Genomic DNA, 128,352 nt, shown 5'->3' with positions numbered 1-128,352 from the left:
GCTGCCTCATGGGCATTGTAAAGCAAGATTGGCTTCCTCCTATTTTTTATTTGTCTTTGTATTAACAGCTTGAAAATAAGAGTCTGAAACTGTATGATCCAAAGGCAAAATAATTTATAAGAAAGTTTGAGCAAAACTTTTGGCAAAGATTATGGTAATCTAAAGTTCTTTAAAGAACACAAACAATAATCCAACACCAGGAACTGCCGAATGTTTGTTTTGGAAGCAAGCTGTTGAAATTACAGTGGAATTTCCAAGTGTCAACTCAACACAAATAATTCCAGTGCCTTATTGGTTGCAAAAATATGTGAGGTTAATAAGTGATTTCCCTAGCATGTTATTGCTATGCTTCAATTATGCTCTACTTACTTACCGCATGCCACTTTGATGATATAACGTCCACATTGCATGGACTAAGAGTGGATTCAAACTGAGTTGAAGCCGAACAATGACTAGTTTAAGCTAGTGATGAATTATCGGACGAGTTGACAGAAAACTGTCATAAAAATAGAATATGAGTTGTTAGAGATGAAAAAGAAGAGGAATTCTTAAAAAAGATAGATTTATCATCATTGTTAGTCAGTGAAAAGTCATTCGAGAAAACAGAAAGTCATAGGAGAAGATAGATTTACCAACAACTCGATCCATTTGAATAGCTCAACTCAAACATGAGTTAGGACTGTCCCAGTTCAAGTTCAAACTCGTTCAAGTCAAAGACCAAGCTGACTCAAAACTATGCCTTCATATTGTCAGCGCCAAAATCAAGTGATACTCTTAACATGGTTCCCATTGCTTAAAAAGCAAGCTTTGAACAAACTAATGTTAATGAACGACTACATCTCTATTTTACCCACCACCACAAGCATGGGAAGTATTATAGCCAGCACTATTACCAGGTAAGATTACACAAACTAAACCAAACCAACATTATAATGACATGCTATAACCTTAATTAATAATGGGTATTAGCTAGAAATTAGGGTTTGCATGGTTACGTGCCATTACAGAGTTTAATCTATAGGCTGGTCCAGAGTATAGTGAGGTGACTAACTAAAATTATACTGACATCACACTACCTTCAAATGATTTTGTTTGTGGTTAAACCAACATAAGATGGTTGGCAGAATCTTAATTATATACACAAATAGTCCCTACAAAACCATTTCCACTATCCATTTAACTCACAAAGTCTAAATAGCCTGCAAATTTCCACCAAGTCAGTTACCCAGTTGTTCTTAGCACTTAAAGAGCATGGCTTCCTTCACCATCTACATAATGGTTCTTCTGGCTTTTGCTACTTCTGGGGCTAATGCCCAGGATGTTGGGGCAGTTGCACCATCTCCAATGGAAAGCGGTGGAGTAGCTCTGAGTGTTCCAGCTCTATTGGCAGCCATAGCTTCTCTTCTTGCTTGGTTCTTTTAAATATTTTATTTGTTGTTTTCGGTTACGTGGTGAATGTTTATGGGTTGCTCAGACTCTTTAGTTTGCCCAAATGGGGGGTTGTTTACTTCTGCTTTGAAGAGTGTAAAAGTTCATTGTTCTTATAATTGTAAATGATCAATTTTTCATTACTAAATATGCACTTCAACTTACATTCCTTCTGTCTTTTAATAGCAATTGTAGGGTGTTACTAGTTTTAATGTAATCAATAAAAAAACCAATACACCTTTTATTAAGCCTACTTAATAATCTTTTAAATAATTTATCTTTATAACAATTTTTCATTTGTTATAATAAAAAATAATCTCAATCAATCATTAAGAGGTGTTCTCTTTCGTATAAACAAATGTGTGACCTCTGTTAAACAAAGCAAGAGTAGAAATTGAAACTAATAGCCAAATGACCATTACTTTCTAAATATCCCCAAATTGTGGGGAAACAAGTTGTTACAAGAGAAACTTCTGATACACAGGGAATAAATTAACAAGAGCATTTACAGGAATCAGTCTATCCATCGAAACAATGCCATTTCATAATTTTGAAACTACAGACCTTGTATTTTTCGAACGGAGTTGCTCTTCTTTCACATCATGAAAACATATGCACCATTCCATCAGCTATCATCACTCTCATCATCTTGCAGTTTCTGAACAATACAAAGATTACAAGCTTCGCCTCTAATAGGAATTATATTGAGTGGCCAATCACCAGAGGGAGCTTCATCTATGGCCATGGCATCCATTGTCAAGCTAATAAAGCAAGAAATGGAAAGGCTACAACGAACGGATTTAAGGAAAAATGTGCACAAATAAACCTTAATTATCAAGAAACATTCAAAACTTACATTCTAAAGGCATTGGCCAGCATTATCCTAAGACAGCATGACCAAGTAAAACAGAGATCAATTTTTGACAGAAGAAGATTTATCAAAAAAGCGACTTGAATGACACAGAATAAGCAGCAAACCCAAAAAAAAAGGAAAAATACTTCAAGAACCACAGCCTCGTCAGTGAGCTCAGGCTGAATCCCATGCTTTGCATGGTGAATGTACTTCTTAAGAAACTTGATGGTGAGTGCATCACGCTTCTGACCCCTTTGTGTTTTCTTCGCATGATGCATTCTGTTATACTTGACAAAGACAGATTGGTCAGTGCCAGCTTCATCTTCCCTTCCATATCTTGAATTCCCTTCAAGTCCTGTTTCTCCTGTATTATTAAGTTTTATTAGCTAGCATTTCCAAAAATACTACATTGCCTACAAGCCCTTAAATCATAAGAAAACTAGAGTTACCTCCGTCAGTTTCAGACCAAAAACGGTGCATTTGCAAGACATGGTCTGATATTTTACTGTCAATATCAGGGTCCATTTGATCAAAACGAGAAAGCAAAGAATCTGGACGCCCAATGTTCTTCGTTGGAGTCAATGAGCGGTCATACTGTATATCACACCAATAACCAGCATAAAAACAAGTCAAGCAATTAAAGCGCCAAATGGAACAATTTATCTGTTCTTGGCGTAACACTTCAGTAAAAAAATAGCCGTAAAAGTATCACTTACAGTTCCATATATAGGATTAGCAGCAGCCATCACACTGCAACGAGCATTCAGAGATCAATGGATACCAGCTTTGGCTATAGTCACAATCTGCTGCTCCATAACCTCATGTGTAGCAACTCGATCTTGATCATTCATCTTGTCAAACTCATCAATGCAGACAACACCTCTGTCTGCAAGAACCATGGCACCAGCTTCAAGTCTTCTTTCTCCTGGACACAAGAAGTATTATTTTCCTGAAAGTAACATAAAAAGCTAAATTGCCAGGGGCAATTGAGGTGTCATACCTGTTTCTTGATCCGTAGTCACAGCAGCTGTCAACCCCACTCCAGATGAACCCGGTCCAGTAGTTGATATCGCTAAGGGAGCAATATTCAATATTGCTCTCAGAAGTTGGGGCTTGACAACAGACGGATCACCAACCATCATCATGTTAACGTCCCCAAAAGAAAAGGAGCATTAAACGATACTCCTGGATAAATCGTGAAATTAGCTACTGCATATGGTTGGAATACAGGATCATTGTGTACAGTGCTAATCAAGTATATTAAGACAGAACAGAATTTCAATGTGACTCACCATTGTAGATGTGTACCATTCTTTAAATTCTTTTCCACTCCACCAAGCATCAACGAATCCACAGATTTTTTTATCCACAAATGCCCGTATATAGAAGGTGCCAGAGAATTACCAAGTAGATCAAATGTATCAGCTATATTTTTTATGTTTTTTAAGTCTGCTGGAGTGTAGATAGATGCATTTGCTTCCTTGTTAAGTAAAGAAACATTGTTAGCAACGAGAACAGTCCTGCATAGAGATTTCACTTAATCATAATCAGAAGCCAACAACATCTCGTTACATAGAAGGACAAGAAAAAACTGTCTATAATATGTGTGGAGTTACCTGAATACTCCGTTCACATTACCCTTTCCTACAACAATCCTTTCTTTGAGAGCATCATCCCACGACCATAATGTGTTATAAATTGTGTTTTATATTGAAAATGTCAAATAACGAACAATATTATAAAATTCATTTTATAAATATGGATGAACTATATTATGAAACTTACTAAATAAAGATATGTTCGAAATGTTTAATGTTTTAAAAGTCACTTTTTTAAAATGATATCAATTATTTTGATTAAATCCATTTTGTTTAAAAAAATAAATTTTCAAGAAGAAAATGATTTATTATGTGATTTGAAAGGAGGTTATCAATTTTTTATTATTTTAATAGGACCACAAAATTTAATTTAAAATATTTTTAAAAATATTTATTTATAAAAAAATTATATTATTTTGCATGATTTTAAAGACAAATGTATAAAATAAGTTCTCTAAATAAATCATTTAAGGTGTTTTTCAAAGATAAATACATTCAAATAAGAAAAGTTTTATAAAATATGTTTGCAATAAAGATGAATGGTAAATACAATTGACACTATGTGGTAAGAGCTAAATATAAAACTTAATATATGAGTAATATTTATGAATTATTTTAAATTTGGTTACAAAGTATAATGAATATTAATGATTATATGAATTCTTTTAAATATTTTACTAAACATGATGAATATTAATGTTATATAATTGTTTTCTTATGATTAACAAGAAACAAAAATGTAATTAAAGAAACTTTTATAATACAATGTTTTATCAAGAATTTATATATTGTATTTGTTTTTATCTATTGAGTTGATAACTTATTCCTATTTCTATCATTTTTCATAATAAGTTTTCGAAAATAGTTAAAAAGTATAGAATAAAGTGAAATTGAAGTGGGTAAAAAGATTGAAGATTATGATTTATAACACGTGATTGTAGATGATTATCTTAATTTGAAATGTTATATTTATTGAATTAGTCTTACAAGAAAGTATAAGAGTGATGTCATGAAAATAAGTTAAATTCATATTTGTTTCATATTTGGGGTGTTATAGCGTCAAATCAGTTCAACCAATTGGTCCAAGCTAACTTTTAAAACCATGATATTTACTACACAATGTTTTTCATATATGGACAATAATAAAATTAATAATAAAAACACATTGAAAAAATTCATTTATTCATTCAAATAGACTTTAGAAGCCTTTGTTTCCAACTACACCAGGAATTGAACCAAAAAGTTGTTATAAGAAAGAGATAATGATTTAATATTGCTCAAATTAGTAAGGAAAGAAGGAATAACACCATTCAATTGATTATTATCTAACAACAGTTTCAAAAAGAACCTCAAGTTGCTGATCTCTTTAGGAATGACACCTTAGAAATTGTTCTTTTGAAAGTATAAAATTTTTAAATTGCTCAGATTTCCAATGGAGGGAATAGAGCTACTTAGTTGATTCACATGAATGTCTAGAATCGAAATAGACTTCAAGTTGCTTATTACCACAGGAATGATGCCAGAAAAGTTGTTCTTGAAAAGGTATAATGAATTTAAGTTGCTCAGATTTCCAATAAAATGAGAAATAAAACCACTCAATTGATTTCTGCTTAACTCTAAATCTGAAACAAACTTCAAATCGTTTATCTCCTTAGGAATAATGCCAGAAGGTTGTTCATGAAGAGGTATAAAATATTTAAGTTGCTCAAATTTCTAATGGAATGAGGAATAGAACCACTCAATTAATTGTTGGCCAACAATAGATCCGAAATGAACTTCAAGTTGCCTATCTTTTCAGGAATGATGTCAAAAAAGTTGTTAGTGTGAAGGTATAAAAAATTTAAGTTACTTAGGTATAAAAAATGTTTCTCTATCCCCGGCGTATTTGACTTGACCTAAAAGTGTCTTTGTTGTGCATTCGTTTATTTTTAACAATGAAATTTGAAAAGAAAGAGGTGGACCACTTTAACTTTGGTTCTCACATAGTTTGGCCACTTGCCCCTTGTTCCATATGGACAATAAGTTTTCTGCAGCTCTAATTGGCAAATTAGTTTCTCACGTAGTTGGAAAATAGGACTCTTAATTAAAGGCTGATAAGGTATTTGATACCTTGGTCAAGGTCTTTGTCTTATGTAAATGGTTATTTTTTCTGCAATAAATTATCATAACCCTAGCTCCTTTTTTTCTTTAGCATCTTGTGATCGAAAATATAAATCAAATCATATTGAACAAACATAGACTACATTTATCTTCAAAACAAGATATAGGTAACAAAAACTATTACTTAAACTGGATTGCTTTCTAATTGGGTTTGAAATGATTTTACCAACTAAGTGAAAACACTAGATTCAATAACCCATTTTATAACCACTGTACCTGGTAAATTATAACCAAGTGAAAACATTGGGTTCAATAACCCTTCAAAACAACATATGTTTTTTACAAGTTTTAAATTTATACCCTCTTGGTTGTGTGCCCCTTACTTAAGTTACCAATTGAGAGCTATGTGGATGCTAATTTTGCCCATTCTTCCACTAGAAAATTAATGTTTTGTTAATAGATACCTGATTCTGACATTTAATTAAGCGTTGATATCATAGTTGGTATTGTAGTCTAGGTATTTGTCTTGTATGATTATCCTCTTGTATGAGTGATTCTTATTCTATGGCCAATTTTCATTACTTAGCTCCCTTTCTTTTCAATCTTTACCACTTTTGACTAATAGAGTGATGCTAATTTAAGCTCTAAAAAAGAAAGACTGTGAAGACTGCCTATTATATTACTTTACTTTACAAGTTCTTTGCCTTGTTTCTTGGGCTTGATGGTTGAAAAGTCTCCAATTTCTTTTTTGAAAAATCCTACACTCAAATTTTCTGCCACTTGCCCCTTGATATGGACACTAATTTTGCCTATTTTTCCACTATGAAAATGATGCTATGGTAACACTGTCATTAGCCGAACTACTCTTGTGATTTATCAACAACTTGTTTGTTGTTATGTCTCATGTGAAATTAAAAATCTCGCGCAAGATTTACTACAATAGCTGCCCTTAGAATTGGTTTATCAACTTAACTATCCACTATTATGAAAATAGTAAACAATGTGTGCATGTTAGATATATATAAATTCTCAATAAAACTATGTGTATAAATTTAAGTACATAAATATATACCCGTTTGATGTGTAACATCAAATGATTGAAAGATTTTAAATTAAAGATAAAACAATATTTAATCATATAATAACATATACAAATATATACATATTTGTATACTCAAAATGTATACGCATAGTATTGTACATAAGTTTTTGACATGGTTTGAACCATTGCTTGAGAGTTTATATCCATAATTTTGTTGTTGACAACTTTGGAAAAGTATTTAAATAAAATGTAAATTTACAAGAAAATTTTTCCTGAGAATAACCTGACTTAGGGGAAATTATCTAAGGATAATAACTAAATTATTCTAACATTACTGCCTTCAAAAGTCAAGACGACCCGCATACCAAATGACTAGTCATTATTCTTGTAACTAATCATATTTTTGCATATCCTTCAATTAAATTCGAGTTTTTCTTTGTAACATTAATATTTAAGTAATGACTAATACAGTGATCGACACTATAGTCAAGGTTAACATTATCACTTACCAGAAAAAAAAAAATTAAGATTATCCTTCTGTGTGAGGAAAACGATTTTCATGACGAATTTTCTTTTCTTATTTATTTATTCCATTTATCTTCAATGTTTAGCCTTTTAAATTCTTAATAGAGCCATGGTGAAAAGAAAAAGAAAATATCTTGAAAAATGCCGATTATGTTACTTTTTTTTTTTTTTCTCAAGTTCTTTGCCTTGTTGTCAGTCCAGTATGATATTTAAATAATTTTATGACTTATTAATTAACCAAATTTGAAAATAAATTTGATTTTCTACTACAATATTAAAAGTAAAACTTTCACTAATTTCAAAAAGTGCAATGATCGAACTTCTTTGTCTGAATGCAATAAAAAGGAAAAAAAAAAGGGAAATGAGAATATAATGCCAAAATCACATTATAAGAAATTTATTCATTTATATATTAAACAAAGCCTTAAGAGCCTTAGTTTCCCACTACACCAGCGATTAAACCAGAAAGATTGTTGTAAGCAAGAGACAACATTTTAATATTGCTCAAATTTGTAAGGGAAGGAGCAATAACACCACTAAGATGATTATGACTTAATGATAAATTAAAAGGAACTTTAAGTTACCTATCTCTACAAGAATGGTGCCATAAAAGTTGTTCTTGTAGAGGTATAAAAATTTTAAGTTGTTCAAGTTACCAATAGAATAAGGAATAGGGTCACTTGGTTAATTTGCACTTAACCGTAGATCTAAAACAAACTTCAAGTTGCCTATCTTCTCAGGAATAGTGTCAGAAAGATTGTTACTATAGAGGTATAAAACTTTTAAAGCAGCTCAAATTTCCAATTAAACGAGGAACAGAGTCACTAAATTGATTTGTGTTTAACCTTAGATCCGAAAGGGACTTCAAGTTGCCTATCTCCTCAAGAATGATGCCAGAAATGTTGTTAGTATGGAGCTATAACAAATTTAAGTTGCTCAAATTTCCAACCAAAGGAGGAATAGAGCCATTAAATTGATTTGTGCTTAACTCTAGATCAGTGAGGTGGCTGATTTGAGGTGGGATGGCACCGAAGAGTTCATTCACGCTTAGATCAGTGAGTACAAGATTGGGAAATAATGAGAAAGATAGTTCATGAAGTGTGCCTTTCAGACTTGTGCTAGTCAAGTTAACACTTGTGATACTTTCGGCATGATTGCAAGAGATTCCAAACCAAGTGCATGGACTTAATTTGGTTTTGAGGTGGATAGAATTATTGGTGGCATTTGCAGAAGAAAGAGTCCAAGATGGCAGAACAGAATGGTTGTGGTTCTGAAGGCTGGCTTTCCATTTTAGAAGAGCCATTGCTTCTTAAGAAGGATTAGAAGCAATATCAAGTGAAGAATGAGACATAACAACAAACATAAGCAGGGAAAGAAGTGAAAATCCTCACTTCAAGGTTGACAACCCCATTGTTTCTGATATTATGTGATGCATATTATCATTCGGAAACTCTGATATATATATATAAGGAACTCATAAACCATACTTTAATGCATGAAAAGCTTTTCCCTCTAATTTCCTGCTCACTAAATAAAATTTTCTGCAACCTCTTAATGTGGATACTGATGTTTCTTGCCCTTTGCTAACATTCACAAATGCATAAATGGTTAGACGTATCTGACTTGACTTAATGTGTCTTTGTCTTGCATTTGATTCATTCATTCATATTCATTATCTATAGGCAAATCTTACATTGACAAAGTATGGGAGAGATATTATGTATGTATAAGCATCTCATATTGTTTAAATAAACTAAGATAAAACTAATTACATAAAATGTGTACTCCTAAACTTTTAGGATGCATTATGAATTGCAAAACAAGACAGTCGGTCAAATTAGGATATTACTAAAATTGACATTTGAAAAGTCTCCAATTCCAGGTTGTTATTTTGTTGAGAAATTCCACACATAAATTTTTTGAAACTTAATTAATCGTGCACTCTTCTTCATTCTAAGGTCAAGATGTCTATTGTTTTTTGTATTGTGAATGCCATTACGTATACGCACACATGGGGTGTTTGAAAAGTTTCCAATTCCAAGTTTGTTTTTTTCAAGGTTAAATTCAAACTAAGTCAAGTTCAAATATGGATTGACTCAAGTTTGACTCAAATCCTAAATGGTGAGTTCGAATTTGAGTTCGAGTTTATACTTACTCGAATAGATTTAAGATGTTATTGGAGGTCATCAACAAGATGATTTGTACTACCAATGAAATTAATAGTATCGTTAACGAGATAAATAGTATCATTAACAGTATAAACATTATTATTAGAGGGAGATTCAACTCAAACTACTGAGCTAAAACTTCAATTTGAATTCAGCTTAAATTAAACCGAGTTAGCTCAAATTGAATTTAACCATATTTTGTTTCCAAGTTTCCACTACGCAAACGCATACACTTGCCTCTCGATGTAGACACTAATTTCGCCTGCTCTTCAAATAGGAAAATGATGTTGTGGCAATAGAATCTTGATTCTAACATCTAAGCAATCTTTTTCATCGTAGTTGATACTCTAGCCAAGGTCTTTGGCTTATATACTCATAATGCGTACTTTAATGCATGAAAAAAAATTCTTTCTAATTTTCTGCTCACTAAATAAAAATTTATACAACTTCTTGATGTGGATACTAATGTTTCTTGTCCTTTGCTGACAATCACAGATGCATAAATGGTTTGGCGTAGTTGACTTGACTTAAAATGTTTTTGTCTCGCATTCATTCATTCATTCATGTTCATTAATCTATGTTTAACAATGAAATTATAACATTATCAACAAAAGACAAGAGATCTTGGGTATGCATAGAAATTGCATATCACTTAGAGATATAAAGACAAAATTAATTAAATAATGCACTGTCAATAATATGCATTTTGAATGGTAAAACAAAACTAAAATGAATTGTATATTCAAAGTAGACAATATATTATCAAATGAACTAAGATATTACAAAAATTGACATTTGTAAAGTCTTCAATTCAAGTTGTTGTTTTACTTAGTCAAATTATATAAATCGAATCGTGTGTGACTATAAGTGTCAAGCTAAAATGACAACATTAAGAGTAAACATCGAATAACAACAAAAAATAATTAAAACTTCAATTATAATTCAATTCAAATCAAATTGAATATCAATTTGAGTCAAGCTAACTCGATTCAAATCTAACCCTTTGTTTTTGTTTCCAAGTTTCCCCTGAGCACAAACGTACACTTGGCCCACAATATGGGCGCTAATTTTGCCTATACTTCTATTAGAAATTATGTTGTGTTAATAGAATATCGATTCCAGCATTTAAGTACTCATTTATATTGCAGTTGGTACTCTTGTCAAGGTCTTTGTCTTGTACGTATCCTCTTACGTTTCTTCTATGATGAATTTTCATCACTTGGCCCATTTTCTTCTCGGTCAATACCATTTTTACTAGCATTCTAATTTAAGCTTTAAAAAAAAGACCTTGAAGATTGCCTATTATGTTACATCTTCATTATTATTTTTTTTTTTTCAAAGTTCTTTGCCTCGTTACTTGGGCTTGGTGGTTGAAAAGTCTCCAATTCCAGCTGTGTTTTTTTTTCCTTTTTTGAAAAATTCTAGGTGAAAATTTTCCGCAATCTGCTCCTTGATGTGGGCACTAATTTGGCTATTCTTCCACAATGAAAATGATGTTATGATAGTACACTTTTAAGCAAACTGATGTTGTGATTTGACCCAAATTAAATTTTACGCGTTTAGGTTGCAAAGATCAAAGAATCATGTCTTGACAGTGAGCTTTTTTATTTAACCAAAATATTACAGCATACCTATCATTTAAGCTTGAATCACAAGAAAAGGCAATGATTATGTTGTTCTTTAATTCAATATATTAAATGATTGGCTGCCCTGTCTCATTGAGAGTAAAGTTGGATTCGAACCGAGTTAAGCCTAAATATAGGCTGACTCCAATTGAACTCGAATCTTAAATGATCACCTCGAGTTTAAACTCATTGAAATTTGTTGGAGATGTCATCGAAGGTTACCAACAGAATAAATAGTATCGTTAGTAGAATAAATAGTATCATTAACAAGATAAATAATATCACTAAAAAGGGATTTGAGAAAAACTTGAGATAAGCTATCAAACTGAAACTCTAGCTTGAATTCAGCTGAAATCAAACCAAATATTAAACTAAGAAGTGACTTGATTCAAATTTAACAATAGTTAAGGAAAAAATTGTTGATAACTCCTATGTGATAAGAGAAGGATTGTTGAAAATCACACGTTAGTTAACTTTTGGGGTGGGACAAACTAAATAACACTTTTATGCCCGCACAACTTATATTAATGACAATTTGCCTTATATTCTGTGTATTTGTGCAGAGGAAATATAAGAAGTACATGGTACTTCCTGCATTGGTTATTGGAACGTCACCGTCTCTCGTGGGGATCATCAACATCTGCACAGGCTTAAAAGCTTACCATGATAAAACATCAAGCGCTGCAATTTGGGCTATACTTAAGGCTGAGATCTGTTTCTTGGCTTTCTTTTATCTCTTACAAGACAAATGGGATTATATGCACCAGCAAGGCCTCATTTTAGGCAATAATATTAAAGCAGCCCCTTCTTCCACCATTCAAGTGCTTGCTCAGAGAGAAAACGAAAAGGTTCTGCCGCCAGAACCATGTGGAAAACGCAACGCATTGAGGAACTTGTTTGACTAGCTTGGCTTCTTAAATAATTTTATCTTAATTTTAATTTATTATCTTCCTTGTTTAATTTTAATTTATTAAACCATGTATCAGTACAAACGTCCTTTTACTAAGGTGTATAAGCAATTTGACATATCTTATGATGTGATGATAGGACAATAGAAGATGTTCACAACTCTGGGATAACAGTATTGATTAGGACTGGTCATTATTATTGGGATGTGAATCAGAGATTTTTTGTCCTGTGGGCTTCAGACATGAGCAGCCATATCTAATCGCCCGAAGGACTATTTCCCACCCACAGTTTAACGCAAAAACCCACCTATGGATTTATTTATTTTAAAATTTTCTATTAGAGGTAAAGATAAAATTCTTATTTTACCATAAAATCCTAAAACTCTAAAAATTTATATCATTTTTCTTTCTTAATTTGAAAAACTAATAATTTACAACCAGGATTAAGTTTTGAAAGTGTTACTTTTCCCCCTTTTTTTCTTCCTTCTCAAGCGATCAAATGTTGTTTCCATCATTAGCCAACCTTCTCACCATCTTCTTCTCTTGTTATCAACTTTCCCACCAAAGAAATTTTGTCTAGTGAATGAGTCATCTTCGTTCGACTAACGAATCGATATCAAACGATTCTTCTGAAGTCAATCCGTCTAGATCCGAATCATTCTTTGGCCACAAACGCAATGAAGATGGTGGAAAGGAACATGTTCATTGAGTGATGAATCTAAACAATTTGTCGGTTCATAGCCAAGGAACAGTGGTCGCGTCTTCATTTGGGATGTGGGAGGGAGCACTAACAAATGGGAGATTGGCCAGAGAACGTCATCGAAGAAGAAATGGAAGGAATGAAACCCTAGGGAGAAAAGGTAACTTTTCCAATTTTGGGGGAGGGGGGCGAATTATTAGTTTTTTAAACTATGAGGAGAAAATAAGATAAAATTTTAGTTTTTTAATATTATTAGTTAAATGATGATTTTTCTCCTATAGTTAACAATAAGTTTTAACAAAAATTATATGGCGAATGGATTTTTGGGTTTTTGATCTCCCACAAATATGTCTTTATCTTTATATTAAACCTTGTGGGAAATAGTCCTTTGGCCTATCTAATAAGATAGGTTGTGCACAATGTTTCTTAGAAATAATGTTATATATAATAAATTTATTAAAATCAATATATATTATTTAATTTTTGTAGTAGGTTTACTGCAAGATAATATGTATAAAAGCTTATTTACCAAGATAAATGAAATGCATAAGATAAGACTATTTATTATGGATCGAGCAAGTCATTCTTGGGTTGAGATTATTGTAAAAATCTCACCTTGATAAAGCATATATTCAATTACTTATCCAATTCAATATAAATAGCCTTTTCATTTCTCATCAAATTTTAAAATCATTTTGTGTTTTTTTATTAAAAATATAAATAAATTAAAATTTAATAAACAAATTTAATTTTGTTTCTATAATAAGTTGAACTCGAATTGAGTTAAATCTGGGTTTTCATATAATAGTTGTTTGGTTTGGTTTGGAAGTAGTGGTTTGGTATTTTTCAAATAATAAAATTATATGAACAAATAATATACATAAATTTATATACAAATAATAATATATTATCACAAAATTGGTTAAATTTTGAGTTAGGGATACTATTTACTCCAAATATCTTTCTCTTCTAGAATCAGTTAGGTGTTCAGTTGTTGAACACGCTTTGCATAACATAAGTCTTTTTCTTTTACTGTTCGGAAAAATTAAAAAAAGATATGATCAGCAGCTTGCCGCTACTCCATGAAGTTATTCTATATAAAGAGCCACATCGATGAGTTCAATCAAAGCATTTAAAAAACTGAAACCTTCTTAATAATGGCTCTTTGTTATCAACTCGCTTTAATGAGTCCTGCATCCACTTTCACCAGAATGCCTCTAAGAAGTTGCAGAGTAGTTGGAAGATCCAGCAGCAATGCCGTGGTTCCAGGCAGAGTCAAGTGCAGCGGTGCCGCCAAACTCTCAGATGAACCCATTGTCAGGCGATCAGCCAATTACCGACCTACCATTGGGGCTATGATTTTGTTCAATCATTGAAGAGCCGTGTGGTTGGTAGCGTATAATTATAAAACTACAGTAGTAATTTTAGAGTTCTACTATGGCCTGTAATTATAGTTTGTGCATATCGTGTAGGGAAAATCATCTGAGGAACGGGCTGAAAAGCTGAAGGAAGAAGTGAGACTGGTGCTTGATAGCGCGGTGGATTCTGTACAGCAACTGGAGCTCATTGATGACTTGCAAAGACTTGGATTATCTTATCAGTTTAAAGATGAGATAAAGCGAATTCTTGATAGGGTATACAAGACCAAGCAAAAACAATATAGTTTATATGCGGCAGCTCTTGAGTTTAGACTCCTAAGACAACATTACTATGATGTTCCTGCAGGTAATTCAAAGCCCATAAAGGAAATTAAGTTGGAGAGGGGAATGCATATTTGAATAGTTAATTATTGTGAGAACGGTTAAATATCTCACGTTGGAATTTAAGTTGGTTGTGAGTATATAAAATGTGAGGAAAAGTTTTATCCCTAGACACCAAACAGACCCTAATGGATACGTAAAGTATAAGTAAAAGTCTCTTCCCACATTAATATACGTGGTTCTTCGTAAAATCTCATCCAATTTGAGACTTGGTTGAGACCAAGGTCTTATAAAGGATGAGACTTGTAAATTTTGGTCAAATCTTATCTTGTCAACTGGACCTAAATTAGCCCATCCTGTCATTTGGAACTTTTGAACTTTAGTAAAATCACATCATGTCATTTGGAACTTGGAGGTCATTGGGTTTGTTGTGAAGTGTGAAACTAATGATAAATTAGGTAGATATTTTGTGGTAGAGATCAAATAGCACTAGTCAAACTCTAATAATAACTTTATTCTAGCATCTACAGTTTGAGTTTGTATTACACACAATAATATTGATTCTGATGGATGTTCTAACTAAGACTAAAATTGTGACTTGGTTTTGCAGACGTTTTCAATAATTTCAGTGATGAGAACGGAAATTTCAATTCATGTGGCAATAATGATTGCAAAGGAATTTTATCTCTGTATGAAGCTACATTTCTATTGAAAGAGGAAGAGAGTAAAATCTTCCATTATTTCAGAAATTTTGCGGCCACATACCTGAAAGAGTATATCAAGGATAAGGAAGGTGAAGATGAATATGTTTCCTCATTAGTGAAGCATGCACTAGAGCTTCCACTGCATTGGAGGATGCCAAGGATAGAGGCTAGGTGGTTTGTTGATGTATATGAGACAAGACATGACTGCAACCCTATCTTGCTTGAGCTTGCTAAACTCCATTTCAATATACTGCAGGCAATGCACCAACAAGAACTTAAAGATGTGTCAAGGTAAGTGGCTAAAGTGCTTATATATGCCGATTTGAGACCTAAATATGTAGCGACAAAGTGAAAACCAGGATGTTACAATATTTATTTTCTCCCTGCAATTTCTTACATTTATATAACTATGTTTCTTGTCCCATAAAGCTGGTGGAGGAATACAGGTATTGTAGAGAAGCTAAGTTTTGCACGAGACAGGTTGCTGGTGAGTTTCTTTTGGAATTTGGGGCTAACATCCGAGGCTCAATTTGGATACTTCAGAAGAATGATGACGAAGGTGAATGCTCTGATAACAATAATTGATGATGTTTATGACGTTTATGGTACAATGGACGAGCTTGAGCTCTTCACAGATGCCATTGAAAGGTTAGTGGTTCATATTTAGCCCAACAGCTTGATATTGCAGACATGAATTTCATTTAAATTTGCTCTGTAATTTAGATGGGATGCCAATTCAATGGAGCAGCTTCCAGAGTATATGAAGACTGTATATCTTGCTCTCTTCAATTCCATAAACGACATGGCTTCTCATGCTCTCAAAGTGCATGGGGTTGACATTATTCCTTACCTTAAGAAAACGGTAATTCAACCCATTCTGACAAAGCTCTGTGATATTATATGTATAAGCATCCCACGTAATTTGAGAATGATACAAGAAAGATCGGATAAATAGCATGCAAACTCTAAGTTGTCAAGTCATATTCTGGGCTTTGGGATGGGGTTGAATCTGAACCAAACTGACTCAATCTCAAAACGTAGATTGGTTCAGTTTAAATCAATTTGAATTCATTTATAACAAACTCGGGCTAGAGGGAATTCAATTCATGAGTCGAGCAATAACTCGATTCGGTTTAAACTTGGTTCACGGTTTAATTCGAATCATATTTAACAATTCAATCCATGATCTGATTTCGATGTTATTCAGCATAATTAATGTCACTCCAAATTGATTCAGTGGGCAGATTTATGTAAAAGCTATTTATTGGAGGCAAAATGGCATCATGACGGACACATCCCAACCCTTGCAGAATACATGAACAATGCATGGACTTCCATTTCAGGTCCTGTGCTTCTAGTGCATGCTTATTTCCTCGTTACGGATCCAATCACAGAGGAGGTCATAGAATGCTTGGAAGAATATAGCAATATAATCCGTTGGTCATCAACGATTCTAAGACTTGCAGACGACTTAGGAACAGCATCGGTGAGCTGAGCAACTCCGCAACCTCTCCAATTGATTTTAAGCAAACACAGTGGTTTCCAGTTTATATGATAAATTGTAATTTTCTTTTCATGTTGTTTATGATTCAGGACGAAGTGGAAAAAGGAGATGTGGCTAAATCTATACAATGTTACATGCATGAAACTGGAGCGTCCGAGGAGGATGGCCGGGAACACATAGGAGAAATGGTTGCTGCGACATGGTTGAAGATGAACAGAGATCGGCTTGAAAATCCTCACTTGTCGACAACTTTCATTGACGTTGCGATGAATCTGGGCAGAATGGCTCAGTGCATCTACCAGCATGGAGATGGGCACGGGATTGAAGCTGGTCAGACCAGAGATAATGTATTATCTCTACTAGTAAATCCTATTCAGGTTCAATCTGTTGACAGCAGTGGATGACGCTAAATGACACAGAGAATGTAAAACCAATAAAACTATATTGAAAATCAATAAAACTAAGTGTATAAATAAGTATAAATTTATACACAATCGATAACTTATCATCATATGATTATATGACTTTGAATTAAAAATAAAATAATACTAATCACATGTACTATTGTTTTTGCATAAATTTGTGTTTATTGTTTAGGCACAAAATTTTACTAACATAAAATGCCCTATCAAGCTTGAAAGTTCTTATTTGGGATTGATTAATTCTTCAATTGGGGAATGGGAGCTATGAGCAAACCCGATCCGAATCTCTTTTCATTTTTTTGTTACCTGTACCTCGTCTTCCTTTAAACTAGGGGTGGATTCAAACAGAACCGAGCTTAAACACAGGTAAACTTGGTATCAACTCGATAACTGTTTATTAGAACTCAAGCCACGGCTCGAGCTCGTCGAACGTAATGAAATTGTAAAATTAATCTTCTATGTATGAACCGCAACTGTAAGGGGGAGTTTCTGATATTATTCAACTAATTGACCAAAACTTATCAATCAATTTCAATCTCGAATTGTCCGAATCAATTAAAGCTTCAATAACCAAATTGGGGTCATTAATGACTGAAGAACAAGAGAGAAAGAAGAGGGTTGTGGCTGAATCGCTGGAATGGCTTACGGAATCATCAATCATGCCCAAGAAACAACGCTCAATCGAAGGACTGGGTCCATCTTCTATCTTAGAACTCAAACCCCAGCTCTATAAATCCCAGGAAGAATCCAAAAAATCCAAAGAATTGATCGGTCCTGATGTTGAGTTCCACCGCGCCAAGAAGAAGATTACCTCACGTGATTCCTTCTCCTCCAAGAACTCCGGCGTCGAAGCCCGCGTTCTCGAGTACCTTCCTTTTCCGTTTCTGGGTTTTCATTGAAGTGCTTAGATTAGCTCAATTTCAGGCTTCAAAATATTACCTCTTGTGCTTACACGTGGAACTTGGGATGCATAATACTGTACTAATGTTTGTTTCATTGTGTATAAATGAGAGACAAGCTCGAGTTGAAAGCGGTGAAGGATGGGTCGGCCAGCTATGCGGCACTGGAAAGGAAGGCTGAGTTATATGAAAAACTGGTGGAGGGAGAATTATCGGATAAGGAAGATAAGGAGAAGTATTGTGTGGACTTTTTTCGTAAGGGTATGGAACAGGAAACAGGGCAGCCTCCTCAAGCTGATGATGTTTCTGTCACCGTAGCAGCACAAGTCGAAGCAACTGAGAACGATGCTGCTTCTATGCTTTTTGACATAAAATTTGTAGCACCGGGTAGAACAACTGGAACAATGGATAAAAATGAACATAAACAATTTGTGAGGTAACAATTTTGATTTTTTTTTTTTTTGTTATTGTTTTGGTATTATGCTGTTATTATTTGGTTGAGATAAGGTTTCCGGTGTTAAGTAACTTACCTATACAAACTACCATGACTATAGAATGGATCCGATCTGAGTCGACTCAATTTGAACAAGCCAATCTTTAGTTGGAGTTTTAGCTTGACAGTTAAGCTCAAGATCGATTCATTTATCATCATGTGACATTGTTCATCTTGCTGATAATACCATACACTCCTTTAACGATATTTATCCTATCAACAACTTTGGTGACACAATGTGTTAGGTCCAAGGTTTATACTGTAGGAAGAACCAGAGAGCGGCAGTTTGGGAAGAACATTTGGCAAGAAACAGATTAGAGAAGAGGAGACAGATGGCAAGCCGCAGCCTGAAGTAGGAGAGACAGAAGAAACAGACCAGCATGCACACAAAGGGGACATTACAGCGGTACAGCATAAGCAGGGGACCATCCATATTTGCATGGCTGATGAGGCCGCAGCTGAGCATTGGTGTGACATTAATGCAAAAGGAGAGAATGATATAGAGCTCGACGTGATAAGCAAGAGAGAAGAGTGGATTTTGAAAGAAAAGTGGTAGATGGGAGAGTTCCAGCCTCTCGAAAGCTGGAGGGATTTGGCTTGAATGATTTGAGTCGTTTTGTTGATTGTATTTGCTGTTTTGAGTGTTATTCCAGTTGTCGGTTACTACATTTTGGCCATTTTGATTGTTTCCCTGTTACATGTAAAAGAGCTTAGATGTTTTCAGTAAGATATCGGAATTTCCAAGTGCCAACTCGACACAAATGATTCCAGTGTCTTGTTGGTTACAAAAATACGTGAGGTTGATAAGTGATTTCCCTTGTATGTTATTGCTATGCTTCAATTATGCTCTACTTACTGACTGCATGCCACATTGATGATATAATGTCCATATTGTGTGGACTAAGAGTGGATTCAAACCAAGGTGAAGCCGAACAATGACTAGTTTAAGCTAGTGATGAATTGTTGGACTAGTTAACAGAAAGTTGTCATATAAAAAGAATATGAGTTGTCAGAGATGAAGAAGAAAAGGAATCATAGCAGAAGATGGATTTGTTTGCCAATAAAAAGTCATTTGAGAAAATGAAAAGTCGTAGGAGAAGATGGATTTACCAACAACTCGATCCATTTGAATTAGCTCGACTCAAACTTGAGTTAGGACTGTCCCAATTCAAGTTCAAACTCGTTCAAGTCAAAGACCAAGTTGACTCAAAACTATGTCTTCGTAAGATCAGCGCCAAAATCATCAAGTGATACTCTAACATGGTTCCCATTGCTTGAAAAGCAAGCTTTGAATAAACTTATGTTAATGAACGACTACATCTCTATTTCAAGTTACCCACTACCACAAACATGGGAAGTATTATAGCCAGCATTATTACCAGGTAAGATTACACAAACTAAACCAAAACCAACATTATAATGACATGCTATAACCTTAATTAATATTGGGTATTAGCTAGAAATTAGGGTTTGCATGGTTATATGCCATTACAGAGTTTAATCTATAGGCTGGTCCAGAGTATAGTGAGGTGAATAACTAAAATTATATTGACAGCACACCACCTTCAATGGAAAGCGGTGGAGTAGCGCTGAGTGTTCCAGCTCTATTGGCAGCCATAGCTTCTCTTCTTGCTTGGTTCTTTAAAATATTTTATTTGTTGTTTTCGGTTACTTGGTGAATGTTTATGGGTTGCTCAGACTCTTTAGTTGCCCAAATGGGGGGTTGTTTACTTCAGCTTTGAAGAGTGTAAAAGTTCATTCTTCTTTTAAGTGATCAATTTTTCATTACTAAATATGAACTTCAACTTACATTTCTCCTGTCTTTTAATAGCAGTTGTGGGGTGTTACTAGTTTTAATGTAATCACTAGAAAAACAATACACCTTCTATTGAGTCTACTTAATAACCTTTTAGATAATTTATCTTTATAACAATTTTTCATTTGTGATAATAAAAAATTATCTAAACCAATCATTAAGAGATGTTCTCCTTCACATAGATAATTGAAACTAATAGCCAAATGACCGTTACTTTCTAAATATCCCCAAACTGTGGGGAAACAAGTTGTTACAAGAGAAACTTTTGATATACAGAGAATTAATTAACAAGAGCATTTACAGGAATCAGTCTATCCATCCAAACAATGCCATTTCATAAATTTAAAACTACAAACCTTGTATTTTTTGATCGGAGTTGCTCTTCTTTCACATAATGATATCATATGCACCATTCCATCAGCTATCATCACTCTGTTGTCATCTTGCAGTTTCTGAACAATTACAAAGATTACAAGCTTCGCCTCCAATAGGAATGATATCTCTGCACTTGTATAAAGAGCATCTGATATACTGTTCACAATTCCCTCTAATTCTGAAATGGTTATCATGTCCAAGTGATTTGCTCTCATATGTTGACCAAATTTGGAATAAAATGGTTCAGTTCTGAAAGTGTGGAAGAGAAAATTTAAAATGATAACATAGCTAACTTCATAATCAAATGATAAATGGGGGTAAATAAATAAGATTATAGTTCCTGCTAGCACAGAGGCCTTTGAGGGGAGATATATATTGAGCGCCCAATCACCTGAAGGAGCTTTATCTATGTCCATGGCATCCATTGTCGGGCTAATAAAGCAAAAAATGCAAAGGCTACAATAAAAGGATTTAAGGAAAAATGTGCACAAATAAACCTTAATTATCAAGAAGCATTCCCAACTCACATTCTAAAGGCATTGGACAGCATTACCCTAAGACAGCATGACCAAGTAAAACAGAGATCAATTTTTGGCCTAGCCTTCAGCAGTTTTTGCCACTTCCAAATACTCAACTTCTATATATAAATCAAGCAGACCAAAAATACTACCATTCAACCTGGCAGTGGCCTCTATTATGTACTAACCCTTGGCATAAGTTAGACTACTGCTTTTGTACTTTCTCCTTTAAATATCCTTACAGTTACCAATAATGTGAAGAGTCAAAGATGCAGCCTGTGATGGGCACTATTGTAAGCAAACTTTCATTCTAAAGGAATGTATGCAAAGACCAAGATAGTGATGCTCCTGTTATGCAATTGAAATTAGCCAAAAAAGAATTAGGGTTATTGAGCTCACCGTTCATTATGAGTGGGACCGTTGTCTCTGATAAAATATGAATGAATTGAAATGAATATATATATATAAGAGGCATGAATGCTAATTAATGGCTAAAATTATGGCTGAAATCATATTGAATCATTGTTAGAGTCATGTTGATTGATTGTTGAAATCATGCTAACACCCCCCTCAAACTTAAGGTGGTAGAGTAGGGACCAACTTAAGTTTGGAATAAGAGATAAGAGTAGAGGCTCAATCATACGAGAGACAAGAGCAAGTGTTCGATCGTACTAGAGACGAGAGCAAGGGCTCGATCATGTGAGAGATGAGAGCAGGGATTCGATTGTGCGAGAAAGAGAGCAAAGGCTTAATCATGCGAGAGATTAGGGCAAAGGGCTCAAACGTGCGAGTTACAGTGATAGAATACTGTGCACAGCAAAATAAATAAAAAAGCTAGAAACTTCGAGAAAATTAAAAAAAAAAAACCTAAAAGCTCATGTATGAGGGCTAAATGTGGGTTTTACGTTGCATATTGGCCACTCCCATCTTTGATAGGACAATAACTCAGGTGGTGGCTCTGATACCATAATAAAATATAAATAAATTGATTTTTTCATTTATTATTTCATAACTAAAAGTTTGTACAAACAGGTGTTTATATATAAGAATGAAGACGTATATGAAGTATTAATGCTAATTAATGGCTAAAATTATGGTTGTAATCATGTTGATTGATTATTGGAATTATGTTGATTGATTGTTAGAATCATGCTAATTAATAGTTGAAACCAAGGATTTAAAAATCGGACCGGACCGGCCGGTTGGACCGGTCAGACCGTGAACCAGTACTGTAGTCGGCTGTTATTAAGCACAGAACCGTTTTAGGATTAAAATCGGGTTGGACCGCGATCGAACCGCCGGTTCGCATCTGAACCGCGGTCCAACCCGGTCCGCCGGTTCAGAAGCTACGCATGAGAAATAGTTTTATATAAAACTTTCCTCCTGTTCCTTGCAGCGCACGCAGACGCAAAGGATTTGTTGCAGCCGACGACTTTCTCTGACGCCACAAGTTGAAACGGTCGTCGATTCATCTGTTGCCGACGACCGTTTAAAGACGCCTGCCGACGACGACAACGAAGCTGCCGAGGGCTGTTGGTTTGCAGGCTCACAAGACAGCAGCTTCACGGCACGACTATATTGCAACCTTTCACGGTGACTTCTCAGTCTCAGACGGCGGCCGACGACGACGAGTTCCGTTGCTGTTGTGACCGGCGACTTCTCAGGCAACGACGGGAAGCTGGTGTGTTTCCTTCCAATGCTTTGAAACAGTATTTACATAAATAAAGTTTAATAAACAATATGATCTTAACTTGATTATTTGGTTTAAGTGCTTGATTGAAACAGTGTATATTGAAACACTATTTAGTCATAAATTAACCATGATTGATGAACCTGTACAGCTTACTTGTCTTTTGCTTGATGATGTTCATGTATTTGGTGTTGTTTATTTTCCTTGAACATTTTAATTTGAATTTCTATCATTTAATCCGAAGTGCTTGATTTAAAGGTCGTGTAATTAATTGATATATTTCAAGGGATTATTTGATGCAGTTGCATGCAGTGGAATTGCAGAATGTTGTGAGTATTTACATAACATGCAGTCAAAAGCTCCTTTTACATAAACAATGCTTGGAAAAAAGTTTGGAATTGCTATTCAAATAATTAACTACTCTTTAGTTTTTGAATTAGTATTCACCAATGTTTGGAAAAAACCCTAAAATTCTTGGAAAAAAATAATGTTTGGTTTGTTTGAATTAACAGTATATAAATTAAAAGTTTAAACAAATTAAAAAATATATAAATAATATGTCAATTTATATAAACAAATAACAATTCTTAATTTGAAAATATATAAATTAGTAAATATTAATTGATTTGTTATTAATTTGTAATTTTATGTTACGAATTTGTAATTTTATTATGTATCTATATTGAATGTTTGGATTGAATGTATTTCATTCGTAACGTAATTAGTTTTTAAGAATTTGAAAGTTGAATATCAATCTTCTGTGATACCCTATTTACATATAATAACTCAATATATGACAATTTATAACGAATATTGAAATTCGGATTAAGAATGTATGAAGTTATTTATTGTGCCCAAATTACGAATATTGTTATTATAATGAATGTATGAAGTTATGCATGTTGAAATTTCACAATTAATTGGTATTCTGATTTTATTGTTATTCTTATATGCAACAGATAAATAAAGTGGAAGTATGTCTTCATCTGGATTTGGGGTTTCTTCAACAGCATGTCGAGTGAAAGGCGATATTACTTGGGCACATGTTTCTGAGAGTGTAGATGATAATGGAAGGAAGATGTTGAAGTGTTTATATTGTGGTAAGACAACTAGAGAAGGTGGTATATATAGAATGAAGCAACATTTGGCTAGAAAAAAAGGGGATGTTGATCCATGCACTAAAGTTCCTCATGATGTTAGATTTCAAATGGCGAATGCATTAGAAGAGATTGTGGCAAAAAATAAAGAAAAACAAGAATTTCGTAGGCATGCAACTCCTTTTGGTGCTACTATACCTCCATTTGAGGGTGATATTGCAGTTGAAGAATTTGAAGGGTTGTCTCCTCCTATGAACATGACTGAAGGTAATACTGGTATTAGGTCTTCTAAAAAACAAATTAGACTTACAAATGATTCAAAAAGAAAAAGACCAATTGGGGTTGGGGATTTTTTTGCTCCAAGGACTACTAGTGGGGCTCAACCTTCAATAAAAAGTGTTTTGGCTGGAAAAGAAGCCAAATGGAGAGCTGACATGGCTGTTGTGAGGTTCTTATATGATACTTGCATCCCTCTTAATGCATTAAATTCTATTTATTTCCAACCTATGTTAGATGTCATTACTGCAATTGGGCCTGGATATAAGCAACCAACATATTATGAAGCACGAGTGAATTTGTTGAATGATTCAAAGAAGGAAGTGCAATTACTTATTGATAGTTACAGAAAAAATTGGGAAGAAGTTGGTTGTACACTTATGGCTGATGGTTGGACAGACATTTCTAGTAGGTCGCTGATTAATTTTTTAGTATATTGTCCAAAAGGGATTTGTTTTATCAAATCAGTGGATGCATCTGGTGTTGTAAAGGGGGCAGACACATTATTTGGGTTGTTTGAGGAAATAGTATTATGGGTTGGGCCTAAGAGTATTGTCCATTTTGTGACTGATAATGGAGCTAATTATAAAGCAGCTGGAGGATTATTGTCTGAAAAATATAAAAATATTACTTGGTCACCTTGTGCAGCACACAGTATCAATTTGATTTTGAAAGATATTGGTGAAATGGATCACATTATTAGAATTTCCAAATGTGCATCTCTTGTGACATAGTTCATTTATAATCATACATTATTGATAGCTTGGTTGAGGAAGAGAGAAGGATGGAGAGAAATTATACGGCCTGGTGCAACCCGATTTGCTACGACTTTTATCGCATTGCAAAGTCTTTTTGAGCATAAGTATGATTTACAAGCGATGGTCACTGACAGGTTTTTTATTGATTCTAGATATGCAAAGAGTAATCAAGGCAAAGAGGTTGTGATCATAATTCTGAATAATGCTTTTTGGAACGAAATAGGTATAATTGTAAAAGTTGTGGGACCATTGATGCGTTTGCTTCGTATTGTAGATTCAGATGAAAGACCTTCATTGGGATATGTCTATGATGGAATGTATAGAGCTAGGTTGGGGATAAAGAAGTTGTTTAAGAAAAAAAAAATTCTACAAGCCTTATACTCAAATAATCAAGTTGAGGTGGGATAGGACATTGCGTCGAGGTATTCATGCAGCTGCATATTACTTGAATCCTGCATTTCAATATGATCGTGAATCTTTTTGCACAAAACCAGAGGTATTACAAGGTTTTCTGGATGTTGTTGAGAGTAAAACATGTATGTTTAATGTTAGTAAGGCGAAGTTAGTAGAGGAAAGTAGAATGTTTCGTGATCATGAGGGGAGTTTTTCACGTCAGCTTGCTATTGAAACATGCAAAACCACACGACCTGGTATGAATTTAATTTATATGTTTCTTATGTCTCGATTTTTTTTTCTAATTTATAAAATTCTATTACATTATTATTTATATGTTATTTTGTATTAGATGAATGGTGGAGAACATATGGATACAGTACTCCCAATTTACAGAAGTTTGCAATTAAAATTCTTAGTCAAACTTCAACATCTTCAGGCTGTGAGCGTAATTGGAGTGTTTTTGAACGCATACATACTAAGAAGAGAAATAGATTGGAGCATCAACGTGTAAATGATCTTGTTTTTATTCATTATAACTTACAGTTGCAAAATAGGTAAACACAATTATCAATTATTCATCATTACATTTATAAATATTTTTATTTAAACTATTTTATCATTTTTAACGATTATTTCTAACTTTACATGTACCTTACTTAATGCTCTTTAATCTTTACTTTTTATCATTTTGGCTATTTAGGTTATGTTACAAGAAGTCAAATTTTGATCCAATTGATTATGAAAGTATCGATAAAACAGACTTCTAGATAGTAGACGAGGAAGAGGAGTTTGGTGAACTTAATGCAGATGAATTGGATCAAATGCTTTATGGAGAGGGATCTATTCCTATCAATAATGATTCAACAAATTATGATTTGTCACATAATTTCTCAGGTAACTAAATACATTTTTTTAGTACTTACACAAATATTTACACACTTATATAAATAATTGATTTTTTAGAGTGAGAAAATAAAATGTGCAATTATAAATTTTGCAGACAATACTATTGAAGAAGATGGTATAGAAGATGAACAATTGATAGAAGGTGCAACAGAAGCAATGACAGGATCTTTTATCATTAGTGATAATGAAGAATGACTAATTATTCATTTATTAAATTTTATGTTAAACAAATTATATTTTTGATATGTTTTGTTAAATGTTGAATTGAATATTATTTGTTTAATAATGGTTATGTTGATTGGTTGATTTTATATTTTATTTAATACATATATTAGATTTCTGATTTGTTTTAGTGTTCAATAATTAATAGTGTACGTGTTTGTAGAATTGGATTTGTTTTATGTATATGTTTTGTTTTGATGTAAAGTTAATTGTTATTACTTATTATATTTATGTTCAATAATGCATATATTTTGTTAATTGTGAAAATTGAAAAGTATGCATAATATAAAATTTATTGTGTAAAGCATATGTAATTACTAATTAAACATAATTTTTTTAGGTTTTTACATAAAACCGGTCCAAACGGTCCAATCGACCGGTCCAAACGGTCCAAACGGTCCAACCGAAACCAGTACTTAAAACGGTTTTTATTCCGGTCCGGTTTTGAAAACCTTGGTTGAAACCATGTTGCATGATTATTGGAATCATGTTGATTGACTGCCAGAATCATGCTAACAGTCTCGTCTGTCATTTCCTCTGTGGTGCGGCTCTGCTCTTTGATTTCCATCCAATTCCCTCTGCCTTTCTTTTTCACATTCCTCCATCTCGGTCAATTCTTTGTGATATATTGCGAAATTTAGAACTTTTAAGGCAGCTTCAACATCAGATTTTGAAACCTGCCATGACATGCATCAACGAAAATAACAACGGTTATGTATAGAGGTAATGAAAAGGAATGTCCTCTGCCAAGATACAAAGAGTGAACAAATCCCATTATATATCATCACATCAATGAGAAAGAATAACAAAGAGTGACATAAATTAAGTACCTTCCTGCTCACCTTCAATTTAGCATGAGCAGTTGAGAGACGTATTATGGTTTCTAAGGTTCTTGCTGTAATTGGAAGAGTTCCTCCAGTCTGAGAAAAACAGGCATCATATAAAATGATTTAGAGAATTACATTGTTATAATATGTCTAAGACAGTGTGCTATCTAGTCATAGAAACTAAATTAACCTTTGCGTTTGAAGTCCCATTCCTGAGCTCTGAATATGCAGTTGCAATGTGTTCGGATGCCTATGGACAAACAAGAAAAAGAATGAGTGGGTGGACAATCAGATTACACTAAGGTTGGTTCAAAGAAAGCTTCAAGGACAAGGACTACTTTGGATTTGGAAATCCCCCAAAAAATGTATTGATTATCGTAAATTGACAGAAGAAGATTTATCAAAAAGGCCCTTTTCAAGATTGACAACCCCGTTGTTTCTGAATTATGTAATGCCTATAATAATTTGGAACCACTGATATATATATATATATGGCCAAAATATTATTCCCACCCAAGATATGTTGTTTTTCCCAATTCCCACCCCTTATTTTTAAAAATCTCGAACACTTATTTATGGGCAGTTAAAGTTAACGGTTGTAGGGACAAAATCATTATTTCATCTGTAATATTAAAAATAAACTAAAATTTAATCTTTTGTCTCCCTTCTCCGCCCCCCCCCCCCCCCCCCCCCCCCTCCCCCAAACTTTAAAAACCAAAAGTTTCTCCCTATGCCAAATTTTAAAAAATGACATTTTCCCCCTAAGGTTTAATTTCTAAATCTGTGACGTCATCGTTGGCGACAAAGATCTCCCAATCCCTCCTCTAGCTCTAGCTATCAAGCTTCTCTCATTTGGAAGCTTAGATGGCATCAATTGATGTCGAAAAAAACTCCTAGCTTTGTCAAAAAGACAAAGTTGTTCATATTCCTCGACAAATACGAGAGATGTCATCTTTCTGCTAAGTTTAGGACTGCAAGCCAAAAGGAGAGATGGTGAGGGAGCAACCACCAAAGAAAGAGAAAGGAGATGCCACCGAAGAAGCACCAAAGATGCTGTCAAATAATGAAAAAAAACCTAGGGGAAAATTGCTACTTTTCAAAACTTGGCCTAAGGGGAAAGATTGTTACTTTTTAGGGTTGAAGGGGTAAAAAGAAATAAAATTTAAAGGGTTAGAGTTTCGTTAACTTTAACGACTCATGAGCGGATGTTTGAGATTTTCAAAGATAAGGGATGGAAACTTAAAAAAACAACTTACTTTGGGTGAGAATAAGTCTTTTGGCCTATATATATGAGCAACTCATAATGCATACTCTAATGCTTGAAAAGCTTTTCCTTCTAATTTCCTGCTCACTGAATAAAAATTTCTACAACCTCTTTATGTGGATACTAATGTTTCTCTGTCCCCTGCGTATTTGACTTGACTTAAAAGTGTCTTTGTCATGCATTCATTCATTTTTAACAATGAAATTTGAAAAGAAACAGGTGGACTACGTTAATTTTGGTTCTCACATAGTTTGGCCACTTGCCCCTTGTTCCATATGGACAATAAATTTTCTGCAGCTCTACTTTCTCGCGTAGTTGGAAAGTAGGACTCTTAATTAAAGGCTGATAAGGTAGTTGATACCTTGATCAAGGTCTTTGTCTTATGTAAGTGGTTATTTTTTCCACAATGAATTATCATAACCCTAGCTCCTTTTCTTCTTAAATCTTAAGCATCTTGTGATTGAAAATATAAATCAAAATATATTGAACAAACTAGACTACATTTATCTTCAAAACAAGATATAGGTAATGAAAACTTTTACTTAGACCGAATCATTCTCTAATTGGGTTTGGAATGATTTTACCAACCAAATGAAAACTTTGGGTTCAGTGACCCATTTTATAACCACTGTACACCATAAATTAAAAGTTTGATTTCAATATGTTTCTGATGAATTTTTAATCTATACCCTCTTGGTTGTGTAACCCTTACTTAAGTTACCAATTGAGAGCTACGTGGATGCTAATTTTGCCCATTCTTCCACTAGAAAATTAATGTTTTGTTAATAGATTCCTGATTCTGACATTTAATTAAGCGTTGATATCATAGTTGGTATTGTAGTCTAGGTATTTGTCTTGTATGATTATCCTCTTGTATGAGTGATTCTTATTCTATGGCCAATTTTCATTACTTAGCTCCCTTTCTTTTCAATCTTTAACACTTTTGACTAATAGAGTGATGCTAATTTAAGCTCTGAAAGAGAAAGACTTTGAAGACTGCCTAATATATTACTTTATTTTATAAGTTCTTTGCCTTGTTTCTTGGGCTTGATGGTTGAAAAGTCTCCAATTTCTTTTTTGAAAATTCCTACACTTAAATTTTCTGCCACTTGCCCCTTGATATGGACACTAATTTTGCCTTTTTTTTCCACTATGAAAATGATGTCATGGAAATCCTGTCATGAGCCAAACTATTCTCCTGATTTATCAACAACTTTATATAAAATTAAAAATCTTGTGCAAGATATATTACAATAGCCGCCATTAGAATTGGTTTATCAACTTAATTATCCACTATTATGAAAATAGTAGACAATGTGTGCATGCATGTTAGATAGATATAAGTTTTTAATAAAACTATGTGTACTTACTTTGAGTATAAAAACATATATATAGTTAATGTGTATCATCATATAATTGAGTGATTCTAAACTAAAAATAAAATAATATTCAATCATCTGATGATACACATAAGTATATACTTATTTGTGTATTCAAATTGGATACATATAGTATTACTTATTAGTTTTTGACATGGTTCGAACTGTTGTTCGAGAGTTTATATCCTCAAGAGTTGATACACATAGACGGAAAATGCAAAAAGAATACAAGTTGGTGGATTGTCTCCTCAAGAGTCAAGACGAGAGATGTTTACCGGTGTACAAAATGACTAGTTATTATTCTTGTAACTACTCATATTTTTTCATATCGTTCTGTAAATTTAGTTAAGCTCGGGTTTTTTCTTATAATATTAACATTATCACTTGTCAAAAAAAAATTATCCTTCTGTGTGAGGGCTACGATTTTCGTGACGAAGTTTCTTTTCTTATTTATTTATTCCATTTATCTACAAATGTTTAGCCTATTAAATACTTAGTAGAGCGATGGTGTAAAGAAAACACCTTGAAAAATGCCGATTATGTTACTTTTTTTTCCCTCAAGTTCTTTGCCCTGTTGGCGGTTCAGTATGACATTTAAATAATTTTATGACTTATTAATTAACCAAATCTGAAAATGAATTTAATTTTCTACTACAATATTAAAAGTTGAACTTTTACTAATTTCAAAAAAGTACAATGATCGAACTTCTTTATCTGAATGCAATAAAAATAAAAATAAAAAATAGGGAAATGAGAATATAATGCCAAAATCACATTATAAGAAATTTATTCATTTATATATTAAACAAAACTTTACAAGCCTTAGTTTCCCACCATACCGGGAATTAAACCAGAAAGATTGTTATAAGCAAGAGACAACATTTTAATATTGCTCAAATTTGTAAGGGAAGGAGTAATAACACCACTAAGATGATTATGATTTAATGATAAATTCAAAAGGAACTTTAAGTTACCTATCTCTGCAGGAATGGTGCCATAAAAATTGTTCCTATCGAGGTATAAATATTTTAAGTTGCTTAAGTTTCCAATAAAATGAGGAATAGGGCCACTCAGTTGATTTGTGCTTAACTCTAGATCCGAAAGGGACTTCAAGTTGTCTATCTCCTCAGGAATGGCACCAGAAAGGTTGTTACTGTAGAGGTATAAAAATTTTAAGTTGCTCAAGTTTCCAATAGATCGAGGAATAGAGCCACTAAATGGATTTTTGCTTAGCTCTAGATCCCAAAGGGATTTCAAGTTGCCTATCTCCTCAGGAATGGCGCCAGAAAGGTTGTTACTCCGGAGGTATAAAAATTTTAAGTTACTCAAGTTTCCAATAGACCGAGGAATAGAGCCACTAAATTGATTTTTGCTTAACTCTAGATCCGAAAGGGACTTCAAGTTGCCTATCTCCTCAAGAATGGCACCAGAAAGGTTATTTGTGTGGAGGTATAAAGCTTTTAAGTTGGTCAAGTTTCCAATAGAACAAGGAATAGAGCCACTTAATTGATTTGTGCTTATCTCTAGATCTGAAACGGACTTCAAGTTGCCTATCTCCTCAAGAATGGCACCAGAAAGGTTGTTAGTGTGGAGGTGTAAAATTTTTAAATTGATCAAGTTTCCAATAGACCGAGGAATAGAGCCACTAAATTGATTTGTGCCTAACTCTAGATCCGAAAGGGACTTCAAGTTGCCTATCTCTTCAGGAATGGCACCAGAAAGGTTGTTTCCACAGAGGTATAAAAATTTTAAGTTGCTCAAGTTTCCAATAGACAAAGGAATAGAGCCACTTAATTGATTTGTGCTTAACGCTAAATCCAAAAGGGACTTCAAGTTGCCTATCTCCTCAGGAATGGCACCAGAAAGGTTGTTAGTATGGAGGTATAAATCTTTTAAGTTGGTCAGGTTTCCAATAGAATAAGGAATAGAGCCACTCAATTGATTTTCTCCCAAAACTATATCTCTTAGAGAGTTTAAGTTTCCTATCTCGTTAGGAATAGAACCAAATAACTTATTTGAATAAAGGTAAAGGACCTCTAGATTTTTTAGGTGGCTGATTTGAGGAGGGATGACACCAAAGAGTTCATTCACGCTTAGATCAATGAGTACAAGATTGGGAAATAATGAGAAAGATAGTTCATGAAGTGTGCCTTTCAGACTTGTGCTGGTCAAGTTAACACTTGTGATACTTTCGGCATGATTGCAAGAGATTCCAAACCAAGTGCATGGACTTAATTTGGTTTTGAGGTGGATAGAAGTATTTGTGACATTTGGAGAAGAAAGAGTCCAAGATGGCAGAAGAGAATGGTTGTGGTTTTGAAGGCTGGCTTTCCATTTTAGAAGAGCCATTGCTTCTTGAGAAGGATCAGAAGCAACATCAGGTGAAGAATGAGACATAACAACAAACATAAGCAGGGAAAGAAGTGAAAAAGCTCTCTTCTAGGTTGACAACCCCATTGTTTCTGATATTATGTGATGCATATTATCATTCGGAAACTCTGACATATATAGGCAACTCATAAAGTATACTTTAATGCATGACAAGCTCCTCCCTCTAATTTCCTGCTCACTAAATAAAATTTTCTGCTACCTCTTGATATGGATACTGATGTTTCTTGTCCTTTGCTAACATTCACAAATGCATAAATGGTTAGACGAATCTGACTTGACTTAATGTGTCTTTGTCTTGCATTTTATTCATTTTTTTTTAGAGAGATTTTTTTTCTTTTTTTTGGTTTCTTTTTGTCTCTCTTTTTATTCTAGTGATATTTTATATTTATATGATTAAGAGTATTAACGATTGCAACCTATTATGATAAAAAGTTATTACCTTTTATTTTAGGTGTAATATATCAAAGAAAAACAAAGTTATTACCTTTTATCCTCTTACGTTTCTTTTATGATGAATTTTCATCACTTGGCTCATTTTCTTTTCGGTCAATACCATTTTTACTAGCATTCTAATTTAAGCTTTAAAGAAAAGACCTTGAAGATTTCCTATTATGTTACATCTTCATTATTTTTTTTTTTTTCAAAGTTCTTTGCCTTGTTACTTGGGCTTGGCGGTTGAAAAGTCTCCAATTCCAGCTTTGTTTTATTTTTTTTTTTGAAAAATTCTAGGTGAAAATTTTCCGCAATCTGCTCCTTGATGTGGGCACTAATTTGGCTATTCTTCCACAATGGAAATGATGTTATGATAGTACACTTTTCAACAAACTGATGTTGTGAATTGACCCAAATTAAATTTTACGCGTTTAGGTTGCAAAGATCAAAGAATCATGTCTTGACAGTGAGCTTTTTTATTTAACCAAAATGTTACAGCATATCTATCATTTAATCTTGAATCACAAGAAAAGGCAGTGATTATGTTGTTTTTTAATTCAAAATATTACTGCAGAATCTTGCCTTCTGAATTTTCAATATTTTGTTGGATGATGGTCGATGCAAAACTACATATCAAGTTGGCCATTCTTGACTACTCAATAATATGTCTTTTTTTCTCTTTCAATGTTTTTACAGACATTTTCAGTGGTTCTGTTGACACAATTAGAGCTGTCGTGTTGATTAAAAACTTCGAGAATTCATTTGATAACAATCACCAAAAGTTGGGTCCAGCACTTTGTGGAGCCATGTGGGTTCAAGCCTTGATTGGATTCTTCAGGCCTTCTAAGTAATTCATTAAAGAATTCCATTTTGATTCAAAACTAATATTGTAAATACTGTTTCTCTTGAGGATCCATATTTTTATGGGGAGTTAAGTTGGGATTGGGTATAATAGCGTGAGGAAAATCTCACCCTTGAGCTATCTTTTGGGAAAGAGAGACCTAATAATACTTTTATAGCGGTCCATCAATTGATATTAAAGCCCAAGTTTTGGAACAATTCCATCTAAATTTACTAGAACACAAGTCCATTTGAAATTCAGACCTGCTAACCCAAACACGTACTTGAAGAGTGATTGTTCCTTACTCTCTAGTTGGTCTGGTTCAAAAGGCTTGGATAAAGGGAAAGTTTGGCCAGTTCACTCATTGGCTGCCCTGTCTAGTTGAGAGTAAGGTTGGATTCGAACCGAGTTAAGCCCAAATATAGGCTGACTCTAGTTCAGCTCGAATCTTAAATGATCACCTTGAGTTTGAGCTCACTAAAATTTGTTGGAGATGTCATCGAAGGTTACCAACGGGATAAATAGTATCGTTAGTAGAATAAATAGTATCATTAACAAGATAAACAATATCATTTAAGAGGGATTCGAGAAAAACTTGAGAGAAGCTATCAAATTGAAACTCTAACTTGAATTCAGCTCAAATCAAATCAAATACTAAGCTAAGAACTGGCTTGATTCGAATCTAACGATAGTTAAGGGAAAGATTGTTGATAACTCCTATATGATTAGGGAAGGATTGTTGAAAATCACACGTTAGTTAACTTTTGGGGTGGGACAAACTAAATAACACTTTTATGCCCGCACAACTTATATTAATGACAATTTGCCTTATAATCTCTGTTTTTGTGCAGAGGAAATATAAGAAGTACATGGTACTTCCTGCATTGGTTTTTTGGAACGTCACCCTCTCTCGTGGGGATCATCAACATCTACACAGGCTTAAAAGCTTACCATGATAAAACATCAAGCACTGCAATTTGGGCTATAGGAAGATGTTCACAACTCTGGGATAACAATATTGATTAGGACTGGTCATTGTTATTGGGATGTGACTCAGAGATTTTTTGTCCTGTCGGCTTCAGACATGAGCAGCCATATCTAATCGCCCGAAGGACTATTTCCCACCCACAGTTTAACGCAAAAATAAACACACACTCGTAAGAGCTCAAAAACCTAAACACCTACCTATGAATTTACTTATGTTAAAATTTTCTATTATAAGTAAAAATAAAATTCTTATTTTATCATAAAATCCTAAAAATTTATATCATTTTCCTCTCTTAATTTGGAAAACTAATAATTTACAACCAGGATTAAGTTTTGAAAGTGTTACTTTCCCCCTTTTTTTCTTCCTTCTCAAGCGATCAGATATTGTTCCCATCGTTAGCCAACCTTCTCACCATCTTCTTCTCTTGTTATCAACTTTCTCACCGAAGAAATTTTGTCTAGTGAACGAGTCATCTTCGTTCGACTAATGAATCGACATCAAACGATTCTTCTGAAGTCAATCCGTCTAGATCCAAATCATTCTTTGGCCACAAACACAATGAAGATGGTGGGAAGGAACATGTTCATTGAGCGACGAATCTAAACGATTTGTCGGGTTCATAGCCAAGGAACAGTGGTCCCGTCTTCATTTGGGATGTGAGAGGGAGCACTGACAAATGGGAGATTGGCCAGAGAATGTCACCGAAGAAGAAACAGAAGGAATGAAACCCTAGGAAGAAAAGATAACTTTTACAATTTGGGGGGGGGGGGGGGGGGGGGGGGGGGGGGGGGGATTATTAGTTTTTTAAACTATGAAGAGAAAATAAGATAAAATTTTAGTTTTTTAATATTATTGATTAAATGATGATTTTTCTCCTATAGTTAACAATAAGTTTTAACAAAAATTATATGGCGAATGGGTGTTTGGGTTTTTGATCTTTCACAAATATGTCTTTATGTTTACATTAAACTTGGTGGGAAATAGTCCTTCAATAAAACAATGTGTACCCATTTTTAGTACACAATTTGTGTACACAGATGAGGTGTTATCATGTGATTGGATGTTTCTTTATCAAATGATGACACATGTTTTAAAATCATCTAAATACATGATGACATATCACTGTGTATATAAATTGTGTACCAAAAATGGGTACACATAGCATTGCTCATAGTCCTTTGGCCTATCTAATATGATAGGTTGTGCACAATGTTTCATAGAAATAATGTTATATATAATAAATTTATTAAAATCAATATATATTATTTAATTTTTGTAGCAGGTCTACTGCAAGATAATATGTATAAAAGCTTATTTGCCAAGAGAAATGAAATGCATAAGATAAGACTATTTATTATGGATCGAGCAAGTCATTCTTGGGTTGAGATTATTGTAAAAATCTCTCCTTGATAAAGCATATATTCAATTACTTATCCAATCCATTATAAATAGCCTTATTTCATTTCTCATCAAATTTTGAAATCATTTTGTGTTTTTTAATTAAAAATATAAATAAGTTGAAATTTAATTTTGTTTCTATAATAAATTGAACGCGAATAGAGTTAAACTTGGGTTTTCATATAATAGTTGTTTGGTTTGGTTTGGTATTTCTCAAAAATTAAAATTATATGAACAAATAATATACATAAATTTATATACAAATAATAATATATTGTCACAAAATTGGTTAAATTTTGAGTTAGGGATACTATTTACTCCAAATATCTTTCTCTTCTAGAATCAGTTAGGTGTTCAGTTGTTGAACACGCTTTGCATAACATAAGTCTTTTTCTTTTCCTGTTCGGAAAAATTAAAAAGTGTTCAGTTGTTGAACACGCTTTGCATAACATAAGTCTTTTTCTTTTACTGTTCGGAAATATTAAAGAAAGATATGATCAGCAGCTTGCCACGTCTCCATGAAGTTATTCTATATAAAGAGCCACATTGATGAGTTCAATCCAAAGCATTTAAAAAACTGAAACCTTCTAAATAATGGCTCATTGTTATCAGCTCGCTTTAATGAGTCCTGCATCCACTTTCACCAGAATGCCTCTAAGAAGCTGCAGAGTAGTTGGAAGATCCAGGAGCAATGCCGTGGTTCCAGGCAGAGTCAAGTGCAGCGGTGCCGCCAAACTCTCAGATGAACCCATTGTCAGGCGATCAGCCAATTACCAACCTACCATTTGGGGCTATGATTTTGTTCAATCATTGAAGAGCCATGTGGTTGGTAGCGTATAATTATAAAACTACAGTAGTAATTTTAGAGTTCTACTATGGCCTGTAATTATAGTTTGTGCATATCGTGCAGGGAAAACCATCTGAGGAACGGGCTGACAAGCTGAAGGAAGAAGTGAGGCTGGTGCTTGATAGTGCGGTGGATTCTGTACAGCAACTGGAGCTCATTGATGACTTGCAAAGACTTGGATTATCTTATCAATTTAAAGATGAGATAAAGCGAATTCTTGATAGGGTATACGAGACCAAGCGAAAACAAGATGGTTTATACGCGGCAGCTCTTGAGTTTAGACTCCTAAGACAACATTACTATGATGTTCCTGCAGGTAATTCAAAGCCCATAAAGGAAATAAAGTCGGAGAGGGGAATGCCTATTTGAATAGTTAATTATTGTGAGAACGGTTAAGTATCCCACGTTAGAATTTAAGTTGGGTGTGGGTATATAAAATATGAAGAAAAGTTTTATCCCTTGACACCAACCGGACCCTAATGGATATATAAAGTGTAAGCAAAAATCTCGTTCCAATATTAGTATATAGGGATGGCAACGGGAAGGGGCAGAGAGGGGATATCAATCCCCGTCCCCGTCCCCATCCCCGTAGGGGATATCAATCTCCGTCCCCACTACAGGGATGAAAATGATTTTCTATCCTTTCCCCACAAAGAAAAATCCACCCCTATCCCCTCCCCATCTTCTCTTCATCCCCGCGAGGAAAAATCCCTTCTCTATACCCTCAAAAAAAAAAATTTTTTTTTTACCTTCTAAACACAATATAAATATATTAAATAAAATTAAAATTAATTCATTATTTCAAATATCACAAATATAATATATTAACTACTTTAATATATACAAAAAAAACCTAAATAAATTTGAAAAATATAAATAATTTAAAACTATAAAAAATATGTTAGTATTTTAAATAAATATATTAATATAAAGGGATAGAGATAGGGGCGAGGAGGGGACACATGTATCCCCATTCTCGGCCCGTCCCCGATTGCGGAGATTTTTTTCATCCTCTTCCTCGTTTCTATCAGGGAATTTCCTCCTCGTTAGGGTCGGGACCCCTAAAATCGGGTCCAAATTGTCATCCCTATTGGTATATGTGGTTCCTTGTAAAATCTCATCCAATTTGAGACCTGGTATCGCCTAAGGTCTTATAAAGGATGAGACTTGTGAATTTTGGTAAAATCTCATCTTATCATCTGGACTTGAATTAGCCCATCTTGTCGTTTGGGACTTTTGAAGTTTGGTAAAATCACATCGTGTCATTTGGAACTTGGAGGTTGTTGGGTTTGTTGTAAAGTGTGAAACTAATGATAAATTGGGTAGATATTTTGTGGTAGAGATCCAATAGCCCTAGTCAAACTCTAACGATAACTTTATTCTAGCATCTACAGTTTGAGCTTGTATTACGTGCAATAATATTGATTTTGTTGGATGTTCTAACTAAGACTGAAATCGTGACTTGGTTCTGCAGACGTTTTCAATAATTTCAGTGATGAGAAGGGAAACTTCAATTCATGTGGCAATGATGATTGCAAAGGAATTTTATCTTTGTATGAAGCTGCATTTCTATTGAAAGAGGAAGAGAGTAAAATCTTCCATTATTTCAGAAATTTTGCGGCCACATACCTGAAGGAGTATATCAAGGACAAGGGAGGTGAAGATGAATATGTTTCCTCATTAGTGAAGCATGCACTAGAGCTTCCACTGCATTGGAGGATGCCAAGGATAGAGGCTAGGTGGTTTGTTGATGTATATGAGACAAGACATGACTGCAACCCCATCTTGCTTGAGCTTGCTAAACTCCATTTCAATATACTGCAGGCAACGCACCAACAAGAACTTAAAGATGTGTCAAGGTAAGTGGCTAAAGTGCTTATATATGCCGATTTGAGACCTAAATATGTAGCAACAAAGTGTAAACCAGGATGTTGCAATATTTATTTTCTCCCCCCCCCCCCCCCCCCCCCCCCCCCCCCCCATTTCTTACAATGATATAACTATGTTTCTTGTCCCATAAAGCTGGTGGAGGAATACAGGTATTGGAGAGAAGCTAAATTTTGCACGAGACAGGCTGCTGGTGAGTTTCTTTTGGAATTTGGGGCTAACATCCGAGGCTCAATTTGGATACTTCAGAAGGATGATGACGAAGGTGAATGCTCTGATAACAATAATTGACGATGTTTATGACGTTTATGGTACAATGGACGAGCTTGAGCTCTTCACAGATGCCATTGAAAGGTTAGTGGTTCATATTTAGCCCAACAGCTTGATATTGCAGACATGAATTTCATTTAAATTTGCTCTGTAATTTAGATGGGATGCCAATTCAATGGAGCAGCTTCCAGAGTATATGAAGATTGTATATCTTGCTCTCTTCAATTCCGTAAACGACATGGCTTCTCATGCTCTCAAAGTGCATGGGGTTGACATTATTCCCTACCTTAAGAAAACGGTAATTCAACCCATTCTGACAAAGCTCTGTGATATTATATGTATAAGCATCCCACCTAATTTGGGAATGATACAAGAAAGATCGGATACATAGCGTGCAAACTCTAAGTTGTCAAGTCACATTATGGGTTTTGGGATAGGGTTGAATCTGAACTAAACTGACTCAATCTCAAAACGTAGATTGATTCAGTTTAAATCAATTTGAATTCATTTATAACAAACTCGAGATAGAGAGAATTCAATCCATGAGTCGAGCAATAACTCGATTCGGTTTGAACTTGGTTCACGGTTTAATTCGAATCATATTTAACAATTCAATCCATGATCTGATTTCGATGTTATTCAGCATAATTAATGTTACTCCAAATTGATTCAGTGGGCAGATTTATGTAAAAGCTTTTTATTGGAGGCAAAATGGCATCATGACGGACACATCCCAACCCTTGCAGAATACATGAACAATGCATGGATTTCCATTTCAGGTCCTGTGCTTCTAGTGCATGCTTATTTCCTCGCTACAGATCCAATCACAGAGGAGACCATAGAATGCTTGGAAGAATATAGCAATATAATCCGTTGGTCATCAATGATTCTAAGACTTGCAGACGATTTAGGAACAGCATCGGTGAGCTGAGCAACTCCGCAACCTCTGCAATTGATTTTAAGCAAACACAGTGGTTTCCAGTTTATATGATAAATTGTAATTTTCTTTTCATGTTGCTTATGATTCAGGACGAAATGGAAAAAGGAGATGTGGCTAAATCTATACAATGTTACATGCATGAAACTGGAGCGTCCGAGGAGGATGGCCGGGAACACATAGGAGAAATGGTTGCTGCGACATGGCTGAAGATGAACAGAGATCGGCTTGAAAATCCTCACTTGTCGACAACTTTCATTGACATTGCAATGAATCTGGGCAGAATGGCTCAGTGCATCTACCAGCATGGAGATGGGCACGGGATTGAAGTTGGTCAGACCAGAGATAATGTATTATCTCTACTAGTAAATCCTATTCAGGTTCAATCTGTTGACAGCAGTGGATGACGCTAAATGACACAGAGAATGTAAAACCAATAAAACTATATTGAAAATCAATAAAACTAAGTGTATAAATGAGCATAAATTTATACACAAAAAATAATTTAGTATCGTATAATTTTATAATTTTAAATTAAAAATAAAATAATATTAATCACATATACAATTACTTTTGTATAAATTTATGTTTATTGTTTAGACACAAAATATTACTAATATAAAATGCCCTATCAAGCTTGAAAGTTCTTATTTGGGATTGATTAGTTCTTTGATTGGCGAACCCGATCCGAATCTCTTCTCATTTTTCTGTTACCTGTACCCCGTCTTCCTCTAAACCAACAAAATCTGATGATTTGACTTCCAAATGCATCCCAACCGTCAACATCACCGTTTCGTCATTTCTTTTTTACATTTCTCTTTTAAGTTTCTGAGACAGAATTTTGCCAGTTTGGTAAAGAAATTGTAAAATTAATATTCTAAGATGAACCCCAACTGTAAGGGGGTGTTTCTGACATTATTCAACTAATTTTGCTAATATTAGAAGTGTCCATAACATTTACCCAACTCTCGATTTCCAATCCAAACGGCATGTCGTTTTACTCGGCACGGCGGAGAAAAGAATTACGAGAAAGAAGATTTAGCAGCAGCAGGAACAGAACTTATCAATCAATTTCAATCCCGAATTGTCCAAATCAATTAAAGCTTCAATAACCAAATTGGGGTCATTAATGACTGAAGAACAAGAGAGAAAGAAGAGGGTTGTGGTTGAATCGCTGGGATGGCTTACGGAATCATCAATCATGCCCAAGAAACAACGCTCAATCGAAGGAGTGGGTCCATCTTCTATCTTAGAACTCAAACCCCAGCTCTATAAATCCCAGGAAGAATCCAAAAAATCCAAAGAATTGATCGGTCCTGATGTTAAGTTCCACCGCGCCAAGAAGAAGATTAACTCACGTGATTCCTTCTCCTCCAAGAACTCCGGCGTCGAAGCCCGCGCTCTCGAGTACCTTCCTTTTCCGTTTCTGGGTTTTCATTGAAGTGCTTAGATTAGCTCAATTTCAGGCTTCAAAATATTACCTCTTGTGCTTACACGTGGAACTTGGGATGCATAATACTGTACTAATGTTTGTTTCATTGTGTATAAATGAGAGACAAGCTCGAGTTGAAAGCGGTGAAGGATGGGTCGGCAAGCTTGCGGCACTGGAGAGGAAGGCTGAGTTATATGAAAAACTGGTGGAGGGAGAATTAGCGGATAAGGAGGATAAGGAAAATAAGGAGAAGTATTGTGTGGACTTTTTTCGTATGGGTATGGAACAGGAAACAGGGCAGCCTCCTCAAGCTGATGATGTTTCCGTCACCGTAGCAGCACAAGCAGAAGCAACTGAGAACGATGCTGCTTCTATGCTTTTTGACACAAAATTTGTAGCACCGGGTAGAACAACTGGAACAATGGATAAAAATGAACAAAAACAATTTGTGAGGTAATAATTTTGATTTTTTTTTTTTTTGGTTATTGTTTTGGTATTATGCTTATTATTATTTGGTTGAGATAAGGTTTTCGGTGTTGAGTAACTTACCTATACAAACTACCATGACTATAGAGTGGATCCGATCTGAGTTGACTCAGTTTGAACAAGTCAATCTTGAGTTGGAGTTTCAGCTCAACAGTTAAGCTCAAGATAGATTCATTTGTCATCATGTGACATTGTTCATCTTGCTGATAATACCATACACTCCTCCAATGATGCTGTTTATCCTATCAACAACTTTGGTGACACAATGTGCTAGGTCCAAGGTTTATACTGTATGAAGAACCAGAGAGCGGCAGTTTGGGAAGAACATTTGGCAAGAAACAGATTAGAGAAGAGGAGACAGATGGCAAGCAGCAGCCTGAAGTAGGAGAGACAGAAGAAACAGACCAGCATGCACACAAAGGGGACATTGCAGCGGTACAGCATAAGCAGGGGACCATCCATATTTGCATGGCTGATGAGGCGGCAGCTGAGCATTGGCGTGACATTAATGCAAAAGAGAGAATGATATAGAGCTCGACGTGAGAAGCAAGAGAGAAGAGTGGATTTTGAAAGAAAAGTGGTAGATGGGAGAGTTCCAGCCTCTCAAAAGCTGGAGGGATTTGGCTTGAATGATTTGAGTCGTTTTGTTGATTGTATTTGCTGTTTTGAGTGTTATTCCAGTTGTCGGTTACTACATTTTGGCCACTTTGATTGTTTCCCTGTTACATGTAAAAGAGCTTAGATGTTTTCAGTAAGATATCGGTTGTAATTGTGTATGGATTTTCAATTAATGTGGGCACACGTAACCTAATCAATATGTTATTAATAATAGAAACTAGAGATTATACCCATGGTAGAGCCTTTTAAGCTATATTAGATGAGTTATGTACAAGAACAATGGAATGTCAGTAGAGTCAGCAAGAGATGAGAATGAGAAATTCTTAATTGCTGAAGGGATTGCAGTTTGAAAGTGGGTAATGATGAAAGGAATACAAAAGAAGATGTCTTGTCTAGTGAAAATTGTGATGGAGAACAAGAAATATAGGGGAAGTAGAAAAAACAGAGTGATGATAAAATGATAAAATTGGCAGAGTACTCTTGGAAGGGAATCTTGCTTTGCATTGTCTGGAGAAAGATTAGACTTTACCTATTTTTGCTAAGACAAACAGAAAGTACACTAAGATCTAATGTCATGCCATAAAGAAGAATGGCACCATTTAAGAAGAATAGTGGCTGCCAATATATGGTTGTTGTTTGTTAACAGAAATCATTTACTATGATGTATTGTCTATATTCTGTATGTCATTCTATCAAGAAGCTTTCCAGATTTATGGTTTTTCCTTCTTTGCAGGGAAGTTCATGAAGAAGTAAACCGAGCAAAGGAAAAGGCATCTGAGCTCAAATTGCGCAGGCAAGAGCAAGCAGAAGCTCGCCATGAGAAAATAAGACAGGCCTATCTTCGGAAATTGCTGGAGAAACAAAAGGCTGCATCCAATACAAAACAGAAATAACTACAACAATTTTCTTGGAGTGGGATCAGCCACATCGAAAATATTATAGTTTCTTACCCTGATTTCTTGGAGTGTATCGATTTTTGCCAAACTCTTGAATCTTTGCTTTGTGTACTCCCATTTTTCACTAGTGTACATTACGCTAATTTCTTATATGAATTGGATTATTCAGGTTGGACATGTCAATTACGAAGATCTCTTGCAGATATAATGAACTAGATATATGTTTGAAAGTGATTAGCTTCCTCATGGGCGTTGTAAAGCAAGATTGGCTTCCTCCTATTTTTTATTTATCTTTCTATTAACAGCTTGAAAATAAGAGCCAGAAACTGTGTGATCCAAAGGCAAAATAATTGATAAGAAAGTTTGAGCAGAATTTTTGGTAAAGATTGTGGTAATCTAAAGTTCTTTAAAGAACACAAGCAATAATCCAACACCAGGAACTGCCGGATGTTTGTTTTGGAGGCAAGCTGTTGAAATTACAGTGGAATTTCCAAGTGCCAACTCGACACAAATGATTCCAGTGTCTCGTTGGTTACAAAAATACGTGAGTTTGATAAGTGATTTCCCTTGTATGTTATTGCTATGCTTCAATTATGCTTTACTTTCTGACTGCTCGCCACATTGATGATATAATGTCCATATTGTGTGGACTAAGAGTGGATTCAAACCAAACTGAAATCGAACAATGACTAGTTTAAGCTAATGATGAATTGTTGGACGAGTTAATAGAAAGTTGTCACATAGAAAGAATATGAGTTGTCAGAGATGAAGAAGAAGAGGAATCATCTCAGAAGATAGATTTGTTTGCCGATAGAAAAGTTATTTGAGAAAATGAAAAGTCATAAGAGAAGATGGATTTACCAACAACTCGATCCATTTGAATTAGCTTGACTCAAACTCGTTCAAGTCAAAGACCAAGTTGACTCAAAACTATGTCTTCATATGATCAGCGCCAAAATCATCAAGTGATACTCTAACATGGTTCCATTGCTTAAAAAGCAAGCTTTGAATAAACTAATGTTAATGAACGACTACATCTCTATTTCAAGTTACCCACTACCACAAACATGGGAAGTACCAGCATTATTACCAGGTAACATTACACAAACTAAACCAAAACCAACATTATAATGACATGCTATAACCTTAATTAATATTGGGTATTAGCTAGAAATTAGGGTTTGCATGGTTATATGCCATTACAGAGTTTAATCTATAGGCTGGTCCAGAGTATAGTGAGGTGACTAAATAAAATTATACTGACAGCACACCACCTTCAACTGATTTTGTTCATGGTTAAACCAACACAACATGGTTGGCAGAATCTTAATTATATACACAAATAGTCCCTACAAAACCGTTTCCACTATCCATTTAACTCACAAAGTCTAAACAGCCTGCAAATTTCCACCAAGTCAGTTGCCCAGTTGTTCTTAGCACTTAAAAGAGCATGGCTTCCTTCACCATCTACATAATGGTTCTTCTGGCTTTTGCTACTTTTGGGGCTAATGCCCAAGATGTTGGGGCAGTTGCACCATCTCCAATGGAAAGCGGTGGACTAGCGCTGAGTGTTCCAGCTCTATTGGCAGCCATAGCTTCTCTTCTTGCTTGGTTCTTTTAAATATTTTATTTGTTGTTTTCGGTTACGTGGTGAATGTTTATGGGTTGCTCAGACTCTTTAGTTGCCCAAATGGGGGGTTGTTTACTTCAGCTTTGAAGAGTGTAAAAGTTCATTCTTCTTTTAAGTGATCAATTTTTCATTACTAAATATGAACTTCAACTTACATTTCTTCTGTCTTTTAATAGCAATTGTGGGGTGTTACTAGTTTTAATGTAATCACTAGAAAAACAATACACCTTTTATTGAGCTTACTTAATAACCTTTTAGATAATTTATTTTTATAACAATTTTTTATTTGTGATAATAAAAAATTATCTAAACTAATCGTTAAGAGATATTCTCTTTCACATAGATAATTGAAACTAATAGTCAAATGACCGTTACTTTCTAAATATCCCCAAATTGTGGGGAAACAAGTTGTTACAAGAGAAACTTTTGATAGACAGAGAATTAATTAACAAGAGCATTTACAGGAATCAGTCTATCCATCCAAACAATGCCATTTCATAAATTTAAAACTACAAACCTTGCATTTTTCGATCGGAGTTGCTCTTCTCTCACATCATGATATCATATGCACCATTCCATCAGCTATCATCACTCTGTTGTCATCTTGCAGTTTCTGAACAATTACAAAGATTACAAGCTTCGCCTCCAATAGGAATGATATCTCTGCACTTGTATAAAGAGCATCTGATATACTGTTCACAATTCCCTCTAATTCTGAAATGGTTATCATGTCCAAGTGATTTGCTCTCATATGTTTACCAAATTTGGAATAAAATGGTTCAGTTCTGAAAGTGTGGAAGAGAAAATTTAAAATGATAGCATAGTTAACTTCATAATCAAATGATAAATGGGGGTAAATAAATAAGATTATAGTTCCTGCTAGCACAGAGACCTTTGAGGGGAGATATATATTGAGCGCCCAATCACCTGAAGGAGCTTCATCTATGTCCATGCCATCCATTGTCGGGCTAATAAAGAAAAAAATGGAAAGGCTACAATAAAAGGATTTAAGGAAAAATGTGCACAAATAAACCTTAATTATCAAGAAGCATTCCAAACTTACATTCTAAAGGAATTGGACAGCATTATCCTAAGACAACATGACCAAGTAAAACAGAGATCAATTTTTGGCCTAGCCTTCAGCAGTTTTTGCCACTTCCAAATACTCAACTTCTATATATAAATCAAGCAGACCAAAAATACTACCATTCAACTTGGCAATGGCCTCTATAATGTACTAACCCTTGGCATAAGTTAGACTACTGATTTTGTACTTTCTCCTTTAAATATCCTTACAGTTACCAATAATGTGAAGAGTCAAAGATGCAGCCTGTGATAGGCACTATTGTAAGCAAACTTTCATTCTAAAGGAATGTATGCAAAGACCAAGATAGTGATGCTCCTGCTATGCAATTGAAATTAGCCAAAAAAGAATTAGGGTTATTGAGCTCACCGTTCATTATGAGTGGGACCGTTGTCTCTGATAAAAATATGAATGAATTGAAATAAATAAATATAATATATATATATATATATATATATATATATATATATATATATATATAAGGCATGAATGCTAATTAATGGCTAAAATTATGGTTGGAATCATATTGATTGACTGTTAGAGTCATGTTGATTGATTGTTGAAATCATTCTAATACCCCCCTCAAACTGAAGGTGGTAGAGTAGGGACCAACTTAAGTTTGGAATAAGAGATAAGAGTAGGGGCTCAATCATGCGAGAGACGAGAGCAAGTGTTCGATCGTACTAGAGACGAGAGCAGGGGCTCGATCATGTGAGAGATGAGAGCGGGGGTTCGATTGTGCGAGAAAGAGAGCAAAGGCTTAATCATGCGAGAGATTAGGGCAAAGGGCTCAATCATGCAAGTTACAGTGATAGAATACTATGCACAGCAAAATAAATAAAAAAACTAGAAACTTCAAGAAAATTTAAAAAAAAAAAATCTAAAAGCTCATATATGAGGGCTAAATGTGGGTTTTACGTTGCATATTGGCCACTCCCATCTTTGATAGGACAAGAACTCAAGTGGTGGCTCTGATACCGCAATAAAATATAAATAAATTGATTTTTTTGTTTATTATTTCATAACTAAAAGTTTGTACAAGCAGGTGTTTATATATAAGAATGAAGACATATGTAAAGTATTAATGCTAATTAATGGCTAAAATTATGGTTGTAATCATGTTGATTGATTGTTAGAATCATGCTAATTAATAGTTGAAACCATGTTGTATGATTATTGGAATCATGTTGATTGACTGCCAGAATCATGCTAACAGTCTCGTCTGTCATTTCCTCCGTGGTGCTGCTCTGCTCTTTGATTTCCATCCAATTCCCTCTGCCTTTCTTTTTCACATTCCTCCATCTCGGTCAATTCTTTGTGATATATTGCGAAATCTATAACTTTTAAGGCAGCTTCAACATCACACTTTGAAACCTGTCATGACATGCATCAAAGAAAATAACAACGGTTATGTACAGAGGTAATGAAAAGGAATGTCCTCTGCCAAGATACAAAGAGTGAACAAATCCCATTATATATCATCACATCAATGAGAAAGAATAACAAAGACTGACATAAAATTAAGTACCTTCCTGCTCACCTTCAATTTAGCATGAGCAGTTGAGAGACGTATTATGGTTTCTAAGGTTCTTGCTGTAATTGGAAGAGTTCCACCAGTCTGAGAAAAACAGGCATCACATAAAATGATTTAGAGAATTACATTGTTATAATATGTCTAAGACAGTGTGCTATCTAGTCATAGAAACTAAATTAACCTTTGCGTTTGAAGTCCCATTCCTGAGCTCTGAATATGCAGTTGCAATGTGTTCGGATGCCTATGGATAAACAAGAAAAAGAATGAGTGGTGGACAATCAGATTACACTAAGGTTGGTTCAAAGAAAGCTTCAAGGACAAGGACTACTTTGGATTTGGAAATCCCCAAAAAAAATGTATTGATTATCGTAAATTGACAGAAGAAGATTTATCAAAAATGCTCTTTTCAAGATTGACAACCCCGTTGTTTCTGAATTATGTAATGCCTATAATAATTTGGAACCACTGATATATATATATATATATATATATATATATATATATATGGCCAAAATATTATTCCCACCCAAGATATATTGTTTTTTCAGTTCCACCCCTTATTTTTAAAAATCTTAAACACCTATTTATAGGTAGTTAAAGTTAACGATTTTAAAGATAAAATCATTAATTCATCTGTAATATTAAAAATAAACTAAAATTCAATCGTCTTTTCCCCTCCCCCCCCCCCCAAACCTTTAAAACCAAAAGTTTCTCCCTATGACAAATTTTTAAAAAATGACATTTCCCCCCTAGGATTTAATTTCCAAATCTCCGAAGTCATCGTTGGCGACAAAGATCTCCCAACCCCTCCTTTAGCTCTAGCTATCAAGCTTCTCTCATTTGGAAGCTTAGACGACATCAATGGATGTCAGAAAAATCTCCTAGCTTTGTACGAGAGATGTCGTCTTTCTGCTAAGTTTAGGACTGCAAGTCAGAGGGAGAGATGGTGAGGGAGCAACCACCAAAGAAAGAGAAAGGAAATGCCACCGAAGCAGCACCAAAGATGCTGTCGGATAATTTAAAAAAAAACTAGGAGGAAATTGCTGTTTTTCAAAACTTGGCCTAAAGGGGGAGATTGTTATTTTTTAGGGTTGAGGGGATAAAAGGAAATAAAATTTAAAGGGTTAGGGCTTCGTTAACTTTAACCACCCATGAGCGGATGTTTGAGATTTTCAAAGATGAGGGATGGAAACTTGGAAAAATAACATACTCTGGGTGAGAATAAGTCCTTTGACCTATATATATGAGCAACTCGTAATGCATACTTTAATGCTTGAAAAGCTTTTCCTTCTATTTTCCTGCTCACTGAATAAAAATTTCTACAACCTCTTTATGTGGATACTAATGTTTCTCTGTCCCCTGCGTATTTGACTTGACTTAAAAGTGTCTTTGTCATGCATTCATTCATTTTTAACAACGAAATTTGAAAAGAAAGAGGTGGACTACTTTAATTTGGGTTCTCACATAGTTTGGCCACTTGCCCCTTGTTCCATATGGACAATAAATTTTCTGCAGCTCTACTTTCTCACGTAGTTGGAAAGTAGGACTCTTAATTAAAGGCTGATAAGGTAGTTGATTCCTTGGTCAAGGTCTTTGTCTTATGTAAGTAGTTATTTTTTCCCCAATGAATTATCGTAACCCTAGCTCCTTTTTTTCTTAAGTATCTTGTGATTGAAAAAATATAAATCAAAATGTATTAAACAAACATAGACTACATTTATCTTCAAAACAAGATATAGGTAATGAACACTTTTACTTAAACCGGATCATTCTCTAATTGGGTTTGGAATGATTTTACAAACCAAGTGAAAACCTTGGGTTCAGTGACCCATTTTATAACCACTGTACATGATAAATTAAAATTTTGATTTGGATATGTTTCTGATGAATTTTTAATTTATACCCTCTTGGTTGTGTACCCCTTACTTAAGTTACCAATTGAGAGCTACGTGGATGCTAATTTTGCCCATTCTTCCACTAGAAAATTAATGTTTTGTTAATAGATTCCTGATTCTGACATCTAGTTAAGCGTTGATATCATAGTTGGTATTGTAGTCTAGGTATTTGTCTTGTATGATTATCCTCTTGTATGAGTGATTCTTATTCTATGGCCAATTTTCATTACTTGGCTCCCTTTCTTTTCAATCTTTAACACTTTTGACTAATAGAGTGATGCTAATTTAAGCTCTGAAAGAGAAAGACTTTGAAGACTGCCTAATATATTCATTTATTTTATAAGTTCTTTGCCTTGTTTCTTGGGCTTGATGGTTGAAAAGTCTCCAATTTCTTTTTTGAAAAATCCTACACTTAAATTTTCTGCCACTTGCCCCTTGATATGGACACTAATTTTGCCAATTTTTCCACTATGAAAATGATGTCATGGTAATACTGTCATGAGCCAAACTATTCTTCTGGTTTATCAACAATTTTATATAAAATTAAAAATCTTGTGCTAAATAATTATCCACTATTATGAAAATAGTAGACAATGTGTGCATGTTAGATGGATATAAGCTTTTAATTAAACTATGTGTACTTACTTTGAGTACACAAATATATATACATTTGATATGTGTCATCATGTAATTGAATAATTATGAACTAAAAATAAAATAATACTTAATCATCTGATGATACATATTTATTTGTATATTTATAGTAAATATACATAGTATTTCTCATTAGTTTTCAACATGATTCGAACTGTTGTTTGAGAATTTATATCCACAGTTTTATTGTAAATAACTTTGGAAAATGATTTAAATAAAGTGTAAATTTACAAGAAAATTTGGCCTATGAATAACTTGGCTTAGGGAAAATTATCTAAAGATAATAACTAGATTTTCTAACATTACTGCCATCCATTGTAGACGGAAAATGCAAAAGAATACAAGCTGGTAGATTGTCTCCTCAAGAGTCTAGACAAGAGATGTTTACCCGTATACCAAATGATTAGTTATTATTCTTGTAACTACTCATATTTGTTCGTATCGTTCTATAAGTTAAGGCCGGGTTTTTTCTTATAATATTAACATTATCACTTGCCTAAAAAAAAAAGATTTTCCTTCTGTGTGAGGGTTACGATTTTCATGACGAAGTTTCTTTTCTTATTTATTTATTCCATTTATCTTCAAATGTTTAGCCTATTAAATTCTTAGTAGAGCGATGGTGAAAAGAAAATACCTTGAAAAATGCCGATTATGTTACTTTTTTTTCCCTCAAGTTCTTTGTCCTGTTGGCAGTCCAGTATGACATTTAAATAATTTTATGACTTATTAATTAACCAAATCTGAAAATGAATTTAATTTTCTACTACAATATTAAAAGTTGAACTTTTACTAATTTCAAAAAAGTACAATGATCGAACTTCTTTATCTGAATGCAATAAAAAAAAAAAAAGGGAAGTGAGAATATAAAGCCAAAATCACATTATAAGAAATTTATTCATTTACATATTAAACAAAACCTTAAAAGCCTTAGTTTCCCACTTTACCGGGAATTAAACCAGAAAGATCGTTATAAGCAAGAGACAACATTTTAATATTGCTCAAATTTGTAAGGGAAGGAGCAATGACACCACTAAGATGATTATGACTTAACGATAAATTCAAAAGGAACTTTAAGTTACCTATCTCTGCAGGAATGGTGCCATAAAAATTGTTCCTATCGAGGTATAAATATTTTAAGTTGCTCAAGTTTCCAATAAAATGAGGAATAGGGCCACTAAATTGATTTTTGTTTAACACTAAATCCGAAAGGGATTTCAAGTTGTCTATCTCCTCAGGAATGGCACCAGAAAGGTTGTTATTGTGGAGATAGAAAACTTTTAAGTTGCTCAAGTTTCCAATAGCCCGAGGAATAGAGCCACTTAATTGATTTGTGCTTAACTCTAGATCCGAAAGGGACTTCAAGTTGCCTATCTCCTCAGGAATTGCGCCAGAAAGGTTGTTGGTGTGGAGGTAGAAAACTTTTAAGTTGCTCAAGTTTCCAATAGCCCGAGGAATAGAGCCACTTAATTGATTTGTGCTTAAAGCTAGATCCGAAAGGGACTTCAAGTTGCCTATCTCCTTAGGAATGGCACCAGAAAGGTTGTTTCCATAAAGGTAGAAAACTTTTAAGTTGATCAAGTTTCCAATAGCCCGAGGAATAGAGCCACTTAATTGATTTGTGCTTAACGCTAGATCCGAAAGGGACTTCAAGTTGCCTATCTCCTCAGGAATGGCACCAGAAAAGTTGTTTTCATAGAGGTATAAAAATTTTAAGTTGCTCAAGTTTCCAATAGCCCGAGGAATAGAGCCACTTAATTGATTTGTGTTTAACGCTAGATACGAAAGGGACTTCAACTTGCCTATCTCTTCAGGAATGGCACCAGAAAGGTTGTTTCCACAGAGGTATAAAAATTTTAAGTTGCTCAAGTTTCCAATAGCCCGAGGAATAGAGCCACTTAATTGATTTGTGTTCAACGCTAAATCCGAAAGGGACTTCAAGTTGCCTATCTCCTCAAGAATGGCACCAGAAAGGTTGTTTCCATAGAGGTATAAAAATTTTAAGTTGCTCAAGTTTCCAATAGCCCGAGGAATAGAGCCACTTAATTGATTTGTGTTTAACCCTAGATCCGAAAGGTACTTCAAGTTGCCTATCTCCTCATGAATGGCACCAAAAAGGTTGTTACTATAAAGGTATAAAACTTTTAAGTTGCTAAGATTTCCTATGGAATGAGGAATAGAGCCGCTCAATTGATTTATGCTTAACTCTAAATCCAAAAGAAACTTCAAGTTGCCTATCTCCTCAAGAATGGCGCCAAAAAGGTTATTTGTGTGGAGGTATAAAGCTTTTAAGTTGGTCAGGTTTCCAATAGAATAAGGTATAGAGCCACTTAATTGATTTTCTCCCAAATCTAAATCTATTAGAGAGTTTAAGTTTCCTATTTCGTTAGGAATAGAACCAGATAACTTATTTGAATAAAGGTGAAGGACCTTTAGATTTTTTAGGTAGCTGATTTGAGGAGGGATGACACCAAAGAGTTCATTCACGCTTAGATCAATGAGTGCAAGATTGGGAAATAATGAGAAAGATAGTTCATGAAGTGTGCCTTTCAGACTTGTGTTGGTCAAGTTAACACTTGTGATACTTTCGGCATGATTGCAAGAGATTCCAAACCAAGTGCATAGACTTAATTTGGTTTTGAGGTCGATAGAAGTATTTGTGACATTTGGAGAAGAAAGAGTCCAAGATGGCAGAAGAGAATGGTTGTGGTTTTGAAGGCTGGCTTTCCATTTTAGAAGAGCCATTGCTTCTTGAGAAGGATCAGAAGCAACATCAGGTGAAGAATGAGACATAACAACAAACATAAGCAGGGAAAGAAGTGAAAAAGCTCTCTTCAAGGTTGACAACCCCATTGTTTCTGATATTATGTGATGCATATTATCATTCGGAAACTCTGACATATATAGGCAACTCATAAAGCATACTTTAATGCATGACAAGCTCCTCCCTCTAATTTCCTGCTCACTAAATCAAATTTTCTGCTAACTCTTGATGTGGATACTGATGTTTCTTGTCCTTTGCTAACATTCACAAATGCATAAATGGTTAGACGAATCTGACTTGACTTAATGTGTCTTTGTCTTGCATTTTATTCATTCATTCATATTTATTGTCTATAGACAAATCTCACATTAACAAAGTACATGAGAGATGTTATGTATGTATAAGCATCTCATATTGTTTAAAGAAACTAAGCTAAGACTAATTAAATAATATGTGCACTCCTAAAATTTCAGGATGCATTTTGAATTGCAAAACAGGACAGTGGGTCGAATTAGGATATTACTGAAATTGACATTTGAAAGTCTCCAATTCCAGGTTGTTTTGTTGAGAAATTCTACTCATAATTTTTTTGAAACTTAATTAATCGGGCACTCTTCTTCGTTCTAAGGTCAAGACATCTATTGTTTTTTGCATTGTGAATGCCATTACCTATATGCATAGATGTGTAACTTATAAGTTATAAAACACGGGTGTTTGAAAAGTTTCCAATTCCAAGTTTGTTGTTTTCAAGGTTAGATTCAAACCAAGTCGAGTTTGAATATAAATTGACTCAAGTTTGACTAGAATCTTAAATGGTGAGTTCGAGTTTGAGCTTAAACTTGCTCGAATAGGTTTAAGATGTTATTGGAGGTCATCGGCAAAATGATTAATACTATCAATGAAATCAATAGTATCCTTAGTAAGATAAATAGTATTACCAACAGTATAAACGTTGTTGTTAGAGGGAGATTCAGCTGAAACTATAAAGTTGAAAGTTCAATTTGAATCAAACTGAGTTAACTCAATTTGAATTCAACCATATTTTGTTTCCAAGTTTCCACTACGCACACACATACACTTGCCCCTCGATGCAGACACTAATTTTGGCTATTCTTCGAATAGGAAAATGATGTTGTGGCAATAGAATCTTGATTCTAACATCTAAGCAATCCTTTTCATCATAGTTAATACTCTGGTCAAGGTCATTGTCTTATACAATCATCCTCTTGTCGTAGTTGCCTATTATGTTAAATTTTTTTAAAAAAAGTTCTTTGCCTTGTTACTTGGGCTTGGCGGTCCAGAAGTCTCCAATCCCAGGTTTCTTTTTTTGTTTAAAAACTCTACACGCAAAATTTCTGCAACTTGCCCATTGAATTGGGCACCAAAGTTGCCCATTCTTCCACTATTTAAATGATGTCATGGTATCACACTCTTAAGCAAAATTGTTATTGTGATTTATTGTCAACAACTGAAATATACAATTAAGAGTCCTGGATAAGATAATCTACCATAGCAGCGATTAGGAGTGGTTAATCAACTTCTTTATCCAGTAATATGAGAATGGTGAATAATGTGTGCAAATCTATCACACTAAAACTTACGTCTGCAGTTATGATAGATTGTAAACTGAATTTACAAAGAGAAATTGTCCAGAGAATAACTTGCTTTCAAAAGAATTATCTAAAGAGATAAACAAATTTTTTTAAAGAGTCCTATTGTCTATCATAAGATGAGGCTTATCTTATCCTTACTAATGGATGCTAACCATTTTTTTTAGAGAGATCTTTTTGTCTCTCTCTTTTTATTCTAGTGATATTTTATATTTATATGATTAAGAGTATTAACGATTGCAATCTATTATGATAAAAATTTATTACCTTTTATTGTAGGTGTAAAATATCAAAGAAAAACAAATCGGCAGATTGTTTTCTCAAGTCTTGAGATGTCTATCCGCATGTCAAGTTGCTAATCACTATTCCTGCGGCTGCTCACATTTTTCCAATGTCGTTGGGCGAGTTCAGTCATGCAGGAGTTTTTTTGGTATTATACTAACATTTAAGTAAAGACTAATGGCGTGGTTGACACTTTAGTCCAGGATATGATCATCCTTCTGTATGAGTGGTTCAATTTTTATGACGAATTTTCATTACTTGTTCCCTTTATTCCTCTTTACTAACAGAGTGATGGTAAAAAGAAAATACCTTGAAGATTTACATCTTTTTTTCTCAAGATCTTTGCCATGTTACTTGAGCTTCCATGCTTCTTCCTATAAGCTTAAATTTTACCTCAGTCAATATGGAGGATGAATGCAAATTCGTCAATGGATTCAAATTTCTTCTGCAATATGAATGCATTTGTTTTAATTAGATTTCACCAATTTCATAAATATATATATATAAAAAAAAATTATGGAACTTTTCTGAATTCAATAAAAAGAAAAAAAAATAGAGAAACCGATTCATTCATTAAAAGAGAGCTTATGAAGCCTTTGTTTCCACAAGCACAAGACTGGTTATAAATGAAAGGCCTTGCGGCAGGCAGTTTCCTCATCAACAGCATTACTTCAAAGCCGACAAAACTTCATGCCCCAATAATCCCATAAAATCCCACTCGTTTTAAAACAAAAAAAGTTGTGCAGTTCTTAAACCAGAGTTCAACTCATAAATTATTACATCACTAACAACTACTAAGAACCTGGACGTAAAATATGCAGCAACCCTAGAATGAAGATGAAGCAGCTTGATGCTGGGATTAGTTGCTAAAATCCTGTATGTAAGATTTATATCCTACAAGCAATGCAGAATGGCCGAATCATCTTAAACAATCAAGGCTTGATAGCAGAAAACGCCACCACAGAGTTGTGCCCACCAAATCCGAACGAATTTGAAATGCCTGGAATGTATAAAGTTTAAGTGAGTAAATTGGGATCCCACCTAATATGGCAATGGAAAATGACAGTGCCACAGGGTTGAACTTACCAACATTCACTTCATGTTGCTGCTTTTTGTTGGCAACAGTATCAAACTCAACTGCAGGCTCTGGGTTCTACATTCATAGAAAATAGTACATCAAACATCATAATTCAGGAGGCTAATTACAGTTACACAGAGGCCAAATATTTAATATCTCTATAATAATTAACACAGCTGAAATACCAGGTTATATTTTGCAGTTAATATCTTGAATAGATGTTAGCTTAGATGACAAAAAGCTGTAAATTGCCAAACCAATCAGGTGTAAATGAAAATGTAGCACTTACAAATTGATTAATGGTAGGATGCAGCCATCCAGTAGTTATGGCCTTCACAGTGGCAATGGCTTCCAACCCCCCAGCTGCACCAAGGCAGTGCCCAATCATAGACTGAAACATAACAGAAAAAGGTTAAAGAGGAAACAGCAGCCAGCCAATTACATGAGAGAGAGTCATCACTTTTTAGCCATCTTAAATTCTAAGGCAGAGAAGAGAGAAAGGAATACCTTGGTGGCATTGATCTTGATCCCTGAGGTGCTCTTGAACACTTTTTTGATAGCATTTATCTCAGCCAGGTCACCAACTGGAGTGGAGGTTGCATGAGCATTTATGTAGTTAACCTGAAAAACAAGCAGTTGTTCAATTTACTAATTTTTAACAGTTATTAACAAAAGTAAAGACTACACCAAAAGTAATTCGACGTTCATTAACAAAATCAGTGTGTAAGCAAACCAAAGCACAAAAGCATTTTATAGAACCTCTCTTATGGTCCCAAAAGCCAAAAACAACTGTGGGTGCCTCATGCATACTGAACTCACCACATTTATCAGAGTGTTCCTATCTTACAAATCATTACCCTTTTTTTTTTTGGTGTTTTGGCCTAAATGCCTAATTAGTCACTTAATTTCCAAATCAGTTATTCAGACTAAATCATCCTTATGTACGCCGAAACTATGCTAAAATACCATAGAACAAGAAGATTGGTTATAGAAAACAAATAAACATACCTCCTCAGGTGAAACACCAGCATCTTCAAGGCAGCTCTGAATACATGTTGACACTCCAAGTCCATCAGATCTTGGGTCAGTCATATGATAAGCATCACAGTTAACAGCACCTCCTAAGTACTCTGCAATGATCGGTGCACCTCGTTTCAATGCATGCTCCAAGCTCTCCATTATCTGTCAAGAAAATATTAACTCTCATAAAAGGATTTTGTAACTGGCAGGCAAAAATGTGATTACCACAAACATTAAAACCAATAAACCAAAATTTTAAAAATGTTACCCCAAATATTAAAACCATGAGTTCAGAAATTTAAACTTAAAAGTGCATGTTCAACCCTAAGCAATATCAGGAAATGCAAGCTTACCAATACTCCAGCACCTTCACCCATAACAAAACCATCTCTATCTTTGTCCCAGGGCCTTGAAGCTGTTTGTGGGTCATCATTTCTCTGAGACAATGCCCTGCATGCAACAAAACCTCCCAAGCCAATAGGAATCATGGCTGCTTCAGTTCCACCAGCAATCATCAAATCAGCCTCACCTCTACGGATGTGATTAGCAGCTGCATAGAAGCAGTAATTTGAGGTAGCACAAGCAGTTGAAATTGAATAATTTGGACCCATGAAGCCAATATCCATTGCAAGTAAAGCAGACCCCATGTTTGTTATGGAATAAGGAATGAAGAAAGGACTTATTTTCCGGTAACCCTTCTCTATTAGAGAATGAATGCCATCGGAAAAGGCTGTAAGACCACCCATTCCTGTTCCCACAAGCACCCCAGCTCTCTCCTTATCAACCTAGAAACATAAAAATTAACAATACAGTGAGTTCACAAAAATAGCAACCCCTCCCCATTTCTGCCCTTGAAATAAAAAGGGAAAAGAAAGAAGCAAATGAGATAAACGATTATTAATGAAGCACAAATCACGAGGAACAGACAATTCAAGTAACTCAAGAAAAAAATCGTTAATAAATTTACTTTACTGAAATATAAACCTTACTTAATCAACAGTCAAATAAGCCAAAAAACCAGCTTCAACCAGAGAAAAGGAGGATGAGGATGCCAACTAGTTTTAATAAACAAAGAAACCACCACAACCTTGGAACCAAATAATGAACATTGTAGCACTGAGAACACAAAGTTCATGGGCTCCAAATCCACAAAATACACAGACAAATCAAAAGCAGTTACTGAAATATAGACTAATCAACTCATATGTGAAATAACAGTGCACACATAATATATTTTCAAATTCTGTATCGCCACTAGAAATACTAAATTCTGGTATATGTGATAATATAACTCCTTTTAAATATGAAATAGAATTCTAATCCACAAAACAGTTGTATATCTAAGTTGATTCCTTCAATTATTATAATACATTTCAAACTGTAAAAGGCAAAATTAACTGAAAATGTCAAAAGTAGTTATCATACATAAATATTCCGGAAGGTGAAATGATAAATTGAGTGAAAATACCCATATATCAATACAGATAAATTGTCAGTGACCTAAAATTCAAATCCCAGAAACCATCATCAGCTTCAATGACCTCAAAGATTAATTAATTAATTAAATCATATAGTAATTAATTATTTCAAAGATAAGTTATTTATCACAATAAATCAACAAATTCAAATCTCCTGTACTGATAATTCAATAAATAATCACAAAACTAAGCACAAAAAATAAATAAATAAACCAGCTAACCTTCGTTAAGTTATCACCACCAAGATCAGCATCTTCCAGAGCCTTCTTCCCAGCAACAATGCAGTACCTCAAACAATCATCGAGTCTCCTATCATTCTTCGGGTCAATAAAACCCTTCCCACTAAACCCCCGGATCTGACCCCCGAACCGGGTCGGAAATTTACTCGCATCGAAGCGATCAATCATGGAAATCCCACTTTCGCCGGCCAACAATTTCTCGTAATAAACATCAACGTCATTCCCAAAAACGGAGACCAACCCCATGCCGGTGACAACCACGCGCTTCTTGGGGTCCTTTTCTCGCTTGGACGCGGATTTGGTAGCGGAGGCGGTGATGTGGGAGAATTTCTTGGTGGTGGGTCGTACATTGTTATTGGAGAGACTGAAGTTGGTGTTTTTCCGAAGTGGGTTTAATGGCGTTGCGTGAAGAGATGTGGCTTGAAGAGATTGCATGGTAAGTGTTTGTGTTAATGCCCGTAAGAGTTTGCGTACACAATGAGAACTATAAGAAGAAGAAGGCGATGATAACGAGGTTTAGTGGTTTGGGTGTTTAAATACGTGGAGAAAGAAAGCGATGAATAGCTGGAGACTTGAAGTTGCAGAGAACTGTCAAGGTTGGCGTTGAGCTACCGATGTGGTTTGTGGACTGTGGGATGTTTTCGTAAACCACGTGAACAGCTGAGATCGTAGCCCTCGAGTCTCGCTATTGGGTATTGGCTTTTCACTTAAATAAACTATGTAACAGTTCTCTTTAGTCCCTGAGGTATTCTCTCCGTATAAATGATCCATTATAATCTAATATTAACATTTACGTCATTATAAGTAGTAATTTCAAAATAATACCAGAAGGTATTAGGTTCAAATTATCATTTTTTTTTTTATTGAATGAAGTGAAATTTTAAACTTTTATATTAAATGAACCATACTTTTATTTTTTTAATAAAATGAAACAAATTTTTAGTATTTTTTATTTAAAATACTGAACAAATACCATTACGATTTTTTATTTTAATTTATTTTATTTTAGGAAAAAATTGATAAATTTGGTATATTCAATAGAAAAAAATAAAAGTTTACGGTCGTTTTAATAAGAAAATTTTAGAGTTCGATCTCCCCAAAAAAAAAATTTAAAGTTTGATATAATTTTTAATTATACCCTAACTTTTTCTTAGGTAAATGAAATTAAAAGTTGATATGATTTTTGAAAAACTAAAAGATGGTTAAATGACAATTCCAGTAAAAATTCAAAACTATGATCAAAACCTAATAAACCTTATTAATTAGTGTATACTATGATAATGTGAATGTAATTAACTATTCGACATTGTATTCTTCTTCATCGATACTACTTTTGTTGACCCTTATCTTGACAAATCACTTTCACACTCCCAACCTCCAAGTTATCTCTCTTCCACATTTATCATCTTTTCCCTTTCTATTGCACATTTAGTCAATCCTCGCCAACCTCATTTTGCACCTATCATCTCCTCTTATATTGTATTATTCGCTTTGGGTGATCTATTTCCCTATCTCTTTTTCTCTTGTGAATCACAAATGCACATGCTAGTGACCCTCTTTGTCAACCCAGTTTGATTATTTCATTAGTTAAGTCTCTATACCTAGATGCCAACACAACATTTGCAAGGTTGGATAAACAACTGACACATCATATTTATTTATAGTGACAACTATGCTTTCCAAAATTGTAAAAACTAAATGATAAGTTCTTTAACCTATAAAAATATTAAGTTGTCGTATTTAAAACATTAAGATAGGTTATATAAAAAAGTTAATCATTTTATTTTTTAATTTCTTTGGTGATGAAATTACTATTTTACTCTTGTAATATTAATTTTTTTACCGATTTTGTTTTTATTGAAAAGTGTAATTTATACCATCAAGGGATAGAAAAGTGTGAATGGGACAAGGCAATTCACCCTAAAATAATATAGAATTAACATAAAAATAAAAATGGGTTATAATATATGTAAAATAATACCTTTATGGAAAATGTCATCAATGTTTGGACAAAATAAAATTGAAATGTATCTCATTAGCATGTACAAAATATTTAAAAAAAATATAAATATTAACTATATTATAAATCAAAAGAAGTTCATACGGAATTCTTATATAGCTAACAATAATATAATTTAAGTTTCATGAGAATCTCACCTGTATATAATATACTCTTGTGATCTTGTTATTTAGTTTTTAAATTATTTTTATATATAATTAAACGATATGACAATCTCAATATTATAAGAGTTAAAACAAGCCGTCAAACCCTTGGGTTAATTAAAAAAATATATTAATATTAAAATTCATCAAGTATAATGGGTAATTATATATGATGTTGAATTTATATATTAATATTATTTTAAATTTTTATATTAAAATTTATATATGATGTTGAATTTACTTTTTATTTTATTTTAAATTTTATTAAATTTTTAATATTTATCAAGTATAATGGATAATTAAAAAAAATATTAATATTAAAATTCATTAGCAAGTAAAACGTTAACGGACAAGGGCAATATGGGTATCTGCCACCTTTGCGGTGAATTTCACAATACTTGGCAAACGACGGTGGGTTTGATATTATTCTGGTAGTTAAAGGGGAAATAATAGTAAACCTTGGGGGGTTAACGGTAAATTAAAATATCCATAATTTATAATTTTCATTGAATATTTAAAGAGTCTAACGGATATTCAATAAATTTACCAAATGTTTAATAAAGGAGCAATGAATTATTCTTGAATTTTATCGTATGGATATTTACAATGTTTTAATTAAATATTAATCTATAAATTATCCTTATAATTATATTACAGAAATAATAAAATATTTTACAAGATTACTAGATAAAATTTGAAGCGGTAAATCTATAAATTATCCAATTCATTTTATCTTTTAATTATTTCAAAATGAAAATAGGATTATAACGTAGAAAAGGAGTAGAAATTTTAAACTTGAAAGTAAAATGCTTGATCAAGATAGATTGTGAATAACATGTTAAGTCCTATTTAGAAATTTTATAAAGGATAAAATTGAATTTTAATTAGAAAATTGGGGGTACATGAAAACTAAAAATGACTGGCAATCGTACGCTGCGTTGTGTAATCACATTTCATCTCTCAAAACGCAGCGTTTAGTCTCCGTACTCTTTTGGTATGAGCAGTTGAACACACTGGCGATTCACAATTCAGAGACCGAGTCCACGAGTCGAGAGGCGATTCAAAGCAAAGCTCTCGAACCTCTGGAGTGAAGTAAAGATGGCGAAGAAAGCAAGGAAATCGCAGTCATCTTCAACTTCCTCAGCCTCCAATCAGTATAATCTTCTATTACTTTCTTCTCATGATTTTGTTTTATTTAACCAAACGGCATGTTACTTTGAAATATTCTGCACCAGAATGGTATTGAGAAGACGGCAGAGAGTAGTTAGCGGAGAGAAAGAGAGGAGCGCCAGCTCGGCAAGGAAGCTTTCAGTGAAGCATAAGAAGAAATATGATAAATTTGAGGCCAAGAAGCCTAAGAAACCCCCTACTGCTTTCTTCTACTTTTTGTATGTCCTTTTCTTTATTTGTTTATCTATTCATTTTTGGCGTCTATTTATTTTGTTACATTTATTCTTATTTATCTCAATGTTTGTCAGTTCATGGGAAATGTGGAAGAAGTGAAGTGGTAGTGTAGGATGAGATGAGAACTATTTCTGAAATATATTACTTAAATTGTTCATAAATTGGCTGGGTTTTGCCTATGCACACTAAAGGAAACTGAGTTTATAAGTTGTTAATTACGAGGAGAAGCTGAGTTAGTTTTGAGAGACTTGTCCTTCTTTAGTGAATTCTTTAGTTGTGTGCCGTCATGTGGTTGGGTGAATTTTAGTTAGCGATAAAGTAAACAATTAATTAAATCACCTAATTACATGATAATAGATAAGTTGGTACTATCAATCTATTAGTACATGTAGTATTACTTCATTGCATTAGGGTACAACTTGCATGATGATGTCAAAGCTCATCTCAGTGAGTAGTAAGTTCATCGATGTGCTTTTCTGGATAGATCTTCTGTTAGTGATCTCTCCTCATATCTCTTGTTATTTTCATCACTTATAACGGGGGAGTTTTTGCAGTGATGTTAAGATGAATTCACCTATTATGTTTTAGAAGCATTTTAAGTTAGTGCACCAAACTTTTCTCTATAAAATATATGGGGTGAATTTGCCTGGCTTTGCTCATGTTTCTTTCCATTGATTTAAATCACTCTTAATTACTTCTTAAGTTGTGTATGCTGGTAAATGATCAGTATTGCCTCAATTGAAGCATAATACTTGTAAACTGTTTCGCTCAATTGAAGCATGTTTCCTAGAGAAGTTGTTATCTGCTCTATGGAGAACCACTAATTTTATAGGATATCAATTTCTTAACCAAACTGTTATCTGATTTTCAAGGGAGGATTTTCGTAAAGAGTATCAAGAGCAGAACCCAAATGTCAAGTCAATGCGTGATGTATGTACTTTTTCCTGCAATCTATCACTTATGCTCTCTCTCTCTCTCTCTCTCTCTCTCTCTCTCATGGTAAATGAACTATATAATCTTTTGGTTTCAGATTGGCAAGGCATGTGGAGAGAAGTGGAAAACAATGACTTATGAGGTTTGTGTCGCTTGTGTTTAGTTCAGTATAATTTTAAGATTGGTGTATAGGATGAATGTGGTGCTTTTGTGGTACCACTTATAGATTGTCTCTAAGCATCTTCCCCCTTCTGTATTGCCTGGACTAATGCAATGTATTCATTTGAGCGTGTGAACTCAATAGGATTGTCTTGGATATTATGGATATAAGGGTTTCAAATAATCATCATTTTTATTTATTATTTAATCCCCTTAAATCATATTGTTCACATACAAAAATAAGTTCTGCTCGCTTTCATCAGTGTAATGGTTTATATTTTCTTCACTTTCAATATGTGATGTATCTTAATCTACCTCATTTCTGTTCAATGAACCGGGATTTTCATGTTAGCAAAAAATGTGAAGTTACTCCTCCCATTGATAGTATTTGTTTTCCTCTTGAACTTCATCTTATTGCAACATTTTATAGTTGCTTGTTAGTAATTCTGGTATGTTGTGTGACCTAGAATGTATATTCATTGTTTTGTTCTATTAGCAGAATGTTTTTGGCAATTTATCTGCTTTTGAGATTACTGGTACCTTTGCTAGTTTTCTGGGTTTATCTTAATAATCTACATTGGCCCTCTTGTATCTCTATTATATGCAGTAGTTTTCTTGGTAACTGAGTGTTGGGCATTCTGTTAATTTAAAGTAGCAATGAACAAGATGCTTTACGTAGGTTTTAGCAAACTCTTTTTTATTTGTCAGTTTAATAAGGAAGGAGTAAAAGTATGACCTTATGTTTCTTCTGTTATTAACTTAGACCATGCACATTGGTAAGATAGACTTTGGCAACAAACACCCAATTATTTAATTATTTTGTATATAAGGTGCATCATGTTATCTTCTATTTGCACAGCATGCGAACAAAATAAATGCTTTGGATGTACATTTTTAGCTGTGCACATGCATGTAATCACGAAAGTATAATTATAGTTTTCTTATTTTTGTTATTTTTAGATATTTCCTTGTAGCATATCCATTTTCAGACGAAAATATTAAAATATTATGATTTATTGCTTAATCTTTTACTTTGATTGAAAACATGGAAGTTGTTAGAGATGCTAACGTTGAATCTGTATTCTCTACCTGTAGGAAAAAGTTCAATATTATGATATAGCCACTGAGAAACGAGCAGAGTTTGACAGAGCCATGGCGGATTATATCAAAAGAAAGGTATCCACTAAGCATTTTCTTTGAATGTCATAAAAAGCTTGCTTCTTCTTTATTGTTTAATGTTCATCAGTTGCACACATAATATTAAGCAAATTATCTTCCATTATATGTTCTTGTAGGAAAGTGGTGAAGGTCAAGAAACTGAAGATGACTCTGAGTTTGATGAGTATGCTTAAGGATTGCTGTTGTAATTGAAGAACATCATTCCAATAGGAGTAGGAGGTACATGGGCTATTAGTTGTAATTGCATTATGGGGTCACCATGGATTGTCTTTTGCATTGATTATGTTAACGTCTGTATCATCATCATCTGTAAGTTACCATTCATCAGTTGCATTTAGGTCACTATGGTGTAAATATGACAGTTAATGTGATTAGAATCAAAGTTGTGTTCATGAGAGAATCCTCATTGACAGCAGAATATTAGTGAACAAAATACTCCACTTAAATGAGTTTATTACACTTTAAATTTCCAATAAAACTATGTGTACTTAAAATGAATACCAAATTGGATGTCTATAATGATGTGTTAGTAGATGATAGAGTGTTTTGAATTAAAGATAAACATCAAATTATATGGTGACATATTATCATTAGTACCTATTTTAAGTGCACATAGCACTACTCTTAAATTTATATTGGCTTGCTAGCAAATACAGGAACTGGAGGAGAAACATTGAAGGGGCTCCAAAATTGTGTACATTTTTACTGGAAACTAGATGTTTGTCACTATTTTCCTGAGGAATATGCAGCGTGAAAGATTTTTTTCCTCAGGTACAGCTATTCTATTAGCTGTCTTGCTTGGTGAATCACCTAAAACTTCTGACCTCTGCAACCATTGCAACAACATCATTCAGCTTTGTTAATTGCAGAGCTGACACCCTGTATTAAAAACATCATTGATACCCGTTCATATGTCTGAGAAATACAACTCTGGCAGCTCCAGCTGCAGTAGCCATTGGCACAGTAACAACACTTATTCCAAATGCACTCATATAGTCAATAGATTTGGTTGTCAAAATCGATGATACACACAACTTCACCAGCAGTGAGCAAACTGTGGTCTGCCTGGGAAAGCCTCAAAAGTTGCTTATAATTCATCCAAATATGGGCATTTCAGGAGACTGACAGAGAAACTTCAGGTATTGGTTGTTTGTCACGCATTTATTCTTCTCTCTCTCTCTCTCTTTTTTTTTTTTTTTTGGTTGGCTTCACCTTTCTGTTCCAGCAACTCTGCAAGTTGACATGGTAAATACACAGAAGCTAACTTTGCATCAAATGAATGAATCTCTTGAAGCAAATGGAGCGGTTTTAACATGATCACAGTGACTGATAAGAGTAACAGGCGGAAGAATCCTCTTAGTCTTCTTTGTTAGATTTGGTATCTGCATTAATTTACTCAGCAGAACTTAAAATTGCTTGTGTTGCTGCATTGCTTCCTATGGGAATGAGAATTGGTTTGGTTTTTCTCGCTTATTGCCTCTAGCAATTTCATACTGATCCTGCTGGCTCCTTGTCTTGGGGCCTTGCCTGCTTCTCACCAATACAGGCATCCCTGTGGTTTCTATCAGGTATCGGGAATAGGAAAAATGGCCAAGTCTGTTGCTATGATAATTGATATTTGTTCTAGGTTTCCTGTGGTTATTGTTTTACCAATACAATTGAGTTATGTGAATTTTGAGTCTCCTATTACTTCTACTATTGCCTTCATATTTACTAGGCAATTATGTCATATGTCCAGCTCTCGTTACAACCAGTCATTCGGAAGTGCAATGGGTTATTGGTTAGATTTTCAAATTTTGCTAGAGGTTCAGTGCTGGTAATGCAAACAATACGCCAGTGTTGCTAGAGATGAAAATATGGTGTCCATTGATGCCTGTAGCTGCCTGGACATAAGACAGTCAGGTTTACATTGAATTTCAACTTGATTCTAAAATTGGAAATAGAAAGAGTACTCCCAGTAGTCTAAACTCATAGTTATAATTATCCAGAAGATGAATCGGAGTTGAATATTTCACTTTGGAAAATTTTGTAATGGTCGATCCAAGTCTACCTTAACGTGTTGTGCTCTGCAGATGTAAGTTGATCCGGTCATGTTGGGTTAACGTAACGTGTTGGCTTGAATATTTCCTGCAACAGGAACAATAAGAAGACGGATTTTGGAAGTGTATGGACTTGATACTTCATATTATTGGGCTGTGTCTGAATTGTGTCAGCCTAGGTTTCGGATTACAGATTTACAATTTCAACTCAATTTAAATTAAAATTGTGTTAAAATCTTTCACTTCTAACTCAATTTAAATTATATTCGGATTGATTTGATACAATTTGAATTGATCTGAATCATTAATTATTTCTATTTGAGTACTTTTAGCATTTCAATTTTTCTCAAAATTGTCTAAAACTACTATTAACAAAACACATAATCTAACATTTTAACTTGTTTACAAATAATCTAAAAAATTATATACCAATGCCCTTAAAAAGATTATTTTGAAACTAGGCAACAGAGTTTCCCAGGCCAACGTTTCAATACCCACAGTATGAAATTGTAGTTTTTTTTTTTAATTTTTTTCTCCAGGCCGAGGCCAGTATACAACCAAAATAGGCTGGACAGCTTTCTAGGTGCCGAGTCAATTTTTATAATGAATTTCAATGGTGGAATTATTGAAACAAGGTCAACGTCTTATAGAATGGATTTTTTTTTTTTTTAATCGAAGCTTGAAATTTCTTGATATGAATGGTGTGAAAGGATGTAGCCTTATTTACAAAGAGAGAGAGATGGCAACAGACTGTCATTTGACTTCAATTGTACTAGCCTTATGATTTAAGATTCTAATTTATCAATGTTGGTCAGAACTCTTAATTGAACAAGAAGGGGATTTTCTATCTCTGTAATTGACTTCAAAATTGAGAATGAAGTTACCACTAGAAGGTTGAGTTGAGCCGATGGAAAAGTCCCACTTTGGGACAAAAAAGTTATATGAATGCAGTGGATATTAAAATTAAATTAGTTTTAACAATTGATATAAAAATATTGATCCACAACACTCTAAAGTTTAAAGGTATATTGATTTATATTATATACAAAGAGCTTAAAATTTTTTATCAAGTAAAAACACACTAAGACACTTATTAAGATGAGTTAAACTTGCAATTAGTTGAGTTGTTCTTACGAAGACAAATGTCAATAAGATTTTGAGTTATGGTTAATGATGGGCTCTTGGGTTGGAGCCATTGAGAGTGTTAGAATATATAGGTCACCTCATTGTTTAAATGTCAATCGGGCTTTTGTGGTTGGTAAGTTAGTTTAATCGATTGCATTTGAGGGAAGTGTCTGAATATACAAATATTTGTAGAATTATCTTAAATATTAGGGTGCGTTTGATTGAGAGTTATTAAATATTACTCTAGCAATTTTATCTTTTATTATTTATATTATTTTATTTAATTTATAAATAATAAAATATTCTAGTAATCTTTTATTACTAATTGTAATATGACAAATAATATAAAAGGTAATCTGATTACTATCCTTACTTTAAGTATTAAAATATTATCAATGTAATTTTGATCTTTTTACGGCAAAAATAATCTTATTTTTAATTAAAATAACAAATAAAATACAAAATATTTTAGAATAATTATATATAAAAGTAGTAAGATAATATACTAGTATTATTTTATTTCTTATAAAATAATATATTTTCAAAATAATCTTTTAATTTTAGTAATAAAATATTTTCAAAACCAAAGCCACTTTAGAGGTGATGTTAAAACACATAATGAATCTTGAACATGACCCTAACTGATCACACATTTGCACCGTTTTTGCCTGTTTATGAGATTGAACGACAGTTGAAAATAAATATTATTTTGCAGGCAACCGGCCAACTCAGTACAAATGACCGCCATGGAAGTGGTAATAGCTTGCTCAACAAAATAAGCATACATTTAATCAGCTATTTACAAGAAACCTATTTCTTCAACCCAACAGGAAGACAAAAAGATGAAAAGAATCAAGTCTAATAACGGGAAGAAAATTCATGTCAATTACTTAATAATAAGCATTAGCTCTATACATCCCATCATCAATAACCATAAGCAGATGAAAACAATCCAAAGTTGTGAACTTTTGAATGCAAATTAGCAGAGACTCAGCATTCTTTCTTACTTCTCCTTCATCAAGTACTGAACCAGATGGATCCAACACAAAAAGCCTTCTAATTGAAGAGATCTAAAGTAAATATAATACGCAGGGCAGGTCAGAAATGGCAGCCACAGCAAAGAAAGAAGAAACCAAGAGTGAAAGCCAAAACAACAGCTTCGAAAACAGAAACAAACTTGAAGAGAATGTCGTCAATGAAAGAAATTTGGAGATTGAGCCTCTTCCACTTCCCCAAGAACTTCCATCTCAATGACTCTCTCTTTATCAACCTCTTGAACATAACCCATCTCTTACTCTTCCTGCTACAGCTTCCCATCTTTATTATCACGATTTATGACGCTTTTTTGACCTTCACCTTCGTCTCCTTGGAGCTTCTGGTTTGGGCTGTTGTCGTTGTTGGCGTTATATAAGAGAGGGAAAGTTATATAATCTCCCTAACAAACACGGTTTAGGCGGAGATGGGGAGAGTTTCGGTATTCTGTAAAATAATAAGGGTGGTTTGGTAAATGTATTGGTTGGGGCAGGGGAATAACTGCTCCGCGTTCTGATGAGTCAAAATCAAGAAAGTTAGGTGACGTGCAGGAGGAAACTCCTCCGTTGTGAGGGCTACGTGCGCATCACAAAAGATACACGTTGACGTTATTTCCACCCATGTTTTTCATTCTTCCAAGCCCCCTCTCTACTCCTTTATATAGAATAAAATAATTTAAATGCAAAATGATTCAAATATTTAAATTTAAATTGGTTTAAATTAAATATAAAATAAAATTATTTTTTAACCAAATACTATTTTTATTTTAATTTGTTAATTTTTAATAAATTTTTTATATTTAAATTAATTTTAAATTAGATTTTATTTAGATTCAACCCTGTTTAAGTGAACAACAAAAGTGTCCCAAATTTGTATGTTCATGTTGTGACTTTTTTAAACTCAATTAAAAGATTGGCTTATAGTTTAATTGATCTAATTAGTCTGATCGATTAAATAAATCAATGATATTATAACAATATAATTTAAAATTTAAAATAAATTTTAAACTTGCTAACATTTGTATGATTATCAAACCAGTTTGATTAAACAATCCAACCACATGATTTAACCCAAAATTAATCTCACCTTATTACTAAAACAAATTTTACCCATAATTTGAACGGGATTTTTTTGTCAATGATCTCCAGTCCAGTCCAGTCCAGTACCCTAATATTCGATAAGCTGGCCAGCCAGACATTCAATCTAAGCTCCTGTATGTAAATTCAAACAAATGGCAGGCAAACACGTTCATGGCTATTGCGGGATAAAAAAACAAATCACAGAGAATCAACACAACATCAAAAGCAAAAGTTAGAATATGCCAGAAAAATACAGCAGGCAGGTCGGTACTTTCCAGGTCGAAAGTTTTCTCTGGGAATCTGGTTTTCTTTCGAGCTTTTCCAAAAGTCAGATTAAAGATGAGAGAATTTCACTTCCTTGAAGAACATTTTGCAATGAGATTGATGTAAGTCTGCTTTTGATAATCTTAGACCTTCTGTGGCTGGAGATTCCATTCGGTTCTATATATAATTGGGCGGTTAATGTATATATATATATTAAAAGGCTCGCTCAATTAGGGTTTGAAAATTATCTTTTTGTTGGCCTTTTAGACCTTGTTATAGATATATATATATATATATACATATCTTTTCTCTTGATGCTGTTCTTATTTTCTGTTATTTACAGTCCATGGTATCATAATCCAGCTGCTAATCTTTGGATAAAGGATTGTGAACACACTGATCTCCGAATCAATTTATGAAGAAATATTGTATTATTCTATTATCATCATTGATCTCCAATTCAATACTATATCCTCCACTATCATAACTAGCAAACAAGAATTACACAAAAATCCTAATAGAGCAAAATCCATTAACAAAAAATGGAAAATTCTTAAGATCAAAAAATGAGTTTAAATGTGTCAACTGGGTTCATTGAATCGGATCTAGCTTGTTCAAGCCCAATCAAAGAAATTTCAGTTTCAGGCTTCGTGCTTACTCATTTGGGCCTCATAATTTTAATTCAGGTCTGGTTCATGAAATTGAATCGGGCTTTGAGTCTTTTTCGGGTTATTTTTTGAATCAATCTCGAGTTATCTTTTTTAAATTAAAATCAATCTTAAGACATGCCTTGTTCAAACCCGACCTGGATCAAATGTCGTGCCACCCTAACTATTACACATTAATATTAGAATTGTAAATTAGTTTTATAAATCATGAAATTAATTATTTTTTTCACATGTACTACTGCTACAATTCACACTAATACTGCCGCTGCAAATTCAATAATCCCAATGGGGAAACTTAGAACAATTAATATTGCTCCATAATTTTAATTTCTAAATTAGATACAGTTACCCAAATAAAGAATGTAATGAATTAAAATTTTATTAATTATTTAAGGTTGATAGATTATTTACCTTAATTTCCCTTACCAATTTAGGGTGACATTATGATATCAGTTAGACTATCCATATATAAATATTAATACTTATATGGCAATAAAATCATATACAATTTATCAATTCAGGTTTAGAGCACCCACTATATTCATACCCCTCAAATTTTTGGTAAGAAATTATCAATTTATTAGTCCAGCTCCAAAAATGGTTGAAATTAAGGATGTTTAAAATTATTCAATAACTAAATCGAAATAATTTTCCGACAGAAAGATAAATTATTTGAAATTTTGGCTTGAATAGTGGTTTAAGAATATAAAAAAACCGAATTTCGATTCAATTATTGGTTTGTCTATTTTTTAAAACTGGTTAATTAAATCAAATCGATTTTAAAAAAATTAACATTAAAGTAATAAAGTAATGAAACTATTTTTAAAAAATAGAAAAAAAATATATAGTTTGATAATCTTTTGAAATTCGGTTCAAAACCAATTAATCAAACTTTTGGTTTGGTTAATTAGCATTTTTAGTTCAGTTTAAAACGATTAATCTATAAACTGGTTTGATTTCAGTTTATAATTTTCTCTGAATTGAAATTTTAATTTGATTTAAAATATTGTCAATCTTATTCGATTAACCAGTCTTAAAGACCCCTAATTGAAATTGTTCAACAGATTCATAGCTAGAGTTCCATGGAAAGCTACCATGTATATGGTAAAAACTTAAAAAAAGGTTAGCCGAAAATTAATTCAATTGCTTTATGAAATCTGATATTGTTTATCAGAATTAAATAATATATTGCCAAGAAAAAGCCCTAAAGATTGAATATGGCAAGAGTTAGGCTAATAAAGAAAGATTTTAAAATTCTTCCCATATTAGCAAAAGGAAATTCCATAGATGGAAGGAAATAAGGAATGAAATCCAATATTAGAAACATTGTGGAATGTGTACCCTTTATTCTGCAAATTTTTCACTATAAAATGCAATCAATAATAGGGTTTTACTCATCAATTTCATTACATTTCTCTATTCTCGAAGGCTTATAACATCATGGGTCGGAGAAAGATTGAGATGGAGATGGTGAAAGATAGCAACGCAAGGCAAGTCACCTTCTCAAAGCGTCGAAACGGGCTCTTTAAGAAGGCCAATGAACTTGCAACTTTATGCGCTGCTCAAGTCGCCATCGTTGTTTTCTCTCCCGGTGGAAAATCTTTCTCATTTGGAAACCCTAGTGTCGATGAAGTTACTCATCGCTATCTACATGAGGATTACACCATTCAGGTTGATCCTAAGCAACAGGCAAAAGTTGATAAACTTAACCAAGAACTCAATGAGGTGCATAGGGAACTTAACCTAGAGAAGAAACGAGGGAAGATGCTCGACAAGACTCTCAAAGAAAGTGGAGCAGCAAGAGCATTGGACATCAATAATCTTAACTATGATGAGCTCATGCAACTGAGGGCAAAGTTGGAGGAGCTTAAGAGGAATGTAAAAGGACATGTTAACGAAATTGAGGCGTCTTCTTCATTGCTAATGCTGAAAAAGTCTGGTGGTAGAGAAGATCATGATTAAGTTATGGTTTAAGCCGATAAAATAAATTGTGGAAATTATCATCTTCCTTTTATATGGCCTTCCATTATATGAATTAAAGCTAATTTATATTAAGAACTATCCCTGAAATCTTCTATCTTTGATTAATACTATTGGCAATTATTATATCCATCACATAAAATTTCATGGTGCTAACTAGTATTTTATGCATAAACATATTCAAAAATGCATGTTACACAGGATTTTTCCATTGATTATTGTCTAACGCACCCGAACACAAGACCTATTTTCTTTGATATTCATCATCTAGTGAAAGGAATTCATGGTGACAGAAATGATTAGCTTTAATCGGTAACTTTTTAACAATTTATAGTTGTATTTACATATATAGATGCATGGTACGTACACGCGCATGCAAATACGTGTATGCACGCGCGCACACACGTATGCAAACACATGCATACACGTATACAAAGCATGTGTGTATACATGCATACACGTACACACACGTGTGCATATGTGTAGACGTGCATACACGCGCATGCATGCAAAGGCATGTATTATGAATAATTTAATTTTTTTCCATAATTTTATAAAGATATAAGATTACAAGTTGAATAAGAAAATTAAAATGTAATTTTGTGTTAGATTCTTTGAATTTAATTAGTCCCTAGTGAATTTTATTATATTTATATGTATAAATGTGTAACATGCATGGGGAAGCAAATTGTTTGATGAATCCAATCACTTCCTCTATTCTCAATCTCATAGTGTATTTGTTTATATGAGTATAAAAAGGTGAAGAAAGAAATCTTCTCGATCTGTTTTTATTTTTTAATTAAGTGGACATATTTGCTTGGGTCATTTAATTTGGGCTTTTTTGTTCGTTATAATTTATTTTAATAATTAAAAAACTAATAAAATTATAAGTATCTAATTTTAAATATTTAATTAACTATTTACGTAAACCATTTCGCTACCCACTTAAAACTCCATTTTCTTAATTAAAACAAGTTCTATTAATTATTAGATGAAATCCCGATGATTCAGATTGAGTGTAACTAAGATAATGCTAGGCCTGGGCCAGTTCAAATTGGGTTTAGGTTAATATTTATGTTGGGTATTAGCCCATATTGCTTTTGGGATAGTTTCATTGGGCCCTTGTCCCTTTGATTGAAACAACCCAATTAAGTTGTTTTAATTTTTTTTTTGGGGCCATCTGATACTTGGTTTTTGGGACAAGATTTAAGGATTATTCAATTGGGTCATACAAATTAGTTATTTTAAAATTTGACTTCTACGGATATGAGTTTGATTTGATCTATCAGGTCATGTCCATGCTTGATTTGACCTTATGATAATCTATCCAAAACTATATAAATGATAATTGGTCTAAAATGAAAATTATTTTTGCGTCGATGTTAGATATACGAGATAATATTATACAAGTAATAATTGGCCCAAAGGAAAATTATTTTTGTATCAATGTTAGAGATGTGAGATAATACAATACAAATAATAATAGGCTCAAAGGAAAATTGTCTTTTTCCTTAGTGTTATCCATAGATTGGTAAGAAAGAAGTCTAATCTTAGACATTTTCATATATCAAGCTAATGCTAGATCATATAAATCTAATAAAGGAAAACGGGATTTATGAGTAATTAGTTCTTATATTGTTGGATATTCAGAAATATCAAGAGACTCTAAATTGTGTAATTCATCCAACATATCATTTATTGAGATGGTAAATGTCAAATTTATCGAGGATATTGAAAATAAAATATTAAACTTAAGAATTTTGTTTTTAAGGAGGAATATGTTAACATTACTATAGTAGCAATTGATAATGATGAGTGTTTACCTCTATCGTTTTAAAGAGAGTAAATATGGATTATTAATGTTTTCATAAGTATCCTTCTACTCATGAAGAGGAAAATACTCTTATTCATGCGGAGAAATTATAACAACTTTAATAGAAATTTTCATTGTATGGATCTTTTCGGGAGAGGAAATTAATAATTTTAAATAATTATGTTGTTTATCTCAAAAAACATGAGTTTGATATAAGATTACATATGATAATATGAGAATACTATTTTTGACCCCAAAAAAAAAACCTTATGTGGCTATTGTAAATACTACAATAACGCATTCATTAATTTTTGAAAAATTTTTGTGACATTTATAATTGTCATTAAAAACATTAATAATTGACGGGAATAAGATATTTTTAAGTTTTTAATTGTAATTGTAAATACCAATATAAATTAAGATAATTACTCTTTAAAGACAATTACAAATGTCGGTATAAATTATGATAGTTAATATTTAATGAAAATTACGAATGTTGAATGAAATTATGATAGTTACTTTTAATGACAATTGTAAATGCCAGTATAAATTATAAAGTTATTATTTAATAGAAGTTGTAAATACCGATATAAATTATTATAGTTACTATTCAATAACAATTGTAGATGCCACTAAAATATATATTAACTAACTTTTGAAAAAATAAGGAATTAATTTAGTGGCAATTCTAAATGCCACAAAGAACTGTCACAATATCATAGACCTTTTACCATAATTATTTTGTATTTATACTAACACTGCAAAATTAGTGGCCTTTAAATGCCACTAAAGCTCATAAAAAATGCTACTAAACATTATTTTTATACAACTTCAATGGAGAATATAACAATGAATTTCACAGTTACTGATATCCTTTTATCTTTAGATTTAGTTTTACACCTTTTAATTTATTAACCTTTATCATAATTATTAAAATTCATTTAATTTTCCTAACACAAGACATTTGCAAACTTCATTAATAAATCACTTTATTGAATACTTCATACGACATATGAATCACCAAAAATCTAAGTTGAAAGTAGGAACTCGTCGATTAATTTATTAGGTCTTGACTTAAAAATACATAAGATAAAAACACTAAAAAAGATCCACAACACAACAAACCAACAAAAATAACACTATCACAACATGATTATTATTTAGAATTGATTTGGGAGGAAACCACCATAATTTTGAGGAAAGAAACTATGAGATGGATCTGTTGTAGTTGTATTGTTCACCGAAAAAGGGTTTATTGTTTGGTTTGGATTCGGTGGAGGAGCCATAAATGAAGAAGAGGCACCGAGATCACCACCGGTCTTGATACATATTTCATTTAACAAACTTTTCTCTAACTCATCCAAAGTGGCATGTATTTGGTGGAGCTCCTTCATGTTAAGTTGATCAATTGGAGTATCCCACCATCCTTGAGTTTCCATTCCATTCCTCATTTCCTTCAACAACTTCCCTCGCTCCTCCTCGGCCTCAAGTTGGTTGAGGAAGTTGTTGTAATCCTGATTCAATTTATCAATTCTCTCATTATGGCGAGCCTCAAGCTGAAGGTGAGTTGGGTCACCTTTTGGTGGCTGCCCACCCATGAAGCGGTTTGTCACAACTTCAATGGATGGGTGACCAAAGGAGAAAGCTTTTCCAGTTGGTGAAAACACCACTACTCCTACTTCAACCCCAGTAAGAGTCACAAGTTCACTTGCTTTTTTATAGATACCAGATTTACGTTTTGAGAAAGTGATCAACCTGGCTTTTTCTTTTTCAATTATCTTCATCTCAACTTTTTGCTTTCCTTTAGTCTTTTTGGTTGCCATTGCCAAAATTTTAATGTTGGCTTTGATCTTTGGTTTTCTTTTTTTTTTTGGGTGTTTGGTAAGCTCTGTGTTTTCATGTATATATAGGTGGAATTGCTCAGTGACAATTAAATTCCATTGGTCATTCAAATATAGATTTTTATTATGCTTTTATCTCTAAATCATTCAATCTTATTGGTCAATTATCTCTTGATTTTTCTCAAAAATATATATACATATTTATATTTTAATTTATTTCTTATGACATTTAAAATTTGTCGTCATCGATAAATGTATTGAATTAAATATGATAAAGACAAGTTAACTATTTTATGCAATATCGTGACATGTTTTCGATCGATCAAATATATTAGAATATAAATGTTAATTTTATATAAATATAAAATATATATTTTTCTTTCTCAAACACTCAAAACATGTGAAGTGTAAAACATTAATTATAAAAATTACCAAAAATAGAACATTAATTAAAATGTATTAAGAGATGTGACAAAAACCAATAAAAAAATGCCATGTGTATCCTAATATTAATGCAAAATTTAATTCCTATTACCAAAGAGTCAACTGCATCTATCACCACCTCTCATCCTTAATGATGGTCAGAGAATCACCATACACCTTATAATACATATTAAATCTCTTACTTTTTTTGCCCAACCAAGTTTTGATCTTATTAAAGAGTTAGTTTGTGGTTTGATGACTAGTTATACAAATAAGTAACGTCAGTTTGATATTATTAGAATTTTATATAATATATATTAGATAAAATTTAGAAATAAATATTTCAGACAGATTGTATATATATCCAATCAAAATTCCGAAACTGAAGTTCGAATATTGTTTTTGACAAATATTAATGTAAGGAAGAGACTTTTCGAATAATCAGTTTAAAGAAAGAATAAAACTGTGTACTAACTAATATATACAATTTGAGATGATAACATGTAAGTGGGATAATATGATCGTTTATTTTTTATTTTTTAAAATCATCGAATTACGTATTGTTTCATTAGTATATATAGACAAATTTGTTTGTACGTAACTCTTAAAAAGATATTAGAGCAAATTAAGGTGAAAAGTTTAAGCTTGTGTAACACAATTTTCTTAAAACATATTTGCCTTCTTCACTTGAGTGCACAAGGGTTTACACAACGTTTATGTTACACGATACAAACAACAGAGGAATAATAAGAGATACTTTACTTTTCTATTTAGGAAATTTTGATGTGGATTGTTATAGAAAGGCTTGGACCTCTCTTATTGGACATTTTGCAGAACCCAATTTTAACAAGTCCAAAATTGATGTAGCCGTATTGTCCAACTCCCGCAGCCATGGCCATGAAGAATGGAATTGATTTGAACTAGTTGGTTTGCTTGGTCAGGTTCCATTACGGTTATGGTACTCATATTAAAAGCTTATATTTTTTTATATGAGATTCAAATCTTAAATCTTGTACTTAAGATTATAATATATTATTATGTTTGGCATGACCTTTCTCCCTCTTCTTACCATATTTTTTCATACTTCCAATTCTCTAACCAACTTCAAGTCTCATACTTTACAGTTGAGATTATACACATATTATCAAGGTTAATACTATCCTTGATTAATACTATTGGCAATTATCATATCCATTATATAAAATTTCGTGGTTCTAATTAGTATTTTATGCATAAACATATTCAAAAATACACGTTATATAGGATTTTTCTATTGATTATTGTCTAACACACCCAAACACAAGGCCTATTTTCTTTGATGTTCATCATCTGGTGAAGAGAATTCATGGTGACAGAAATGATTCACTTTAATCGATAACTTTTTAACAATTTATAGTTGTATCTACATACACAGATGCATAGTATGTATATGCCTATACAAATACGTGTATGCACGTGCATACACAAATATGCAAACACATGCATACACGTATACACACGTGTGCGTGTATACATGCATACACATACACACACATGTGTATACGTGTAGACATGCATACACATGTATACATGCAAAGGCATGCATTATGAATAATTTAATTTTTTTTTCCATAATTTTATAAAGATATAAGATTACAAGTTGAATAAGAAAATTAAAATGTAATTTTGTGTTAGATTCTTTGAATTTAATTAGTCCCTAGTGAATTTTATTATATTTATATGTATAGAAGTGTAACATGCACCGGGGAGGCAAATTATTTGATGAATCCAATGGCTTCTTCTATTCTCAATATCAATGTATTTGTTTGTACGAGTATACAAGGTGAAGAAAGAAATCTTCTTGATCTGTTTTTTTTTTTTTTAAATTAAGTTCGTCGTGTTGAAGTGGACATATTTGCTCATTTAATTTGGGCATTTTTTTCCTTTTCGTTATAATTTATTTTAATAGTTAAAAAATTAATAAAATTATATAGAAAATATATATTCATATAATTAAATAATTTTAAATTAAATATAAAATATATATCTAATAATGATATATCATTTGGATAACCACTTAAACTCCATTTTTTTTAATAAAACAAGTTCTACTAGTTATTGGATACAATCGCGTTGATTCAGATTGAGTGTAACTAAGATAATACTGGGCCTGGGCCAATTCAAATTGGGTTTACTTTTTTTTTTTGTTGGGCATTAGCCCATATTTCTCTTGAGATATTTACATCGGGCCCATATCTCTTTGATTGAAACAACCCAATTAAGTTTTTTTTTTTTTTTTTTATCATCTAATAATTAGTTTTTGGGTCAAAATTTAAGGATTGTTGAATTGGGTCATACAAATTAGTTATTTTTAAATTTGACTTATACGAAAATGAGTTAGATTTGATCTACCAGACCATGTCCATGCTTGATCCGGCCTTGTGATAGTCAGTTCAAAACTTTATAAATAATACTCAGTTTTAAAAGAAGATTGTTTTTGCATCAATGTTAGATATGTGAGATAATATAATACAAAAAACAAAAATATCGGCTCGAAGGAAAATTGTTTTTGCATCAATGTTAGAGATGTGAGATAATACAATACAAATAATAACCGGTCCAAAGGAAAATTGTTTTTGTCCTTGGTGCTACCCATGGAATGGTAAGAAAGAAGCCTAATCTCAGACATTTTTATATATGGGGTTGTCCAACTAAGCCTAGACCATATAAATCTAAGAAAATAAGATGAGATTCATAAACAATTAGTTCCTGGATTGTTGGATATTCAGAAAGATCAAGAGACTTTAAATTACGTAATTCATCTAATAAATCATTTATTGAGATAGTGAATACCAAATTTATCGAGGATATTGAAAATAAAACATTAAACTTAAAAATTTTGTCTTTAAGAAGGAATACGTAAACATTACTAAAATTGTTATTTATAATTATGGGGTGTTTACATCTATCATTATAAAAGGAGTAAACATGGACTATCAGTGTTTTTTTAAACATCCTCCTAATCATGAGGAGGAAAATACTGTCATTCATCTAAAGGAAACACAATAACTTCAATAAGAATTTCTATTGTGTAGATCCATTATGGTGAGAAAATTAACAATTTTAAATGATTATGCTATTTATCTCCAAAACCATGAGTTTAATATAAGATTAGATATGAAATCTAAAAAATAATTATTGACAAAAAAAAAAAGCTTATGTGGCTACTATAAATGCTACAATAACGAAGTCATTAATTTTTGTAAAACTTTTGTGATGTTTACAATCTCCATTAAAAACATTAATAACGGGTGAGAATAATATATTTTTAAGTTTTTAATGGCAATTACAAATACTAGTATAAATTAAGATAGTTGCTTTAGCATAAATTATGACAATTAATATTTAATGACAATTGCGAATGTTAAATGAAATTATGATAGTTACTTTTAATGACAATTGTAAATGTCCGTATAAATTATAAAAGTTATTTTTTTATGACAATTACAAATACTAATATAAATTATGATAGTTACTATTCAATAACAATTATAAATGCCGCTAAAATATATATTAACTAACTTTTGAAAAAATAAGAAATAAATTTAGTGGCACTTTTAAATGTCACAAAGAATTGTTACAATATCATCAACCTTTTACCGCAATTATTTTGTATTTATACTGGCATTGCAAATAAATGTTGTTAAAACTTATATTGACACATAATTTAATAATATTTGTCTACATGTTGGTAGAAATATTAATGGCATTTAAATGCCAATAAAGCTCATAAAAAATGCTACTAAATATTATTTTTATTATAGTGATTTTTCGTGTATTCAAATGAGAATATAACATAAGATATCTTTTAACCTTTAGATCCTTTAGTTTTACACCCTTCAATATATTAACCTTTATCATAATTATTAAAATTCATTCAATTTTCCTAACACAAGACATTTGCAAACTTAATTAATAAATCACTTCATTGTATATTTCATACGACATGTGAATCACCAAAAATTTAAGTTGAAGTAGAACTTGTCGGTTAATTTATTAAATTATGACTTAAAGATACATAAGATAAAAATATTGAAGATGATCCACAACACAACAAACCGACTAAAATAGCACTATCACAACATGATTATTATTTAGAATTGATTTGGGAGGAAACCATCATAGCTTTGAGGAAATAAACTATGAGATGGACCTGTTGCAGCTAGATTGTTCACTGAAAAAGGGTTTATTGTTTGATCTGAATTCGGTGGAGGAGCTATAAATGAAGAGGAGGCACCAAGATCACCACTAGTCTTGATACATATTTCGCTTAACAAACTTTTCTCCAACTCATCCAAAGTGGCATGTATTTGGTGGAGCTCATTCATGTTAAGTTGATCAACTGGAGTATCCCACCATCCTTGAGTTTCCATCCCATTCCTCATTTCTTTCAACAACTTCCCTTGCTCCTTCTCGGCCTCAAGTTGGTTGAGGAAGTTGTTGCAATCCTGATTCAATTTATCAATTCTCTCATTATGGCGAGCCTCAAGCCGAAGGTGAATTGGGTCAACTTTCGGTGGCTGCCCACCCATGAAGCGGTTTGTCATAGCTTCAATGGATGGATGACCAAAGGAGAAAGCCTTTCCAGCTGGTGAAAACACCACTACTCCTACTTCAGCCCCAGTAAGAGTTACAAGTTCACTCGCTTTTTTATAGATACCAGATTTACGTTTTGAGAAAGTGATTAACCTATCTTCTTCTTTTTCAATTCTCTTCATCTCAATTTTTTGCTTTCCTTTGGTCTTCTTAGTTGCCATTGCCAAAGTTCTAATGTTGGCTTTGATCTTTGATTTTTTTTTTTTTTGGTGTTTGGTAAGCTCTATGTTTTCATGTATATATAGGTGGAATTGCTCAGTGACAATTCAATTCCATTGGTCATTCAAATAGAGATTTTTATTGTGTCTTTATCTCTAAATCATTCAATCCTATTGGTCAATCATCTCTTGATTTTTCCAAAAAAAAAAATTGATATTTATATTTATTTCTTATAATATTTAAAATTTGTCATCGATAAATGTATTGAATTAAATATGATAAAGACAAATGATCTATTTCATGCATCTTAACATGTTTTCGATCAATCAAATATATTAAAACACAAATGTTAATTTTATATATATATATAAAATATTTTTCTCTCTCAAACACTCAAAACATGTGAAGTGTAAAACATTAATTATAAAAATTATCAAAAATAGAACATTAATTAAAATATATTAAGAGATGTGTCAAAAACCAATAAAAAAATGTCATGTGTATCCTCATATTAATGCAAAATTTAATTTTTATTAGCAAAGAGTGAGCTGCCTCTATCATCACCACTCATTCTTAATAATGACTAGAGAATCACCATAAAATTAAATTTAATACTCTATAATGCATATTAAATCTCATACTATTTTTGCCCAACCAGGTTTTGATCTTATCAAAAAGTTAGTTTGTGGTTTAATGACAAGTCATACAGATAAGTAATGTCAATTTGATATTTTTAGAATTATATATAATATATATTAGATAATATTTAAAAATAAATATTTCAGACCGATTATATATATGCCCAATCATAGATCCAAAACTTAAGTTCGAATATTGTTTATAGCAAATATTAATGTAAGGAAGAGACTTTTCAAATAATTAGTTTAAAAAAAGAACTAACTAATATATACAATTTGAGATGATAACATGTAAGTGGGATGATATGATTATTTATTTTTTACTGTTCAAAATCATCCAATCATATATCGTCTCATCAACATGTATAAACAAATTTGTTTGTACATAACTCTTAAAACATATTTGCCTCTTTCACTTGAGTGCATAAGGATGTTTATCTTACAAGATACAACCGAAAGGAGAATAATAAGAGAGACTTCACTTTTCTATTTAGTAAAATTTGATGTGGATTGTCACAGAAAGGCTTGGGCCTCTCTTACTGGACATTTTGCAGAGCCCAATTTTAGCAAGTTCGAAACTGATGAAGCCATATTGTCCAACTCCCACAGCCATGGCCATGAAGACTGTAATTGAATTGAATTAGTTGGTTTGCTTGGTCAGGTCCATTTCGGTATGGCACTCATGTTCAAAGCGTATACCTTTTTTTTTATATAAGATTCAAATTTTAAATCTTGTACTTGAGATTATAACATTTTACGATGTTTGGCATGACTTTTCTTCCTCTTCTTATCATATTTTTCTATACTTTCAATTTTCTAACCAACTTCAAATCTCATATTTTATAATTAAGATTATGTACATATTATCACGGTTAATACAACTCTTCATCTTTTCCTCACCATTTTTGCTCTGTTTTTAATTCTCTAATCATACTATTTTTTTCTCTGTCTCTAATTCTCTAATCATCATTTATATGAATTTTAGGAGAATCATACTTAAAAAATTAAATATTAAAATTAGAAATTTTAAAGTCATATAAACTTTATACTAAAAACTCATATTTTTTAGTGTAAGATCTAAATCAAATACTTTATATTTGAGATCGTAATAGATCATCATATGTACATAATATATTGTAATATTGATAACAAATAATATGAATCTAAAAAAAACCATACTTTATAAATTAACTTTTGTGATTAGAGAATCTAAAGTAATACAAAATCTATATAATTTTCCATTTGAAATTCAAGTCTCAAATAGTAACAACTGTCTCTTAATTTTGTTGTTAATAATAATTTGAGTTACTTGTCAACGGAGAATGCACGTGATCAATACTTTGAATTTCTCTTTTCTTTCTATAGAAGTCAAAGATTTGAATATCTTAGTATACAAAAATTAAGCAATGAATTTGATTATATATACATATATATATATATATATATATATATATATATATATATATATATATATATATATATATATATATATATAGATTTTTATATAATTTGGATATATAAATAATATATCATAATGTGATTAAATGATTTTGAATCAAAGATAAAATAATATTAATTATATGATCACACGACATTTATGTATTCATGTTATATATCAAATATATATATATTATTGCTATTTGATTATTGGTTTCTCTTCATATTACAAAATGTGCTCAATACTGTCATTAAATTCAATGTTATCAGGGTCAACCAGCTGGAATAAAGGAGAGACAAGAAAGGGAGCGAGATTTATGTTGAAGCAGGAGGAAGGCAAAGGCTACTCTACCGTTGGATAAGCATTGATTTTCCCAAAGGAACTTCATAAATTTTAACATTCATCTTTCAACTTCAAGAAACCATGACTTAAATATGAAATCTACAACTTTACAATTGTTTTCTTCATTTACAAACTTCAAATTTTTTAGAATTTTGAAATTGGGAAATTTGGCAAAGAGTGAAATATTTTCTCTCACAAGGTTTGGGAAATGTAAGTTTCCATCACTTGAATTCTTAAAACTACAAACTCCAACCCAAAACATAAACTTTGTTAAAAAAAAAAAAAAAGAAGAAAGACTAATGTTAGAAGGACAAAAAAGTCATATTAGTTTTTTAAAATTTTGAAAACATGAAAAAAAAAAAAAAAGTCAGCTTTGGATCGCACTAGCCTTGGTGCTATACAGTAAGATTGCATCTCTTAAGGTATATAACAAAAGGTATAATCTAGACAAAATCACACTAAATGGGGTGTGATCAGACAAGATTGCATTGGAGTTGTGATTTCAACGATCAAATTACACATTTGTGATTTTATTGAATTGGGCTTAATCCAACTAAGTTAGGTGCAATTTTTTTTGGTAATGAGAAATGTTATTTGAATTGAATGACTTTTTTTGGGATGAGTCTAACATATTAAGTAGGTCAAATCTCGAATCTAATAATTAGATTTATAGTTATTAGTATCTTATAATATACAATACGTATTTCATAAAATGATATAATACAAGAAAAAAATGATACGTATCATAAAATATATTAAATTAATACGATACAGTAAACGTATCTTATGATATGATACATTTTATTAATATGAATTGATAAATTTAAAAAAAAAAAATGATATAATAAAAACATATATAAAAATTTTAAAATTTATAAGAGTGTTTGTAATATTTTTTAAAATGATAATGTCTTAATTATAATTTTTTATTATTTTATTATTTAAAAATTATATAATATAATATATGATTCGATTACTATAATTGAGTTCACAACTACTGTACTAAGCAATTTAAAGTCGGCCTAATATTGCATTAATAAGTTTCGAACCCAAAACCTCTCGGATTCCATGCTTACTATTAATTTAATCTTCAAGGGGCAAACAAAATAAACCTGGTGTAATTGCATTACACCTTGACTAGTGTAATTCAATTCGAATTTGGTCTAATCATCAATGGCCACTTTCTAAGGCAATATAATAATATCCCTATTTGACATAACTCTTTGCTAACAAAGTTGTCTTTCAGGGAGTTTAATAGTTCAAGGATTGAAAATTATAATAATATTCCAAGAACCTGGTGGGAAATAGACAAAAGCGAGAGTCCATTGAATGGAGACTTAGAATGAAGGCGGCTGAAAGGGACAGGCTGAACTTGGAGTTGTTGTCTAGGCCTTTCCTTTGTTATCGTGCTTACTTTGTTGTCATTATGTTTTTTTTTTCTCCCTTCTCTTTATTATTTAAGTAATCACCAATCAAATTCTGATCAGTGTTGTAGTAATTTTCACTTATATACAAGGGTATTTCTGTCATAAAATGTGGCTAATTGTTGTGTTTTTCCTTTTCTAACTTTAAATGTTTAATTACAATTTTATATCAAAAAACTGAAAACTACATATTATGTCACAACTCAGATGAGTCATTCTAACATAAACAACAACATAAATAGTATCATATGCGATATATTAAAATATTATATATAAGATTAAACCCGAAAATTGATATTGAAGTGACCCAAAATCTATAAAATAATATATTATATCATGATTCAAAATAAAATTATTATAACAAAGGTAACACAAAGGTTTAGATTCTCGATCTTGTAAAGATATCAAAAGTCGAGAGTTACTTTAGGAATGACAAATTTAAAAGTGAAGTTGTATTCGTTATTAAAAAAGTGATTAAGCTATGTCTATATAAACTGATTGAAGTCGCTCTCTTAATCAATTGAATGAGGAAAAAAAATTAAAGGCCTTTAACTTATTAAAAAAGGCTGAAGCTCAAGAATGAATTTAGTGGAGATTCCGGAGAGTTCAGCGGCGCGAAACCAATAAAGCCGTGAAAATTAATTAGCATGAGTATTAAGGGCCATGTGACAAAATTAAGGAATAGGTCAAATGGGGATCACGGAATCAACCTCCTAACTTTCTCAACCCACGCGCCCTGGCGTCGCACGTATTTGTTTATTGCTTTACAGTCGGTCATTGTTTACAATTTCAAAATATAAAGTTTTCTTTTTTCGTTTCTTGACTCGTTTAAAAAACCTTCCGACTCCGTCTCATCAATAATCCCAACACAGGAAAGAAAATCAATAAGAGATCCTGCATGAAAATTGAAGGATACCCTGAAAAAGGATTTTCCTTTCTTTTCGGGCCTTCCTGTTTGTTAGTTTTCAGACCCATAGACTTTTTCAGCTCACATTAAATTCTTTCAGAAAGCGTTCAACTTGTATTACCTCGCTTTCCGTATACATATATACAGTTATACATATATATTATATAGATTATTGGAAGAGATAAAATGCTTGAAATAAGAGAAGGGTCCTGTCTTCCTAGAGTGTTGGTGGGTGTGAATGTGGGTCTTGTTTGTGTTGGCAGCATTATTGCTATTCTTGCTTTTTCACAGGTTTGTTCTACTTGATTCTGTTTTTGTTTGCTGTTTTTATAATTGGGATGATTTATTCGGAACTTTTTGTTTATTCATATTTTGTCTTGTGGGTGAAGCACGTAGCGTGAAAATGCGTGCTTCTGGAATGGTGGTTTTTGGTTTGCTGGGGTTGAATTTTGTAATTTGTTTGTGGTTTGGATGAAAAGAGAGTTCTTTTAACTGAGTAAATTTTGTTTACATGAGGATAGTCGTGGTAGTTTTTTATTTTGGTACTGTGGAGAGCATGATCCTCGTTGATTAGTATATAGTGAAGAAATATGATGAAATGTGGGTTTTGCTGTGTTCTTTTCTTATGTGGGTTTAATTCAGTTGAGAATTTGGGAAACAGTTTTGTACTTATGTAAGTAATATGGATTGGGGGTTTGTATCTTTACTTTGTTTTAAAATTTCTGTTTTCTATTGGTTACTGGTTGTGAGGAAATTTGTTTGTTTCCTTGATGGAGCAGTGACTGGATTCTGCTTGTTAATGTTTCATTTGAAAGTGATACATTTGACATTCAGAGAATGAACGTGATTTAAGTGTATTAAATTGTCCCATTAATGGTCCCAATTGATGCAACTGCTTGATGTTTCAAAGAAAAATTTCATTAGAATGTTGGTTCTGTTGTGGCCAAAAATATTTGAAGGTTGTTGTCGTTACATTCATATTCAGCTCAAAGGAAACATTTTCCCATAGGAAACTTGGTTCTGTTGGTACTTGAAATGTCTATCATCATTTCCATTTAGTTGAGTCTGAACTGCTGTAACCTTTGTGCTTTAGGTTCCTTTATAAGCGCACATGGTCATTTAAGGGGTGGTGAAACTTGTGAATTTGACAAGTTACTTTCATATGTGAAAATGTTAGATTCCTATGATGCATCCTTCTCTTGGATTTTCTATTTTTTGGGTTGGGAAAGAAGCATGCAACTCAATATGCTTGGAACCCAAAAGGTTTTCTTTTCTCTATGTACAAACTGGTTGTTGTAATATATTAAATTCTTGTTTGTATGAGATGCGTTATAAGAAGAAGATTAAACATTAAGTTTTTCCCATCTCCCCATTCTACTTTGAAATTTTCTTTTCTTCAATGTTCGGGTAGCCGTACTAATTATTTAGCTACTCTGTGTACCAGCTAATAAGGATTCATCTGAGGAATTCACAACTTGGCTGGACGAGACAAAAAGTAATTGCTGCATTTCCTGCAAATGACTTCATTATTTTATTTGCTTTTAAATGAACTGATTTCTATTCTATGTATATTGACTTTAATACAAGTGAATGTTAAATTGCAGGTCCTTCATCTATTGATTGGCTCTTCAAATGTTGGTAAGAACTTACATTATTCATATGATCTTGCTTGTTCTACTACATATGTTGTAAATTGTTTTTCCCCTTTTGTGTCCAAATACCGATAATGTATTTTGCCTCTAGTTGTGAAACTTATGATTTCTGTCTAGACGTTTTATTATTAAATTTTGTCTTGCTTATTTTGATATATTCATGATCAAACATAACTTTTATTTGATCAAATAACTATTTTCTTTAGTGTAATCCATGATTCTTGATGATTTAGGGATGGCAGGAATTCTCATGAATTGCATTACTTAAGTTAATGAAAGGACCAAAAAAAAAAAAAGAGAAAAGTCAAGAAAATAGATAATTGAATTTGGCAAAAAAGAACTGGGTTTTATTTTTAAGTGATGTTTAGTGATTAGCTACTTTTGTAGGGTTCACAATACATGCCTTTATTGGTTTTGCAACTAACAATTGTAAGACCAGATTAGAAGTGAAAATATCATATTGAAAACGAAGTTTGTAAATTATGAAGATTGTTTGCGTGACCTATATTATGTAATGGTGGTGGTGTAACTTTGATTGAAATTAAATTACTAAATTTAGTGCTGACCTGGCAGGTTACTTCCTTTTCTTTGTTTTAACTCTTGTTGCTGCCTGCTACGATTGGCCTTGCTGGTCATACTCTTGTGGGTTTATTGCTATGGGTATGACTCTGGTTTCCAGTAGTTTCATATTAAGAGTTTAATGTAAGGATTTGAGTTGGGCAAACTTCTTTTGCAGCCATCCCCAGAATTCTCCTGTTTTCAGCTTTTCTTCTGCTTCTTTCATTCTGGTATGTCTTCTTGGCTTTTCTGAAAATTATAATCACAGATTATGTTCATTTAGTCTAATGCAAGACTGGAGTCTGTAATTTTCTTTATATCATTTATGCCATAAGAAGTGTTAACAGTTTAAGAAAATGAGCTAAAGTTTTTGTATCCCAATAATACTATATGCACAAACAATGATGTGTTATCATGTGATTGAGTTTTGTTTTATTTTTAATTTTCAACTGTCTAATCACATGATAACACGTCCTTGTTTGTGCACATAACTTTACTTTTTGTATCCAAAAGAAATTTCTACACGAGTAAGATGCATTATTTTCAGTTGTATCTTTTGCTGATATATAAATAAAATGGAGCCGTTGAACACATAATATGAAATGAGAAGATATAGTTTACTTGGGTGAAGGACCTTTAAAGTTGTTTGCTTAGTTTATGAAATTTTCTAATTTTGAAGTAATGAGCTTTGTTAAAAGAGTTGTTGAACACTTTCAGTCTACTCTAATTCTCTGTGAAACTGTTTATTAAATGGCCACACTTTTCCTTCCATTTTCATTTAGATTTTGCAATAAAGTCTTATTCAATCCATTCTTCATCAGATGCTGCTGCTTAAGTTTCAGTTACATTAAACTTTTATATCCCAATCTGCTATGTATACATATTACTGCACTGTTTTAAGCCATTCCTGTCTGTCTCTCTGGGATTTTTTCATAGGATCGACCTTTGCCATCAAGCAGATGATGAAGAAGAAGATGATGATGATGAATATGGTTTTCTGCAAGCTTTGTTGAAGAGATCGTTATTTCAACCCAGTTCATCAAGTGCAGATAATCAGAGAATATGTTTTCCTTTTCAATCAATTCATGTCGGAAGCCGTCAAAAGATTGTGATTTTGGTATGACAATAATAATTTTTTTATCTTCTTTCTTCACATAGCATCCATGGTTATTTTGGTCTTTTACCTGCTGTCATACCCTTGTCGTCAAAGTATTGCATGACTTTATGTTAAGAAATCTCTTAACTCTGTACTTGTCCTCCAGGTTACTGTTCTAATATTTCTAGTAATGATTACATTTGCTGTGGTAATCTGGATTGGGATGGGAAATGATGCTATCAAATCATCAGTGGTGGCCCAGGTATGGAGATTTAAACAATAGTTTTACAGTTTATGTTGTCACAGATTGCTGCTATCTTGTCTTTGCTTATTATTTTCTCCTAAGGTCAATGTTCAACATTTTTCTAGCCATTGATCCCATAATATTCTGATCATATAAAATGAAGCTTTGGATATTTTTACAGTGAAGTTACTGTTGCTTGATAGTTCAATAAGTTTGTGGTGTGTATGAACCATACTGCATGGAAACATTAATTTGATGCATCTACAGCCATTCATATCTCCATGTAATTTTCATATCCACTTCTACATGTGTAATGAATGTGCTTGATTTATTGATATAAGGCCATTATGTTCTTTGGTGGCAAGCACATAAGTGCTAAAGTGTTTGTTCTTCTGGAATACAAAAAAGAATTTCGATCAAGTTGAGATAGAATCATTAATATTTAAGGGTTTGATACATTGTAATACATGTCAGGCAAAGTTCTATAGTTTTATATATTATACCTTCATGAAACCAACAGTTCATAGACATCTGATTTTTGGTTGTGTATTAGAAGGATGCAACGTGGTGCATAGGAGACAAGATCTTTCATAGACCCTTTCTTTTGTATGGAGAGAAATAGATCTTTGGATATCTAGCCATTGTGGTATTTTGTTGACAAAGTTTAGACTTCTTTACATGGAAATGTCTTTGAACACAAAACATGAAGCTTCTTAAAGTATTACCTATTTCTTCCATAAATGATCATCTTTATATTGTGATAGGCAGTGTTTGCCTTGTGTTCTCTTAATGGTTTGTTTTGTGAGGCAGTTGTCTCATAATGTAATTTTCATAAAGTTGGAAGATTATGCTTTTTCTTTGAGAGAGGACTAGCATTTGAACTTGCATAAGGTGAATAAAACTTGTATTCAATATAAAAAGTAGGTTCCATTAGTGAACATGATTGAGATTTTCTTTCTTTTCTTTTCTATTAGTTCCTTTTTATGCCTTTTCATTTTAATAACTAGTGAAGCCATGGTGCAATTATTGTAATCTCATGCAGGTGTATGTAGCTCTTTTTGCGATAGCAAAACTATTACTAGGAGGAGCATTAGCATATTATGGTGAGCAACTACCATTTGATGATACAGTCTTACAATTGACGATGTTGTGTATACCTTTCAATTCTTCTCTCCTCCAATAAATGACTTTATGCCCTTGGTTTGCTTTGATATTATTGGAGCCAAATTTCTTGAGATGTCACCATATTTGTGTAGATTAATTTGTTTCAACAGATTTTATGCTAAAGATTCCTTTTGACTCGGTCAATGATAGTTTTTTTCTTCAAGTTCTTTCTTGTGATCGTATTGATCACAACTTTGTCCTTAAAGATAAATCTATCATTTCCTTCGTTTCAATGTCCATAGAACTAGGATTATGTGCATAGATTTCTGTTATCATGAATCCAACTCTCCCCTGTTACTATTGAATTCATGAGTCCCAGTCATTAAACTATGAACCCAAGATGCATACATTAAAGTATTATTTTTAAACCTTATATATGGTACTTCGCCATACAAAACTTTCTGTTTGTTGGTTGAGATATGGTCTCTTTTAATTATTTTCATGCCTTTTACAAGTGCCCCCTCACATTATCTTATTCTTCTTTTATATGTATTTATAGCATTTTGACAACCATATGAAGGATGTTACATTTAAATAAGTATAAAATTAAGAATCAGGAACTCTGTCAAGTTCGGTTATTCCACTTAAAAATATCTTGAGGAATCTGCAAAGAATTAGATGTTTGATTAACTAAGACTGGGAATAACTCTTTGCTAGGTTCCCCATAATTGTTTGTGGAAATCACTAATAAAAACCTCATAGTGCAATAAGTTGCCTTGGTGGACTACTTTTATGGAGTGTGGCAAATGCCAGAGAAGCTTTTTTCTTATCTATTCCCTGCTAATGGACAATCTGTGGCTATATCAACAAAACTTTTTACAAGGTTTTTCTATTTTCTTTTATTTTACTTTGTTTATTAAAAATACATTATTTTAAGCTGTGTTTCATGTCCAGGACTCTTGTTATGCTTAAAAATAAGGACAGTTAGATCTGAGAGAGCTTCTTCTGAAACGTGGAAGGTACCACTGTAGCTTTAGTAGTGACATACTTATATATTACTTAGAAAGCCTGTTGTTCAGCACATTTTGATTATGTTTTTCATTTACAGCATTTGTCTCTGTATGTATCTATTGAGCCAGAGCCTTTTTTTAATCCAAGATTTTTTTTGAAGCTATTTTATGATGTGAAATGGTGTTGGTATGTGCAGATTGCAGGATTGGCTGTTGTCTCTGTTTTATGTTTTACACCAAGTGCAATCATAGCCCTTTCTACAACAATTCCGGTATGTATTTGTCACTTCACTGTTTCCTACATTTTTATTACATACTTGGCATAAAGATTCTAAAGCAACCATAAGATCTTGATTGCAGGCTGTATATCATTGGCAAGATTTGCAAATAAATGGTGTTTACACTACTGTTTTACTGATCGTATATTACTTTGTAGGTAAGTTGTGCAATATTTTTCCTTCCAAGTTTTGAAATTAACTTCCAATGGTAAATGGGATACTTCTGTTGACCAATTTAAGAATATTGCAATAACTTTGTATTGCAAGATTCTGAGTTTGATTAGGATGATAATGATATAGCATTCTTGTTCCATAGTAGACAAGGCATAACAGGATCTGATCACCTAGGACAGCTTCACCACTTGAAGGATAATCTTTTCTTGCATCTTTTCTCTTGGTACTGCCTTTGCAGGATGGTAATTAAACCACAGTGCTGTCAAAACTCATTTGCATTTTATGGTCCTAGGTTCTTCAGTACCCTCGGCTTTTGTATTATGGGTTATGAGAGAGTTACCGGCTTTAGCGGTAAATATTAGGGAAGATGAATCAAGAACGATAGCTTTCATCCATGATAGTTCAGCAGCAGCAATACATCAACCTGGGCACTGGACAACTGGAACAAGTACACAGAGTGAGGTTAACAGCCATTTCTTCTTTTTCTCAGCTCTTCTGTCTGTCCAATGTATAAGGATGCAACTTTTAATTTATTTTTTCTGATCTCCTAAATTGTGCTCATTCAATCTTGCTAGTAATTTTAGTTGTTTTTTAACATGAAAGTTGATCTTAATCCTAAAGAACATACTTGCTTTTCATTAGATTGGCATTTTTCTAAGTAAAACATCAATTTAAACTCATGTTAGATTTTCAAATGATTTTATACACTTTGCCTAGAAGCTGAATGTCCTTTAATCAATCTTCATTTTCACTTCATCCAGCTTTAGATATGTGAAGTCATTTAATTATGTTGGCATGAAGGTACATGAGCAGTTGTTCATTTGTCTTTTCATTTGCCGATGTATAACCATGTTGGATAATATTGATGAAGTGAATTATTTATGTTTCAGTCAGTTTTTGTGTACGAGTAGATTTTTATTTGAAGACTTGATAGATTATTCATTAATAAATATTCATTTTTAATAAAACTACATGTACAAACATTTCTTACTAATTTATCCGTACAACTTGACGTGACATTATGGGATTTCGATAATATGAGTGTTTTATTTTTACCTTACTTCAAAATCACTTGATTACATGTTGCTACGATAGTTCGTATAGATAAATTAATAAGAAATATTTGTACATCTAGAGTCACTCATTTGTTTTCTCTCCCAAACTTTTTGCTTCCTGCCCTTGTGTCTTCTGAAAATTTTACCTGCCCTATAACACTGGGGACCTTCTAATGATTTTGAGAAATATAAATGCAGATTTTGAGTGTGAGTCCTGTATAAGTTGGCATTTACAAACCGAAACTCCATGCTCTTCCTACAAGATACATGCTTGATCTGAATTGCTGAACAAGTCTTGACAGAAAAAGAGTTGGAACTGGACAGTTAGTCGAGTTCAAATAAAGCTGGCCAGTTCATACTTGATAGGTAACTCAGAGAACATCCTTAAGGTTGCCATCACCGCCTTTTGATACCTTGACTTGTAAATAACAGCTAAATGAGCTAAAATCTTTCGCTTTGACATTATGATTCTTACTTATACTGCATTTGGGTGCCAACTGGTTTAATGCTGGAGTCAGCTGCAGCCCCCATAACCATAAATGATGATATATCTTCCACATTTTACCAAGTTACTGTTTTCACAATCTGTTTCCTCTGGAAGAATTCGTTCTACAGTGGGGGATGCCTGGCAGCTAATTTGCAGAACTCCCGGGTGACTTATAAGAGCTTTGGTCTCTTAAATGTTTTGCTTCAATATATGTTTGTATAACTGTAAGCACTAGCTTCAGATTATTTGTTCTATAATTTGGGGAAAAAGAGCTTTACTATGTACACTATCAAATAAAGCAAAGCAGGTAACATTGATATCATTCCAGCTCTAAGTTGATAATGAATTCAATAGTTTTGTCATATTTGGTTTTAGGGCTTGGGGCGTTGAATCATGATAAACAAATCACGAATTGTATTGTGTATTAAAAATTTAATTTTTCATATAATATTATAACATGTCTTTTTCCTTCCAAAAATAATGTCACATAAATATCTCAAACGCTCTCAAAGAAACAAAAAAATTTCTATTACTCCTATATAACATCATTGGTTTCAAAAATGGTATATTGGTTAATACTGATAAAATTATCAATACAAATCAATATGTATCATATTGTATCATACGTTTATTATATTATATTAATTTCAATAAATTCTAATTCTAAGATATGTATTATTTTTCATATATATCGTATTATATAATTCATATATTAATAACAATTTGATGATTCATTTCGTTATGATTTCTTCAATTTTAGTTCACCGGTTTGTGGTGAACAGAAATAAGGCCACTGTTAATCTGTTATTGTTGCAGTACAGAGGCTGAAGGTTCAACAATGAGAAATGAAATTTGAGTTTGCATTGTTGAAATTGAAGGAGAAATAAATAAATACTGTTCTCAATTTAATGCACATATCTGTAAACTATAAGCATTAAAACATTAATATCTAAGCAATTGATAATAATATGGATCTTAAAGTATCAGAAGTGTAACTCACCAAAATCCCCACAGTTCTAACTCTAATTAGGTGTTTCTGAGAAAAAAAATTGACAGTTGTTCGATGAGATGACACAGGCATTGCAGGATGATGTTGGGCTCTCTAGTCGACTAACTGTGTTATATTTCTCCATTAACCAAGCCAATACAACAATTGTATATTCCAAATTATATTAATATTAGAAGAGCAGCAATGTTCGGCTAGCATATTTCTCTTGCTACAGCAATTGAACTTGAAGCGCTCTTGAGAACAATGCTTGACATAGCAGTGCATTCATCAGCAAACAAGCTGGAAAGATAAATAATCAAGGTCAGAACAGAAGTACTGCCAATTTGACTACAAAACATCAAGTGCTTAAAAGGTGTACCTCAGAAGAATGAATCAATTATTCTGCTTTCTTTTCCAGCGGGCCAAACTCTTTAGGTGGCCATATCTATTAACAGAGAAATTTATTTAAAAAATATATATATATGAAGAATGTTGAAAAAAATTTTCCCATTCTAAAATTTGTGCAAGTACAAAATACATACATTTTCGCATCAACAAAATTTGAAGACATAACTTAATGTGTCCTTATAAAGTAAAATTTAGAGCCATATGACAAAAACAACATATAAGCAGTGTAAGTCCTAGTGGCCATGAGAATATAATATTTCACTCTGGTCACTCAAACTAGCTGTCAACCTGGAGCAACCTGTAGACATAATATCTAGGCACCCCATACTTGAAAAGATTAGGCTTAAATGTTTTCAATCCCTGAGGAAATAAGTTGATAAAATAACATATTCTCATGTCCATCATTAAAGTTGTATCTTTCCCAAACAGAATTAACCACATTATCATAAGAGAAACAATTTATGCAATCAACTTCATATAAAAACTGCTAAGACAAGAAAAATAAGCTTACCTTCCAAAAAATTCTGGCTTCAACAAGACCATAAGGAACAGCCCCAAAATTCCTAGAGTCAGTGGAATTATAAATGTTATCTCCCTCTATCCATACATGTCCCTTTGGAACCTAAAGTAAAACATAATAAAGAGGGAGCAATTGAATGAAAAAAGAAAACGCACAAAGCTCATTAAGCTCATAACAGAAAGTTGTATAAATTAATTGAACTCATTTAAGTAAATAACTGACAGAACAATTCTAAAGCCGTTCACCCAAAAAAACTCTCGAATGGAAGACTACACTGAAATAAAGCATAGGATAGGGGTTTTAGGTTTTCTCTTGCTTTTAAGACAATACAAAACAAAAGTAGTTCGTGTTCGTGGGCTGCTACCATGAGCGGCAGTGTGCCTTGGCTGCACAGCTTAGGTGAGCCTTGATGGCCACACCCTGGCCATGCTGCCTTGCACCTTGGTGCTGTGTTGTGGTGACGGCATGTGCTTGGGAAGCTACTAGCATCTGCTTAGGATCAATGCCAGCAGCCACATCAAAACAGCAGCTCTGAAGCAAGCCAACCATGGGCAAGTGCCACCTGCAGCAGCCAAGTCACAGCCGTGGGCAGCAGCTCAAGCCCATGACTTCATTACTCAAGACAACACACAGAAAGTAACATAACCATGTGATTGATGAAAAATTAAGCGTCAATTTAAAAGTGATTTGTGGTACCAACACGGTACGCCATGCTAGCTAATGATTTTGTCAAGTAGATAAACCTTCACACAATCTCCAAAACCCCATTAACGCAATACAAATCTGAAACCAAAACTTGAGCCAAATGAACAATACCACAACAGTTTCCGACTTGTCACTATTCTTTGGGTCCACAACGTATGTAACACGATCACCCTCCACTCCAAGCACGCGCTTCGTGACAACCTTTCTAGGAAACACAGGCGAGCGCACAATAACAACATCTCCAGTACCCACTTTGTTGAAGCGTGGGGAGAGCCGCTCCGCCAGGACGAGAGTACTCGTTAAATTGAGAGTGGGCAACATGCTGGGACCTTCCGTCTGCAATAATGAGATTGGTATGATTCTCACAAACACTTGTAAAAAAAAATCCCACAATGAGAAAGTAAGAGTGTCAAAATGTTACCAGAGCTAACATGCAGAAATAAGTGTGGACGATGTGGACAGAGCTGAAAATTTTCGCAAGAAGGAGTGATTTGTCGAATCCTTCATTGGCCCAGCTCATAAATAGACCCAGATTATTTCTTAATCCCATATTTTGCCTCTCCTTGTCTCTGAAATCTTCAAATTTCAGTCTCCCTTTTACACTATGAAAATATAAATACACTGAATTCTCTTACCAAAGAACAATTCAGTCACCCTCACGATCACCTGAAAGAACTTTTATTTTCAGAGTTGAACACCAATCGTTCGATAAAAGTCCTCAACAAAACTCAACAACGAAAGGGCAACGAGTTTTCAGGTATTGAAATTATTGTTTACGCACGACTTCGTCCCACCGAAGCCTTACCTTGAATACATTTTCTCACTTTTAATTTTAAAAACTCTGTTTTTTTCCCTCGTTTTCTGACAGAATATTTGTCAAAACCATGCGTTATTATGGGCTGAAAATAGTTAAAATTATATATTTTTATATATAATTAAATATATAAAAAAATAAAATAATACATTATAATATATCATCAATATATTTAAATTATATATAAAAATATATAATTTTATTAAAAAATAATACCTTTTCATCTTCTAGACAAAAGGGTAATTTAGTATATTACTATTATAGAACTAGTATCCTTACACTTTCTAAAATGTTAACAAATTATTTTTTTTATTAACTTTGAAATTTATCATTTAAACCATTATTCTTCAATCGAAGAAAATTATAATTCTAACCCTAACTTAAACTAATCACAAATGGTACCCATTATAATTAAATAAGGATTATAATCCCATCGAAATTAAGTCCAAATAGTGGAAAATTGTAGTTCTCAATTTTAAATTTAGAGGAATAAGAGGGAATTTTAAAAGGATAAATTATTTTTATATTATGTATAATTGTAATTTAAACATATCCAATTTAAAGTTGATTTATTAAAATGTTCTCAACATCTTTATCACAAAGGGAAGAATCAATATATATATACACATAAACATTTGTATTCACGTTAGACATAAATTATTTAAGTATTTATTATTTTAACTTGTTTGAAGATCGATGATGTCAATGTAACGTTAACACTATTTTATGTGTATTAAACTAATTTAATAAGAAAAAACATATTGTGACTTGGTGGTATAATGCTTGTCTTGTAATTGATGGGACTCAAGTTATTGTAAACTTTTACATTTTTATGAAAAAATTTAAAGATTTCATCAATGTAATTGTTTGATTGAATGCAGTTTTTCATATTCAATTGCATATACATACGCGCAAAGGCATAAAACAATTTGAAACTTGACTTGGATGGATTGAGCTGACCATTAGGTGCTGGTTGAACTAACTGAAACAGTTCGGGTTTTAAAACATTGGTCCATGGACTTGCAATTTCATTTACAAGAGTACATGCAATTTTCAATGACTTGATTAGGGTTAGATTCGAATCAAATAGAGTTAGCTTGAGTTCAAGTCTATGTTCAGTTTAGACATGTCAAATTCGACTTAAAATTCTAATTCGACAACTTGACAGGAGTTTGAGTGCACATCAGTAATTTTTTATCAAAAATATTTTATTTTTGGTAATTCGTCATTTTCTTCAATGTTATACTATTATTTATCATTCAAATCAGCTCAAAACTTAAATTAGTTATTTTCAATTCAAATGGAGCATAAATTAGCCATTGTTTGGACTTGATTATACTCAAATCCAACCTTGATGAACACAAAATAATTAATATTAAAATCAAAATAATAAATTAAGGAAAAGGGGTGATGATATATAAATGTAACTTTCTCTTCAGTCTCTCGTGAAGGTGATTTCAATCTTATTTTACATAGATTAATGTGCAAACATTTATAATCATGAAATCAATCTATATATTTTCATGATTCATAAGTTGTTTCTCATTCTCCTTGATCTAGATGTAGAATAAATAAACTCTATCAGAGACTTGGAGATTTCATTTTATCGCTATGATTTCATACCAACATTGTCAGGATTTATTACTTATTTAGAAAAAAAAGAATTTCAAATGTTGCCATTTACATGTAGAACTTGAAATGGTAAACTCCCCAAATCGAACGCCAAAAGCTCTTATATAATTTCACATGCACTTATCGACTTTCCATCATCTTCTTTCTCTCAGCTCATCTATGGCGAAAGTGTTTACTTTCCTTGTATCTTTCTGTCTCTGCATTGGTTTATTTGCCATTCCTATTAATGCAAGACCATCCCATCATAATCATCACCATCATCACCGTCATCATAAGTTTACTCAGAAGAGTGATGAGGATAAAACTTACTTGTCTCATGTATATGCTACTGAAACTGGAAGCAATTTCACCCATGTATGTGACCCTTCAAGATATAAAGCTGTTGGATTGGAAATGTCCAACTTTGCATTTTGTGATTCATCCCTTTCTTACGCTGCTAGGGTGAAGGATTTGGTGGATCAAATGACACTTTCTGAAAAGGTATACCAGCTAGGCAATCTTGCTTATGGTGTGCCTCGCCTGGGCCTGCCAAAGTACGAGTGGTGGTCTGAGGCTCTGCATGGTGTCTCCAATGTTGGCCCCGGCACATTCTATGACGACGTTGTTCCCGGCTCAACAAGTTTCCCCACCGTTATCAGCTCAACAGCTTCGTTCAATGAGTCATTGTGGAAAAAAATTGGTCAGGTACATTTAGTAATCTACGTACGTAAAACAATACTTATATTAATATGGGGGCTTATGCCTTATTTTATTTCATGTTTTCTTTCATTATTGAAGGCTGTTTCAACAGAAGCTAGAGCCATGTACAATCTAGGGCGGGCTGGGCTAACATTTTGGAGTCCAAATATCAATGTAGTGAGAGATCCGAGATGGGGAAGAGCCTTAGAAACCCCAGGTGAAGATCCTTTCGTTGTTGGCAGGTATGCAGTGCAATATGTTAGAGGTCTTCAAGATGTGGAGGGACATGAAACAAATTACACTGATTTGAACACTAGACCTCTCAAAGTTTCTTCATGCTGCAAGCATTACGCTGCATATGATGTTGACTTCTGGCTTGGTGTTGATCGAACCAGTTTTGATGCAAGGGTACGTTTTATACATATACATATACATATATATTTAATAAAAAGTATATATTATTCTCACATTTTGATAAATTTTGAAGGTGCAAGAGCAAGATATGGTGGAAACATTCCTTCGACCATTCGAAATGTGTGTTAAAGAAGGAGATGTTAGCAGTGTAATGTGCTCTTATAACCGTGTTAATGGCATACCAACTTGTGCTGATCCTAAACTTTTGAGGGACACCATTAGAGGAGAGTGGGATCTTCATGGGTATACTGAACCATATGAATTAATATTTCATTATCAATAGAATCCTTCTAATCAGATTATGATACTCAAACCCACTTAAAATATTGCAACCCTTTTCAGATACATAGTCTCAGATTGTGATTCAATCGATGTTATGGTGCATAAGCATAAGTTTCTTGGTGATACAAATGGAGACGCCGTGGCTCAGGCATTAAAAGCAGGTATATCAGTTATGTTAGCCTTAGTCTCTATGATTCATGGATTAATCTGCATATGTTTTATATGATTTAGGTTTGGATTTGGATTGTGGCATCTTCTACACGAATTTCACTGGAAGTGCAGTGCAACAAGGAAAGGTCAGGGAAGGAGATATTGACAAGTCGTTGAAGTATCTTTACACTGTGCTAATGAGGCTAGGCTACTTTGATGGAAGCCCTAATTCCCAATATAAATCTCTTGGCAAGAGTGATATCTGCACAAATGAGAACATTGAGTTAGCCACAGATGCAGCGAGACAGGGAATTGTACTCTTGAAAAATGACAATGACACTTTGCCTTTGGACTCTTCCAAGTTCAAAAAGCTAGCCGTGGTTGGGCCACATGCCAATGCCACAGCAGCAATGAATGGAAATTATGCAGGTACTCAAAGTTGACTAGAATAAATGAACATATATATATATAGAAAAGTTTCCAAGTGTTCTGAATAATTTCCTTTGTTATAGGTATTCCATGTCGATATATATCTCCTGTTGATGGCTTTAAAACATATGGAGAAGTAAACTACGCAATGGGATGTGGTGAAGTTATGTGCAAGAATGAAAGCTTCATATTCCCGGCTATGGAAGCTGCAAAGCATGCTGAAGCTACCATAATAGTGGCTGGTTTAGATTTGTCTGTGGAGGCTGAGAGTTTGGATAGGGTGAATCTCACACTTCCTGGTTATCAAGAAAAACTCATCGATCTGGTAGCTCAATCTACCTTAGGTCCAGTTATTCTTGTTATAATGTCCGCAGGTGGTGTTGACATAAGCTTTGCTAAGGATAATCCAAATATCAAATCCATCTTGTGGGCTGGCTATCCTGGAGAGGAGGGTGGCCAAGCCATTGCTGATGTTATCTTTGGGAAATATAATCCTGGAGGAAGATTACCTCTTACATGGTTTGCAAATGACTATGTGAATCTGCTGCCAATGACATCTATGCCTTTGAGACCTATCGACAGCTTAGGCTATCCAGGCCGAACATATAAATTCTACAATGGCCCAACAGTGTATCCATTTGGATTTGGCCTCAGTTACACCAAGTTCAATTACAATTTAACATCTGCCCACACTTCAATCAACTTAAACATGAACAAGTTCCAGCATTGCCGCTCAATAGACTATACAGACGCCGCCCAGATGCCGGCATGCGCTGGAGTCCTGATTGACGACATGGCATGGCAGGATCAGTTTTCGTTTGAAGTTGAAGTTCAAAATGTAGGAGACCGAGATGGCAGCGAGGTGGTCATAGTTTACTCAACACCCCCACAAGGAATTAAAGCAAGTTATATCAAGCAAGTGATTGGTTTTCAGAGGGTGTTTGTGGCAGCAGGAGGCGTGGAGAAAGTTAAATTTGACCTCAATGTGTGCAAAAGCTTAGCCATTGTTGACTATGCTGCAAATACTCTATTGCCATCTGGTGGACACACTATCACCATTGGTGACAGTGGAAACTCATTCCCTTTTCAGGTCAATCTTAGCCGTTAGGAAGCCATTAAACACAGCAATATGTTGAAGCTTTTGTGTTCAATTAGTCCGGTTACACATATTAGGAGGTCTCGACATGATAATAGGGTAAAGAATCTCAATTGTCATTATTATTTATGATATTGTTATAAGGGAAAAAATATAAGTTTAAACATTATTCTTACCATTGTGAATGTCATTGCTTGAACAACCCAATTTTCTTTTCGTTTCTAGAGAGCTGAATGTGAATCATATGATGAAGAACAAATCATGGGTTTAATTTGATTCTAATGCTCCATTAACACGTTTATTAACTCCCTGAGGTTTACCTTTCTAATAATATAATTTTATAAGAATTTTATTAGTATTATATGATATGCGATACATATCTTATAATATAATTTAAAAAATAATATATATTTTAAGATAAATAAAAAATTGATGTAATATTTTAAATGTATTGTATGATAAGACAGCTGTATTAAATTCTAAATTTTTGAATAGATTATCATATTGGGGATCAAGTCAAATTAACAAACAAATAGTTTTTATTCTTAAGAAATTATGATTTGAATAATCCAAAATGCAGCATCTTCAATGGTTGAATATGCGTAGTTATGGCAAAAGCTACTTGTAAACGGAAAGATACAAGCAAAAGAATTTTAGTAAAACTGTCAACAAAATCATTGGTTGCTTCAAACCGAGCCATCTCATATTTGGCTTGATGTTCAACCCTAGCAAGTGCAGTTTATTATATTAGGAAACAAGTAAAATTAACAAACAAATCTTTTTTTTTTTTACTAGAATGCTGTCATATGTGCAAAAGCTTAGCCATATGTGCAAAGCTTATGTTACACAATTATTATATTATTATAAATCTGTCAACAATATATCTGGTTGAACGAAAAATTAATACCACACCAACCAAAACTTCTTTTTTTAAAAAGAATCTTATCAGTTACATTGAATATGTTAATTCATGAATTTAATGATTGATCTTATAACAATTGAATTAGATAAATTAAAAATCTTATTTTAATAACTTGTTGAAAAGGCTTGAACTCAAATTCTCTACCTTGAAAACACTCATTTCCCACCCAAACAACCCTTTGGGACACATCACCCATCACCCATCACCCAAAATCTTATTAGAATTGAAAATGAAAGATAGCCAAGCTGATGGAGCAGTTGATCCAGTAGTGGCTTCAATTTTAAGGCACAAAACTGGGCAGATAAAAAGTTCTCATTAGTGCGCCACTTACAACACTACCAATTCGGTAGGGCGGTGCAGTTATGTGTGCGTATGTGGGAAAAGCAAAAGCACCATGCACGCATAATCATGATCATAATATCTCCATTTTTCCAGCCATACAGAACAAATGTAGCAGAAACGTAAAGCAAAGCTTGGAGCATAATCAAGTATAAAAAAGCTCACTTAAAACAGAGAGAATACTGAGCAATTTGGGATCCATCACCAGCTAAGGTCTACTGAACCTCTTGATAAGAAATAACTAAGCATAAATGACCACAATGCAACAAAAGGAGTCTCAAATATGTTTCATTACAAAATCTTATAATACGTATCATTTTTTATCTATATTGTATCATATCGTTAAATATATACAATGCATTATAAGATACTAATAACTATGATTGCTATTAGTCTAATAATGTTTTAATTAATCTTAATTTATGGTTAAGGTGTCTTAATTTGCTTTTCTTCTTTATTTTATTTGAAGCTTAATAATCTTACTAGTTTATTTTTTTCATTTTCTATATGAAGTAGAAAGAATTATTGTAAAAAAAAAAAAAAACTACATAAAACTAGTGCACGAAGATTTACCTAAAAGACTTAAATTTGGGAATAATCATGTGCTCTAAGAAAGAAAATTCACTAATTCAAACCATAAACAATGGGGAGTTATAAAGATGCAATTACAATTTAGAATAAATTTGAATTGAATTAAGTTCAAGAAAGACTAATTTAAATTTGATTAATTTAATTGGCAAACAATATGATTAAAAAAAGAATAAAAATTAATTAGAAAATAAAATCGGTTCAAATTCATAAAAATTGTCAAAGATGAAAAATTGTTAACAAAAGGAATTTTAAAGGGATGACAACAAGAAGATGAGAGGGTTCAAGCTAAATCGAATAATGATCTAATCTCAAACAACTTACATAAATATATATAGCAGTGTAAGAGTTATGGTTGAAAACGTTTGGTCGAAATTAGGTATTGATTTGAATCAAATCGATTCATATTCTATTTAAATAAATTAAACTCGAGTTAAGTTAATTTAGTAAACTTGACGTCAGTTTGATATTAATATTAACTTGAAATTTGTCTCATTGATGATTTTTTTCTTTTTTTAACCTTAATTTTTTTACTTCTCTCTTCAGTCATTACTGTTTACATTTTCCAATATTATGGTTTACTTGCTTGAGTTAGAAGTGACCCTTATTTGAATTTAATTCAATTCGAATTCATCTTTTAGATATTTATTTACTTAATCTCACCCATTATATAGTGCTTGAACTTTTGCTTCCTTCATTGGAGAACAATGACAAGGGATGATGCCTTTGCACACTCAAATTAACACTACTAACATAATCTGATGAGTTCCCTCAACAATCTAAATCAGAATACAGACAACAAACAATTGAGCTACAGCAATATTAACAAATTGGCAGAAAGTGTACTGAAAAATGATTCAGAATATGCTGCTATTATTATGGAATGATAACAGAGGCTAAATTCCAGAGTTCATGCCAATTCTCCAGAAACAAAAAAAGAAAAAATCACAGCCAAAACAACTCTCTACTGGCAATTCGAGAGGCCAGCACCCTCTTACACTCATGCACTGAACTTTGACTATCTTTTCCTTGCCCTTTTCCCCTCTAATCACACCCTTTTATACTATTCTGTCATCAATCAGGAGATTCCCTCTATTCACACCCATTTGTCATGCAAATGGGGGTGCAAGTGGGGCTGCTGGAGGTTTCTTGATCCTTCCTCAATAGGTCCTCCTACCTATTCACTCTTCTTCAATTCAGCTCTACCTCCTCACTCCTTTTCTTATGTGCGTGGGAATAGACCCTTGTGATGAGTGTTTTATCATAATCCCATTTAATTTTTTTTTCATAATACTAAAGTCTAATTGTCTTTATAGTTGAAACATCATGATGCATGATTTATGTCTCTGTACAATTAAAATGTCCCTACTATCCTTTATAACTATCTTATCTCTTTTTAATGCAATGGGTATCCTCGGCCAGCTTTTACTACAGCTAAAATCTTCACAAATTTGGATTTGCTTGAACTCCGCCGGATATTAAACTGGTGAAGCTCCATGTTTGACGAGTTTTAAATGAAAGGAGCACAAGTTTAACATTATTGGTGATGCTGAAGCTCTATTTGATTGAACTTGGCACAGTAGAATGTCGTTCCCCTTAGATAACATTTTAAATTGAACAAAATAACACCGTTCAATCAACAAAATTGAGACATTTGTGAGTCTGCTGAGTCGAACAACCGTTGATTCAAACTCGTCCTTTTACAACTCAATTAAACCATGCATAGCTTGAATCTAGGGCTATATTTGTCTATTTTAATTATAATTATGCGTCAATTATTTGTAACTATTTTGTAACATAGAAGTCAATTGACATTTTCAGGTTCAGAATTCTTGGAAAGAAAATTGATGGCTCTATAAACCTCTTTATTGAAAAAACCAGACACATTGAGTTATTGATCCATTACTCCCTAAAAACTCTTAGAGACGACAGCCATTATGCACATAAATGCAATTTCCAAAGCCTGCCAAGCCACGTGCAAAATCAGATTACTGGAAATCTTTACCATGCAGGCGCCTGTAAATGAGAACTGGGTTCCTTGTAACGATCAGGCCAGTCCTGAAGTCACAACTGGAAGCATTTCTGCCATTGCTCTGAAAGTAAAGAAAGATTCATGGCAGAGGAGGCACGGTGTATGCAAGTGTCTGGATAGAAACAAGAACCGCCCTGTTGTATCGGATGACAATCTATTTGACCGCAGGCATAGTCTAGATTTGCAAGTAGTGCGGAGATGTCGGCTGGGATTCGCAACACACCAAGTTCTCTGCAGTAACATGCAAAAAGAACAAACTTGGAAAAATTCAGTCATAATATTCAATTGTAATTGTATGTGAAAATTATTCAAAATTTTTTTACATGGACAATAACCATCTTCAAGAATCCTCCTGCAGAAATGCAACAAAGAAATTTGCAAGCTATAAGCTCCCATAATGTTGAACAGACTACGTAGTGCATTCCACCAGAAGAGAAATTTACGTGAAGTCAAGAAAAAACACAGGAGGAGAAGGGAAAGAATATGAAAGGGAAGAGTTACGTAGAGTGAGAAGAAGTGCGTGAAGGCGGCCTGAAAATTCACGGCAATCTCAATTTCTTGAGATGGAGTTAGGTAACGCTTGAATTTCATGTTCACAGAGCCCCACAAGGAAGCTGGTTACTTTTATAGAAAAGCAGGGGCCCAAAAGGAATCCCGAAGCCAAAGCTCTTGTGCAGGTTGGAGATTAAAAATTGTCCCACCTCAAATTAAAAACAAAATATAATAAATTAAACATTTAATACAAATCAATTAATTTTGTGGAAAGCTCCCAGAATCCCAAAAGACATCAACCCCAAGACCCACAAGATATCGACCCACAAGACATCAAACCCTACTCCCAAAAGCTCTCAAAATCCCAAAATCCGAAAGACATCAATCCCTAATCCCAGAAGCTCCCAAAAGACGTCAACCCCAAGACCCACAAGATATCGACCCACAAGACATCAACCCCTACTCCCAAAAGCTCCCAAAATCCCGAAAGACATCAACCCCTAAGTTATCATTAGAAATCCACCCCACTACACACATCAACCCAAAATGCCAGAAGACATCAACCCCTAAGTAATTAGAAATCTCATTCTCGTAGGATGCCAAGTTATTAGAAATCTAAAGTTATTAGCTTCACGAATCGCATGTATGAACCTTACTTTTCAATTCACAATACTCATTGTCAATATGTTGATTCATTCATTCATTAGAATAATAATAAGAAATGTTCTCATATATGTCCAAAATGATTAACTGATATTGGTAACAACATAGATCCCAACTCACCCCAGCACGTACATTACAAATGTTTTACATTATCCAGATATATGATTTAAATGGCATTTCGGTTGGACAATAATTTACTTGTTGGTGCCTAAAATTTGTTCAACAGTGTCAAATTCTCTGTAGTGTTTGTTAACAGTCACCATTATAAATGTCCTCCATGGCTGCATCTTCCAATGAAGAAAATTTGCTTTAATTGTATATTCAAGATTGTGAAAACCAATACTCTAAAGAGATCACAATAAAAGAATGAGAAATTCAAAAACTCTTCCATATTTATTATTTACAGTAAATTACCACAGACTGCCAACAAAATATGAAATACCCATATTCCATTTTCCGCAAAGAAAAATATTTCATGGACAAAGAAGAATCATGGAAAGAGCGCAAAGGCTTGCCGAACAAGGACAAATCCGTGGGCTCTATGCATATTGGCAAGGGCCATAGCCTGCAGATAATTAACACAGAGTAAAAAAAATGTTGCAAAAACAGTTGATGAGTAAATTTTAGTAGAGGACATTGAAGGGCTTATACTTGGATTGGTTGTAGTGGTAAGAGCAGAGGCCTTGAAGTCACAGTTCCAGGTGTTTCTGCCATGGAATTGGTAGTAGAGATTCATGGCCACTGAAGCATGGTTAAGGAGAGTATTGAAATTTTACTATTTTATTATTTATTTTAAAAATTTTTACAATCCATACACAATTCTTAAAATAAAATTTTTAATACACAATACCATAGGCGATTCATTATTATACCACCAAAAATATAATATAATGTTTATGTTAAAAACACATTATCAAATTAGGAATCAAGTCAAAATTAACAAACAAACCTTTTTTTACTCTTATGAAATTTTGATTTGAATAAGCCATAATCCAGTATTTAGATATTCTATATCTTCAATGGTTGACCATGCGTAGTTATGGCAAAAGCTACCTATAATAAGAAAGATACAAGCAAAAAAATTTTAGTAAAACTGTCAACAAAATCATTGGTTGATTTATGCCGAACCAACTCATATTTGGCTTGATATTCAACTCTAACTAATGGAGTTTAAATTAAGAAAAATAAACTCATCAAGCTCAAGATCGATGCCAACATCAGAATTTGTCTCGATGACAACTCTTTTATCTTCTTCTTTATTAACGATTCTTTTTTTTTAGTTTTCTCCAACTTTACTGTTTACCGGCTTATAAAACCAAGCATGAACTTGAATTGATTATTTAAATTTTGAACCAAACTCACATTTACTTTTATTCAAACTTGATTCAATTCGACTCTACTATATATATATATATATATATATATATATTGAGAGAGAGAGAGAGAGAGAGAGAGAGAGAATAATTATGTATCATTGATAACCATACATATGTGCAAAGCTTATGTTACACAGCTTATACAAGTCAAATTATACAAATAAATCGTTTTTTATTCTTAAGATATTACGATTTGAATAAGCCAAAATACTTACTGCAGAAATCCTATACCCTTTTTGGTCGACCATCCACAGTTATGGCAAAAGCTCTCTATCATAGGATATTATTATAAAAACTATCTGGTTGAACTAAGACCACAGCGCCCAAAACTTTATTAGAATTGAAAATGAAAGATATCCAAGTTGATCCAGTGGTGGCTCCAATTTCAAGGCACAAAACTGGGCAGATAATAAGTTCTCACTAGTGCGCCACTTACAACACAACCAATTGGGTAGCAGAATGTAGCAGAAACGTCAAGCAAAGCTTGGAGCATAGACAAGTATGAAAAAGTTACTTACCAAAATAAAAAGTATGAAAAAGTTCACTTGAAAATTAAAAAGTTAAAACAGAGACAGAATCCTAAGCAATTTGGGATCCATCATCAGCTAAGGTCCACTGAATCTCTTGACAAAGAATAACTACGCATAGATAACCACAATGCAACAAAAGGAGTGTCCAATGTGCTTCATTACATAATACTGTTTCAGAAATATCAAGATGGCATACAAATTTTATGTGGGAACTGAGTAAAGTGTGTGCATATTACATCTAATGAGTTTCAAACTTCAACCACCTGCATTATTGTTGGCACAACAAAGCCGATTACGCAATCACAAATTCCAAATGCCTCCCTAATGGTATTATCCAAATTGTGTCAGCCTGCCTGGTCGAGATGGAGACAACTTAACTATAATACTGCAAAACTTGTATCATATAATAGCGACTAATCACTGTTACCAGGCAATGCATCATGCCTAGTTCTTAAAATTTCCAACACCAAGCTTCTGTACCTCAACCTTCAGAGACTTCAGGTACTTCACAGCTTCATCCAGAACAGCAACAGTATTCATCTGATCAGCGCCAGGAACAATTCCCCTCAATACTTTCACCATCTTCTTCATTTTCTGTTGTTTCTGCTCAATGTTAGAGTTGCCAGTGCTGCACAACTTTGAAGAAGATTTATTCTTTTGATGTCTAGAAGCATAACTGGAAACAGGATCAGGTGAGTAGCTTCTGTAATTTCCAACAGTTCGTGCTGTGCTTACCTCTTCGTCATCATAATCTTCTTCTTCCTCTTCTTCCAAGCTTAGCAAAGCATCAATATCATCTGAATCTTCTTTTAGAGAAGAGGAAATCTCTCTTTTTATGTCAGCAACATCCTTCCTCTCAAAGATGTCTTGGATATAATTTCCACAGAAATTCAAACTAGGACCACCAAATTTGTGTGCACTAGCAGGATGGAACATAATTTGACTTCGGTGACAAGTTTGATCTAAGATTATGAAATTCTTAGGACAAACCTCAGAGGGCCGCAATTCAGCACCTTTGAAGGGCATTGGTGGCTTTGCAGCTGGAGGTAAAACTGCACCAACAGCAGGTGCTACAGGAATATTCATGTAATGGTTACCCCCACGATTTCCAAAGGGGGGCCCTGACTTTTTTGGGTGAGGAGGATGGTCTCTCTGCATCTAGTGTGTACTTAATTGAAAAAAAAAAAAAACAAAGGAAAGAAGGATTTTCACCTTCTATCTGAAAACTCTTGGAATATCGATTGGATGAAGGTTCCGACAGTGACAATACCACTAACAGTAATCACACTATTGCCATGCCAGAACAAGTGAGTTGTCTATCTCAAAGCAACAGTTAACACAATCAAATATATTATTCCATCACTGCCTTCTTATGTGTAAACACAGAGTGCAGGTCATCCCAAAATCCCAGATCTTCACACTACTAGACTACGTGACAGGTTTAATCAACTGACGGAAATATTCAGCCTGCAATAACAAATTGAAAGGCAATATTATCACCAATACAAAGTTGTGCCATTAAACTAGTTACTATTCATCAATCAGTAAATAAAAGATAAGACCATGCAGAATTTCTAGACAAAGTGTAAATAAAACTACATATTTTACCATCAAACCAGAACCATATCCAAATTTTTTCAGAGTCTTATTAAAAAAAAAGAAAAACCCTTTTGAACATTACAATAGCCATACCAAATGCAGATTAAGAGCACTTATAGTAACACTGAAAGTGAAGAAATGGTAGATGCATGCTTACCTGACAAACTTGCACCAGTTGGTAATATGCAATAACCCCACCGCTCATTTTAATTTTTCCAACGTCCTTCACTGCTCGATATCTCTTTATGGTTACCGCAATGTACATTCTCACTTCCTCCAACCAATTTTTAGTTATAACACACTTGATAGATGTGTCTTTGACAAACAAATGTAACTTCACCAACTGCATTGCAGAAGAACCCTCAAAACATCATTAAAGGAAGTGAGAATCCAAAAAGAAACAAGATTATATACCATATACTTTGCTTTATACCAGATACAAACATAAAGGAAAAAATTATATCTGACTTTCAAATATGCTTATGTAGTTATTTCGACTCAACATTTTCCGGGTAACAGTTAGTGTGGTAGCAGGAACAAGATTTTGAGATCAGGCCCAGGTACCACAAAAGTGTTAACTTTACTACCAGTATAACTGACATTTTTAATTCATCCTACCATACCACAAAATTTAAAATTGAATTTTCATCAACATTGCTTTCTAATTTCCTTTACAAATTTAAAATTGTTCATACTTTTAACAAATATTTACAGTTACAAACAAATTTTGGTCCAAATCATAGCTCAAATCAAACAGAAGAAATCACAATAACAAATAAACAAAAAGCCAAAAATCTCACCAGAAGAAATCAAAATTACAGTATAACACGAAAGAACACCACCAAGTTCTTGCTATAATTCACAAAAGATGAAGTCCACGGCATGTTGACTTTTTTCACTCAACCCCAAATTACCATAAGATATTGAACCTGAACACAAGCTGCAAAAGTAACAATGAAACAAATATAAGAGAGCAACATAAACAACCAAAAAAAACCAGATCTATGAAATAACATATAACAAAAGAACTAAAAATTGTAACTTTTGCCAACTCCCATAAGCATACAAAAAAAACTTAAGTCCCCACATAACATTAAAAAAAAAAACATTATATGCATTAATAACACAAAGAAAATCAAAAGTGAATACACAAATAAAAAAGTACAAGTAAAAACAGCAAATAAAACGAACCCAAGAAGGTTTTCTAGAAGAAGATTCCAAAGAGATCTACTACAGAGAGACAGAAGAGAGATGCTCAGTTGTGTGTTGTGGCCTATGAGAAGTGCCCTTATCGCTGCTGTATATAAATATTGGGCCGGACGGAGTTGAGTTTGGTACATTGGGATGTGTGCGAGTCTGGGACAAGGAGGAGGATTAGAACGCGGGAAATTCGGACCGTCGGATGGAGCACGCGTGAAGATGGAAAGTGGGGCTCACGAGGTTTGACGAATTTGCCATATTGTTTTTGAAAAATGCCTTGTTTGCTTTGTGACTGTTATCAGTCTAATCACTCTTTCAATTAATCTTATTTTATGGTTAACGGGCCCTAATTTGCTTTTTATTTTTCTTGATTTAATTTAAAGCTTAATAATCTTACCATTTCTTTTAATGTGAAGTAGATTGTACCCAAAAAAAAAATTAAAAAAAATAGTAAGCAAAAAGACTTAAATTTGAAAATAATCATAAATACTAAAGAAGAAAATTTACTAAATCTAACAATGAATACAAACAAGAGTCACAAAGGTTTCATTATAGTTACAGACAACTTTAAGTCAGTCCAGTTTAATAAGAACTAACTTAAGTTCGACTTAATTTGTGAACAAAATTATCAAAAATAGAAAAAAAATTAAAAAAGAATTACAAGATGAGAGGGCTAGAAATAAATTAAACAATAATCTAAACTCAAACAAAAAAGAGTCTCGTATATAATAAAATTAAATAAAATAAGTGATATATAAATGTGTGAATTTAATCTTATCACAAATTAATTAGTTTTATATAATATAAGTTTTAATTTTCATATTTGTAAACTCAATATATATTTTCAACAAATATATATACTAATTTTAGAGTTATATAATTCAGGTAATTTCAGTGAAACAATTTTTATTTTATTTAAACATATAAGTTTAAGCTATTTTTGGAATTAATTGAAATAAAAAATAATCAATAAAAAAATTAATTACTTCTTGAATATATTATTTACCAAATCTCAATTTTAATGATGTTCCATATGGGTAATCATGATACTCAGAGAAACTATAATTATGAAGGAAACATCTTCAATAAAGAATTAAATCTTCAAGTGTGAAAAGAGTTAAGAATAATCTATAGATTAATTGATTTTGATGATTGAATTATCTTTTTAACTTTTGTTTACTTTTCCCTTGATTTTTTAAATAATAATAAATATGAATAGCCAAATTCTATTTGACAAAAGTTAGTAAATGTTTGGCGGAAATTATGCGTGGATTATTTAAGTTAAGCCTATTTGGTTAGAATTTACATTTAGATTAAATAAATTAAATTTGAATTAAAATAAATGTAGTTCATCAACATTGATAGAGCTTATCTTCTCGATCATTTTTTTCCTGATGATTTTGTTCACCTTTTTTAATATTTTCGTTTACACGTTTGAGTTCAACAAAATTGATAAAACTTAAACTTGATTGGGTTTGACTGAACAGAATAATATCCCTTTACTTATTACGCTATACAAAAAATGACACCGTTTCGCTTATTACATAATGAAAATATAATTCAAAATGATCATGTTTTAAATCAAATAAAATAACATTATTTTATTAGTTATATTGAGCAACCTATGGAATCAAACAAGTGTTGGCTCAAGCCCATCTCTTTACAACTTGATCAAGCTGAGCTCAACACAAATCTAGTGCTATATATGTCTATTTTTCGGTGTAATTATATGTCAATTACCTGAAACTATAACATAAAAATCAGTCAACATTTTCAGGTTCACAATTCTTGCAAAGAAAATCGAAGGCTCTCTCAATTTCTTTATTGGAAAAACTAGACATACTGAGTGATCTATCCATAACTTCCTCGTAACTCTTATTGAATATAGCTACTATGCTCATAAATGCAATTTCCATAGCCTGCCAAACCACATGCAAAATCAGATTACTGGAAATCTTAACTGTGTAGATTTCTGTAAATGAAAACTGGGTTATACAATTATAAAATTAATCTGGCTTACTGGGGTCACTTGTAACGACCAGGCCGGTCCTTCTGAAGTCACAACTTGAAGCATTTCTGCCATTGCTCTGAAAGTAAAGATTCATGGCAAAGGAGGCATGGTTTAAGAGCGTGGTTGGGTTGTAGCATGCACCGCCGGCTTGTGTTGGGGTGCAATCGACGTGATTGCAGGCGAAATCGAAGTTCAGCGTCAGCATATCGTTATTTGTTCCAGGTTTTGCTACACACCATGTTGCCTGAAACAGTGATTCAAGGTAGTTTCAGGATTGCTGAAATCTGTGTTAAAGATTTAAGTTATACCAAATGTCAGACACTTGCGCTGGAATTCTGCGCCATTGTTAGCCCCTCATCTGATTGAGCTCCTCCTGCATAAGCGTTTTAGCGAAATCATGATTCTGAATAATATAGAATGAAGTCTAAAGATATATCTTATTACTGATACGTACCACTCTCAAAAGTGCAGCTCTCATAACCTGCAAGATGGCACAGGAAGTTAGTTTTGCAGGAAGTGCTGTTGAAAATACAATTGCAGGGTTTGTTAGAAACTCTATACATTTTACAAACTATAATTTGGGTAGATGTGGTTTGGAAGGTTTCAATAGAGGAAAACAGGTCAATACAATACTGGTGAATTTTAGGTGTTCTAAGGACTCAAATATGACTCATTTAGTTTGTAATATAAATTCAATATATAATTCAATATTTTATAACTTGTGCGAAGATATTGTGGATGAAAGAGAAATTATGTTTGGTTAGCCTTACTTGGATCACTGATGGAAATGAGTCCAGAATATTTGAAATTACAATCCAAGGAGTGTCTTCCCTGAGCTTGGAAGTACATATTCATGGCAAAGGAGGCATGGTGTATGTAAGTGTTTGGATAGAAACAAGAACCGCCCTGTTGTATCAGATGGCAATCTATATGACTGCAGGCATAGTCTAGATTTGCAAGTAGTGTGGAGACGTCAGCTGTGGGATTCGCAACACACCAGTTTCTCTGCAACGACATGCAATTAAAAAGAACAAACTTGGAAAAATTCAGTCATAATATTCAAGTGTAGTTGTATGTGAAAATTATTCAAATTTTTTTTACTTGGGCAATAACCATCTTCAAGAAGCCTCCTGCAGAATTGTGCCAAAGATATTCATAAGTTATAGGCCCCCATAATGTTGAACAAACTATGTAGTAAAACACCCCAGAAGAGAAATTTACCTGAAGTCAAGAAAAAACACAGTAGGAGAAGGGAAAGAATATGAAAGGGAAGAGTCAGGTTGGCCATTTTAATTGTGTGAAGATGGTGATGAAAGTGAATAAGCTCGAAGGAGAAAGGTAGAATTAGTTATATAGATGAAGGTGGCCTGAAAATTCATGGCAATCTCGTTTCTCTGAGGATGAGTTAGGTAACGCTCGAATTTCATGTTCACAGAGCCACACAAAGACGCAGGTTTTTCTGATACAAGAAACCCCGAAGCTGAAGCTTCAATGTTATCTGCCAAAAGGAACCCTCGCACCCCAATGGTGTATATTGATAGAATGCCGACTCAGTAGAAGAATCTAAATTAAATTTGAACATCATAGCAACTTTGTTATTTTCAAGAACCACATGCATAAACCTCACTTCCCAGTTTGGATGACATGCATTGTCAATGTTGTAGATTCATTCACTCCTTATTACAATAAAAAGAAATGTTCTCATATATGTCCAAAATGATCGATGGATATTGGCACCCCCACTTACATCACATATAGTTTTCATCATCCAGATATATGACCTACATGGCATTTTGGTTGGACAATAATTTACTTGTTGGTGCCTAAAATTTGCTTTAAAATGTCAAATTCTCTGTAGTGTTTGTTAACTGTCACCATTATATGTCCTCCATGGCAGCATCTTCCAATGTCAGAAGAAAATTTGCTTTAATTGTATATTCAACATTGTGAAACCAAGATTCTAAAGATGTCACAATAGAAGAATGAGAAATTCATAGAACCCTTCCACATTTATTATTTACAGTAAATTCCCACAGACTGCAAACTAAATATGAAACACCCATATTCCATTTTCTGTAAAGAAACATATTTCTTGCATAAAAAAGAATCATGGAGAGAGCCCAACGCTTGCTGAACAAGATCAAATCTGCAGGCGCTAAGCATACTGGCAAGTGCCATAGCCTGCAGATGGTTAACACAGTAAAAATCAGTAGCGGAACTATCAATTTTGTTACATATTTGATGAGTAAAATTAAGTAGAGGAAATTGAAGGTCTTATACTTGGATTGGTTGTAGTGGTAAGAGCAGAGCCCTTGAAGTCACAGTTCCAGGTGTTTCTGCCATGGAATTGGTAGTAGAGATTCATGGCTACGGAAGCATGGTTAAGGAGAGTATTGGGTAAGTAGCAAGAGCCACCTTCGTTTATGATATTGCAGCCATCACCACTGATGTAACGACAAGCATACTCAATGTTGGCAATCAATTCAGCATCGCTTGAAGATGGCTTTGCAACACACCAGGTTTTCCACTAACGGCAGCAATATTAAGATGAAGTCACGTATACAAATTTTCTTGTAGCAAAACACAGAAATTAACTTAATGAGTCTTGAATTTACCTGTGCATTGGTAAGCTTCAGAATTCCTCCTGCACAAATTTTACACAATGTCAGACTGACAGAATTGAACAATATGAAAAAAGTTAAAAACTAGACCTGGAAACAAAAGCACCTGAATTGGAGAATAAAAACAGAAGAAAAAGTGGGAGAAAAACAAGAGAAAATGTTGCTTTAGCCATTTTTTATGTTAAAGAAGAAATGAAACGGGAGGTTCAAATTTATAGATCGGAGAGAATGCTTTCTGGCCTCCGCAGAGCAAGATTACTTTGTTACATCCTTAGCTAGGCAGTTTAATCCATTTCATTGGTCATTAAAAGTGATAAATGCGTGCAAGGCAGCCCACAGAATTCATTGCTATATGTTACAAAATATGTAACGGCAGGCTTAGTTCATAATTAACGGCTGTATTTAATAAGAGATGAAGTGGGGGACTTTGTTGGGGAAGATTGGTGTATCGAGTATCAGACTAATGTTTTTGCAAGTTCGATAATGTGGTGCATCACATCAATTCATAATAAAATTTTAGGTTTTCACTGGGCAATGCCAAATTTTGTGACACACATATATAATTGAGTTGAAAGGGATTAGATGTTAACGTAAAAGGGTAAGAGAAAGTCTTAACTCTTAAACTAGTTTTTAAGGTAGGAGAGATTGAGTAGAACTTAATAATGTTATTAAAACTCAATTAATATAATTCTGTCCAAAAGTCCATAAATAACATGTTCAAGGTTCAATCACTAGCCAATGGCTTTTTTGAATGTTTGTTTGTGAAAGATGTTGAAGGGTGGGTGGTTGTTGAGAAAAGGATTAAGTGTTAGTGTGTAAGCTTTGAGAGAAAGTCCCCTCTCTTAAACTACCTTCTAGAGTGGGAGAGAACTATCAAACACGTAACATTTACTAAGAGTTAGTGATTGTTATAGGTAATCTCTTTTCTAAATTTTGGTGAACCAATGAGGAAGATTGTATCTTATAGTGGTCGTGGACGGTTAAAGTTCTACCTTACTATCGCTGAAGAGGACAACAAAGCAACTCTGATACTATTTGTAATATCTCAAGTCTAATAGCTAAGTTCATTGTCAAAATATTATCCATTTTACAAGCTTAAATATGTTTTTATAACTTAAGAAACTCATAGACTATTTAACCAATTCGAATTAACATCCCCAAACGATGTGAGATGCGTATACAAATCTAACATCTCTTTTGTATTTTATCAATATGAGATTCATCAAAGGGTATCACATATTTCTAATTGTTGGCCATATACAAACTGCAGAGTGAAAATACTATCATCACTTGAAGCCCTTCTATAATTAGCTGGCTGATTCTTTACTCGTATGTTTTGATCAGACTTCTCTATTGTTGACCATACACAAACTGCTGAGTCAAAACTCCCGTTGGCGACCGAAGAAAGGAGAGGAGGCTTCTATGGCGTAAAAATTACTAAGAGTACTATGTTAAATAATGTACTTCGTATTTGAAGTATTACTTATCACTTAAAAAGATCTCAAAAGCGAGGATTTTGTATTCTGAATCCTTCCGGTGCCTAATATCATCTGGCAACCCATACAAACAGTCAGAATTTTCTTCGAAAATTTGGTTCATTTCATAACTGGTTCGTTACCCATTTTTGTACAGCCCTAATTAGAGGACCGCTTAAAAAATAAACAATATGTCACATGCAAAAACGAATTGAATTCAATCCGAAATAGCAGGCTTGTTTAATTTTTTTCAGACTAGAAAGAAATGCCTTTCATACGAACTGGTGTGAAGACAGAAATTATGGCCCCCAAACGAGAACAGAACCAGAAATCCTGCCTGTCATCTCTCTTGTTTGCCAGATACATCCAACTCACAAACTTTTTTTTATATATCCAACTTGCTTTTACCCGTTTTTTTTAATCGTGTATATATATATGTCACTCATTCTAAAACTTAAATAAGTATACCACAACAGTAATCTATTTTTTTAAAATATCCCTCTTAAAATAACCTATTCAGAGATTCTCTTTTTTTCTCTATAACTTTTTCTCTCTTCTTCCGCAATTGAGAAAGGAATCTCTACAGCATGAAAAGGATAAAATAAAATATTAATGGAAGAAGACATATGATTGAACAATAAAACCCAGAAGAAAATCATTATAAAAGATTCAATTTGGATATAAGGGAGGGAAAAACAAAAATTGCTAAATTTATTAAGAGAATTAACATCTGCTGCAAAGACTTCATAGCAAAATCATCCACATTCAAGTGAGTCTCGACTTAAGTCTGTATGTTATGTGTTTTCTTTATAAATAATTGAAAATGAAATAAGTATAGTATATTCATGTTCATAATAATTTCATGTAAAATTTAATTTTATTGTGATTTCATGTTGTTTCTGTTGTTTAAAGTTGTTATAATATTGTTTAATGTTATTGTGATGGTTATAAAATACCAAAATATACCCTAGAAAAAATTCCAAATGAATAGGTTGGTATTAACGCCAACCCCCTGGGGCCTAGTGAATTTATTTATTTTTTCATTTTTCTTTCATTGCACCCAATTCTTTTATTTTTTATGTTTGTTTATTCCAATTTGGAGCTTATGTGTGTATTGTTTTCCTTGTGTCCATGCCAATCTTTTTTTTAATAAAAGGGTTGGCTAATGCCAACTCTTTTATTTTATTTTATAAAAATGTGGGCCCACGTCGACCCTTTTTCGATTGAAGGTTTGCCCAACGCCATGCCCACACCTTTAAAGGGTTGGCGTCAACGCCAATGCCAACTGATGCCAACCCTTTTCTAACATTTTCTTAAATTTTTCAAATACTATTTTTTTCTAATTAAACGTCAACCTTTCATTTTTTTCAGTTAAATCCTATGAAATGATTTTTTTAGAGCATCATAGTAGCTGAGCTCTAATATAAGGTATGATGGGTTACTCTTTTTGTTTTATATCGTTACTTCGAAGAATTCTTAATATGAAAAATTCGTTTCACTTTTCAGTTTTTTACTTCTTTCTTTTGTTTTAGAAGCATTGGTTCCATTTTAAAGCACTTATTTTATTTTTTACAGTACAATTCCAAAGTTGTAGAGAAAAAGAGAGAGAATCTGTCTACATGAGTCCCTACTTGAAAGCTGAGGAAGAAAAAAGAAAAAATTTTCAGAGAGAAAATGTATAGATATTTAGTATCAATATTTGAAACAAAATTTATATTTATGTGTACTTGGTGTTGAATATGCAAAAAATACATATATATATATATATATATATATATATATATATATATATATATATATATATATATGAACAATCAAAACAAAAATGAATTGTAGAATCTTGCAAAGAAAAATTTGTAGAAGCACGAGAAAATAATTTTTGTTGCAGAAGAATCTTGTAGGGAATAAATTGACTTGCAGAGAATTATTAATGCAATAGTATTCACGTGATTTATCTTTAACATATATATAAAGCATAGATATAGCATATTTATCTTAAACATACCATAAAATAGAGAGATCTATACTTTGCACAAAACTTGTTGGATTTGCAGAGATGAAATAATGGCAAGACAACACGAAAGGTTTTCTTACCCCTTTTTAATTTTTTTTAAATTTATTTATATTTAAATAAATATAAAAATATTTTGGCTTAATTTATTTATATTTAAAAAATAAATTTTTTATTTTGGCTTAATTTATTTATATTTAAATAAATATATATTTTGTTTAGAGTAAATATTTATATTGTTATGTATGTATAATTTATTATTCTCTATTTGTTGGTCATATATAAGATGAACATGTTGGCTAAGAACTACTATCTGAACTATAAGATGAATCCAGTGCACAACATTTTCACTCATCTTGGTGTCATGTATGAGAGATATTATGATTTAAAAGCAAGAGCATAAAATTAATTGAAAAGGAGAGGATATCTGGATTACTAAGGTCATTATCAGATTATTGGACTTCAGTAATTTCTAATCTTGTCCAAGATAAAAAATTCAAAAATTATTGGCAATGTGTGGATGAATTGCAGCTCGCTGAAGAACGAAGAATTGTAATGAATATAAGAAAATCAATATCTCTCTCTATTTTCCCAAATCAACGAAGTGCAAGATATATAGGCTATCGCAAACATTATAATAATTTTATCTTAGATAAAATTACTCATAATATTGTTAGAGATAGAGAAAATGTTTTTTCTCAATTTGATTGGTGGAGATCGAATCCCTATAAGTATGGAGAGCGTTTGATTATCAAGATGCCTTTTTTAAATCGTACAAATCTCAACCCAATAATAGTTTAGAAGTTGTTCATAGTCATTGAATTTTATATCAAATTTATTTTCATGTCTAAATTATGAAAATATTGAACTCTATGTTGATATAATATAATATATTTTATAATTATTTATGAGAATTTTATTATTAATAAAAATATAATATAATATATTTTATGTCTAAAAAATTATTCATAATAATAAAAAAAATTAACGGTAAAATTAAAAAAGATTGGCGTTGACGTTATTTTAAAAAGGTTGGCATCTGGCCAACCCTTTTTTAACTTTTAAGGGTTGGCCTAATTTTAACTGGTCAACCCTTTTTATTTAAAAGGTTGGCCTTTTTAATTTAACCAGGTTGGCCCCAACCCTTTTTATTTAACAGGTTGGCAGGGGCCAACCTTTTTAATTAACTAGGTTGGCGTGTGGCCAACCCACCGCCAACCTTTTTAATTGAGAGGCTCACGGGCAGTCAGTCCCTTTTGGGATGGGACACTGTTTTGTTAGTTGTATAACCAGAAGTCGCCCATTGTTTCAATACAAAACAGAATCCTGCAAATGCACTCGACACATGAAAATGCCTCAATACCACTTCACAGCCGCTGCCTTAATAGAATGCTTATCAGGAATAGTAAACATGTCACACAATTTCTGGGCCCAGGCACGTCGGCAAAGTCAAATAAGCCTCTCTGATTCCTGTCCTGCCCTTTTTCTTAGTGGACCCATGCACAGTTTTTCTTGCCGTTTTTTCCCACTTGCAGATTAGTGGCAAAAAGCTGCAGAGTCAAACAATCATTAATTGAAGCCTGTGAAGGCGCTCTATAGTCGGCTTCAATATTTAGACATTCAAATTGCATATCTCTTAGTCTTCGCGTCAATCAAGCTGGCCAATTAATTAAGCTAATAAAGAGAATTAAGTTAGCTAAGTGGTTGTTTAGTGAATAAATTAACGCTTCCAATGATTTTCTTGATGCATTCAGTTGGTTCCATCATATACCAGAAACTATTGAACTAATACTTAATATTTCTTTTATACTTTATTAATATAAAATTTATTTAAATGTGTTACACTAAAAAAGAATTCTAACCAAATGTTACTTTTTTTTTTCTTTTTTTAAACGTTATCCTAATTGAGACACGATTTTATAAAAGATTCTAGGAATGGAACTTCATAGGTCACTGTAGATAGAAGTACGTCTAGTTCAAGGTTCAAAGTATCATGTTTTCTTCATTAGTTTGACTGGCCTTGATATGTCAAATTTTCTGTCATACCTTGACAACTATGGGGCCATCATATACCAGAAACTTCTAATTAGTACAAACCTCCATAGCAGTTTAATCATTTCTCTTAGCAATGGCGTCTCAAAGTGTCAGCTTGATCATAGTCCTATTTTGCTCTCTTTTTGTTAGCTGTTTGCAGGCAGAGCCAAGCTTAGAAGTTGAAAGTGAGGCCTTGAAGGCCTTCAAGAATGCCATAACTAATGATCCTTTAGGAGCACTTACAGATTGGACTGACAGAAACCACCACTGCAACTGGTCAGGCATCACTTGCGATGCTTCCTCAGATCTCGTCGTTTCAATATCGCTTGTGGACAAGCAGCTTGAAGGCCAGATTTCTCCATTCCTTGGAAACCTTTCAGCACTCCAGGTTCTTGATTTAACTTTGAACTTTCTCTCCGGGAGTATCCCAGCTCAGCTGGGCCAATGCTCCCAACTTTCTCAATTAGCTCTAGTCTCAAATTACCTTTCCGGTCAAATTCCAGCAGAAATTGGAGACCTTCGAAATTTGCAGTTAGTAGATTTAAGTAATAATCTCTTGAATGGAACCATACCTGAAAGCATATGCAACTGCACATCCTTGTTAGCAGTTGCTGTCATATTGAACAATCTTACTGGCGCAATCCCTCAAAACATAGGAAATCTGATTGGTCTTCAAATGTTGTATCTTTACACCAACAAGCTAGAAGGTCAAATACCAGCTTCTATAGGTAGATTGGAAGCTTTGCAGGATTTAGACCTGAGTCAGAACATGTTATCAGGATCAATTCCCCCAGAGATTGGAAATCTATCAAACTTAAAAAATTTTTTGTTGTATGAAAATTCAATTGGTGGAAAAATCCCATCTGAACTAGGCCGTTGTAAAAAGCTTCTCACCCTTGAGATTTATAGCAACCAATTCAGTGGAAGCATTCCATCTGAGCTCGGAAATTTAGTAAACCTGGAAAAGCTGCGTATGTATGACAATAAGTTGAATTCCACAATCCCAATTTCCTTGTTCCAGTTGAAATCATTAACTCATTTGGGACTTTCCATGAATGAGTTAACTGGAACAGTGCCTGATGAACTGGGTTCTTTGAGGTCAATGGAAGTGTTGACCTTGCATTCCAATAAGTTTACAGGAGAGATTCCTTCTTCCATAACAAACCTGACAAATTTAACACAACTGTCAATGAGCTTAAACTCCCTAACAGGGGCGCTTCCATCAAACATTGGATTGCTTTATAACTTGAAAAACCTGACCATGAATAACAATCTTCTTGAAGGAGCCATTCCACCCAGTATCTCAAATTGTACCCATCTTGATGTCATAAGTCTAGCATTTAATAGGATAACAGGGAAAATTCCCACTGGTTTGGGACGATTGCGGAACCTGAAATTCCTATCTCTTGGGGCTAATAGGATGTCAGGAGAAATCCCTGATGACCTCTTCAATTGCTCGAATCTTCTAACTTTGTCATTGGGTGAGAACAATTTTAGTGGATTGCTAAAACCAGCTATTGGGAATCTCTATAATGTCAAGATATTTGGAATTGGCATGAATTCATTTGTAGGGCCAATCCCACGTGAGATTGGCAATTTAAGTCGTCTCATATCCTTAAATCTTGCTGGAAATAGCTTCACAGGAATTCTTCCACCGGAATTGTCCAAGCTTTCTCTCCTTCAAGGACTCTCTCTACGTGACAATGGCCTTGAGGGCACCATACCTGAGAAATTATTTGAGCTCAAGTATCTGACAATTCTTTATTTGCAGAACAACAAGTTGACTGGTCCAATTTCAAGTTCTTTCTCTAAACTTGAGTCTCTTTCAGACTTGAATCTTGGAGGCAACAACTTTAACGGGTCCATTCCGAGAAGCTTGGAGCGGCTTAACGGACTTATGTCCCTGGATCTCTCTCACAACCATCTAACAGGATCAGTTCCAGGACCTGTGGTAGCAAATTTGAAGAACATACAGATATATTTCAACTTGTCATCCAATTTCTTCGAGGGAAGTATTCCAGTGGAGCTTGGAATGCTGGAAATGGCACAAACCATTGACATTTCAAACAATAAATTTACGGGGAACATTCCTGAAAATCTTAAGGGCTGCAGAAACTTGTTCTCTCTTGATCTGTCAGGAAACAAACTTTCTGGTGAAATCCCGGGTGAAGTTTTCGGAGGAATGGATGTGCTTACAAGCTTGAACCTTTCCAGAAATAGTTTAGATGGTGAAATCCCTGAAGAGCTGGCGAATCTGAAGCATCTTAGCTCACTAGACCTTTCTCAGAACAACTTGGTGGGCATTATCCCCGATAGCTTTTCCAACCTTTCCACCTTGAAAAGCCTGAATCTTTCTTTCAATAACCTTGAAGGCCGCATTCCTGAGACTGGCATATTTAGAAGCATGAACGCATCTGATTTGCAGGGAAATCCAGCACTCTGTGGAGCACAGTTTCTCAAATCTTGCAAGTTGACAGGCTCACACCATTTATCCAAGAAGACGAAGTTGATTCTCCTGGTACTCGGCTCTGTTTCAGTTCTTTTAGTTCTGGTTCTTGTGATTTCAATACTCAATCACTATGCAAGAAAGCATAAAGAAGAAAGGATTGAGAATCCAGAACCAGACCTCACTTCTGCATTAACACTAAAGAGGTTCGACAGAAGTGAACTGGAAAATGCTACTGGTTCCTTCAGTGAAAATAATATTCTTGGAACTAGCAGTTTGAGCACTGTGTACAAGGGTCAACTGGAAGATGGGCAAATCATAGCAGTGAAGAAACTGAATTTGCATCAGTTACCGGCTGAGTCTGATAGGTTGTTCTACCGAGAAGCCAAAACCTTGAGGAAGCTGAGGCACAGGAATCTTGTGAAAGTGCTGGGTTATGCCTGGGAGAGTGGAAAACTGAAGGCTTTGGTCCTGGAATACATGAAAAATGGAAACTTGGAGAGAATAATTCATCAGGCTGTGGTGGACCAATCAAGGTGGACAATGTCCAAAAGAATTGATGTTTTTATTTCCATCGCTACTGCACTGGATTATTTGCACTCTGGTTATGATTTTCCAATTGTTCATTGCGACTTGAAGCCTTCGAACGTTCTGCTAGATGCAGACTGGGAGGCTCATGTGAGTGATTTCGGAACAGCTCGAATGTTGGGTGTTCATCTGCAGAGAGAGAGTAGCATTTCCTCATCATCAGCTTTCCAAGGCACTATTGGCTACATGGCACCAGGTAATCTATCTTCATTCCTGTTTATAGATCAAAAGAAAATAGGAATTTCACAACGAATGGCAAGGTTTCCAGGTGAGGTCCCCTAGTCCCTTTCTTTGTCTCTGTAGGGAGACCTTTCCTGTCTCTGATACAGGGTGACTGGAATTCTCTGTTCCTTTTCCACGGGGAAGATTTCTCTTCCCTTCTACTTTCCATTCTGATAGAAAAAATTCTCTTACCTTGCCCTTCTTTCTCGGTGGTAAAAAAAAAATTAACAATGTTACGGGTATATAATTTTGGTATTTTATTTAGATAGACAACCATTATATAATTAAGTATTATTTATTATATAATAAATATTTCTCCTGTCAAGACTTGTTGAAATATTCGTCCTGTCACATCCCACCTTCTTGTTCCAATTAAAGAGTCCCCTCTGTATCTGCGGAGGGGCAGGTCAAGACTTGCTTTTGAGGTCAAATTTTCATTCATATGTGGACACCCAAATTGGGAAAAACATGGTAAATTTACTACACTATAGTTTAATTGGGATATTAATTAAAATAATTTTTAATTTTTTATATATATAATCATATTTTTTTATTATATAAATATAATTACATTTTAATTTGATTTTATTTTTAAAAGAAAAAGATTTTAAGATTTTTGATTGGTCGATCGATCAACTAATTTTTAAAAATAAATTGGTTGATTGAATGTTTGATCAACTGATTAACCATTCAAATAATCAATTTTTTAAAAATAAATTAGTTTTGAGTGAGTGAATTTTATATCTTGATTAAGTAAATTTACGTTTGGTTAAATAAGTATAAGAGTATTTTAGATATTTTATATTTTAAACTATATATGTATAATAAAAAACAAAATGACTATATATATATATATAAAGTATTTTAATTAATATCCCAGTTTAATTACGTGGTCATTACCTATTTTGCCCTAATTGATGTTCTAGATGGAACACCCTTTATCTCATCAGAATGCTCGTTTTTCATTTGGAGCGCGTATTCTCTAAATTCAGATAACATTATACAACAAATAACACTATCATTTCTTTTATTTCAATTCTCATCTTAGTAAACAAAACAAGATTTGGCTCAATTTATCTGGTTCATAAACTGTCCCAATTCACCAATTCGTGCTTGTGTTCTTATCAGAGTTCGCATATATGAGAAAAGTGACTACCAAAGTAGATGTGTTCAGCTTTGGTGTCATAGTGATTGAGTTTCTTACTAAACGAAGGCCAACGGGACTCGACGAAGAGAACGGGACGCCGCTAACTTTGTGTCAACTTGCAGAGAAAGCCATGGCAGATGGAATTAATGGAATCCTTCAAATCACAGATCCTGCACTAGCTATAGATATCTCCGAAGAGCAGGCGCAAGTTTTGGAAGAACTATTTAAACTAGCATTGATTTGTACCAACCCAAATCCTGAAGATCGACCAGATATGAATGAAGTGTTGTCTAATCTTATGAAGCTTAAGGGAGTTGCTTGAAATGGTTGACTGTGACCAAATACAAATGTAAAATTTTGTGAATAAATCAACACTTCCAATGTCCTGATCCAAGTAAAAATATTGTCTGATTACGACAAACAATCACTAAAGGTTTTATTTTTTATCTTTGCAACTAAAAATGTGCTTTGATAGTTTTAAAGTTTAGAGGTTTTTTAATTGGAACAGCTCGAGTGTTGGGTGTCCATCTGCAGAGAGAAAGTAGCCTTTCCTCATCATCAGCTTTCCAAGGCACTATTGGCTACATGGCACCAGGTAAACTATTTTCATTCCTGTATAAATCCCGTAACTGCACTTCTCATTTTTATTATCAACATTGAATGAAAACAAACCACAAATAATGCAAGAGAAAAAGAAAGGAAGGAAATTTGTGGAAATAGGGAAGGCAAAGGTTCAAGGCGGGGCTAAAAACCATAATCCACATCCCTGACTCTGTAGGGGAGACTTTTCCCTATCCCAATATGGGGACAACAGGAATCCCTACCTTCTACTCCTGGTAAAATTTTCTCTTTTATCTCCTTTCCATCCCTTCGGGAAAAATTATCATCTCTCATGCGGAACATTAATACAATAAGTATTAAGTATCAAAACATATTCATAGTAATTTAATATTTAATGGTTTAGAGGATATACAAGAGAAACAACATAACAGAGATACTCGTCTTTACTCTTATTAGGAAATCCTCCCCTTGCTCGAGTAACAACGACTAATCCCTATGTGAAAACCCAAATTAGAAAAAAAAGACTGGGAAATGATAAGGAAATTCACTATACTAAATTTAATTATTTGATCATAACCTATTTCACCCAGAATTGATGTTTTAGATTGAACGACCATCCTAATACTTTCTAATAATATAACTCCTGATCTTTCATCTAAAACCCTTATTCCTTCATTTGAATCACCATATCCAACAAATATTACTATCATTTATTTTATTTCAATTTTCATCTACTCAAACAAAATAAGATTCGGCTTAATTGATTCACCAATTCATGTTTGTATTCTTATCAGAGTTTGCATATATGAGGAAAGTGACTACGAAAGTAGATGTGTTCAGTTTTGGTATCATAGTGATTGAGTTTCTTACTCAACGAAGGCCAACGGGACTCGAAGAAGAGAATGGGACGCGGATCAGTTTGCGTCAACTTGCAGAGAAAGCCATGGCAGATGGAATCAAGGGAATTATTCATATCATAGACCTTACACTAGCTTCAGATGTCTCTGAAGAGCAAGTTCAAGTTCTGGAAGCACTGTTTAAGCTAGCGTTGATTTGCGCCAACCCAAATCCTGAAGATCGACCTGATATGAATGGAGTGTTGTCAAATCTGATAAGGCCAAAGGACTATTTCCCACCCAAGGTTTAGCGTTTTCTCAAATGTCCCCCCTTTAACTATAGAAACACCAAACACCCA

At 33.3% G+C, this 128,352-nt stretch overlaps 17 protein-coding genes, 2 long non-coding RNA genes and 3 pseudogenes across 26 annotated transcripts; 11 read left to right on the top strand and 11 right to left on the bottom strand.

Moving 5' to 3' along the window:
- Positions 1–2,072: 2,072 nt before the first annotated feature.
- On the bottom strand, positions 2,073–6,456 carry LOC123192119 (annotated as a pseudogene).
- A 7,622-nt stretch (positions 6,457–14,078) lies between these two features.
- Positions 14,079–17,374, top strand: LOC123192789 (annotated as a pseudogene).
- A 125-nt stretch (positions 17,375–17,499) lies between these two features.
- On the top strand, positions 17,500–19,396 carry LOC123192801 (uncharacterized protein At4g18257-like). Its single transcript, XM_044605465.1, has 3 exons — positions 17,500–18,142; positions 18,289–18,612; positions 18,915–19,396. Exons 1-3 carry the CDS (start codon positions 17,865–17,867, stop codon positions 18,985–18,987), a joined length of 675 nt encoding a protein of 224 aa, XP_044461400.1. The 5' UTR covers positions 17,500–17,864; the 3' UTR covers positions 18,988–19,396.
- A 4,648-nt stretch (positions 19,397–24,044) lies between these two features.
- LOC123192118 lies at positions 24,045–26,153 on the top strand. The gene is made up of 4 exons (XM_044604574.1): positions 24,045–24,849; positions 25,423–25,516; positions 25,608–25,735; positions 25,945–26,153. Exons 1-4 carry the CDS (start codon positions 24,045–24,047, stop codon positions 26,151–26,153), a joined length of 1,236 nt encoding a protein of 411 aa, XP_044460509.1.
- Positions 26,154–27,188: 1,035 nt separating this feature from the next.
- Positions 27,189–27,985, bottom strand: LOC123192809. Its single transcript, XR_006496937.1, has 3 exons — positions 27,741–27,985; positions 27,566–27,643; positions 27,189–27,400 (listed from the first exon to the last, which is right to left on the bottom strand). It is a non-coding gene; the product is annotated as an uncharacterized LOC123192809 (long non-coding RNA).
- Positions 27,986–31,015: 3,030 nt separating this feature from the next.
- On the bottom strand, positions 31,016–32,590 carry LOC123192117 (probable leucine-rich repeat receptor-like protein kinase At1g35710). The gene has a single exon (XM_044604573.1). The coding sequence runs from the start codon at positions 32,588–32,590 to the stop codon at positions 31,016–31,018; it is 1,575 nt and encodes a 524-aa protein (XP_044460508.1).
- Positions 32,591–33,627: 1,037 nt separating this feature from the next.
- On the top strand, positions 33,628–34,883 carry LOC123192116 (cytochrome b561 domain-containing protein At4g18260-like). The gene is made up of 2 exons (XM_044604572.1): positions 33,628–33,863; positions 34,709–34,883. Exons 1-2 carry the CDS (start codon positions 33,628–33,630, stop codon positions 34,881–34,883), a joined length of 411 nt encoding a protein of 136 aa, XP_044460507.1.
- A 1,927-nt stretch (positions 34,884–36,810) lies between these two features.
- On the top strand, positions 36,811–40,688 carry LOC123192791 (terpene synthase 10-like). The gene is made up of 7 exons (XM_044605457.1): positions 36,811–37,068; positions 37,154–37,406; positions 38,565–38,949; positions 39,113–39,331; positions 39,407–39,545; positions 39,921–40,169; positions 40,277–40,688. The coding sequence occupies exons 1-7, from the start codon at positions 36,838–36,840 to the stop codon at positions 40,589–40,591; spliced, it is 1,791 nt and encodes a 596-aa protein (XP_044461392.1). The 5' UTR covers positions 36,811–36,837; the 3' UTR covers positions 40,592–40,688.
- A 316-nt stretch (positions 40,689–41,004) lies between these two features.
- LOC123192808 lies at positions 41,005–43,846 on the top strand (annotated as a pseudogene).
- A 3,011-nt stretch (positions 43,847–46,857) lies between these two features.
- Positions 46,858–48,293, bottom strand: LOC123193730. Its single transcript, XR_006497126.1, has 3 exons — positions 48,046–48,293; positions 47,871–47,948; positions 46,858–47,704 (listed from the first exon to the last, which is right to left on the bottom strand). It is a non-coding gene; the product is annotated as an uncharacterized LOC123193730 (long non-coding RNA).
- Positions 48,294–51,340: 3,047 nt separating this feature from the next.
- Positions 51,341–53,263, bottom strand: LOC123192115 (probable leucine-rich repeat receptor-like protein kinase At1g35710). Its single transcript, XM_044604571.1, has one exon. It carries the CDS (start codon positions 53,261–53,263, stop codon positions 51,341–51,343), a length of 1,923 nt encoding a protein of 640 aa, XP_044460506.1.
- A 2,356-nt stretch (positions 53,264–55,619) lies between these two features.
- On the bottom strand, positions 55,620–59,578 carry LOC123193434 (3-oxoacyl-[acyl-carrier-protein] synthase I, chloroplastic-like). Its single transcript, XM_044606430.1, has 7 exons — positions 58,864–59,578; positions 57,518–57,949; positions 57,153–57,326; positions 56,652–56,765; positions 56,434–56,535; positions 56,153–56,219; positions 55,620–56,066 (listed from the first exon to the last, which is right to left on the bottom strand). The coding sequence occupies exons 1-7, from the start codon at positions 59,314–59,316 to the stop codon at positions 55,999–56,001; spliced, it is 1,410 nt and encodes a 469-aa protein (XP_044462365.1). The 5' UTR covers positions 59,317–59,578; the 3' UTR covers positions 55,620–55,998.
- Positions 59,579–62,032: 2,454 nt separating this feature from the next.
- On the top strand, positions 62,033–65,114 carry LOC123192382 (high mobility group B protein 14-like). 2 transcript variants are annotated; one of them, XM_044604915.1, is made up of 6 exons: positions 62,039–62,198; positions 62,280–62,432; positions 63,321–63,378; positions 63,479–63,523; positions 64,636–64,716; positions 64,836–65,114. In XM_044604915.1, the coding sequence occupies exons 1-6, from the start codon at positions 62,143–62,145 to the stop codon at positions 64,890–64,892; spliced, it is 450 nt and encodes a 149-aa protein (XP_044460850.1). In that variant the 5' UTR covers positions 62,039–62,142; the 3' UTR covers positions 64,893–65,114. The 2 variants fall into 2 exon arrangements, with proteins under 2 accessions (XP_044460849.1, XP_044460850.1); XM_044604914.1 differs by having other exon boundaries at positions 62,033–62,432.
- Positions 65,115–72,347: 7,233 nt separating this feature from the next.
- On the top strand, positions 72,348–72,985 carry LOC123193756 (agamous-like MADS-box protein AGL29). Its single transcript, XM_044606843.1, has one exon. It carries the CDS (start codon positions 72,367–72,369, stop codon positions 72,886–72,888), a length of 522 nt encoding a protein of 173 aa, XP_044462778.1. The 5' UTR covers positions 72,348–72,366; the 3' UTR covers positions 72,889–72,985.
- A 2,710-nt stretch (positions 72,986–75,695) lies between these two features.
- LOC123230325 (agamous-like MADS-box protein AGL62) lies at positions 75,696–76,567 on the bottom strand. Its single transcript, XM_044656499.1, has one exon. It carries the CDS (start codon positions 76,540–76,542, stop codon positions 75,880–75,882), a length of 663 nt encoding a protein of 220 aa, XP_044512434.1. The 5' UTR covers positions 76,543–76,567; the 3' UTR covers positions 75,696–75,879.
- Positions 76,568–81,014: 4,447 nt separating this feature from the next.
- Positions 81,015–81,779, bottom strand: LOC123230320 (agamous-like MADS-box protein AGL62). The gene has a single exon (XM_044656491.1). It carries the CDS (start codon positions 81,777–81,779, stop codon positions 81,117–81,119), a length of 663 nt encoding a protein of 220 aa, XP_044512426.1. The 3' UTR covers positions 81,015–81,116.
- Positions 81,780–86,259: 4,480 nt separating this feature from the next.
- On the top strand, positions 86,260–94,506 carry LOC123192174 (tobamovirus multiplication protein 1-like). Of its 7 annotated transcripts, none has more exons than XR_006496824.1 (13): positions 86,260–86,817; positions 87,971–88,021; positions 88,131–88,164; positions 88,752–88,838; positions 88,915–88,966; positions 89,673–89,853; positions 89,999–90,094; positions 91,119–91,179; positions 92,135–92,199; positions 92,388–92,462; positions 92,538–92,626; positions 92,881–93,104; positions 93,896–94,506. XR_006496824.1 is itself a non-coding variant. In XM_044604629.1 (13 exons), exons 1-13 carry the CDS (start codon positions 86,713–86,715, stop codon positions 93,917–93,919), a joined length of 1,068 nt encoding a protein of 355 aa, XP_044460564.1. In that variant the 5' UTR covers positions 86,270–86,712; the 3' UTR covers positions 93,920–94,506. The 7 variants fall into 7 exon arrangements, 4 of the variants coding, with proteins under 4 accessions (XP_044460566.1, XP_044460564.1, XP_044460565.1 ...); XR_006496826.1 differs by having other exon boundaries at positions 86,262–86,817; positions 92,944–93,104; XR_006496825.1 differs by having other exon boundaries at positions 86,268–86,817; positions 92,935–93,104.
- Positions 94,507–95,068: 562 nt separating this feature from the next.
- On the bottom strand, positions 95,069–97,690 carry LOC123193178 (mitochondrial inner membrane protease subunit 1-like). The gene is made up of 5 exons (XM_044605974.1): positions 97,227–97,690; positions 96,917–97,141; positions 96,092–96,202; positions 95,552–95,617; positions 95,069–95,472 (listed from the first exon to the last, which is right to left on the bottom strand). Exons 1-4 carry the CDS (start codon positions 97,353–97,355, stop codon positions 95,570–95,572), a joined length of 513 nt encoding a protein of 170 aa, XP_044461909.1. The 5' UTR covers positions 97,356–97,690; the 3' UTR covers positions 95,069–95,472; positions 95,552–95,569.
- Positions 97,691–99,410: 1,720 nt separating this feature from the next.
- LOC123192114 (probable beta-D-xylosidase 5) lies at positions 99,411–102,312 on the top strand. The gene is made up of 6 exons (XM_044604569.1): positions 99,411–99,935; positions 100,029–100,337; positions 100,417–100,586; positions 100,686–100,786; positions 100,857–101,204; positions 101,288–102,312. Exons 1-6 carry the CDS (start codon positions 99,411–99,413, stop codon positions 102,310–102,312), a joined length of 2,478 nt encoding a protein of 825 aa, XP_044460504.1.
- Positions 102,313–109,336: 7,024 nt separating this feature from the next.
- LOC123193177 (transcription factor bHLH144-like) lies at positions 109,337–112,192 on the bottom strand. The gene is made up of 4 exons (XM_044605973.1): positions 112,033–112,192; positions 111,642–111,781; positions 110,999–111,184; positions 109,337–110,709 (listed from the first exon to the last, which is right to left on the bottom strand). The coding sequence occupies exon 4, from the start codon at positions 110,398–110,400 to the stop codon at positions 109,687–109,689; it is 714 nt and encodes a 237-aa protein (XP_044461908.1). The 5' UTR covers positions 110,401–110,709; positions 110,999–111,184; positions 111,642–111,781; positions 112,033–112,192; the 3' UTR covers positions 109,337–109,686.
- Positions 112,193–116,029: 3,837 nt separating this feature from the next.
- LOC123193614 (glucan endo-1,3-beta-D-glucosidase-like) lies at positions 116,030–117,046 on the bottom strand. Its single transcript, XM_044606671.1, has 4 exons — positions 116,780–117,046; positions 116,668–116,696; positions 116,333–116,579; positions 116,030–116,233 (listed from the first exon to the last, which is right to left on the bottom strand). The coding sequence occupies exons 1-4, from the start codon at positions 116,844–116,846 to the stop codon at positions 116,208–116,210; spliced, it is 369 nt and encodes a 122-aa protein (XP_044462606.1). The 5' UTR covers positions 116,847–117,046; the 3' UTR covers positions 116,030–116,207.
- Positions 117,047–122,225: 5,179 nt separating this feature from the next.
- LOC123192295 (LRR receptor-like serine/threonine-protein kinase FLS2) lies at positions 122,226–127,042 on the top strand. The gene is made up of 2 exons (XM_044604788.1): positions 122,226–125,423; positions 126,578–127,042. Exons 1-2 carry the CDS (start codon positions 122,288–122,290, stop codon positions 126,916–126,918), a joined length of 3,477 nt encoding a protein of 1,158 aa, XP_044460723.1. The 5' UTR covers positions 122,226–122,287; the 3' UTR covers positions 126,919–127,042.
- Positions 127,043–128,352: the final 1,310 nt, after the last annotated feature.

This window comes from Mangifera indica, chromosome 12 (assembly GCF_011075055.1).
Source record: "Mangifera indica cultivar Alphonso chromosome 12, CATAS_Mindica_2.1, whole genome shotgun sequence".
Taxonomy (NCBI): Eukaryota; Viridiplantae; Streptophyta; class Magnoliopsida; order Sapindales; family Anacardiaceae; genus Mangifera; species Mangifera indica.
The sequence above is the reverse complement of the archived record's forward strand: the minus strand, read 5'-3'. Positions and strand labels throughout refer to the sequence as shown.

Bases quoted from the DNA above. Each gene is read 5' to 3' on its own strand.
- LOC123192801 (XM_044605465.1), top strand. From the start codon at position 17,865: ATGACTGAAGAACAAGAGAGAAAGAAGAGGGTTGTGGCTGAATCGCTG. The intron at 18,143-18,288 runs GTACCTTCCTTT...TGTATAAATGAG, and splicing joins GTCGAAGCCCGCGTTCTCGA to AGACAAGCTCGAGTTGAAAG. The intron at 18,613-18,914 runs GTAACAATTTTG...ACAATGTGTTAG, and splicing joins GAACATAAACAATTTGTGAG to GTCCAAGGTTTATACTGTAG.
- LOC123192118 (XM_044604574.1), top strand. From the start codon at position 24,045: ATGTCTTCATCTGGATTTGGGGTTTCTTCAACAGCATGTCGAGTGAAA. The intron at 25,517-25,607 runs GTATAGAGCTAG...GAGGTGGGATAG, and splicing joins GGATATGTCTATGATGGAAT to GACATTGCGTCGAGGTATTC. The intron at 25,736-25,944 runs GTATGTTTAATG...ATTTTGTATTAG, and splicing joins TGTTGTTGAGAGTAAAACAT to ATGAATGGTGGAGAACATAT.
- LOC123192117 (XM_044604573.1), bottom strand. From the start codon at position 32,590: ATGTCTCATTCTTCACCTGATGTTGCTTCTGATCCTTCTCAAGAAGCA.
- LOC123192116 (XM_044604572.1), top strand. From the start codon at position 33,628: ATGGTCGATGCAAAACTACATATCAAGTTGGCCATTCTTGACTACTCA. The intron at 33,864-34,708 runs GTAATTCATTAA...GTTTTTGTGCAG, and splicing joins GGATTCTTCAGGCCTTCTAA to AGGAAATATAAGAAGTACAT.
- LOC123192791 (XM_044605457.1), top strand. From the start codon at position 36,838: ATGGCTCATTGTTATCAGCTCGCTTTAATGAGTCCTGCATCCACTTTC. The intron at 37,407-38,564 runs GTAATTCAAAGC...TTGGTTCTGCAG, and splicing joins TTACTATGATGTTCCTGCAG to ACGTTTTCAATAATTTCAGT. The intron at 39,332-39,406 runs GTTAGTGGTTCA...TCTGTAATTTAG, and splicing joins TTCACAGATGCCATTGAAAG to ATGGGATGCCAATTCAATGG.
- LOC123192115 (XM_044604571.1), bottom strand. From the start codon at position 53,263: ATGGGGTTGTCAACCTTGAAGAGAGCTTTTTCACTTCTTTCCCTGCTT.
- LOC123193434 (XM_044606430.1), bottom strand. From the start codon at position 59,316: ATGCAATCTCTTCAAGCCACATCTCTTCACGCAACGCCATTAAACCCA. The intron at 56,766-57,152 runs GTATGTTTATTT...CTTGTTTTTCAG, and splicing joins CTGGTGTTTCACCTGAGGAG to GTTAACTACATAAATGCTCA. The intron at 56,536-56,651 runs GTATTCCTTTCT...GTTATGTTTCAG, and splicing joins TCAAGATCAATGCCACCAAG to TCTATGATTGGGCACTGCCT.
- LOC123192382 (XM_044604914.1), top strand. From the start codon at position 62,143: ATGGCGAAGAAAGCAAGGAAATCGCAGTCATCTTCAACTTCCTCAGCC. The intron at 62,433-63,320 runs GTATGTCCTTTT...CTGATTTTCAAG, and splicing joins ACTGCTTTCTTCTACTTTTT to GGAGGATTTTCGTAAAGAGT. The intron at 64,717-64,835 runs GTATCCACTAAG...ATGTTCTTGTAG, and splicing joins CGGATTATATCAAAAGAAAG to GAAAGTGGTGAAGGTCAAGA.
- LOC123193756 (XM_044606843.1), top strand. From the start codon at position 72,367: ATGGGTCGGAGAAAGATTGAGATGGAGATGGTGAAAGATAGCAACGCA.
- LOC123230325 (XM_044656499.1), bottom strand. From the start codon at position 76,542: ATGGCAACCAAAAAGACTAAAGGAAAGCAAAAAGTTGAGATGAAGATA.
- LOC123230320 (XM_044656491.1), bottom strand. From the start codon at position 81,779: ATGGCAACTAAGAAGACCAAAGGAAAGCAAAAAATTGAGATGAAGAGA.
- LOC123192174 (XM_044604628.1), top strand. From the start codon at position 86,713: ATGCTTGAAATAAGAGAAGGGTCCTGTCTTCCTAGAGTGTTGGTGGGT. The intron at 88,022-88,130 runs GTAATTGCTGCA...GTTAAATTGCAG, and splicing joins TTGGCTGGACGAGACAAAAA to GTCCTTCATCTATTGATTGG. The intron at 88,839-88,914 runs GTATGACTCTGG...CTTCTTTTGCAG, and splicing joins TTGTGGGTTTATTGCTATGG to CCATCCCCAGAATTCTCCTG.
- LOC123193178 (XM_044605974.1), bottom strand. From the start codon at position 97,355: ATGGGATTAAGAAATAATCTGGGTCTATTTATGAGCTGGGCCAATGAA. The intron at 97,142-97,226 runs GTAACATTTTGA...TCATTATTGCAG, and splicing joins ATTTCTGCATGTTAGCTCTG to ACGGAAGGTCCCAGCATGTT. The intron at 96,203-96,916 runs GTATTGTTCATT...GTTTTACTTTAG, and splicing joins ACAAGTCGGAAACTGTTGTG to GTTCCAAAGGGACATGTATG.
- LOC123192114 (XM_044604569.1), top strand. From the start codon at position 99,411: ATGGCGAAAGTGTTTACTTTCCTTGTATCTTTCTGTCTCTGCATTGGT. The intron at 99,936-100,028 runs GTACATTTAGTA...TCATTATTGAAG, and splicing joins TGTGGAAAAAAATTGGTCAG to GCTGTTTCAACAGAAGCTAG. The intron at 101,205-101,287 runs GTACTCAAAGTT...CCTTTGTTATAG, and splicing joins AATGAATGGAAATTATGCAG to GTATTCCATGTCGATATATA.
- LOC123193177 (XM_044605973.1), bottom strand. From the start codon at position 110,400: ATGCAGAGAGACCATCCTCCTCACCCAAAAAAGTCAGGGCCCCCCTTT.
- LOC123193614 (XM_044606671.1), bottom strand. From the start codon at position 116,846: ATGGCTAAAGCAACATTTTCTCTTGTTTTTCTCCCACTTTTTCTTCTG. The intron at 116,580-116,667 runs GTAAATTCAAGA...TGCTGCCGTTAG, and splicing joins TGAAGCTTACCAATGCACAG to TGGAAAACCTGGTGTGTTGC. The intron at 116,234-116,332 runs GTATAAGACCTT...AACCATCTGCAG, and splicing joins TACCACTACAACCAATCCAA to GCTATGGCACTTGCCAGTAT.
- LOC123192295 (XM_044604788.1), top strand. From the start codon at position 122,288: ATGGCGTCTCAAAGTGTCAGCTTGATCATAGTCCTATTTTGCTCTCTT. The intron at 125,424-126,577 runs GTAATCTATCTT...TGTTCTTATCAG, and splicing joins TATTGGCTACATGGCACCAG to AGTTCGCATATATGAGAAAA.